At 35.5% G+C, this 139,870-nt stretch overlaps 13 protein-coding genes, 2 non-coding genes and 1 pseudogene across 30 annotated transcripts; 6 read left to right on the top strand and 10 right to left on the bottom strand.

Moving 5' to 3' along the window:
• The first annotated feature begins 4,627 nt into the window (after positions 1 to 4,627).
• Positions 4,628 to 5,621, top strand: LOC133876363 (uncharacterized). Its single transcript, XM_062314632.1, has 2 exons — positions 4,628 to 4,961; positions 5,106 to 5,621. Exons 1-2 carry the CDS (start codon positions 4,720 to 4,722, stop codon positions 5,239 to 5,241), a joined length of 378 nt encoding a protein of 125 aa, XP_062170616.1. The 5' UTR covers positions 4,628 to 4,719; the 3' UTR covers positions 5,242 to 5,621.
• A 530-nt stretch (positions 5,622 to 6,151) lies between these two features.
• On the bottom strand, positions 6,152 to 14,494 carry LOC133875757 (uncharacterized). 2 transcript variants are annotated; one of them, XM_062313986.1, is made up of 14 exons: positions 14,263 to 14,494; positions 14,039 to 14,115; positions 13,212 to 13,412; positions 12,763 to 12,860; positions 12,161 to 12,351; positions 11,822 to 12,000; positions 11,042 to 11,386; positions 10,891 to 10,955; positions 10,065 to 10,113; positions 9,809 to 9,950; positions 8,404 to 8,488; positions 8,240 to 8,309; positions 7,655 to 7,795; positions 6,152 to 6,668 (listed from the first exon to the last, which is right to left on the bottom strand). In XM_062313986.1, the coding sequence occupies exons 1-14, from the start codon at positions 14,357 to 14,359 to the stop codon at positions 6,342 to 6,344; spliced, it is 2,067 nt and encodes a 688-aa protein (XP_062169970.1). In that variant the 5' UTR covers positions 14,360 to 14,494; the 3' UTR covers positions 6,152 to 6,341. The 2 variants fall into 2 exon arrangements, with proteins under 2 accessions (XP_062169970.1, XP_062169971.1); XM_062313987.1 differs by having other exon boundaries at positions 14,039 to 14,092; positions 14,263 to 14,409.
• Positions 14,495 to 18,904: 4,410 nt separating this feature from the next.
• LOC133875015 (DNA mismatch repair protein MSH5) lies at positions 18,905 to 32,507 on the top strand. 12 transcript variants are annotated; one of them, XM_062312986.1, is made up of 35 exons: positions 18,905 to 19,037; positions 20,143 to 20,174; positions 20,960 to 21,054; positions 21,274 to 21,354; positions 21,427 to 21,499; positions 22,301 to 22,364; positions 22,727 to 22,881; positions 23,013 to 23,114; positions 23,266 to 23,293; positions 23,369 to 23,400; positions 23,483 to 23,540; positions 23,826 to 23,912; positions 24,368 to 24,424; positions 25,583 to 25,684; positions 25,848 to 25,892; positions 26,086 to 26,163; positions 26,525 to 26,575; positions 26,670 to 26,751; positions 27,292 to 27,365; positions 27,453 to 27,552; positions 28,003 to 28,099; positions 28,203 to 28,292; positions 28,388 to 28,452; positions 28,580 to 28,638; positions 29,201 to 29,277; positions 29,370 to 29,456; positions 29,762 to 29,823; positions 29,922 to 29,983; positions 30,301 to 30,354; positions 30,462 to 30,547; positions 31,158 to 31,189; positions 31,275 to 31,298; positions 31,845 to 31,960; positions 32,063 to 32,160; positions 32,255 to 32,507. In XM_062312986.1, the coding sequence occupies exons 1-34, from the start codon at positions 19,002 to 19,004 to the stop codon at positions 32,141 to 32,143; spliced, it is 2,424 nt and encodes an 807-aa protein (XP_062168970.1). In that variant the 5' UTR covers positions 18,905 to 19,001; the 3' UTR covers positions 32,144 to 32,160; positions 32,255 to 32,507. The 12 variants fall into 12 exon arrangements, with proteins under 12 accessions (XP_062168970.1, XP_062168975.1, XP_062168968.1 ...); XM_062312984.1 differs by lacking the exon at positions 18,905 to 19,037 and adding an exon at positions 19,983 to 20,068; XM_062312991.1 differs by lacking the exon at positions 20,960 to 21,054.
• LOC133875017 (GDSL esterase/lipase At5g55050-like) lies at positions 32,155 to 36,180 on the bottom strand. Its single transcript, XM_062312995.1, has 5 exons — positions 35,827 to 36,180; positions 35,090 to 35,229; positions 34,239 to 34,472; positions 33,411 to 33,660; positions 32,155 to 32,745 (listed from the first exon to the last, which is right to left on the bottom strand). The coding sequence occupies exons 1-5, from the start codon at positions 36,077 to 36,079 to the stop codon at positions 32,525 to 32,527; spliced, it is 1,098 nt and encodes a 365-aa protein (XP_062168979.1). The 5' UTR covers positions 36,080 to 36,180; the 3' UTR covers positions 32,155 to 32,524.
• A 4,672-nt stretch (positions 36,181 to 40,852) lies between these two features.
• On the bottom strand, positions 40,853 to 45,297 carry LOC133875498 (GDSL esterase/lipase At5g55050-like). The gene is made up of 5 exons (XM_062313650.1): positions 44,958 to 45,297; positions 44,215 to 44,348; positions 42,388 to 42,621; positions 41,496 to 41,745; positions 40,853 to 41,373 (listed from the first exon to the last, which is right to left on the bottom strand). The coding sequence occupies exons 1-5, from the start codon at positions 45,208 to 45,210 to the stop codon at positions 41,153 to 41,155; spliced, it is 1,092 nt and encodes a 363-aa protein (XP_062169634.1). The 5' UTR covers positions 45,211 to 45,297; the 3' UTR covers positions 40,853 to 41,152.
• Positions 42,665 to 42,737, top strand: TRNAF-GAA (transfer RNA phenylalanine (anticodon GAA)). The gene has a single exon. It is a non-coding gene; the product is annotated as a tRNA-Phe (tRNA).
• A 4,628-nt stretch (positions 45,298 to 49,925) lies between the features above and the next one.
• Positions 49,926 to 54,594, bottom strand: LOC133876374 (GDSL esterase/lipase At5g55050-like). The gene is made up of 5 exons (XM_062314643.1): positions 54,306 to 54,594; positions 53,998 to 54,137; positions 52,718 to 52,951; positions 50,967 to 51,216; positions 49,926 to 50,249 (listed from the first exon to the last, which is right to left on the bottom strand). Exons 1-5 carry the CDS (start codon positions 54,535 to 54,537, stop codon positions 50,029 to 50,031), a joined length of 1,077 nt encoding a protein of 358 aa, XP_062170627.1. The 5' UTR covers positions 54,538 to 54,594; the 3' UTR covers positions 49,926 to 50,028.
• Positions 54,595 to 57,457: 2,863 nt separating this feature from the next.
• On the top strand, positions 57,458 to 61,299 carry LOC133875038 (G-type lectin S-receptor-like serine/threonine-protein kinase B120; annotated as a pseudogene).
• A 2,187-nt stretch (positions 61,300 to 63,486) lies between these two features.
• On the bottom strand, positions 63,487 to 69,214 carry LOC133874904 (5'-adenylylsulfate reductase 1, chloroplastic-like). Its single transcript, XM_062312812.1, has 5 exons — positions 69,058 to 69,214; positions 66,564 to 66,719; positions 65,370 to 65,496; positions 64,134 to 64,929; positions 63,487 to 64,048 (listed from the first exon to the last, which is right to left on the bottom strand). The coding sequence occupies exons 1-5, from the start codon at positions 69,125 to 69,127 to the stop codon at positions 63,818 to 63,820; spliced, it is 1,380 nt and encodes a 459-aa protein (XP_062168796.1). The 5' UTR covers positions 69,128 to 69,214; the 3' UTR covers positions 63,487 to 63,817.
• A 1,371-nt stretch (positions 69,215 to 70,585) lies between these two features.
• LOC133874905 (probable tetraacyldisaccharide 4'-kinase, mitochondrial) lies at positions 70,586 to 76,336 on the bottom strand. Of its 3 annotated transcripts, XM_062312814.1 has the most exons (9): positions 76,135 to 76,336; positions 75,594 to 75,717; positions 73,795 to 74,025; positions 73,178 to 73,327; positions 72,772 to 72,981; positions 72,551 to 72,610; positions 72,071 to 72,151; positions 71,545 to 71,713; positions 70,586 to 70,853 (listed from the first exon to the last, which is right to left on the bottom strand). In XM_062312814.1, the coding sequence occupies exons 1-8, from the start codon at positions 76,305 to 76,307 to the stop codon at positions 71,546 to 71,548; spliced, it is 1,197 nt and encodes a 398-aa protein (XP_062168798.1). In that variant the 5' UTR covers positions 76,308 to 76,336; the 3' UTR covers positions 70,586 to 70,853; position 71,545. The 3 variants fall into 3 exon arrangements, 2 of the variants coding, with proteins under 2 accessions (XP_062168798.1, XP_062168797.1); XM_062312813.1 differs by having other exon boundaries at positions 70,586 to 71,713; XR_009901405.1 differs by lacking the exon at positions 70,586 to 70,853 and having other exon boundaries at positions 71,664 to 71,713; positions 72,491 to 72,610.
• A 6,179-nt stretch (positions 76,337 to 82,515) lies between these two features.
• On the top strand, positions 82,516 to 91,258 carry LOC133874803 (uncharacterized). 2 transcript variants are annotated; one of them, XR_009901388.1, is made up of 10 exons: positions 82,516 to 83,121; positions 83,652 to 83,697; positions 83,854 to 83,932; positions 84,016 to 84,061; positions 84,157 to 84,255; positions 88,100 to 88,168; positions 88,266 to 88,599; positions 88,901 to 89,046; positions 89,174 to 90,856; positions 90,955 to 91,258. XR_009901388.1 is itself a non-coding variant. In XM_062312661.1 (9 exons), the coding sequence occupies exons 1-9, from the start codon at positions 82,678 to 82,680 to the stop codon at positions 90,572 to 90,574; spliced, it is 2,664 nt and encodes an 887-aa protein (XP_062168645.1). In that variant the 5' UTR covers positions 82,516 to 82,677; the 3' UTR covers positions 90,575 to 91,258. The 2 variants fall into 2 exon arrangements, 1 of the variants encoding a protein (XP_062168645.1); XM_062312661.1 differs by having other exon boundaries at positions 89,174 to 91,258.
• Positions 91,259 to 98,055: 6,797 nt separating this feature from the next.
• Positions 98,056 to 101,331, top strand: LOC133875893 (transcription factor MYB97). The gene is made up of 3 exons (XM_062314157.1): positions 98,056 to 98,455; positions 98,843 to 99,665; positions 100,865 to 101,331. The coding sequence occupies exons 1-3, from the start codon at positions 98,090 to 98,092 to the stop codon at positions 101,140 to 101,142; spliced, it is 1,467 nt and encodes a 488-aa protein (XP_062170141.1). The 5' UTR covers positions 98,056 to 98,089; the 3' UTR covers positions 101,143 to 101,331.
• Positions 101,332 to 105,284: 3,953 nt separating this feature from the next.
• Positions 105,285 to 108,790, bottom strand: LOC133875835 (autophagy-related protein 8C-like). Its single transcript, XM_062314078.1, has 6 exons — positions 108,606 to 108,790; positions 108,417 to 108,501; positions 107,006 to 107,061; positions 106,850 to 106,902; positions 105,791 to 105,909; positions 105,285 to 105,688 (listed from the first exon to the last, which is right to left on the bottom strand). Exons 2-6 carry the CDS (start codon positions 108,451 to 108,453, stop codon positions 105,594 to 105,596), a joined length of 360 nt encoding a protein of 119 aa, XP_062170062.1. The 5' UTR covers positions 108,454 to 108,501; positions 108,606 to 108,790; the 3' UTR covers positions 105,285 to 105,593.
• LOC133876613 (small nucleolar RNA snoR109) lies at positions 106,028 to 106,130 on the bottom strand. The gene has a single exon (XR_009901600.1). It is a non-coding gene; the product is annotated as a small nucleolar RNA snoR109 (small nucleolar RNA).
• A 2,786-nt stretch (positions 108,791 to 111,576) lies between the features above and the next one.
• Positions 111,577 to 112,667, bottom strand: LOC133875557 (CASP-like protein 2D1). The gene is made up of 3 exons (XM_062313727.1): positions 112,306 to 112,667; positions 112,025 to 112,136; positions 111,577 to 111,919 (listed from the first exon to the last, which is right to left on the bottom strand). Exons 1-3 carry the CDS (start codon positions 112,494 to 112,496, stop codon positions 111,656 to 111,658), a joined length of 567 nt encoding a protein of 188 aa, XP_062169711.1. The 5' UTR covers positions 112,497 to 112,667; the 3' UTR covers positions 111,577 to 111,655.
• Positions 112,668 to 114,714: 2,047 nt separating this feature from the next.
• LOC133875315 (probable beta-1,3-galactosyltransferase 3) lies at positions 114,715 to 122,375 on the bottom strand. The gene is made up of 11 exons (XM_062313411.1): positions 121,914 to 122,375; positions 120,255 to 120,351; positions 120,008 to 120,072; positions 119,710 to 119,921; positions 119,540 to 119,603; positions 117,652 to 117,724; positions 117,399 to 117,519; positions 116,828 to 116,915; positions 116,623 to 116,748; positions 116,416 to 116,525; positions 114,715 to 115,289 (listed from the first exon to the last, which is right to left on the bottom strand). Exons 1-11 carry the CDS (start codon positions 122,024 to 122,026, stop codon positions 115,141 to 115,143), a joined length of 1,218 nt encoding a protein of 405 aa, XP_062169395.1. The 5' UTR covers positions 122,027 to 122,375; the 3' UTR covers positions 114,715 to 115,140.
• Positions 122,376 to 139,870: the final 17,495 nt, after the last annotated feature.

Here is a 139,870-nt window from a genome sequence, read left to right as displayed (position 1 = left end):
GGGATTGTCAACCTAGCTTTAACCATCTCTTCCTACTATTTTTTACCCATAAAAGGTGTAACTTTTTTTTTTCTCCTAACGAAATGCAAGTAATATGTGACGTAGTATTTCCATGTCAACAAAGTGCTCTCTTTGTATAAAACACCGACATATATACGTATAGACTTTTTTTTGGGCCCATTAATGTGACTCGATTAGGTTCTGGCCAGCGATCCACCGGGAGAAACTTGGGCTTGGGCAAGCTTGATTAGAGCTCTCACGAATCACGTATTTAATTATGAGTCACCATGATCTTCTGTCCATTCAAACATATTGTTTCAAAAGCTTTATAACCATGCATTTGTCACTAAAATTTTGTATCACTAAAGGAAATGTTTGGTATCCGAAATTGAGCTATGAATTAACAGAAATTATTTTCAATTTGATGGTAAAAACTTCTTTAATTTTTGAAAAATGACTACGGTTTTAAACTCTTCATTCTTACATGCACGTTTGTGGAAATCCGCCACCGCCAGGCATTAGAGTTTGTAGTAGCCTGAATCTACAGTCGAAGATCCCCGAATTTTGGTATCCAATTACCGGAATCCAACCACCACCGCCGGAATCCGACAACCTAGATTCCAGTAAACACAGACCGGAATCTGGCAATTTGCGCAGGACTCTGGCCAGTTTGGTTGGAATCTTGCCATTTGTGTCGGATTTTGGCGAAACTGGCTGGAATTTGTCCATTGCCGCCTAATTCCTACCTCCATCATCGGAATCCTGTCGGCTAGTGACAGAATCTCGTCACTGGTGGTTTTTCACCATTGGTGATTTTTTCGTACGAGCCAAACGCCGAAAAATATTTTCAGGAAATCGTTAAAAAATATTTTACGACAAAAAACATTTTACGTCGAAAAACACAAAGCATAATTCCTCAAGCTTAATGCAGTATTTGGTACTTGTGTACAAATTATAGAACCAATTACTTATTCGGTTGTTTGTCAAAGAAAGAATTATGACATCTAAGGAAATTTGTATTTGTTTTGTTAAACTTGTGTACATACTTTGTGAGTTTTGTCAACTTACAGGAGGAATTAGATATATAAGTTGTATGAGATAAAACAATTTATTAAAAATATATATATATATATATATATATTATTTTATAAATATAAAGTTTTCTTTTAAATTAGGTTGGACCGAGAAAATTTCTCCAATCCAGTCTATATATTCAACTTAGAGCATGTGATTCATATATACATTTTTAATAGAGCATATGATTATCACATGTGAATTTTTAAAAATATTTAATAACATGTGCCAATTTTATAAACTTAATTAAATAAAATTCATCCAGCTCAATTTGAAGGAAAAGCTTCTCAGTTGATTAATTCAGCCTTGCAAGAGAAAAATCTTGCTCTCTGCCGCTATTTATTCTCCTCTATAGACTATTAGAACCTATTTAGTTCATTTATTTTCTTTCGAAACTCTAATCTATTAAGTACCCCGTGTACTTATAATTAATAGTACTCCTTAATTATGTACAGGGATAATTACACCGTTAGTCCTTAAGGTTGGCCATAATTATTTTTTACTCTCTATAGTTCAAAAAATTCATGAAAGATCTTCGTGATAAACAATAATTACAAATCAATCCCAGAATACATTTTCTATCCAAAAGTTAATAGATTTCGTTAGTCAGTCACGTCACACTCAATAGGAAGTCGATATGTATCCATTACAATAAAAAATATAAATATAAATAAATAAAATAAAAATATTTGTTTTTTTTTAAAAAAAAAAATACAAAAATACAAAGGGGTGGCTGCCCACCGGCAGCCAACCCCAGTGGTTGGGGGTGGCCGAAAAGGATTTTAGGGGTGGCTCGGCCAGCACCTAAGGGTGGCGCGCGGCCACCCCGGCCACCTAGGGGTGGCCACACACCGTTCCCAAAGGTGATCGGGGGTGGCGCGCGGCCACGTGGTTGCAGTCAGTGGGCAGCCACCCCTTTGTTTTATTTATTTATTTTTTTTAAAAAAAAAAAAAAAACAAATATTTATATTTTATTTTTATTAGTTTTTATATTTTATATTTATTTATTGTAATGAACACGTGTCAGCTTCCTATTGAATGTGACGTTACTGACTAACGGAATCTATTAACCTATTGGATAGAAAATTAGTCCATGGAGTAATTTGTAAAATTATTGTTTACCGCGATGACCTCCCATAAACTTTTTAAACCATATGGAGTGAAAAATAATTATAGTGAATCACAGGAACCAACGGTGCAATTATCCCTTATAAATATTTAGACCATTTCAATTGTATGTACGTGTTTCACGTATGTGCCATTATCTGCAATGAGGTGCTTGAGTTTAGGTTGCCGGAGAAGCATATAAGACAGATCAGGATACGCTTGCTTTGGTACGAGGTTGGAAAATATATGTTACAATTAACCATATATACTTGCCTTGTTATAGGTTTAATTAGACGGCTGACGCATTACCACACGTTGACATAAAATATCAGTACGTTATAGCCGACTAAATTTGTGAAAATATAATTATGCCAAAAAAAAAATTAAAAAAAAAATCGCTAACACGAAAGGTGTTCTGGACAAATCGGATTCAGCAAAACACGTACAACACGTTAATTTTGAAAAGTCCAAGCAGTGTGAATAGGAATCAATAATATATTATTGATGTCATTAATAATAATTATTTGATTAAATAGACTTGTACATTTCTACGCACTACGCGTTAGTATGTATTTCCATGCATCTGATCATCTGCATGCGTTGAAAATGCTTATCACATTTATTGGATTAAAAAACTCAATTATAAGGAAAACCTACGACAGTGGTGAAACTTAGTACAAATGTGAAATATCGATCATTTGACTCTATCGGCCTTGACCATTAAACATACGGAGCGGTGAATTCTGACTAATATCACTGCCAACCGAAAGTCAATATACTTAGCCCATCATCAAAATGGAAAACGGCTCTTACACAACAGTTGTTGTGCAAGGTTTTAGAGATATGGGGTGGGTCTCATGTGGGACCCATCACATATCTCTAGAGTTATGCACAACAGCTACACAACTGTTGTGCTTTAATCACTCCTCCATCAAAATTGACAAAGAAAATTCAGCCTTGTCTTATTTTATACGTGGTACATTGTACTGCAAGTCTATGACGTAGCTCATTTGCTTCGTAAGATAGATATTTAAAATGGAATGTCTATTTCATTGTTTGGTAAGAATTTATTTTTTAAAATAGTTATTTCCTTAAGAAAATGAACATTTATTCCTCTAAAAAAACTAACATATGTTTCATATGTAGTTGGTGGTTGGCCAGCCATGGAAGGAGCCAGGAGGGTGCGACCACCCCCAGAGCATTTTGAGGTGGCCTGGCCACCTACCAATTTTCAATTTTTATTTTTAATTTTTATATAATTTGAGTGTTTTTATTTTTTATTTTTTATTTTTTTTTTAAAAAAGAAATAATGTGAGGTTCTTTTTAGTAATTTTGATTTGATTCAAATTAAAATTAGCAAATTATATTTGTACACACTTTTTTGTACACACACTCACATTTGGTGTAAGTGTGTATGCAATATGTGTACAAAAAAGTATGTACAAATAACACATCTCTATATGTGTTGTTATCAAACTAATGAGTATGAATAGCTATTCAATTACACTATCTTCTATTCACAGTAATAACTATTCTATTTTCCATTGGAATACTCATTCCGTAAACCAAACGAGGCTTATATCTTTATTTATTTTGTCTATTTATAGCCAACAATGTTAAATTATCATTTAATCTAAAAGTTTAAGCGAATAGGAAGAGATGAAGTGGAATATTTAATTGAAATGAGATGTGAATAACAGAGATAGTGTGTGAACTCAAGATCTTTGTTCTGATATCATGTTAAATCATCACTTATCCTAAAAGCTTAAGCTTATAGGAAGAGATTGATTTAATCATTTAATTTATATTCTAACATACAAAATCATACGCGGGTTCATGAACTAAATATTTAGTACAATTTACTCACTGTTATTAGTCCAAAAACTCCATTTTCAACCGCAACTACAAAACAAGCATTTTCAATCATGATTATTGTCAAAAACAGGCTTCACAACAAAATTAAAGATGAGTTTTTAATTGATTCTTTCATTGTGTACATCAAAAGAGAATAATTTGTGAAATTTAGTACAAATTCAATCATAGATAATTTTCAAGATCTAAAATAACTCAGGGTAACATTTTGATAGGCGATTAAGGTGAAAATTGAAATATATATATATATAAAAATAAAAAACACAATTATCTTTCATCTTTTCTTTTCTTTTCTTTTTTTTTTTTTTTTTTTTTTTTGACATTATCTTTTCTTTTGTTTAGTCATGGGATCTGACCTCAATATTTTTATTTTTCCCTCCTTGCTTATTTTCAGATTACAGGTTTGATTCCAAATTGGGCCAATTGGGCCTTTTCGAGGTCCTTAACAGAAGGCAACTTTGCCTAGAATTGATTGGGTCCCAAGGCCAGACCCAAAAAAAAAAAAAAAAAAAAACCCAACGTGAAGATATCAATCCCGTTCAAACCAAGAATATCCCACAAGAACATTATCCAACTCAATTGGGTGGAGAACGTACATTTGAAGTGGGAAGTTGTAGAAAAGAGACAATCTTCTCTACTACTTTGCCACTTGAATTGAGTCTTACAATGGGGTGCATCCAATTCCACACTCCATTAACTCCCCTGCACTTGCATCTCAAACACAAACAGCCTCTAAGGACAACTCAACTGCTCTGGCTCTCTAGCAATGAACCTACTGAGCTTTTTCACAGACCAAACAACCTATCACCACTGGCTCCGACGCCCAAGGCCCTCCCCAGTCTCCTTGATCTCAGCGCTTCATCCGCAGCCAAGTCCGGCGGCGACCTATCCGTCCTCCTCCCGACCAGGTTGGATCTTTTTCCTCCCGATTCTCTAAACTCATAAACTGGCCGGATACTTGATCCGGCAACATAAACCAGCAGTCAGTAGAAACTGCATTTCAAAGGCAATTGTTCACTCTTTCTTTTCTTTTCTTTTTTGTCATTTATCAGTGCAGTACTTTTCCTTCTGTACTTCATAGCAAATTTCCTCGTCCCGAATTTCATCTTCAAAAGTTTGCAGTCTGACGAGGCAAGTGAAGACCAGAAGCAAAATGATGATGATGATGATGATGATGATTCCATTTAAGATGTAATAATTCTGGTTTTAGGATGAGAAAACTGGCGCAAAATAAGCAGTCAAGCAAGCTCGGAAGCAAAAAAAACAGGGCTTCAAGAGCACCAAACCATGAGAGCATGTGGCTAAAGAAGCCCATCATTCTCCCATGTGATATGGTCATTATGACTGATTTTAGTAACAAAACTTTTGCTCATGATTTACCATTTTCTTCTCACAATTTCGACCAATATCTCTAGACAGTGATGATTTTAAAAACCTGTCATGTATGTCATCTAATCTAAGGAATAGCAATTTGTGTTCGCATCTCAGATTCAGATTATGTTGAGCAGACAAATGATGTACTATTTCAACATTTTTTCTTATAGAAAGTCAGTATTTATTTGTTTATTGGTTTCTCATTCTTCTCACTCATATCCCTCTTTGGCTCTTCCCCATTTGGTTTCCAGTTTTTGTTGCTTTCGTGAATTGGATTTTTGAATTGCAAGTAAGGAAGAGAATACAGAATATGTTGGAAAATGTATAGAAAAAAACACTAACTAAAGTAGAGAGTTGTACTTTTTTAAAAGTTTTTTTAGCTATTACTACTGGAGATGCTCTTACCCAACCTATTTAATAAAACGGGTCAAACTTTTCAGCCCTAATATACTAATTTCATGTTGAATTCGCATTGATTTTATAAGTCATGTAAAAAATTGAAAACCCTAAATGTCGTGTATCAAGTTCAGGTCGCATCTAAACATGAATATAAGACTATATAAATTAATCATAACCCGACTAATTTAATTAAATATGTTAGACCCTTCAACATTAACCCATTAATTTCATATTAGTTTCGTGTCGAGTTTACGAGATGAGTCAAAAATTGCCAACCATAATCCAATTTCATAAACTCAAGGAAACAACTTGAAAACGGTTCAAGGACTCCGAAAAGCAATTCCATTCTCTCATTCCTATGGTCACCAAACAATGAATTCTTTGATGTATTACTAATGGCATCTAAAATAGCAGGTTTTTCAAAATAATTTACAATTACCTGCAATACCAAGCATGTTGCTTCACCCTGACTAGGGGGAAAAACAAAGGAAACAAAAAAAAAAAAAAAAGTATGTCTAAACAACTGTCCAATCATTTTCTTCTGGATAATGAGGTTTTTCAGCGGGGGGAGTAGTTTCTCGCTTCGGAGGCTTCTTAGAAAATAAAGATGACTTGCTGTCAAAGAAACTTGAGAACGGTTGGCGATTTGGATTCTCTTCTGCGTCCTTCTGGTCGTTTGAAGCTGGTTTTCTTGAGTGTTTATCCTTGCCACCAAAGTTGAATCCAAGCCTCTTAAATCGGCGTTTTAGGTCACCCACAGTGGCAGTTGTTTCTTCCGGCTGCTTCATCATTGTTATGACCTCGTCTGGATTGAGTAACATTGTCTCCACTGTTTCATATACCTAGAATAGATTTCAGCAGATCAACTTCCTTATCATTTCTCTCTAAGAAAGGTAAAAATAAAGTAACCTAGACAGTATGAATGTGATGTAGCTGCCATCAGAGCGAGGGTTTGCCTGGCTAGATGTCTAATTACAGAGGCGAATGAAGATTTACCATGGCCTTCACTCAAGTCAATAACTTCGCACAGAATATTATCCCGATAAAATTTAACAAATAAAAATAGGCACATAACAAATCTCAAAGGCAAACGCAGCACACATTTTGGCAATGGCTAATCCATTAAAATGGAATAAAAGTATATTCATACTCTGTGACTTAAAAAATAACAGTTCAAACTAAATTTGGCCAAGTCAATAACAGAAGAAGTGTCTATTGTTTTGAAGAATGTGGAAAACAAAAAGGTGGAAAAAAAAATTGGGTGTATGTGTATATCTATATGGAAATTGTGGAGAGGAAATAAGATAAATACTTCGTATTTAACATAGCATTTGCAATGAGCCTTTTTTTTATATCATAAATATTATATCTAATTCCATGACTTTTTCCCTAAGTTCTATTTTCTATTAAACATATTTTGAAAATACTCTTACGTGGAGTCGTGGACTATGTGTGTTTGGCATTACCCTATGCTCACCTCAATTACTTGACCTTGAGCACGTCACTAAAAATATTATGTTTATATCATTTTATTACAATTACGCATCATTTATAAGTTTTCATCTAACGTGTAACAGGAGTAACAATTACTGAAAATTGCGTAAAATCCATTTTTGCATTTCTGGACTCCCGTTTAAAGAGTGGGTTGTCACCTCAAATACTACGGAAGTAAACACAATTAATTTGCACTTCCACAGCACATCCAAGACCCCCATATTTAATCACTATGCTGTCGAACTGAGACTTCTAATGGCTCTTAAAAGGTTCTGGTCCAATTGCATAATTTCATAAATATCAGTCTCTTGCAGTCTTCAAAAAAAAAACCTACCTGGCAAAGATCATCAAGTTTCTCACTCCTGGTGCTGCTTTGACAAGTGACAACAACGTAGTCTTTGCACTCATAGAACAGCTTTGACAAACTGTTGTTAGTGGACAGCGTAGCCTCAGCAATTACAAATCCTAAACCAAGCTGAATATTTTAGAACAAAAGATATTATTAGCAGTGTAAGAGTGACATTTGATTATCGAATTTGCCAAAAGTGCATAAATTAAGTTCCTACCAGTAATCATAACGTATGGGGAAAAGAATCAATAGCATGAACTTCTACCAGAAAAAATATCTATTTTCAAATTAACAAAGGTACAACAATTCTATCAAACAAAGGTACAACAATTCTATCTCTTTCTAAATATTGATGAGTAAACATTACTAATTTCTTGGGATAAATGATGATATGAAAACTATATACATGGATACCTGAAATTGAAACTGATAAAGGTCTAGTATGAAAAATATTGGTTTGCAGAAAATGATTATATATATATATATAACCAAAACTGATTATATTGACACAAAATGAAACATAGTAAAATTGAAAAAAAAAAATTATACGTCATCAAATAAAGAACTTACTAAAGAAACAAACAGCTGCTCAAAAAGCTCAGAGGTTGGCATATCCTCCAAAATGTTCAGTATGCCTTCCCTACAGAATCATTGTACAATGTTTTCTAGTCAAACAGCTATATGTATAAAAGTAAATTTAAAATAATAATATTAGCGATGTTCTTCCAACTTACACTGCCAAATCCTCATCAAAGAGGGGTGTTTGTTTGACAGCTGGTACTGCTTTGGCTGTCTCCCACAGCTCGTGCCACAAATTACCTATAGTAATAACAAAATTCCAATTAAGCATGAGCATGTATAACTTGTCAATGCCTTTATGCATGCATTATAAGGTACAGACTTACTACTAAAGAATGGCAACAGACTTGGTTTTGTTTTTGCTAAGTATATTCTACAGAGTACACGCTACACAATTTGGCTTCACTCTTTTTTCCCTATACATGTAATCTTATGAAATTAGAAAGCCAACATTTCTAAATCAATCATTGGCTCACAAAGTTTAGGAAATGAAAAAGTAAGTACCACTTTAGAATCATAACATCATTTACGTCACAGTCATGAGATTAGAACCTACTAAAGACTGATTACAAATTTATAAAAACTAGACCCACAGTTTGTAACCAGATTCCCTGCTTATACAACCCAAGTGCTTATAAATAGAACATTAAAACATGGGTATATTACAGAGGACTTGATTATGAAGACCCTAAGTTGTCAGGTATCATCCAAGGAATCTTTTGAGAGTTTCATTTGACATCGTGATGGAGGACATAGCTTACGATCATTGGCTCTTTATGCCACTAATCTTCCTTGTTTAGGATTATAGTAATGACCTGCTACTTTTAAAAGTGGTCTTTCCTTACTTTTTTTATTTGAATCTCAACAATAATTCCAGGAATCAAAACAGATAGTGACAGCACCTCAGGAACAATGTTACAGTAGAATGTAACACAAAGTTCCATGCTTGTAAGCACAAAAAAATAAAATGCCAATTTTACAGAGACTTTATATCTGTTGTTTTTTTCCCTTACAGCCAACAATATATGGATATCTTCAAAGAAGAAACTTGATATCCTCACTATTTTGTCATCACTATCTACGGGAAACCTTCAATTAAATTGTATACCATCTTGTCTTTCCTAACCAACTCAACCTATTTTTGCAATGACATTGGCAGTGAGACGCCTTAACTTTGGATAATTTACAAACATAGTGCTAGAACACATAGGGTTCCTAGAACACAGGGTCTAGGGTCTAGGGTCTAGGGTCCACAAGCTGATGGCCGCAAAGTACACGAACACACTATACACCTGACGTCATTATGCATTTCATATATTTCATGTGTTGCAATGACGCCCAAAATTAGTTTCAACATAATTTTTTAGGAACTCGCCCCATATATAGCAAGTGCTGTTAATATAAACTAAATGATGAGAAGGAACAATACAATACATCATTTTCTCAAGAAGCAAAGCAAATCTGCACTGCAATGTATGTATGCAGTATCCTCTTTCGATAAATGTAAAAAAAGGCTATGAAGAGTTAATATAGAAGTGGACGAAGAAGAATGGTTTCCACCTTTTTGCATTCGACTACTTAGTTGACCTCTTGTTGATGATAAGTCAATGGTATCAAAATCCTCTTTACCCTCAGTTTCCATCCAATCAGGAGGGGAGTGCCATCTCACGAAATCTTCCAAAATACAACCAGGATTTGCAGCCTGACACATGATAATTAACAAAATCCAGTTAAATTAAAAATTAGACACCATTCTAACTGCATATAAACATCTAGTGGATGCATAAGACAAACTTTCTTCATCACAAAACTTAACCTTGAAAGCCTGCATGTCAGAGAGGAGTTGAGAACACCCAGCACCAACACTGACCAAAAAGATAAGGTAATTTGTCAAACAATGCCTAGATTCATAAGAATATGTACTTTAAACATGATAAAATCATAAACCAGCATTCTTCATATAAAAAGTCATTAGGAGCAAACATCAGCAAAATAAAGGGTCCATATATGACTGCAATTTAACAAATTTACAGCATCTAGAAATTAGTTTCGTGGATAATTTTATGCATGAATTGACTTCTCTTCAGCTACATTTATGTAGCCCACTTCTTTTTATGCAATTAAAGAGATGTTTTTTCTGTTTTTTTTTTTTTAAAAAAAAAGGTTTGTGCCACAAGGAGAAATCTATCAAGCCTAGACACCAAAAAAAAAAATACTTAAGCCTTTTTTTTGTGATAAAAAACACTTAAGCCTTTTTTTTGTGATAAAAAACATTGGCCATCTTAGACCTGTGACAGGTTGAAGTTGAAAACAATAATTAAATACTGCCAGAAATTATAAAGAAAAACATGTTTGCATAGCTTAGTGAAATCAAGATTGAATCATGTTATTCAAAGCCCGCTGAACACAAAATATATAGCCCCAAGACCTTGGCTCAGGACATAAGGGGGTGACATGGAATAAATGCACGTCATGCATATGAGAAGCACCCAGACGATCCTTACAATTCACAAATAATATTCACAAAGACTATATAGCCTAGGGCTACATATAAGGACCGTTTAAACGATTTTTAAAAAAGCAACTGGTTAGAAATATAATTTAACTGCTTGGATTAGATCAGATTTCCTCAATATACTAACCTCCCTGTTCGAAGCACAAATTCCTCAGTTTCTTTGATAAGATCTTCTGTAAGCAAAGGTCCTTCCTAAATGTATGTGCATAAAGATCTCAATTACAGCCTACAGGAGTAAATTACAGGATTTATTGTTTAGCATGAATTATTATCCAGACCTGGGTCACTGGGGAGTACACGGGTTCACCAGTTTCCAACATTGTTAGGTTACTGAATGGACAGTCAGCACCTAGTCGAAGAACAAGCTCCCCAGTGCTTATTCTAGCATACAAAATAGGACTTGCAGGAATAATGTCTTTAGAACCAGCTGATTCTGCAGCATTTGAACTGGCCTCACTCACGGCATAATCTAATGATTCAGTAGCAATAGCACAACGCCTTTTCCGGGAAACACAGCAATTGATAACTTGCAACTGCTGATACAATAGACAGGAATTCAGATCCGGAATCTCATCCAGAGGGATCCCAGGCACATATTGCCCTTCAGACCAAAGTGTTCTCAGCTACATACGGAAAAGAATCAAATTATATGTTGTCAGCTGAAAATTAATGATAAAGCAGCATTCATGCAGCGTATTCCACTGTCTCAAAGTGATAGTATCTCAACAACTACAATTCTAGATGAAAACAGAATAAGAAGATTACATAACAGCAGAAAACTGTACCAACATGCACTGAACGTATTCATTAAATTGGTAAATATATGAACTAAATTATGTGCATTTGTCTTTTTCAAAAGATAATAGGTCATCAATTTAAGATGATAAATTCCATTGCGCTATAACAGATCTCACATACTTCATATGCCTTCAAGAAAAGATTGGAATTTTACAATATAAATCAAGCACCAACCAATTGTAAAGATACAAAATATTTCTTTTTTATTAGAATTTATATCAGAACTTCCAGAGAACTCAAGTTCTGTACAGCCCACTTACTTTTGCAGCAACCCTGCACCAAAACAGGACCATTTTCCGCAGGGTTCTAAAGCTTCCAATGACTTCAGCCAGCTTAACAACAAGGCTTTCAGGAGGAGCACCATGAATATCTCTTGGCAAAGATGTTATGGTGGTTGCCTCTGAACCAATGCTTATCTTCCTCCTGAGAAAATCTCCCTCTGCGAATATCTTGCAGATATTACAACGGGAGTGAAAGATCATTTTTTTTTTTTTGAAACAGGAGTGAAAGATCATCACAGGATGATGCTTAAAAAATGAAAGATAATGTCCATCCAACAGGAAGATAAGTGACCAGGTGAAATAAAAGTGTGCATATACCTGTATCAAACAGTGAATTAATCAAAGACACAACTTTCTCATTATCACCAAATGCAAGTGTAATCTTGTCCTTTTCGCGAAGCACTAATGACTTCACTGCAGAGAGACTGAGGCCAGCCCTCTCCCTGACAGGTGAAGAACCCCCAGATGATGCCAGACAGTCTTTCAATGACTTAAACTTCTTTCCAGCCCTGAACAAGAGGTGCAAAAGTAGTAGATGAGCAAGACAAGAACATCAGGAACAAAGACATGACATCTCATTGTCATATGTTGAACATTCTTAAGTGTGTAAAGGACAGATAATAGTAAACTTTTGGAGATTATACTAGTGTTACTTCTAGAATATTATGGTCACACTTGAAGATTACAGCAAAGCGTGCATTGTGGGGGGAAAAAAGGTAAGATGAGGTCAAATATGATATGCTCCAATCAAAATGGAAAAAATAAATTCAAAATGTGAAAAAAAAAAAAAAAAAAAAAAAATTTGAACATAATTTTCTTCCTTCCCAAAAAGGGAAAGCAATGACTCTGAAGATTATGCAAATTTATCAACAAACAAAATGAAGGCAAAAAATTGCCACTTGTGAACAACAAAAACTTACTCAACAGCTACAGCCAATTGCTTCATCACAGATGATGGGGGAATGTTCCCTGTGCTGGCAGTAAGAAAACCTTCTATCGCAGGTATTGTTTCTGCACTCTAAAAGAAAAAATAAAATAAATCAAATTCCACTTATTAGTATGGAAAAATATCCCATTCTCAAGAGCAGAAAGACAAGAAAATGCTAATGACCATTATTATCAATTTGCCAATCATGACCTTTCAAGCTGTTAAGTATAACAAAGACTATGATCATGCATTTCTACTTCTACCAAAGTACCATGCATGGAAGCCCACAGCAAATGTTACTAATTTCATTTTTATCATTCATGAAGGCGCACTCATTTGGAAAGCAAAAGAAGAAAAAAGGCCTCAAAGAAGCTGGTCAAACATCATGCACAATAACAGTAGACATACAAGATACGAAGAATTAAGCATATAAAAAGCCACCTTAGCCTCCAGATCATTTTTCATGTTCAGCAGGTACAGATTTTCATCATAAAACGGAACAGACATGGCTGAATTCTCGACTTTTTCAGTATCTTCAATGTCCTTCCTCCCGAATTTAATGTTTCTGAATCTATCCTGCCAATCCTGCTTCGTCCCTATCTGTGCAGCTCTCCACCTCAAATGCTTTGGTTCATTGTAAACCTGTATTATATCCCATTAAGAATCTTTAAACTAATTTTAATAATAACAATAAGAACTGGAACAATAACAATAATAACTATACATATAATGCAGCATGTTATTAATTGCTGTGAAAACGTGCAATTTTTTTCTAAAATAATAATCATATCAATAGTAGCAAATTGTGAATGACCATAAAAATTAAGAACATTCAATCATCCTATGTAAGATTGAAAATATTTTTTCATGCTCCAATTGATTGCAAAATGTTCTCTCGCGCTTTGATGCCAAAATTATATACACATGTGGACGTATATGAATGTATATCCACTCAACTAACTCTGACGCAACAATTTAGCTTAGTGGAGTCGAGTCCAGTGTCTCATTTGTTTTTACTTCTCGAATTCAAAATCAACCTAAGATGTAAACAAGACCAATTCCGCTGTGTTGATGTAAACAAGACCAATTCTGCTGTGTTGATGCAAACAAGACCAATTCTGCTTTCTCTTTCCAATTAAAAGCGAAACGAGGCTCGGTCAAATCAATCTCAAAAAAAAAAAAAACAAACAAACAAACAAATCCAATCTTCCAATCTTCTCAAAATGTTCACTCAGATTAGAAACCAGCAAAAAAAAAAAAATGTATACCTTCGATTCGGGCTCGTTGTTTGGAGATTCACCCTCCGATTGCTTTGTCAAATCCTTCAGGGATTGTTTATCAGAATCTTCTCCAATTAAGAGCAATGTATTTGAGCAACATATACCAGGTCAAAGCAATTCAAAAATAGTAAACGGAAATGAAACTTGTGAAGGAGATTGAAACAAAATGAAAACGAATTTTTTTTGAAAAAAAAAAAATCAAGCTAGTGTACCTCGATCGGGTTTTAAGTCAGAGAGGACTCGCTCCGCTTTCGCAGCCGCAGAATGGAAGGCGGTCCTCGCTTTGGAGACAAAGGAGGGTCCCTCCATTCCCTACGCTGTGCCTTTGGAGCCTATGTTTGAGATATGAGCGACGAGAATCAGGGCATGTTTGTAGAGAAAATGAGAGACAGAGTCTCCGTGAGAGAGAGGGAGAGAGAGAGGCAGTGGAAGCGTAGCGGAAAGTCGGTGAATTTTGGTATTTTATAAGTTGTTGTTGCTGTTGATGATTGGGTCCATTATCCATATTCAAAATTTTCACGAAAAGTTCTGGTGGCGACCTAGAGCCTATTACGACGAAAAGTTTCGACTTATTAAGGTCTCTCATGCAACGCTGACTGCATCAGTCGAAATCGACAGTTTAGCTGTAATTTGTAAAGCAGCTCAATATTTATTTTGCCCTCAAGATTTTTTTTTTTTTTTGGCTGACTTTATTCGAACGCACAAGGAAATATTGTTGTACCAGGTTGCTCAAAAAAAGGAAATGGTACAGCGACCTGTCACCTCTGTCCTCCGCAAAAAACAAAAAAAAAAAAAAAAAAATACGACAAAAAATATTTCATCGATTTGATGCCGTTTTGATCCAAAAAGAAATTTTAAAGAACAAAAAGAGTCGCTTTTTTGCTTTTTCTTTTTTTCTTTTTTTAAGGAAAAAAGCATTGCTTCAAATGGCTTAAAAGGATCGAGTTTATTAATAATTGTAGTGGTTCCGAGGACTGACGGACAGATTTAGGGGCAGGTATAAGCCACGGCCTCCTTAATTTTTTTTTAAAAAAAATTATAAAGTAAAAGAAAAAATTTAGTCTACTTTTTCAACATTTTTTTTTAAGTGACGTGTTAATTGGTGCATTCCATTTTTGTTGTTTTCATTTTATGTAAACCTTGAGATCTAAATTTATAAAAATAAGAAAAATAATAATCAATAATATTATAAGATAGAGAAAAATAAAGGTAAGTATTTAAAAACATTTAAAGACCTTATATTTAAGATAAATAGATTGAATGTGATATTTATTGAAGACGTAAAAAAATTATCCAAAATTGTGTTTATAAATTTGATAAAGAGTCTTAAGAAAGAAATACAATGTTTATTTTTATTTCTATTTATAGTTTGTATAAATTAAGAAAAGAAAAAGGTACAACCACTTGCTACCAATGAATATTGATTTAATATTTATATATGCTTTCCCATTTCCCACCACGGTTTTCACTATGGATAAGAGCGATTGTGGTTTAAGGTTTTCTTTGAAAAACATTAATGGTTATTTAATTTTGCAAGTTAACGACAAACCAAAGTTGCTAGATAGCTTAAGCGGACAATGAGTACTTTCAAAGAGGCACTATCGCATAGTTGTGCACGTCACGGCAACTTGGTCCAAAGTTTGTTGAAAGAGATAGGGAACGGCTCAAAAACATAAACCGTGTAAATTACGGGATTATTTCGTCTGAATTCTTTTTAAGACAATTTATTAAATTGATATGTATTTAAAATACATGGATATTAAATTAATATGTGTTCAAATCATACGTCATTTTTACATCAATTTTGAATACATGACTCTTTAATATACTGATTTAAAAACTTTTTTTTTACCCAACTTGAAATAGAATATTATCATAAATTATATTTATTTTTTAAGAAAAATTACATTTTACTCCCTGAAGTATCAACATATTTGCGTTTTGGCGTCAAATGTTCAAAAATCGACGATAGACCCCTCAATTTTATCTCACGTTGGCAAAAAATATCACCCGTCCATGTTGTTCGTCACTTTAAATAGAAATCAAATCACGTGCACATCACGTTACGTTTGTTTACCAAAACTTTCGAAATGCCATCCGGTAAAGTGTAAAAACAAAAAAAGAAGTGGCTTGGCCGAAGACACTCCCAAAGGCCAAATCCTAAACTTTTTTTTTTTTTTTTTGCCTTGTGGTGGTGGTCGAAGCCTCTCTAGGCCAAATGGGGGGTGACTCTTGGGGTGGTTTCAGCCACTCCCATTTTGCTCTTAGAGGGTGGGTCAGTCACTCCCAGATCGGTCATGGAGGTGGCTTGGCCGAAGACACTTCCAAGGGCCAAATTCTAAACGATTTTTTATTTATTTATTTATTTTAATTATTTATTTGTCTTGTAGGGGTGGCCAAAGCCACTATAGGCCACCCCCATTTTGCTCTTTGATGGTAGTTTGGGCACTCTCAGACCAGGCATGGGACCCCTTTTTTTTCTTTTTTTCTTTTTTTTTTTTAAAAAAAAAATGAAGTTTTTAATTTGTTTTAAAAAAATTTAATTAGGCAAGGTATACGTGTTGATTTTTTAAGACCAGTGACGTAAACTTCCGTCAATTTTTGGACAAAAGTTAAACGAAAGTACCATCTTCGTCTTTAACCATAAACAAAGTATCATTTATGATACGAAATAAAGCATTATAAGCAAAAATTAAAGTACTTAAACCATAAGGAGTAAAAGGTGTTTAACCATATTTTTTATTTATTTTGTATTTAAGCTTTTTTTTAAAGTAAAAAAATATATTCTTTTGTTTTAACACTTTACCGCCAAATAACATTTTCGAAAGTGTTGGTCAAAGTGACAGGCAACAAGGACGGATGGTATTTTTTAACAAAGTAAAATTGATTGGGAGGTCTATAATTGATTTTTTAATATTGAACGTCATAACACAAATTGATTGATACTTGAAGGGAAACAACGTAATATCCTTTATTTTTCATTGACTCTTCCGTATTCAGTGAATATAAGATTTGATGCAATGCCATGAAGATTTTGCAAATCAAGTTGACAACTTCTACATGTACATCACTTTCAAAGGACCCAATCGTTATATTTATTTTTTTCAAATGCATGACTCAAAATTTAGAGTTTTTCTTTTTCTTTAAAATAATATTATTTTTCATATGCTATTTTGATTTTAGTTTTAAACTAATGCCCTGTATGTCATGTAGATGTCATGTTTGTAAGGGGAAAAAAAAAAAGAAAAAAAAAAAAAGAGAAATTATTTAAAGTATGAGTAATATTATAGGGAAAAATACAAAAACAGTCCATGCGGTTAGCCTAAATTACAAATTATTTATTGCGGTATAAAAAACAATTCAAAGGCCCTCAGGGTAGGCCAAAATAACAATTTAGTCCCTGAAGTCAAATTCCGTCAAAACACTTGACGGATTTCTTTAGTGTGCCATGCTAACACCAATAAAATGATGACACATGTTACTCTTACTAAAAATATATATAGTAATATATTAAAAATACAAATATATAAAAATTAAAAATTAAAAACTTAAAAAATTATTTTTTAAAAGAAAATAAAAATGAGGGTTTGAGAAGGGGGTGCTGCCACACCAACAGCCACCCCCTTTGGGGAGGGAGCTGGCCTGCAAGCCACCTTGGCTCATGGAAGTGGCTCGCGCGCCACCCCCTCCCCAAACCCTCTTTTTTTAAAAAAATAAAATAAAATTAGGTTTTATGTTTTATATATATATATTTGTTATTAAGAGTGACATGTGTCATTATTGTATTGGTGCTGACGTGGCACACTAACGAAATTCGTCAAGTGTTTTGACTGAATTTGACTATATGAACTAAATTATTATTTTGGCCTACCCCAAGATGATTATATCCTCTCAAGGTGAGTTCCATAAATAATATCTCACAATCACATTTTCATAAGTGATCTTTCATAATCGTTTGCCAAAATTATCTCAAATTCAAACAAAAATTTTGAGATGATCCTGATCCATCCAAGGAGGACCTTTGAATTATTTTTTATATCGTAGGGAGGAATTTGTAATTCAGATCAACTACATTAATTGGTTTTGCATTTTTGTTTTAATATTATATACACATTTTTTTTTATCTCACAACTGTTTCACAATATTGATGCTACAAATAACCGACCATTTGTGCTTAAAAATATTCTACACTCACTCCTTGGCCGATACGGGACTCTCTCCTATTTATTTTTTATTTTTTGACATGTCCACACAAAAGGGGATAAGAGATTCAAAGTTCAAACTAGTAACCTCCGCTTTATAAGGTGTGATCTTCAATCGATTGAGTTACCACTTTGAGACAATGCACTCATTTACTTTTTTTTTTTTTTTATGAATGCACTCATTTACTTTTTTTTTTGTTAATATGTCCGCACAAGAGGGGGAGGGGAATTCAAACTAATGAACTCCGTTTCATGAGGCGTGATTTTCAACCGACTGAACTACCTGGGAGACATGCACTCATTTACTTGGGCAACAATATTGACACGTACGGTATATTTGCCTCTTTTACAGCTGATCGAGTAAAAATGTACTTTTTTTAAAAAAATTATGTCCATATTAAAATAAAAATGGCGCACAAAAGCACCGATCCCGTGACCCGATTCGGCGATTCCCCTTATACTTTTTAGGAGAAATACTAGACATTTCAATTTTTTTTTTTCAAAAGTTGATTCTCAAATGGTGTGTCACAATCCAATTTTCTAAAATGATAAATCACATGAGATTGTGACATATCGTTTAGAAACCAACTTTAAGAAAAAAATTTGGAATACCTGGCCTTCCTCATTTTTCAGAGTTTCATCCTCGCTTTGGATAAACGAACAAATTCTAGTTGTCTCCGCTTATAACATTCATATCAGAGCTCTCTCTCTCTCTCTGTCTCCCGCATGCACACATTTGAGCGCCAAATATGGAGGAAATGGACGAAACCGAAGCCGTGCCTCAGGTCCATTTTCGGCAATTTGTCCGGTTATTAACTTTCATATGTACCTCTCACTTGTTGCGTTTCTTGCTGTCTGTTTGGTTGCCGAGAAAACCAAGGAAGATAGAGTGAAACAAAATTCTGAGTCGTTTACGGAACCTTTACAAAGTGTGAACTAACAAACTGAAGCACACATCTAAACTGAGGCGAATAGCTCTATTAGCTTCATTTTCCGTATAGCTCTTGTCCTAATAATCTAATTAATGATATGTATAAGATCCAGTAATTAGAAATCCTCTGTTCGTTTGCCGAGAAAAACTCAGAAAAGAGGAGAAAACGAAGTTATTCATGTAATGCATTATGCCGTTCTCGTTTCTGAAGTATGGTAAACTGAACCGAACTCGACCGATTCAAAACGTCCCAACGAGGCTCAGTTGAGAGGATTCTTTAAATTTTATTCAATTATTTTTGGTATTTCCGAGGTTCTGAATGCAGGAAACTATAAGATTCATAGTCTTGATTTTGTATTTTTTTTATTTTAAATTTTCCTGCTCAATATCTAGAAAAAATATCCTATTTATTTATCATCGACCAAATGGCAAAGTCATGGCAAGATATCTTCTGGTATTGTATATGCTTCCAATTATTTGGAATTGCATTTTTTTTAATATAGATTTTGTCAAATATTTATAAAGGATGGACTATGACTATTGGTTTGGCTAATTGCATCTTTATTGTTATTTTTATAATGGCTTTATATCTTGATGTTTTGTGTATTAACTAAGCACGCTAGAACTTGCAATAGTATATATAATAATGGCATCTAAGTTTTCTAAGGGAGAGAGAGAGAGAGTAAATTTATTTCTTAATAAACTATAACAGCAACGACAACAGAGATTACATGTCATGCGGATGTCAACTTATATTAAACATAATGGGGTTCATGAATCTACATAATGTCTATCACCTGTGCTAATGGTTTTATACAAAAGTGTTAGAACTTACAGTTAATGTTAAATCTGAGAAATAAGTTCTTCTTCTTAGGAATGTATAGTGTAAATATTCTCAAATCTGTACTGTCTGCATGCTATCTTTCCAACTTAATCAATTTGTTTGGATCTACTTGCAGGTTTACATGGCATGCATTCAACATGGCAATCGGTGAGCTTCTTCTTACTATATTTATCCTCTGTTCCTGATTCCTACATGGATAGAAAAAGAGTTATTTTATATTGGCAGTGAAGTTATGAATATTGATGTCTAATAAAATTAAGTTGATTTTGAGACTTCTAAAAATAGTCATGCAGGAAATACCGATGAGTATATAGTATAATACTTGAGCAACTTCTTAATTTCTGATATGCAATTTGGAAAGATGTAGGTTGACTATGGTTATCGCTGTTGGGATTTGTTACAATTCTGGATTAGCATAGGTGCCTAAACTGAATTATTAAGGTTAAATTCTGATGGAAACATTCAGCCTTTTCTTGCTCTAGCTCAACTGGAACCTCCTCCCCTTGTACGAACAATGTGTAAGGTGAGGTCATAGGTTTATAGCCGTTCGGATGGATGTGTAACTTACCAATAGAAAACCTCACATTAAAGTGAAATGATGTTGGAAACTGGAGAAATATTTTTTTTTCCTTTTATGTTAATTATCAATTTTGATCAAACTTTCGGTGAAATGAAGAAAAAAAGGAAATGATATTTTCTGGAAGCATTGGTTCGTATCCTTTGGTAGTGGAAGCTATAGAACTAATTAAAAAGAAAAAAAGAAAAAGAAAAAAGATCCAGATTGAACTAATGCAGTAGCGAAAGGTAAATGTGGCTTAAGGTTTTTCTTGTGCTTTATACTTTCTTGAAATTGAATAGGATTTTAACATATAAAAAAGGAGGAAAAAAAGATTTTATGCCTACAATTAATGACCCTGCAACTTATATTCCAGAGTTGGAGTTTCTTATTATGATTCCAGTATTCGCCAACTTCATGCGCTGGAAGTTTGGGAAGATGGTAGCACAGATTTTCCCTTGATTGATCTTGGTATGAGTTTCAAGTGTCTTTGTTAGGAATGGATTCTATTTCTTTTATCCCCATTCATTTGGTAGTATGTTTTTTATTGATTGAAATAAGACAGCTTTGGGTTGGTTTCATATCACTCACATCATATGTGTCCTTGTAATCTTTTTGTTGAAATTATGTTTTAACATATATAGCTTCATATGCCTTTTTTTATTTTGTTTGGCTGTCTCATTGATTCAGTAAAATATCAAGCTAAGCCCCTCATCATTTACACAAGCACTAAAAGTGACGAACCCTTTTTGTGTGCTTTACACCGGAGTGGTATGCTGCTCATCTCCTGGTTGAATTATAAACTATGCTTGTGCACCTGGTTTACTCTCTAAGGTGGTGCAGATGGAACAACTGAGGCTCCTACGGTGAAGCTTGTGAAAAGTTCAATATTCAGCTATGAGCAGGCATGGCACAGGTATAAAAAGCATTGGTAAAATGTTTACTGATGTTTTTGTTGATCTCATCTTGGAGATATCAAACTTCACTTAGTCTAATGGTTAAAGAGAGATTCTGAATTAAAGCTTTTGCATATTCTCCTTGTTAAAATAAGCCTAAGTAATTTGATAAGTATTGTTTCTAGGCTTGGCAGAAGTGTGTCGTATAATTCTTTCATATTGTTGTATGTTTCAGATATTACATGTTGATGTAATATGGTAGTCAAACGCTTCATACTGATGAGCATTCATTTTAACTCATTAGATCCAAGTGCTGCCTATCATGTTTACAGACTAGTCATAAAACTGAATTGTTGCAAACTTGTACACCTGGTTATAAAACTGAATTTCATACCTGAATTCTTTATTGTTGGAAGGAAAAGCAAAGTCTCTAAGATTTCTTTTTGATTCATTTCCACCATACAAAGTCTTATGTGTAGGGTAATGTGTTTTGTCAAACCATAGGCCAACATCTCCTTTCTCCCTTCATTGCAGTTGATACACATGTTTGTCAGTCTTCAAGACTGCCTAATTAGAAATATCATTAGGGCTTTTGTTTTGATAAGTATTAATCCATTTCAACATTCTTCCCATCCTTTTCGTTACTTATTCAAGGTGGTTGAGGATATTAGTTGTATGTTTGTTATTGGGAGTGCTATGTGAAACTGTTATATGTGATGCTGTTATTATCTTAATAACTGGATGCTCTCTCTTGCAATATCCTGCTGCTTCCTCTCTCTCTCTCTCTCTCTCTCTCTCTCTCTCTTTTTGGCATTTTTCAGATTGATATACCTTCGAGTAACAGGAATGGATGATGGATTAAACATCAAGGAGAGGATCTGTTATGTAAGTCAGAAAATAACTCACACACAAATTCTAGTTGATGCCGTTCTATGTGTTTTCAATTTTAGATGACTTAATACAAAATATACATATCACTTTACCATTAGCTCTACTAATCATATATTCTTGCTTGTTAATGCTGATGTTTCTAATATTGTGTTCTTATTAGTGTGGATTCTATTTTGGATACTTCGAAGTTGCACTGATGTGATTAAACATTATGAATAATTGGTTTCTTTTTGTTTCTTCTCCCACAGTGCTAGTGACTGCAAACCCATCTTTTCAACAACTGTCTGATTGGAGCTTATAGATTTGTTTATCCTGATATGTACATTAAGCTTCTTTTGTTCTTCCATCAACTGCAGTTGAGTTCTATGATGGACATGGGAAGTGATGTTCAAGTTCGTGCAAGTGGGGGTCTTCTTGCCATATTAGAAAATGAAAGGATTGTGGATACCCTGGAGCAAAACGAACGGGGACATGCATCAATTACAATTGATTCTGTGATAGAGATCTCGTTGTATCTTTTTTCTTATTGTCATCAATGTGTAATTTTTTTTTTTCTTCTTATTTTCAAATTCACTTCTTTCAAATTAACATATTCCTGGATGAAACTTGGACTACAATGTACTCCTTTATAGCCAAAATTAGAAACAATTTTCTCAAACTTGATGCGGCAGCTCATGAGGCATTACAGATTTTCCAGATAGACAAACATCCTAGCCATATGGGCATTGGTAGAGCAAAAGAAGGGTAATTGTTGAATAACTCTCTTTGTTTTCCTTGCATGATATCTCTAACATCCTAGACATATGGCCATTGGTAGAGCAAAAGAAGGGTAATTGTTGAATAACTGTCTATGTTTTCCCTTGCATGATATCTCTAACATATTTTTTAATCGCAGGTTCTCTGTTTTTGGCATGATGAATAAGGTTTGTAAAGGTTATTTATATTTTAATTTCTTGTTATCTTTGCATATTGATATGATTCATTTTTCCTTTATTCAGTGTGTAACGCCAATGGGTAGACGCCTCTTGAGGTAAATTTGACTGGAGAAGTTCTTTATGCTACTATTTCAGATGTTATTTATAATTTAAGAACTTGATATGTTCTCATTTTAGAAGCTGGTTCCTGAGGCCTATTCTAGACGTTGAAAATTTAAACAGGCGTCTCAATGCTGTATCCTTTCATTGTGTAAGTGTGAGGATTGCCTATGCTTAACTAACCTGAATGGATCTAGGAAAGAACCAAAGAGGAATAATGTAATCTGACAAAACCATAGGACAAGCTTGCTTGAAGATGATTTGGCTGCAGGTCTGTGGCACATAAGAACTGAAAATGAGTTCTTAAAACTATTGAATTGAAGATGATTTGTCTAAGTGATAAATAGAGTCAACTTTAGATTTATAACTCTATGCATGTAATTGAACATAACTAAAGTTCATTTTCTTTAATGGGATAAAGATATCATTCTTTGTTTGCTCTGAAGATCTGATGGCTTCTTTGCGAGAAACTTTGATGTCTGTCAAGGACATTCCCCACATACTCAAGGTACTAATAATATCTATTCTTTCTACCGACTCCTGTCCTTGTACAGCATTCTGTATTATTTCCCCTCCAAAATAAAGATATACAGCTCTGTGATGTAGTTACGATTATAGCAGAGTCTATTGGTTGCTGAGATCAGAGGAATGTATAAAAATCCATGTATTGTATCTTAACAGTCTTGTTTATGAACCATTATCAAATCTTTTCTTTTCTTTTCTTTGCTGGGACACTATAGAACACTTGGATACTCGCTGGGCCTGTATGACGATATAACAAAAAATTGTACAAACATTTATCAATATTTGGTTGACATTGTGATAATTATGATTGTGCTTGTCATTATCCTCTAGAAAAATGATTGTTTTACATAAGAGTGTCTCCATTTGCATCTGTATTTCTTGAATTATGAAAGCCTTTTTTTCTAAAAAAAAAAATTATTTTTATTTTCTTTCTGGAAGAAATTCAACTCTCCAAGCTCTCTATGCACCTGTGGCGACTGGATAGCTTTTCTAAAGGTAAGTACCTCAATATGTTATGCTTTCAAATCTTAATCCTTTCTCAGTTAGCAAGTATATATAAGTTATTTATCTAGAGACTGAGAAAAGGATGCATTGTAGTTGCAGGATGGTATCTTTTATTGATGTTAGGGTAAACAAAAAAAAAATAGAAACCTGGGAAATACTATAGCTCGGTTTTAAGCAATGGACTTCTCCCATCAAACCAAAAAAAAGAAAAAAGAAAAGAAAAAGACATGATATAAAATAGTTTGAGAAGTGTTCCTCTATTAAACCCAACATGTGTTCTCATATCTATTCAAGAGGAGGAAGAAGATAGAACTGAGACATTGATAGGCAAGGATTTTTCATGTCATTTTTACTAAAACATGCCACCTTCTTGTGGATGATTACTCTGTTAGAAACTTGTGCCTTTGCAGAAACAAGTAAAACATTTTGCTCTCTGTTTACTTCAAAGCTTGCAAAGAATCCTATGAGTCATGCCTTTTATTAATGAACGCAATTTGAATTATGTCTTATTTGTTTTGACCATATCATTGTCTAGATATATTGTGCACTTTCTCATTGTCTTAACTAGAGAAAATGGAGAAGAGGGAATAAAAGAAGTGAAGAAAATAAAATTTTGGTTGCTTTTGTTCCATACCTTTCTCACGAGTTTCACAGATAATTTGGGGCATGAGTAGAAAATTATGAGTTTTTCTATCCCCTCTTTCTTTTCTTTTGGCTCTTCGATAACGAACTGAACAATGGAAAAGTAGAGAAGTTGAAAATTTCTGGTGAACATACTAAAGCCTAGGTTCACTGGTTCTTCTCAATTTGCAAGATTGTTGGGTAATATTGCCAAAATCATGAGCTATTCTAATGGTATGAGAATATCATGTTTAAGAGTTACTTCGTGTCCTACGATGGTAACTTTCAGTTGGTGTTTTGATTCTATACCTAATAAATGTGGTCTTTAAGAAGCAAAGAAATACTTAAGTGTCATATTCACTTCATACATTGAATGATGCTAATATTTGAGCCTTAAGAAGCACTATACTTGCAAATATGTTAACTTTTATATGAACTGCTGATAAAACAGCATTACTTCTTCTTTAGGTTCTAACCAGTGTGATCTTGTAATTGAAATTCTAAATAGAAGTTTCTTTTTTCTTGTAGAGTGTCTGCTCACTTTTGCATGTGAACAAAATATTTGAAGTAGGGATTTCTGAAACTCTACGAGAACATTTGGAGCACTTCAACTTGGACATTGTTGAGGAGGTATTAAACTAGTTCCTTCAACTGCATTCTCTGTTAGGTCCCTTCAACTGCATTCTCTGTTAGGTCTATGTTATTGTATAGGTTTTTGGTTTTTGGTTTTTTTTTTTTTTTTTTTTTTCTAATTTAGTTTTTGTGTGTATGTACATGTGTAACTATGTTGCAGGCTGCTTCATGCATTACAACAGATCTGGCTTATGTTTATGAATTGGTTAGTCTACATCCTCAATATTTTGTTTGCTTTGTTATGCTTACCTGCTATAGTCAGGTACAATTGGTATTAATGCTTGTGTGAGTGTCTTTTTTGCCAATAGTTGTAAACCTTGTGACTGGCTCCCCCCCGCCCCCCCTTCCCCCAAAACTTTTATTGGTCTTATTCTTACATATGGCGCTGTCTCTTATAGGTAATTGGTGTTCTTGATGTCAATAGAAGCAAGGAGAAGGGGTATGGGACGATAGTGAAAGAGTGTTTCTGTGATGAGGTTAGACATAAATTTCCCATCCTTGTCTTTTCCAAACATAAGGATATCTTCCAAACTTATTACTTCTAGGGAAAAAAAAAATGAAAAATAAAACTTGTTTTTATCTATCCACCCTTCAATTGGAATGGAATGTATTTACCATAGTAGTTCCTCATTTTAAAGGTTAATTTAATGAACCTTGCTATCTTATTCAACATTAACATGGAGTTTTTTTTTTTTTTTTTTTTTTTTTTTTTTTTTTTTTAATGTTTTAACTTTCATGCTTCACATCAAATGCTTTTCAAGTTTTCAATTATCTTTAACTCACTGACATCTGTTTATGCCTGTTCTTGACAACTCACACTATTTTGTTGTCATCTAGTTGGATGAGCTGAGGCAAATATATGAGGAATTACCAGAATTTCTGGAACAGGTGCCTGTTATGCAATAATTTGTATATCAAATGAGAGTAAGAGAAAATTAAAATCCATAAATAAATTTGTTTTGACCATACCATTGCCTTGCAGTTGTCATCATTGGAACGTGCACAACTTCGTCATCTATGTAAAGACAAGCTTGATCCTTGTATTGTTTATATAAACCAAATAGGTTAGTCTTCATGTTTGAAGCAACTTTACGTAAGAATTTTTCAAGGGCACTTCAAATTTTTGGTGTATTTTCCTCTGATTTTATATTCATTAGATTCATACTAGTTTTCTTTGGTTTCTTTCTTGCATATCCTCCTCATGTATTAGATAGTCAGTAGATGATGTAGCTTCGTTTGAAGTTGAATACTGTCAGTCATCCCTCAGTTGTTAAATGATGAGACTTGACTCATGATAGTCGTTGCATTACAACGTCAAATTCCTGTTAGTGCATCTATAAAATTGTAGAGGGTGTTGCAAGGATGATTGATACACTCTCGAGTTAAATGCGCTGGGGCAGAACTAGAATCTAGCTGAATGTCTCAGCCTCTAGGGTCTCTTGATTTTCTTCAAATAGGGTACCTATATTAATACTATATAATGCAATAACGATCCAGAAGATTTCCATTGTGATAATGAAATATGACACTGCAATTGCAAATGATACTAGGGGTGCATTTCCATGATGTTTTTCTTGTTGCCTGGCATTTTGTTTTCATGTTAGGATACTTGATGTGCTTTTTTGAAGAAAAACTTGATGAAAACACACTAGAGCAGCTTCAAGATTTTGAGTTTGCAGTAAGTTGATGCTTCATTTAATTTAAATGAATACTCTTATGTTATTATTATGTATTTCACTAAAGCAAATATGGCTTTCAAACATAGTTCTCTGACCTGGATGGGGAGACAAAACGATTCTTTTATCGTACTCCAAAGACACGAGAATTGGACGACCTGCTTGGAGATATCTATCATAAAATCCTAGGTATGTAAGATAAAATGCTCTTCTGTTTTGTGCTTTCTTGTTAAGATATTCTTAGCTTCTTGGTGTTTTATATTGATTACTAGCATACACATAGGATAATGCCTAGTTTTTAATATTTTGAATAAGTGTGTAATTTTAAAAACTGAGAACTCTACTCCACTATGTGGGTACTTACTAATCTCTAGAGTAGACGTAAAGAATAGCAACAGAGCCAGTGTTACTAGTTCTAAGTGTAATGAATTGATTTTTTTTCATATATGAGCTCTTCTATACATTTTTCGTTTCTCTAATTCATTGTTGAAGATATTGCAAGGGTACATAATTTGATTATTATGGACTGTAAGAATAGTAGTGGAGCGCGTGTTTTATAAGCTTTAAGTGTAATGCTTGATTATGTTCTGATCTGACCTATTTTATAAATTATTTGTTTATCTGAGTTCATTCTTGAAGATATGGAGAGGGCGATTACTAGAGATTTAGTGTCACATATACTTCTGTTTTCAACGCATTTGCTTAAGGCTATCAATTTTACAGCTGAACTTGATTGGTGAGAATCAAATGAACAACAAGTTCTCCTGTATTTCTCATGACATTCCCCTATCTTTTATTTTTCTTTCTTTTTATACTTATTATTAACTGTTTTACTTCAGCTTTTTGTCATTGGCACTTGTTGCTCGTCAGAACAATTATGTGAGGCCTACTTTGACATTAGAAAACTTGCTTGATATACAAAATGGAAGGTGAGAGCCATCTGGCTTTTCTGCAGTTATTGTGATCCTTAAGAAAATTGAGATCTACCAGTGGCTTTGTAACAAATAGTCTATACCATTTGCAGACATCTTTTGCAGGAAATGACAGTAGACACATTTATTCCCAATGATACAAAGATTCTTGATAATGGTAAATGGAAGATACACTCAATAATAGCACAGAAAATGAATCTCAGATTAAATATGTTCAATGAAGCCTCATCCCATCTGAACATACTGGTTATTCTTGTTAATTTTTCAACATTGTGTTCCTTCAGGAAGAATTCATATCATCACTGGTCCTAATTATTCGGGGAAAAGTATCTATATAAAGCAGGTCATTCATTACTTTTTCCTTTGAAGAGAGAGAATCCACTCTTGATTTTGCTCTATCTGCATAGTTTTGTCAATCTTATTGATAATATTTACGTGTGAGTTCATGCACATTTATTTTGGTGTACAAATTTCATTATGCTTTAGGAAAAGCTATTTTAGAGTAAAATTTGTACAGTTTGACGATGATATCTACAGCTTGCACATGCACTTTTGTTTTGGTGTACAATACATAATTCTTAAAATATCCCTCACTAGAGTACTTTAATGTTGCGGCTGTTTAACATGTTATAATCCTTTAATAGCTAAGCCTAGGTAAGCTAGTGCCATCTATGTAATAACATTCCATTACTAGTATCCTTATCATGTGTCTGAAACACCTGCATATTATGCATCATAAGCCATATTGGGTGTTCACAACTGCATTGAACTTTGATTTATTTTGAGGTGACCTTGTTGATATATAGATGTTTCTTTGTCACATAGGTGGGGCATTGGATGTTAACGTTGTATCTCTACTGTACAATTTATCATGAATTAAAGCATAGCGACAATTCATTTTCCAGGTAGCTTTAATTGTTTTTCTTTCCCACATTGGAAGTTTTGTTCCGGCAGATGCTGCAACTGTGGGTTTGACTGATAGGTGTGACCTCAATATCTCCAACATCTTTCTTGGAACATCAGTTATACAATAATGTGCCTTTGATTGTACCAACCACGACCCCATGCTAACAGGATATTCTGCGCAACGGGAAGCAAACTGATGACTGCTGAACAATCAACATTTATGATTGATCTACATCAAGTAGGGATGATGCTAAGGTATACCAGAATGAGTGTGGCTAGGATAGCTTCAAAGTAATAAACAAATGGTTGTGGTTTACAACATTTGCATCTCATGTTGCTTGGTTTTTGTACTCTTTCGAATTGTGTCCTAAACCATCTTTTGGCTGCTAGGTCTACATGTTCCATAAAATGAGGATGTAATTCAAACTGCCCAAGTTATAAGATTTCCTAAATGGTCAAAAAGATGGGGGATCTTCAATTTTAGGAGTACTATTTCATAAAAGAACAATGCCTTTTGTTCTGATTCCTTTCTATATTATTGATGTTAAAATTTTTTTCAGGCAAGCAACTTCACGGTCTTTGTGTCTATTGGATGAATTTGGTAAAGGTACTCTTACAGAAGGTTAGTCTCTGCAAGAGAGAAACTTTTATACCTTGGACATGCTATGCTTATAGCAACTGGATCATTGCAGATATCATGCTCTGCATATATTATTTCAGATGGCATTGGTCTGCTAGGTGGAACCACAAATCACTTTGTCACTTGTGATGACCCCCCGAAGGTTGGAGGTTCTTCTCTTCCTGCCATACAAATAGCATGCTAATAGTAATTGGTTCTTTTCTTTTTTGTACTATCCTCAAAATTAGTAAGATCCTTTTGCTAAAAAGAATTACTGTCTAGACCATTTTTTTAAACGAGTGAACCATTTCCAGTAGTGTTTCTGGTACTCGCTTAGATATTTTTTGTTGTGCATTCTTATTTTCCCAAGCAATGGAATCAAATTACCATGCAAGAGCGATTAAAATAGGAAAAATTTCTTGCAAAAATTGAACATGCACTGTATCTGCTTCAATTCAACTATGCTATATTATCTTGCAGGTTCTGGTGTGCACTCATTTCACGGAATTATTTGATAAGAGTTGCCTACTGGAGGTTATGATTTTGTAGATTCATTACCTCAGATATTTATACTTCCATGGTGTGGACACCAGACATCATGAAGTGTTGATACATGCATTTTTTTTTTTTGCAAATTTCAGTCTGAGATGATCAAATTTTACACCATGAGTGTGTTGGAGCCTGACAACAGTTCTACTAATATTGACGACATTGTATTTTTATATCGGTATGTTTTTATTGTTCTCTACATTGCAAATGCTATAAAGAGTGTCCCATGACCATTATATGGTAGTTTTCATCATAGAGTTGAGGTGATGGAGTTTCTTCATTTGTTACCAAAGTCATTTATTTGAGCCTCCATTTCTTCTGGCGAGCAATTGCTCTTGCTCATGATGTTGGGAAAACATATTATGTCTCTTCAATTTTCTTTGCCAGTAAATACTTCTAGAAACCATTACTTTTTCTTTGGAATATTTTTGCTGGAAATAATTGGCATCACAACGGATGCAGCAAGAGAAATTGTTAAATTTAGTTATCCCAAAAAAATGTTCTATTGTGTTCTCTGACTGCTAAGCATGCATCTGTATGTTACCATTTACTCAAGTGTAGTATGTGCAGTTGTGGATAACATGATCTAGTTGTTTCGTTTTAAGGCAGATGGATCATTATGGTTCATCAGTCAAATGATTTGAATCTTGAGATTTAGTCTCCAATCTGGATTTTGGAATCATAATGTATGCAATCGTTGTGATTCCGCCCTCCTTCTACAATGCATATTTGGGTATTGCACTTAAAGTGCTTTATTTCTGTAATCTTAAATTTTTTATTGCTTGCAGACTTGTTCCTGGACATGCACTTCTTAGCTATGGTGAGTGCATAATTGCTTCTCTAAGTTGGGGATTCATATTGAAAATTATTACGGGAGATCATTCATGCCAGTTTACATCCCACAGGGCTGCATTGTGCGCTACTTGCTGGTACATCTGAGACATTTCTGGAAGTTAACTTATATTCAGGGGTCTCGAAACAAAAAGGGAAAATTCTTTGCTTTCTTCTGGTTTTTGCATTCTTCTGTTTGTTATTGCATGGGTAAATGCAAAACATGGTTTCAAAATCTAGCCATATGGACCCATTTTCTTTCGCGTGTTTTTTTCTTTTTTTTTTCCTTTTTGTTTGGGGCGAGCGTTGGGGGTTGGAGGCTCTCAACAAACTCTGGAGTACTTCTTGTAGCCTTGTAGGTGATTAGAGACACGAGTGTTTTTACTTTTTAGATGTATGCAAATGAAACTTTTCTGGAATTTCTAAGATCTGTGAGATGAAATTAGAACTAAAATCTTGCTTTTGGACATGAATATAGTATTAACAACCTCATCGAGATAAGATTGATTAGTGTTTATAAACATAACCCCTTCACTCTGAAAAGAGGGCCCCAGGTGGAAGCAATAAAACAAAGAGGTCTTCTAGGGGCTGCTTCTCTGATGGGTTTCAATTTTCTGACGAAATTGATTGCATTGATTATGTAGGTGTCCCTGAAGAAGTCATAAAGAGAGCAGCATTTGTATTGGATGCTATCGGAAATAATGAACGTGTTGAGCGATTGTGCAATGAGAATATATCATCTCGAGATCAGCAATACAAGGTGTTAATTCAGGGGATAAATCTCAGATATGACACATGGGATTTCCTGTGTTCCGGTTCTTATATATACGATTCTTTTTTCTTATTTTGGAGCTAAATGCAGGATGCAGTGGATAAGATGTTGGCCTTTGATGTTTCCAATGGAGACCTCAACCTTTTCTTTCAGGATATATTTCCATCTTAGTCTTGGAGACATTGAAGGTATCATTTTCTACTATTATATTCTCAACAAGAACAACAACAATCCGTGTTATCATGTTCTACATATATGTTCTCTTGGTTTGATTTTCTTCAGGAAATTTTCGGGTTAAGGTTACATATCACATACCAAATCTAGACATCTGGACAAACATCCGGTCTCAGCTGTCAATGGTAAACATCACTATGCTATGGCTGAAATAGATCATCATTGTGGTTTTTCTTTTCTGGCTGTGACAGATATTGCAAATGATTTAGATTAGTGAAAATAGATAAGAGGAAGAGAGAGCTGTGCATAACGACATCTCGGTGACGAATTTTGTAATTGCTTTTTGATGATTTTGTTGGCATTTTTGTAATGTTGAGTCTAAACTGCAATTAGTTGTCTCACATTCAACGGAAATGTGTAGTGTGAAGGGCCATCAAAAATGTTATCAGCAATAATGCGATTAGCAGCCTCTGTAGGATGGTATAGGTCCCAGAAGACGTGATCTCTTCTGTTGGAGCAATAGGTCGCAATTGGCAGGCAAGGAACCTTGGCCTTAAGGTTCCCTAGCCCACAACATGCAGCTTTAACCTCTGTAAATCCTGAATTGAAAAATATAAACGAGGTTAATAACCATTCTTAATTATACTAGGTCTTGACAGCAAAAGGAATAAGGAAAAGAAATTATGAATATGGAAAGAAAACTTTTGGGGGAAACTACATTTACCCCTCTAACTACCACTCTATTTGTAATGTCTCCCACTATTTTAATTTTTGAAATATTCACCAATTTACTATTCGGGTTGTAATGTCTTCATTCTACGCTCACAATGATAGAAACATTTGGAAGACATTGTAAATAGTGTGGTAGTTAAGTACTGGTAATGTAATTTTCCGAAACTTGTGGGTTCTAAAGATAGCTTGATTTACAATATGCAAAAAAGAAACGATACACTTACATTTTCATACAACCAAATTTCAATTTTACTATTGAATTTATGGGACTTAATATGGGTCCCATAAATCTAAATATCATTTCTCTATGAAAATTTGATCTTTGTTCGGGTGAGTTTTTTTATGTGCATTTTCTTAGAAGGTAAAAGTTGTCAAATATGCTACTAATAAGAATTAACCAAACATAAATATTTTGGGACCAAAAATCTGAGAAAAGGAAATAATTTTGCAGGTTGATTAGGCTTCCTATTAGTGAGACTAAATCCTTTTGCTTCTTAAATTTCTCAGAAGAAAAAGACAAAAAGTAGTGTACCATAAGCTGTCGGTTTCTGGATGAAGTTTAGCAAGACAGCGTAGGTATCAAAGTAAGAGTAGTGAATGTTCTTGAGCTCTGATTTCAATTCCCGCAACATCGACGCAAGGGCAGCATTGTATTTAACAGACCAGTGGTTTGTTTCTTCATTGCATTCTTCCGTCTTGTTCTTATACCTCTCTGACGGGCAGCACCCGATTGCCCCGACCCCCGCCACCACAAATTTACGTGCACCGCAACTGTGTATACGCTGTCAAAAATTCAAAATCAAATTGGTCACCCAATCATTTAAAACCGAAATTCATTGTAGAAATTACTTCAATAAATATCAGCTCTTGGAACAACCCAGATTGTTAAAAAAATATTCAAGAGTTGTTTGGCTGGTGGTGCCACATCTACAAGATGATTACTCTTAGAGCATGTTTGAAATTGTGTTGGGAAATAGAGCTTTTATAGTGAAAAAGAGATGTGCTAAACATGCTCATTTTTGTTTTGCACAACTTTTTATGTACTAAAAGTACTTTCTAAGCTTCTTAACACAATCTCAAACAGACTCTAAGCCAAGAGTTTAGTTATCTCGGATTCTTCTATATATTTAAGGAGCCTCATGCCGGTTGAATGATTGTTCAGCTTGAAATGAAAAGGATTAAAAGGTGGAATATTTATTTGAGATGGGAGGATTTGAATTCAAAATCTCTATTTTGATTGTAGTTTAATTATTAGTTATCTAAAACAAAAAAAATAGCAGTTAGAAAAGAATAGATTTAATAATTTAATAAATACTCTAATTAAAAAGAAAACAAAAGTAAAACCCTTCATTATAATTACCTTTAATTGTTGTTTTAGTGCAAGAGCCATCGAGTCCACGTACTGCTGCGGGGTACTCTTACTGCGGAGATCAGAAGAGCCGAAGTATCCGAAGATATCGTTGCTTCCAATCACAATGGCGAAAAGAGATTTGGATAAAAGGTTTTGTGCACCAGAGGATCCAAGTTGTTGCTTCAAGTCTTCGCACACCGTTGAAAAATAGTCTACTTGTTTCGTCAAAGTTAGAGATTGACGCTGGAAAAAGTAAATAGACACATAAAAACAACTCGTTTAGCTTCGGGGTAATTAACTAATTATCCTTCTCCTTTGTTTTTACCTTGGGCTAAGTTGGTTAATTGCTTTGTGTAAACGGGCCACTTTGTAAAAGCCCAATTGCTATAAAAGACAGTTCTGAATCTCTACTCACTGAATTTGAGATTTTTTTTTTTTTTTTTTTTTTTCCAGATTCAATTTATTAAATTGAGGATATAAATTTGCTCTAAAATCTAAATTACCCAATATGTAAAACTGTCCAGTAAAAAATATATATTATTTTTTAATTAACACGTGAGAAGTATATAGTTTTTAATTAGCATGTGAGAAGTATATAATTTTTTAATATAATTATTAAATAATATATGTTTTTTACATACTCAAAGGATAAATGCAGTTTCATAAATTGGATTAAATTGCCGTATGTTCAAAATAAATACATGGATTTTTTTTAATTTTTATATGCATTTATTTAATAAAGTATGCTAGAATAGCATACATACATTTTGAACACATGCCAATTAAAACAATTTTTTTTTTTTTTAAAAGCCAATTATGAGAACAACGGATAATAATAATAATAAAATACTTTCACTTACATAACGTTCGTCCGTGCCATCAAAGATTCCTGCACCTCCGGATGCGAAGCTAACACCAGTCAGAAACGATGCGTTACTCTTGTTGGACTTGGACAGCAGGGATAGATATGGTGGTGAAGTTGGCAGCCCAACTTTCTCAGCTGCCCAATAATTATGCAAACGAAATAAAAATTATCAATTTAATAACTAAATAATTAAATTAGAGATCTTAAGAAAAACTTAATTTGTTCTTATACAAAGCTTGCTCATAATTAATTTTTATGCAACGACATCTCTTCTGGTTCCCAGGAGCTAGCTGTCCATTCTCCCCGTGTTAACTTAAGATTTAACTTTATAACGTGAAAAAGTAGGTTAAAAAGAGTTAATCACAGACACGAAAAGGGTCTTGGAAAGATGTAAACATCATGAACTTAAGATTTAACTTTATAACGTGAAAAAGTAGGTTAAAAAGAGTTAATCACAGACACGAAAAGGGTCTTGGAAAGATGTAAACATCATGATCAGCACCAAAAGGTTCTTTAAGAATCTGGTCAACTTTTGCTTTACACGACTCTTTTACTGTACTGTCAGTACTCTGAGTAAAGCAAATCTATAACTAACGGCCAAATTGGTGCACCTTTTGCTTTTGGAATTTCAATTACCCAAATGAATCATACTGTGATTAACTAAGAAATTAAAGTTTTAAGGACCATAACTATGGTGTTTTTCATTTTGTTTGGATTAACGTAGGTACGTACCAACGAAGTCCGCAGCGTTCTTGCCGTTGGTAAACCTCCCTGTTGGTTTTTTGGTGGGGAAGTCGACGCCGTTGTGGGGAAAATCTGCTTTGGCAAGCGAAATCTTCAAGTAGTTGTTGTTGCCCACGTCCACAAGAGAGTCTCCAAATACAAACACGGCCGGAACCATCTGAGCCTCCAACAAGTTGAAGCCCGAGATAAAGAAAGAGAGAAAGATGAGGAGGAAACTCGCGGCCAAAACATTGGAAGCCATTGCAGGGGTGCAAGCAAAGTAGGCGCCGGCCAACTCTCTCTCTCTCTCTCAAAATTTGGTGGGTATATAGGATCGGATGTGGGGCATGCAGGCAACGAAGGGCGGGGTTGGGTTTTATAGAGGGCATAAATTTGATGATATGTACATGTTTGTGTGTGAAAAGAAGACAATCAAAGACAACTGTCGTGGACTCTATTGGAATATTCTAGTCCAACCCATTCTTTAAGGCATTTTCACAAAGAACTTTATTTTAACTTTCTTAGGTTTTGGTTCTGTGACAACACACCCATTCCCACTTCGCTAATGGCCCATGCATGGGACTTCCCCGGACGCAATTAAATTAACCTCACATCGTGTGGCATCCCCATCTGATCTGATCGGCCAAAGATTACCCCACTTGGACACTATCTGATCGAGGCATCCACTGAAAAGTGTCTCATGCTTTTGTTTGTTGGCTTTTTTTTTTTTTTTTTTTTTTAATTATTATTATTATGGTTTGATCCGATTATTGGCCTCATGTCTCATGAAGCATGCATGATCTATGTATCCCACCCACCCAGAAGGTGGTTTTCTATATATACTTGTTAAATTATATTTGTCCAAAAAATACAAGTTAATAGGAGGAGGTAAATAAATTTAATCATCTAATTAATATTTTAACATTTTTCCTTACGTGTGAGTTTAAACTTCATTTTAATTGATGAAGCCCAACACGTATAACATTTAATTGAAATAGGGTGAATTGTGTAGTCATGATTCGATCTCATATATCCGCCGGCTTTGATACCACATATTAATTCATCATTAATCCTACAAGCTTAAGCTAATAAAAAGAGGTAAGTTTAATCTCTTTTACGTGTGGATTCAAATTTCTTTTTAATAAGTGAGGATTAACACGTGAAATATTTGACTCAAATGAGAGATAAATGAATGATCGATACATGGTTCAAACTCAAGATTTTGACTTTGATACCATGTTAAATTATCACCAATTATCTCAAAAATTTAAACTAATAAAATAAAGTAAATATAATTATTTAACCAATTTTTAACGATTAATGCTAAAATAATTGAAGTTTCCATTACGTAATAAAACAGAAGTTGAGAAGCTTTATAACTTATACCCGTACGTATATATGGCTGCATGTATTTCCAGAATCGATGTTATTGGGTCCAAATTCCAATCAAGGAAAGAACCGTAGAAATTAAAGAGGATTCCTGGCCTGCAATTCAATTGCTACTTCACATTTGCACAGAAAATGATGCGGAGGGGACCCGCCAGACCTTTCCAGTTGAAAGCAATGGGAGAGGTCCGAGAGGATCTGATGCCCCAGGAGGAGGGTTAGGGCTGGAGTGTTTCGGGGGTCCGGGCAGCTTTAGACGGGTCTATCTACCCGGGGCATCCGGAACAAATTCCACGAAATTAGCACGAGGAATTCAAGAAATTTGAGTAGGAGTTTCAGCGAATTCCGATCCTCACGTATAAACCATAATTATTAATTACGACTCTCGACTGCCTAAAATTATTACATTTTTGGAGTCGAGTCAGCAGAGCTAGCTTTTTGTTAGTGCACCGTCCCACCTACGTTAGCTCGTCTCGACCAGGCCAATTCAAACTCTTAATCATTTTTTCCTCACTTTAATTTCCTTAATTTGTGTTAAATATTACTTCCTGTAGGAACGACCTTTTTGTCCCTGTTGAGTTGTTGACCATAAAATAAATACTATATCCCACTTGTTTTAGTAGTTGAATTCTACCGAACGTTATTGGAAAATGTCAATTAAGAAAGCAATAACGATCGAGATAATTAACACGGCCTAAACAAGCACATTATGCTCTAATTTTGGAATATATATGAAAAGTACTACATGTATTTAAACTTTTATAATTGAAGTCTTATTAATTGATGTGGAACTTATTCATTAGTACTCAGTTAACACTTGGATTCAACATTAGAAATGAGAAAGTATGCAAACCCTAATTTTGGCAAAAGGAGAAAGTATAGATCAGTTTTGTGGAAAGAGTGTTAAAGTATTGATTATATGATTAAATTAATTTATCTTATACTATCAGCTTAAACTTTTAGGAAAAGTGGTAATTTAACATGGTATCAGAGCAAAGATTCTGAGTTTGAACTCTGCAGTTTTTTTCATTTACCTCTCATTTCAATTAAATATTTTACGTGTTGGGCGTTATCTATTAAAAGAGAGTTTGAGCCCATATGTAAGGGAAAATGTTAAAATCTTGATTAAATAATTAAATTTACTTTTCTTATTAACTTAAGCTTTTAAGAAAAATGGTAATTTAATAGAGAGTTAGTAGCATATATCGTCTTTAATTTTAACGCTTCGAGTGGCCTTTAATTCTAAGGCCCGTTTCGATATGCAATTTCAAATTCAATTTTTAAAAATGCAGGTAAAATTGTAATTTGGCAATTTAAATTACAATTTAATTTAGTCTTTAAAATTCTTCTTTTTACCTGTGTTTGAAAACGCAAAATATTTACGTTTTTAAACCACAAATTTTTTTTAAAAGCGCATTCTTATATAAATTATATCATTTCTGTGATTATTTTTAAAATATCACATTTTATATGCAAAATTACAGGGCAAAGGGACTCTAAATGAGGTACGTAATATGATATGATAGAATTGTAAGGTTTTCACCCTAGCTAACAGCAATTCATTGCTTTCTGATCTGTGCATCATTTTTTTTTGGAGCTACGTACCCATTCTTCTTCGAATTATGATATTCTTAAATTAACCGATACTTATCCGGTCAGGTAACTTTTATTATTGATCGCTCGGTCACAATTATTTGTTCAAATTTAGACAAATAATCTAATAAGATCTACGTCCTTCTTTTTTCTTCACCCTGATAACATCATCATGACACGTAATAGATCGATGCACCTGATATTTATGTGGGGAATTGCCAGTTGTTGTTTGATTGGATGCATGTGCCGGCCGCCAAATGAGTGGTTCTACTTCTCCTGTGCCCCAAGATGTATAACGATCATACGCGAGCCACCACTCTTCGTCATCCACCTTGTCTTTAATTGATTCATTTATCCCGCCCATCTTCTGGTTTTTTGTGCTTCAGAAATTCAACGATATGGACATCAATATCAATTATCAAATGACTTCAAATCTTCAATGATTATCAAGAAAATTTACATGCCGACAACCATGAATTCACACCAAAGAAAGATTTATTCAGTCCAAGAAAAGATCTAGATCGATATCGATCTCGATCTCGATCGATGTTGTCCTGAAATGTGTTGTACGTGTAGGAGCAGAGATACTTCAATTTGTGTTCCCTTTTTAATTAACCTGGTTTTTTTTTTTGGTCAATCGCTTTCATTCACTGGCCGGTGGGACAGGAGAATGCGATAGAGGTGACTCAGATCTTTCGATGGACTCATTCTGGATTTTGAAGGCCCAATTAATGGTTCATACAAACGAATCAAAGATTAATATCAATTCTGGATATTTTATGGGTACGGTCCACCCGTTTGTTTTGATCGACCTTTTTGACAATAGGCTTGCACTATGTAATCCGTTAACTCATATGGACTATGGAGTACTAGCTCGGTGTCTCATAGGTTCATAGCATTTCCATCCCACTAGTTCAATGTTTTTTTTTTTTTGTTTTTTTTTATTTTTTTTTATTTTTTTTATATATATATATTTATATATATATATATATATATATATATATATATATATATATATATATATATATATATATATATATATATATATATATATATATATATATATATATATATATATATATATATATATATATATATATATATATATATATATATATGGTATTTTGGTTAGTTGAAATGTTATGATAGGAGTTACATTTGACTTAACAATTTAATTAGAGAAATATTTGATAAGCACGATTCATTCATCAAATGTGTAAACACAGTATTTTTTAATCTTTAACATTTTCTCTCCTTTAATAAAGAACAAAAAATTCTTGAAAAATATTATTTAATTGGAATGGTGAAAGTGAACAACTAAAATAGATAATCGGACGTAGGTCCTTTGAAAAAGAGGGTAATAAAATAAAATAAAAATGATTATTTTTTTTTAAAAAATTAAAATAAAGAGCAAATTGGATGAGGGTATGTAATGCTTTTACTCCACTCTTCCGACAATAACCACCCCCTGGCTGGCCATAAGAGGTGGCTTGAGCCACCCTTGGCCAAAACGGGGTAGCCGGCCACTTTCATTTTTTTTGCTAAAAAATAAAATTTTAGGAATTTTTTTTTTTAATTTATTATTTTTCTAATTCTATGTGGCATATATTGAAAGCATAAGTATCATTTGTGGTATGTGGTTACGTAGCAATTAGGACAGGTATCGGCATTTTAAGGTGGGTGACGTGGAAGTCCGTTAAAAAAATAGATAGAGGACTGACGGATGTATACCAACTTGGAATATCCATTAAAAACAGGTACCACCTCTGACGCTTTTTGAAACCGATGCGATGATTTGATTTCGGGCCTTACCACATGTACCTCTGAGCCATTTAACCCTTAATTTTGTCTTCTAAGCTGGATTGATGACAATTAGAACGATGTCATATCACTGCTTTTTGATGACCATGAATATAGCGCTTGACATATATACAAATGTTAAAAGCATTAATGATTAAGGAGAAATGTTAGCCATTATAATTATATAAACATTTATTCAATAAAGTTGACGTTTTTCACTTCACTCTAATGTTTAAATTTTAGAAATAAGTGATAATTTAGCAATAAACTCCAATATTTGAAGGTATTTTATTTCTTTCTTTCTTTTTTCTTTCTCTTTCGGAAGAAAATGCGAAACAACTGCTTTGCACACAACAGATGGACATCGATCTTTATACCTTAACATGAATTTAGATCAGTAGACGTACATTAATTCACTGAAGAAAAGACATTGGATATATATATATATATATATTGTACACGTACGTACGTACACAATCTTTTTATGCTCTTTTCTAAAATTTTGAGGACTCGATCAGCCCTCTTCCACTCAGGAGATTAATGCATGGGTACATAATTAAACAGCAGCTAGGCTGCTCACATTCATGGGAAAAGTGTACGTTGAAGAACCATGAAACATACTATCTGCAATGAGGCGAGCAGAAGCTTCTGTAGGATGGTGTGCGTCCCAAAAGACATGGTCGCTTCTGCTGGGGCAATAGGGTTCAAGTGGCAGGCAAAAAATCTGAGCGTGGAGATGCCCAAGCCCGCAACAAGCACTTCTGACCTCTACAAATCCTGAAATTAATGACAAAAACAATAATAATAATAATAAAAAAAAAAAAAAAAACATTTAGTTTCTATATTTCTGCATTTAAAAACAAATTAAATATTTGAGAAGGAGCTAGATTAATTAGTACCATAAGAAGCTGGGTTGTCAATTAAGTTCTTAAGGATACTGTAAGTATCGAAGTAGGAGTATTTGATGTCCTTCAGTTCTGATGCCAGTTTCTGCAACATTGATTTAAGGGCTTCGTTGTAGTTAGAACACCAGTCATTTATTTCTGTGCTGCATTCTTCTCCTTCAATGTCTTTCCTTACTGACGGGGTGCATCCGATGACTGAGAGGCCAACCAACACAAATTTACGTGCGCCATAACTGTATAGACGCTGCCAAAACATATATCATTTGAAAAAAGTGAGCATGAGCAAATAACCATATCTAATATAATTGACTGCTTAATTTATATGGCCGGTGATCCATTACCCAAAAAAAAAAAATAATAATTTCACTTTAATAACCCACTTAAATTTCATAATTTCTCAATTTAGTGCATCATTCTTTTAATTTCACCAATTTGTTAGGATTTTTTGTTAAGTTCTAATGGAAGGGTGTCAAAATTTTCAAAATGCCCTTTTTTTTTAAAAAAAAAATTGCAAAAATTGTAAAAATTCAAGCGTTGGTCAGGATTTAATGGAATTTGCCAAAATACCATGCATGAATCTTTGAATTGTTTTTTTTTTTTTTTTTTATAGAAAAAAATAGGTATTTTGAGAATTTTGACAAGATTTCAAGGAAAATGATAATTAACTGAGATGTGACATTGCAAAAAAATTGAAAGTTGGATGCACTAATTAAATTGAGAGTTTTTTAAGTTCGGGAGTAATTGCAAAAGCGACGATAATTCACAGAGTTAAGTCAAGTTTTTTCCAAAAAAAAAAAAAAAAAAATCTTCTTATAATTTATACCGTAGCAACTAGGAATATATATATACCATGGTGTTTAATAGGTTCTTACAATAAATTTGTTACCTTTAATTGTTGATTTAATTTGAGAGCCATTGAAGCAGCATAGTCTTGTGGGGTGATGTTCTTGCGGAGATCGGAGGATTTAGAGTAGTCCGTGATGTCATTGCTTCCGATCACAATGGGAAAGAGAGATTTTGATAAAAGCTGTTGCGCACCGGAGGATCCTAGCCGTTGCTTCAGGTCGTCACACACTTGAGAAAAGTCGTCTACTTGTTTTGTCAAAGGTAATGCCTGATACTAAAATATTTCATATAAAATACGGAATAGACAACGTCAAGTGGCGGGGATAGCTCAGTTGGGAGAGCGTCAGACTGAAGATCTGAAGGTCGCGTGTTCGATCCACGCTCACCGCATAGCTTTCGTAAATTTCGTTTTTGGCGATACTTTCAACGTTTTCAATGGGCTTTGAAAGCCCTTCAAGTCACTCCAATATAATATTGCTAGTTGCTACACCCATAGAGCCTAGTTTCTAAAAAAGTTGAATTGATTTATGCCACGTCTTTTTTTCTCTTTTTCATGCTTTGGGTAGTAAAACGAGAAAGGGAAATTTTTTTTTTTTTTTTTAAAAAAAAAAATAAAAAAAATTGAGGAAATAATTCAAAATTTCGCACTTGGGTCTACTAAAAATACCAAAATTTATGAGATTTGGTTGTAAGAATTATCAAAAATAATTTTTTTAGTTACTTTCCTTTAATTTTTTTAAAGAATAACCAAATAATTAAAAAAAAGTATATAACTTTATATTTTCGTTCTCTTCTTTTACCTTATTTGTGTTTACGAATATAAATCAAAGGGTGTTTAGACAAAAGAAAAGATAATTAACTTAAGGAGAAACTTTACATAATCCTTTAAATTATTATTCAATTTACAATTCCCCCCCCCCACCATCTTTAAAAGTTGTAATTATCCTCAAAGCTACCTACCCCTTTCACTTAGCCCCTTCATTAAATTTGATAAAAAAAAAGTCATGTGCGTTATCGTGACTCAAAATGCTAATACTATCTTTCATCATAAAAAAAGAAAAAAAGAAAAAAAGCAATGGGCGGGTCTTTATGACCAGGTTGTGAGTCTCGATGGTCAAAGACTCATGGCTAGGTCATGGGTATTTGACCATGGAGACCCAAGGTATGGCCGTGCATCTACGCAACCAAAGACTCGATGTGGGTTTCTATGGCCAGGGAAGGCTTTTATTTTTATTTTTTAATCTAAGGGTATAATTATGTTTTCACACAAATGATAGGAGGTATAATATATAGTTTACGTCATCTGTATTGCACAAGACCCTTTTTTTTTTTTTTTTTTTATCAAATTTAACACAAAATCCTAACATGCAGATGGGGCTAAGTGAAAAGGTTAGGTAGTTTGTGGGGTCAATTGTAAATTTTTAAAGTTATGTAGGACATTAATTACAAGTTGAGTGGTAATTGAAAGGGATCCTTACAGTAAAAAGTGAAAAATAAAATTTAGTCTAATCTTATCTAAAACCCTAAAAACTGTTAAAGTGTTGATTAAATGATTAAATATACCTATTTTTATTAGCTTAAGCTTTTGGAATAATTGGTAATTTAACATCGTATCAAAGTCAAAGGTCTTGAGTTCGAACATTAATTCCGTCATTTACCTATATTTCAATTAAATATTTTACGTGTTGTTCTCACACGCGAGGGGAAGTGTTAATTAAATTATTAAATTTAATTTAATTAAATAATCAGTTTTTGGAAAATATGATTATTTAACAAAAACATCTACATCTTTCTTTGGTTTAGAGGTTAGTATTGTATTTTGCAATCATGAAGATCAAAATTTTATAATTAGTTTGGTTTTTCTTACGTAAAGTTTATCATTGCCATCAAATATTCCGGCACCTCCAGAGGCGAAATTAACACCGGTTAGAAATGCGTGATGGTCCTTGTTGGATTCAAGGGAGAGATACGGCGGTGGTGTTGGTAAACCCACTTTCTCAGCTGCCCAATAATCCATTGAATTCTATAGTCAATTAGTACCGAAAAAGAAAAATATAATACTATATCAAATATATTTTTATGTGCATGCACCTATATTTTTAGTGAAGAAAAATATATATCTCATAATGTAAGCAAACCCCTTTGTTGTAAGTAACAAAAAAATTGTTGGAGCAAGCGGATCATATTTACTTAAGCATAGAAAGTAATACTAAAATATCAGTATAATGGTCAGTTGGTGATATTTTGGGACTTTACAAAACACATCCGTACGTAACCCTGGCCTAAATCATATACTGAAATATAACCGCATTCCTGTGGACGTAGGCACATTGCTGAACCACGTAAATCTGTATCTTAATTTTTTCTTGCTCTCTCTATTTTTGGTTCAATATTTTTATTTATTATTATTGTGCACGATATCAACAAAGTTAGTCTGATATTCTCATGATATATGTATATATATATATGGCCATTAGCATACAAACAAGGATTGAATTTGAAAGTGACATAATTGACAAATGAAAAATGTGAGTTATCAATAAGGGTTCAATTTTTTCATAGGAGCTTAATTGCATCATAAAAACATTAGGAGAATTTTGAATAACTTACCAAGAAAATCTGCCCCATTTTTGCCATTACTAAACCTCCCGGTCGGAATTTGGTGAGGAAAATCGATGCCGTAGGGAAAATGATCTGCCTTGCTAAATGAGAGCTTTAGGTGATTGTTGTTGCCAACATCCACCAGGGAGTCTCCAAATATATACATTGCAGGAACCATTTGATCAGCTTCTGAAAAAGTGAACCCAAAGATGGAGAGGGAGACTAAGAGAGTCACTAGCAAAAAGTACTCGTTGGAAGCCATAATCCTAAGAATATTGTCCCCCGGCTCGATCGATCTCTCTTCACCAAATTCCTTAATTATGGGGTATTCGTACGTAGTGAAGGCTTGAATTGGATTTATAGGAAATTGAAAACCACATATATGAATATCTTGATCCTTCTAATTATTTTCTTTATTTCACACCTCAGGCTTATTGATTCTTGAAGAGCAAAAAATAAATAAATTATTATTTTACGTTAACCATGACATAATCAAAAGTGAAAAGAAGCTTTTGCCAAAGAGATAAGCTAGCTAGCGCTTGAGGGAACTTTTAGGTGAAGTTTTGGTGTAACATGTTGAGATATTAACTTTTCAGACAGAAATTTCTTACGACTCATGTGTAAGAGTGACACGTGTCCTTTAAACATGTGAGAATTACGTGCTATTAAAAAAATATGTGAGAAGCACGTGCTATTAAAAAAATATGTGAGAAGCATGTGCTATTAAAAAAACATGTGATTCTCACATGTTTAAAGGACACATATACTCTTATATATGGGTTGTAGGAAATTTTCTACAAACCGGTTTGTAAGAAATTTATGTCATTGACTTAATCCAAAAGTAAATTAAAATTGAGAAAAGTACGCATATTCTCCATAAACTACCACTCAATTGTCAATATGCCTCTCAAACTATCAATTGTGTCAACGTACTCTCCTAAACTACTAAATAATGTCAATGTGCCTCCACAATAACAAAAATACCCTTCATAAAATTATAAAAATTCTTCAAAACAAAACAAAAAAAAACAATTTTTTTTATAAAAAAAATTAAAATTAAAATTAAAAAAGAAAAAAGAAAAATTATTTTTTAGATTTTGTTTTATATAATTTAAGTTTGGACCACCCCTTGAATTTTCATTATTTTCGTTTTTTTTTTCAATCTTTCAAAAAAAAAAAAAAAATTATAAGGATGTATTTGTCTTATTGAAACTATGGTTATTTTTGTCTTTTTGTTGGCTTTAAGAGGGACGTTGACATTTTTTGGTAGTTTAGGGGGGAATTGACATAATTGGTAGTTTGAGGGGCACATTAACATACAATAGAGTAGTAGTTTGAGGGATGTGCATGTGTATAATTTTCCCATTAAAATTTATAAGAATTTACTAACCCATCATGCATTTAACATTCATCTCTATTGAACTGTCTCACCATGCAGCCATAACCCTTTGAAAACAATTTCAAACTTCTATATGATCATTGTTTAAAGGTCTAAATGAGACTGATGAATATCATTAAACTACCACTTGTCTTAAAAGCTTAAGTTGATATAAACAGGTAAATTTAATCATTTAATTAATACTTTAACACTCTCCCTAGCGTGTGAGCTCAAACACCCCTTTTAATTGGTGAGGCCTAACACATGAAATATTTAATTGAAATATGAAGTAAATGGATGAGATATGGTTCAAACTCAGGACCTCTACTCTGATACCATATGAAAACCTAGTATAGCTAGTGATAGATGAATGGAGAAGAATACACTTTTATTTTTAGGACAAGTAGTGATTTAACATGGTATCAGAGTCAAAGTGATGCGTGATTTCTGATTGGATGCATGAAAAATAGGGATGAATGTAGAAATGAAATGGAAAGATGATAGTGAACTCCAATTAATGGCTGGAATCAAACCACAAGACAAAAGTCTATATCAATTCTTTTCTTTTCTTTCATTAATGACCCAATGGTCTTTAAATAGAAATACAATAAGATAAAGCCGAAAGTGATAATACCTAAATTCTAATATTCAAATTCAAATAAACTCTAATCCTAATGTCCATTCCAACTCCACCTCTAAACCAGCTACGTCTACTACTCCTAACAGGTCTCTCACCCCTCTAATCATTATTGAAATATAAACATAGCCTAGAAAGATAAAGATAAATATAATCTACCAAACCCTAAGGGATCGGTTCCTATCAATCGCCCCTCCTTGAGCACGATCCTTGTCCTCAAGGTCGAGATTTTATATATTTTTTTTTATTTTTTATTTTTAAATTTCGTCGAGCTGCTCGTTTTCAAAATTCTCCCCAATTCGCCCTTGTCCTTCTCCAGGTTCTGCTTCAATAATGAACAGATGTTTCACATCACATCGATGGCCTGGTGTGAATCGTTCATCGCAATTGAAACAAAGACCCTTCTCCCTCCGCTTTTGCATTGCTTCCCATGATAGCTTCTTCGTTGGAGGTAGGGATACATTAGACCTTTGAATTGAAGTGGGTTGCACGCTGTCGTCCCTTGGTGCTTCCTTTGTTTGCTCTAATAAGAATGGTTTGGCCCGCTTCATTTGATCCTCTTGCATCCGAGCAAACTGGATAGTTTCTCGTAGAGTCCGAGGCTTGAACATCTTGACGGGATTAGCTATGTCAGGTTGCAATCCACCCAAAAAAGTGCCCACCAAAGCCTTTTCTGGCCAGTCCACCACGCGGTTTGCAAGACATTCAAACTCCCGCTGATATTCTCGCACCGTTCCTTTCTGTTCAATGTGTGATAGAACTTCATCAAAGTCCTCATAATCTGTAGGTCCAAAGCGTGCTAACAAATCTTGCTCAAAGGTCTCCCAAACGAGAGGTTTGGCGTCTTGAGCATAAATCTTTTTCAGCCATTGCCACCACTGGTTTGCCTCACCTTCAAGATAAAAGGCCGCCAATGTAACTTTCTGCTCCCCGGCGTTTGTTGAAGCTCAAAGTATTGAGCCACACGATCCAGCCAAATAAGGGGTTCTTCCCCAAAAAATCGAGGAAAATCCATCTTCAATGGGCGGACGTAGGACCCATCTCCCTTACGATCCCGATGATGACCATGCCCTGAAGAATGGTGAGTATCCCTGGATTCCTTGCTTGAATTCTGGGAATTTTCCCCATTATTCTTGTTTAGGCCCCCCGAAAAACCAATTGATAACTCCTTAATTGAACTTGCAATACTCTCCAATGCTTTGTCCACATCTGCAAACCTTTTGGTATTTTCTTCTACAAGTTTCTGAACGTCAGTTTCCAGCTTTTCGATTCGGTCCTTTTGAGTCGACATGGCTCTGATACCAATTGATGCGTGATTTCTGATTGGATGCATGAAAAATAAGGATGAATGTAGAAATGAAATGGAAAGATGATAGTGAACTCCAATTAATGGCTGGAATCAAACCACAAGACAAAAGTCTATATCAATTCTTTTCTTTTCTTTCATTAATGACCCAATGGTCTTTAAATAGAAATACAATAAGATAAAGCCGAAAGTGATAATACCTAAATTCTAATATTCAAATTCAAATAAACTCTAATCCTAATGTCCATTCCAACTCCACCTCTAAACCAGCTACGTCTACTACTCCTAACAGGTCTCTCACCCCTCTAATCATTATTGAAATATAAACATAGCCTAGAAAGATAAAGATAAATATAATCAAACAAACCCTAAGGGATCGGTTCCTATCACAAAGGTTCTGAGTTCAAACCTTACTTGTGTCATTTACTTTATTTCAATTATATTCTATGTGTTGGGTCTCACCTATTAAAAAGGTAGTTTGAATCCACACTTGAGGGGGATTATTAAAGTATTGATTACGTGAATAAATTTACCTCTTCTTATTACCTTAAACTTTTAAAACAAGTGGCGATTTAACAAATATCTATTGCTATCCTCAACTCCTTTTGAGTTTTGGCTCTTCCATACAAATTTCTTGCAAGTAAAGTTGTTACTTCATTTCATGGTTGAGACAATTGTGAGGCAATAATTCAACCTATTCAAGAATAAAATAGAAGTATCTATAAAAAAGAAAAAGAAAAATAAGAATAAAATAGAAGCGGGGTCTTTTCCTTTTCATTATTGGGTGGCATAAAATTCTACCCATGAGAAAGAATGCATCTCAAGTCATTGTATCTCAATCGTATTTTAATCTTAATATAATTAAAACTTGAAAAACGATTCATTGGGGGAAAAAGAAAACATGGAAATTGTCAAATGACTCTTTCTTCTTACTTAAAGATATCCTGCATGGCATCAACACATACTTAATCTATTAGTTTATTAGTTTATTTTCAATTTTCTAATTTCCTTTAACTTTTATTTTTACCGGATGCTACATAATGAATAGTAATAGTTTAAGGAATGATGTAATGTACATGATAAGGTAATTTTCGGTGCGTTAATTAACGTAATAATATTAACGCCACGTGAAATAATGCAAATTATGACATTTAATATATGGCGGGGTGTTGCACTTACCCTCCCCCAAGACCACCTCCTGAGATAGAAGGAGATGGTCGCAGGGGTGAGGATGTACCCCGACGGCGCGACCCACCCTCTTCCTCTTTGTGGGTTTGGTTGCAGGGGACTTTCCAACCCTTGCGAGTGTACGACCATTTCTGCAGGGTGGGAGTCTCCCGTGAATCACATCCCTAGGTGTGGAGTTGGGTTGTCGATAACCCTACCACCACTCACGAATTTGTTTCTATCTCCCACAACCCCCTTCATTTTTCTTTTCTTTAATTTTTTTTTCTTATTTTATATTCTTGTTTTTAAGTGATATGTTGATGTGGCGAACATTTAATGGTCATATGTGGCAGCCTGAACATGTGGCATGGAATCCATGAACTTTTTTGACGAAACACATAGACTACAAAGGTAATTAACCCATCAATTTATTCACGTATGTTTTATGGCTATAATTTGATGGAGAATTTGGAAAATTCCTTATGGTGCACTTAATTATAACATGCTATTAATATTCTCTATCATACATACATGATACATACATACCAGAGTCACTTTCTTCATATAAAGAATTCTAATTGTATTGCCGAGCTTAAACGGCTACTAGCTGCCTCATATTCATCGGAAATGTGTACTGTAAAGGACCATAAAAGATGTAATCCACTAGGATGCGATAAGATGCCTCTGTGGGATGGACTCGATCAAAGAAGATGTGGTCACTTCTGTTGGAGCAATAGGCTGCGATCGGCAAGCAAAATATCTCGGCATTAAGGCTCCCCAGCCCACAACATGCAGCTTTAACCTCAACAAATCCTGCAATCAAATATGAAATTAAGGCCTTTAATCATTGTTCTTTATTAAACAAAAATGAAAAGAAACCCAAGTTAGAAAATTAACCAAAGTAAATTATGAAAGGACATAGGCGGTATGAATCTATGGTTGGTAATTTTTTACATGACTCGCAAATCCAACACGAAATTAATGAGTTTAGGGTCAGGAAGTGTACGTGACCCGTTCAATTAAATGGATCGAGTTAGGGTTGACTTATATAGTGTTAAAGTATTGTTTTAAATAATTAAATTTATCTATTCCTATCCGTTTATGCTTTTAGGAGAAGTGATGGTTTAACATGGTATCAAAACCAAAAGTTCTGAGTTCGAATCCTAACTCTAACAATTCACCCCATATTTCGATTAAATATTTCACGTCTTGGAGCGCACCTATTAAAAGAAAGTTTGAGCCTACACGTGAGATGGAGTGTTAAAATATTGATTAAATGATTAAATTTACATATTCCTATCAATTTAAGCTTTTAGGAAAAATTGTGATTTAACATATAGTCTTATACTCAGGCCTTGACAGGAGAACACGAATTGCCACCCCTACCTGGAACTTATGATCTCTACTCTGATATTTATATGTTTAAATCCTCAGTTATTCCAAAAGCTTAAAATGTTAAGAAATTGTGAATTTAATATTCTAACATTATATCTTATATTTAAAAAAAAAAAGGGAGAATATATGTTGTACCATAAGCAGCTGGTTTCTGAATGAGGCTGAGCAATACTGTATAAGTATCAAAGTAGGAGTAGTATATATCTTTGAGATCTGATTTCAATTCCTGCAACATTGATACGAGGCCTTCATTGTGCTTAATAATCCAGTAATTTATTTCTTCATTGCATTCTTCATTTTTGGTCTCCCTCCTTCTTGAAGGGCAGCACCCGAGTGCCCCTATCCCAACAATAACAAATTTACGTGCACCGTGATTGTATAAATGCTGCAAAATTTTTAAATAATTAAATAAATGATTAGCGAAGGCCGCAATTAAAATTAGGGTTAAATACCTTTTTGCTTCTCGTGGTTTAAAAACTTTCTTTTTTCCTCCTAAATTTTCTTTTTTTTTCATAGATAATACATGTGCTATGGAAAAAGACGGAGAGGTACCTCCGTCCAAAACTGACAGATTCTCACGTCAACAACACGTGTCACCATTAAAATTGCGACACATGACTGCCATATTTTTTTTTTTTTTTTTTGAGGCTTTTAAAAAAATAATTAAAAAAAAAAGGTTAGGGCCTTTGGGACACATGGGAGTGGCCAGCCACCTCCATTTGGTTTGGGGGTGCTTGGGGGAGGTTCGGCCACTCTCAAGGGCCAAAACCTAATTTTTTTTTTTAAAAGCCTCAAAATAATATATATATATATATATATATATGGCAGCCACGTGTTACAATTTTAATAGTGTCACATGTCGCTGACGTGGAAATCCGTTAGTTTTGAATGGAAAAATGAACGGAGGTACTATCTTTGTCTTTTTCCATAGAACAGGTATTACGTACTTATGAAAAAAATAAAAAATCAAAGGAAAAAAAATAAAATTTTTAAACCACATAAGGTGTAAGGTATTTAATTATAATATACCAATTACAAGAAGTTGATTCAGCTTACTTATTCAATCAATGAACTGTATTAGAGTCTGTCTTTTGACTCCTTCACAAAATGGGCTAAGCTAGCTTGACCATAGGTTGACTCAGCTGGATGAAAATCACAAGCAGCTAAAATATGGAACTTGAAATACATGCATTTGTATATAATATATGCAATTAAATTATGTTTATATTCACAATCTTTTATCCATTTATTTGTAGCTTATTTTTTTTTAGGACATATTCGTAGCTAATTCTTATAAACCAGTCTAATAAAATAACATGTGTTTCTAAAGCATAAAACATGTTAGACTGGTTTCTAACATGCTAAGGAATTAAGGATCGGAACACATGTCATGATAAAGATTAGAATCAGTAGTTGAATTGGAATTCTATTTCAACTCGTTAGGATTAGATTATTTAAATTATAATTAAATTATTTAGTATTAGGATTATTTAAGGGTTCTTACCGATTTAGGTTTCATTCTATTTTACTCTATTTAAAGGTCGTTTTGTTCTTAATAAGAGAGCAGATAAAATAATTATAAATTGTGGTTTGTAAGAATTAGCTACAACTATAGGTTACTAACCCTTTTCTACAACTATAATTATAATGTGTAGTTGTTGGTCTGAATCAACCTCTGTTCAAATTGAGATCTCTTAAATTTTTTGTTTGAATGTCAAGAAATTTGAACAGGGTGCGCCGAACTCCCTAAAATTCGTGCAAGAAATTCCATGGAACTGATCATGACCAAATAATGTACTTTTTGTTTTAAAAAAAAGAGTTTTTATTTATTTTGGGATATTCAAAATGGCCCTCGAATTCTGACTTCACTTGTAGGAAGATATTACCTTTAATTTTGCTTTCAGTGTGAGAACCATTGAGGCCACATACTGCTGGGGGACAATTTTGTTGCGGAGATCAGACGACCTGAAGTAGCCGAGGATGTCGTTGCCTCCAATCACAACTACAAAGATTGATTTAAGGAAAAGCTTTTCTGCACCAGAGAATCCTAGCTGTTTCTGCACCTCTTCATGCACTGTCGAGAAGTAGTCCACTTGTTGTGTCAAATGTATTGACTGCAACTGTACAAATATATAAATAAATAAAATAAAACAATTTATAAGCTAACCACTTTTTCTTCTTCACTAGTCTTGGGGGGGGCTTTTAACACCTCACTTGGGTCATGCCCATCGGCTTTCGCACATATTTTATATTAGCTGATGTAGTGTGTTTTAAATGATTTTTTATGTTAAAGTTATTATGAAAATGAATGTGAAAAGTTACGTTATTTTTTATTTTTTTATTTTTGGGTTAAGTTAGTTTTTGAGCAAAGTCTTTATTTGAATTGGATTAGTGGAAATTCTTTTAATTTAATTTATTAAATTAAAATGTGTTTAAAATGAATATAATTCTCACATGCATATGATTCTTACATGCATATTGAATACCGGTTAGTTTAATAAACTGAATTGAAAGAATGCCTCTACCCCGGATAAATTCTTCTAATCTAATTTAAAGAAAACAATTTGTCCTTTAGTTTTATGCATATTGAATACCAATTGCAAAAGACAAAATTTGGGCCACATATTGTCCTTTTGCTTTCCAATATATAGTTCAGTGGTCCTTTGAACCTTAACGTTAGTTTCTAGCTTGGGGAATAGAAGGGCCACATTCAACTGGCCCAATTAAGTTAATAACCCAGAAATAAGAGAATATTCATGGGTGTAGCTTTTTGACAAAGGTTCTTATTGTTGTACAAGAAAATGGGATAATAATTATTTTTTTTTAAAAAAAAAAAATTCCTCTCTAAGCTAAGAATGACCATTCAGATTTAAGTCATAGAGACGTATAGATATAAAATTATATAGGTTAGCTTTAATTTAACATATTTAATTAAACTGGTCAGATGTCTTAATCCTAATTCATTAATTTCATATATTTATCGAGTTTGTAATTCATCTAAAAAAACTGTCAATCTTAAATATCATGTGTCGGGTTGTCGCCCTCCTCTAAACCAATAAAAATGGGTTTAAGAAATGAGAGAACCTAAGAGGATCAATAAAAGAAAGAAAAAAAAATCTGAAGAAAATTAAAGAAAAATGGTAGCGAAAGTTTTGCCTTCACTTACAACAAATGGGTCTGTGCCATCCAATACTCGAGCACCTCCGGAGGCGAAGCTAACGCCGGTTAGGAACGACACGTTGTTCCTGTTGGATTCGTTCAACAGAGAGAGATATGGGGGCGAAGTTGGCAAGCCCACTTTCTCTGCTGCGCAATGCTCCATTCATTTCACATTGAAACTCACGTTACGAAAACGATCGAACAAACCAACACGTGAACGTACAGTGTGCATGATATTTAATAAACCAAATTAATTTATGAGTCTTTTTCCCCTCAAAAAAGAAAAAGGATATATAATTTCATTAACTTAATTACCAAGAAAATCTGCAGGATTCATGCCGTTGGTAAACCTTCCGGTTGGTTTTTTGGTCGGAAAGTCGATGCCGTAGTGAGGGAGAGTTGCCCTGGCAAAGGAGAGCTGTAAGTAATTGTTGTTGCCCACATCTACTACGGAGTCTCCAAATACGAACATGGCTGGAACCATTTGAGCCGCCGAGAAATTGAAGCAAATGAAGAGGAAACCCACTAGGAAAACGTTTTCTGCCATCGTACGTGTTTCTCTCTTCAAGCTGGCATGTGAATGTGGGCGCCGTCCAGCGTCCAGGGATAGGATGTTTGGATTTTATAGAGGGGAGAAGTTGATGAGGTGTCCATTTATGTCCATAAGCATTGTTTATAGACCGGTTTAGGATCTCTCTATTTCAATGGAAACACAGAGGATCTAATGGTAATTTTGTTGCCACGTTCGTGTGGTACCATATACGTCACTAGATGTAATAAAATAAAATCTTGACCGTAAAAGAGTAATGCTAGAATTAGAGATCGAGCTCTTAATTATAACACATTCATCTCTTTTGCAAATCTACCATTAAATCTGTAAGATACACATGTGGGTACGTGATTGGGTGCTACAGATTCAATTGTGAATTTGCATATTTCTTGTACGAAGATAGAAACCTTTTCTGTTGTAAAGAAATCACACTATTATCCCACCGCAATCCTACCCCATTGATTCGCCAGTGCCAATTAGCTCTTCATTTTTTTTTATTTTTTTTTTTTAAACAATGGTTAATCTTAGTGTTGATTAGCATTGCCATATTAGCAATGTAGGATAATGGCTGGATAAAAGTATTATGTACTCTTTTTGATGATTTCTCACATCCCTATTAGGCTGATGTTACGATGTCCCTCGGTCATTATTAAAAAAAAATAATAATAATAATATAATTCTGCCTTATATGTATCTTAATTATCTTAAATTTAAGCATTATCCAGAAAGACACCTGTCTTTTTTTCATTTTTATTTTTATTTTTTTGGATTTTATTCTTTTCCATTGTTTGATACGTTACATTTTTTTTTTCTACGCAAGAAAGGGGCGGGGGAACTCAAGGTACATGAGCAAAACATGAATGAGCACTGAGGAGCTGCCCACTTTTCTGCTACATGTGCTTTAGCATTAGCATTTCTTGAAGCAACATCAAAATTAGTTTCCAGATGAATCCAATTTATCCCAAGCTTCCAGATGAGATTTGACAGTCAATTTTATCTGTTTGTTAATGTTACGTTAGACAACTCACTTCAAATCAGAAAAAGTAAGAATTATCTAACAAAATAAGTTGTTGGAATTATATATATGTATATATATATTGGATAAATAGATAGATTAAGAACTTTTTTTTTTTTTTTTTTTTTTTTTAAGTACAACGGTCAAAAGATATAAGCAAGAGAACATAATAGGAGGAGGGGGATTCTGGATTCAGTTCCAATATTAATAATAGGGGGTAAAAAAATTAGACAAGGGGAAAAGGATAAGAATGCAGCCAGAAAATAATTTGGTTGCGGCCCAATTTACCACATGATGGGCACAGAAATTTGTACTTCGGTTGATTTTACGACCTGTCTAGTTAGTAAAAAGTGAAATGATGGAATGGATAACAGAAATATTGGGCGCAATTCTCCAGTCTTAAGTAATGGTAGGCAATTAGAGAACTTGAGTAACCATAAGTGAATCACCTTACAAAATAAGGTTTAGTAAGCCTAGGAAAGTTGTCAGTTGAGCTGCTAAAAGAGCTGCAAGAGCTTCACTATAACTGAGAGAACATAGAGAACTGATAATTGATACACATCTTATAATTGTGCCTTTACAATCTCTACAATAGTAGCTTGAGTAGAAAAAATATCTCTGATAGCAGTATCATAATTTATTTTGAAAAAAGGGAGAGAAGGGGGCTGCCATATTTCACTAGAGCATTCAGGATAAGACCTGCATGATAAGCTTTATTCCTGACAAACCAGAAATAATCACTAGCAACAACAACAAAAATTTTAAACAAATAAACTTCAGCTTGAAGAATACCAAGTAGAGAATGTGGATCGAGGATTATATATCCGACGGCCAAAAAGATTGGCGCCATGCTTAGCAATGAAAGTGCAGTTCTACCTTATCCCATGGAACCTACTTTCTTGAACGCGAGAAGATGTTGATGGTATCCAAGATAAACAACATTGGGCTTCTTGAGTGAAACTTATACGCCATAGTAATCATAATCAGAGACGAAACTAGGGGAGCGGGGGCCACGGTTTCTCTAGAGTGCATGCGCTTCCTCTTTATCATATCAAAAGTCATTCTCCAACCGTTAAAATAACTAAGAATAATCATGGAAAATAGAAAATTTCAGATGTTTACAATTCATCAGGTTAATTCTCTCAATCATTTGGCAATTAGTCTTACTCGTTGTTGGAGAAATTTGTTACCCACATATTTCTCTAAATATCTCCGAGGTTATTATTTATCTATAAAAATATTGTACTCCAATTTAAAAATTGATGTTTATTATTTATCTATAACGTACAAAAAGTCAAAAACTGCGTGAGGAGAGAACAAACGAGTGGCGTCTCAGTCTCTCAGATGATTGACATCTCCTTTGAGCGAAAATGAGTAATGAATGGTTGAGAGGGGACTCATCCACTTCAAGTGTCTTCCATTTCCTCTCATTTTTTTCTGGACAGATGCAAGAAATGTCACAACACCGTTTTTAGGCTGTGGAAAATCTAGATTGCAACTAGAAAATCACGGCCCACATTTTTCGCTAGAAGATTTCGTTAGATTGGGAAGAATTTTCTTCGATTCTCAGTTTATAAAAATGTCAAATGTTTCTCACATGGGTTGTGATACACGCACTACAAGTATACTTGTAGTAATTTTAGCATTACCGCTTTTTTAATTGCAAGGACAAAATTAGAACAGATTTTCTTCTCAAATACGAAAGGATATATGTCATTTTTATAGACTTGAGTTGGAGTAACAGTTTGGAGAAAACTATGTGCGCATTTTTTTTCATAGGAAAGCTCATGAGAAATTGCAGCCGGCCGGCCTGTTGAACTCTCTAAACCCAAAACAGGATATCCAAGAACACCATATATACTTTGTGTGTGCAAAGAGCAGTCTGTGCTTCCTGATACAAATATGAGCCCTATAATTTCCCCTATTATTGCTTCCCTTCTGCTTTTATTCTGCCTTGCTTTGCTGTACACCAATGCTACCATCACTGATAGTGATACTATCCGACCAGGCCAATCACTAAACACCTCGGAGCACATTCTATCCGCCAACGGAAAGTACAAACTCGGTTTCTTTTCAACCGAAAACTCGACAAAGTATTACGTGGCCATATTCTACTCGAATACAACTGAAAATGTAGAATGGGTTGCAAACAGGGAGCACCCATTCCCAAATCCCTCTGCTGTTCTTACCTTCGGCCCGGATGGGAATCTTGTAATATCCAATGGCAGATTGTTGCACGTTCTGACCAACACTTCAGGTGGCAACGATACCTACGCCAGGCTATTAGATACAGGTAATCTTATACCGACAAACAGGGCCTCACATGTTTTGTGGCAAAGCTTTGATTATCCTACTGGTACTCTTTTGCCCGGAATGAAGATTAAAGATGATAAGACAGGATGGTCATTAACATCATGGAAAACTAAGGAAGACCCTGTTCCTGGTCCTTTCTCTCTGCATATGGGTTCTGGGAAAACTCAAATTATCTTAATGGAGGGGTCGGAACCATACTGGACTAGTTCACTCATCACTGGTGTTCTAGCTGGTATACTCGTGGTTGAGAGGGACTACATTAATTACCTGGGGTAGTAAGAACACCAGTGAAACTAGAAGAATAGTGTTGGATATCTCCGGGAACCTTCTGCTGCAGACATGGATGAAAGGTGACCAAGGTTGGTCCTCGCTAAAGTTAACGAATTGTGGGACTTATCCTGTCTGCGGCGTTTCCAGCATATGCGATGTCACTGCCGATGCAGATTCTAGATGCTACTGTTTGCCAGGATTCAAAAGAGGATCCCCGTCCTCTGTATGTAAGAGAACCAATGATTCGCATTGCAGCGATAATATTGATGTTCAGAAAGATTGGTTTCTTCCAATTCCTCACGTTTATTTGCCCAGGAATCCACTGCGGTTGCACGTTGGCAAGGCTTCAGAGTGCGAATCAGCTTGCTTGAACAACTGCTCTTGTTCTGGTTATGCTTATGACCAAGAGCATCGCTGCCTTGTATGGGATGGCCCTCTTGAAAATCTGAAACAGTTCCCAGCAGTTAAGTTATATGAAACAGAGTTCTATCTGAAACTTGCTCCGAACTTTACCGAAGGTTAGATTTATTTTTTTTTTTTTATCTTATTAAGTAACCAAGGTTAGAAAAATAGAAGAACATGTTAGTTGTTGCTGACTATTTTTGCTGTTCTTGTAAATCAATTGGTAATGCAAAGAACTGTTAGAGTATTATTTATTTATCTGATCAGCGGGCCATTCATTCCATTCCATATCAAGCCACTACAGGCTGCACATTTCCTTCTCTAGCAAAGCAAGCTGCCCATACGATTCACTCGCTCTGATACCATGTAAAAGATTAGAGACCAATGAAGAATTAAGCAAAGAAGCTTTTGTTATTCGATGATTAATGATAGAGCTTTTGTTACCCATGTATAGCTCTATCATTAATCATTGAATAACAAAAGAATTCCTCATCGGTCTCTCTTCTTTTACAAGAACAACGCCTATAGGCTATATTATTTATTTATCTGACTTCCTTTTGCAGATACGACTATTCAGAAGAATTTAAAGGTTACAGGAAATAAACAATTATTGAAAATTCTCGTGCCGACCACATCTACTGCGGTGGTTCTTACATTGGGCCTTTTCTTTGTTTACTATATGAGGAGAAAGCTCAGAAGAAAGGGTGAGTAAATAATATGTTAAAAGTATTAATTAAACTTTTTGTTTAAGTTTAAGTTGTGAATATTTAGCAGAGGTCTTGAATTCGAACTAGTCGTTTACAACTTCATTTTAGCAATCTAAGTTTATATCTCTAAATATGTATTGTTCACCATTCAGGGCAGGATTTGTTACTGTTAGATTTGGGCACGACCCAAAAGTCTAATAATTCAGAGCATGAATATGGTAGAAAAAGAGAAGTTCAAATGCCATTATTTAGTTTTGCAAGTGTTTATGTTGCAACTAATAATTTCTCAACTGCAAATAAGCTTGGAGAGGGTGGTTTTGGACCTGTTTACAAGGTATGGTTCAATGTTCCTAAACGCAATGCTTTGGATATAAAATGTAATTAAAAGGTTTACATTTTGCCAGTTTCATCAAACGCAGTTTTGGGCTTTTTTTAGAGCAAAAAAGTTTTTTTACCAAACGGATCTATTTTTGGTTTAAACAACTTTTTAAGTAGTAAAAGCATTTTTTAAGCTATTTAACACAATCTCAATCATGCTCTGTTTTTATCATTGGTAATGGATTTCTAATAAATGTAGCTTATTAATTATTTTATTGTTTTCCATATTTTTCACATCAAAAAAATAATAATTTTAGGGAATATTACTTAGAGGAGACGAAGTAGCTGTAAAAAGGCTTTCAAAAAGATCTGGGCAAGGTTGGGAGGAGCTAAAAAATGAAGCGATGCTCATAGTTAAGCTCCAACACAAGAATCTTGTTAGACTTTTGGGTTGCTGCATTGAACGAGATGAAAAGATACTAATTTATGAGTATATGCCCGATAAAGGCTTGGATTTCTTCCTATTTGGTTTGTAATATCTTGCATTTTGATATATATATATATATATACTATACACACACATGTGTGTGTGTGTTTTTTATTTTTATGTTCCTTTGCATGTGCATGGCTCACTAATTGTCACTTTACTCATATATGTAAAGCAGATCGAGAGAAGCGCAGGATATTAGATTTGGGGACTCGTGTTACAATCATTGGAGGAATTGCTCAAGGACTTCTTTATCTTCATCAATATTCCAAGTTAAGGATTATTCATAGGGACTTGAAGCCTAGCAATATCTTGTTGGACATCTATATGAATTCCAAAATATCAGATTTCGGAATGGCAAGAATATTTAGAGGAAATGATTCACATGCAAATACAAATAGGATTGTTGGCACTTAGTAAGTGATATAATGGGAATTTTTGAATTATAAAAATCAAAATGAAACATGCAATTACTAATATTTTTAATTTGATGATATTGCATAGTGGTTATATGTCCCCTGAATATGCTTTGGAAGGCCTATTTTCAATCAAATCCGATGTGTTTAGCTTTGGCATCTTATTGTTAAAGATTGTGAGTGGCAGGAAGAATTAATACTGGTTTTTATCAAACTGACTCTCTCCATCTTCTTGGATATGTGAGTATCTTATTTGCGTCTTTTGTTGTAAAATTGTAAACACTTATTCACTTTGATTTATAGCTGCAAGTTGTTGAACAATGTGCATTCATCATTATTAAAACAAAATTAGTCCTCTATTCTTGAAATTTTAGAACGCTAAGTAGAGTATAGAACATACTACTGCCTAAAAAGCTTAAGTTAATAGAAAATTATGTATTTAATCATTAACCATCATTCTAACATCCTCTAATTTTCTTCTCCCTTTTTTTTTTTTTTTATTTTTTTTTTTTTTATTTTAAGGCGTGGGAATTATGGACAAGTAATAGGGGATCAGACTTGGTGGATCCACTACTTGATGATATATCCTCTATGCAAATGGTATTGAGATATGTTAACATAGCTCTCCTCTGTGTTCAAGAAAGTGCAGCGGATAGACCTACCATGTCTGATGTTGTCGCCATGCTTAACAATGAAAGTATAATTCTACCTTATCCCAAGGAACCTGCTTTCTTGAACGTCAGAAATATGGCGAAGGCACACTCAATTAACAACAGGCCAAAAATATGTTCCCTGAATAGTGCAACAATTTTAGTTATGGAAGGCCGGTAACATTTGAAAGTCCAGCCATAAGAATTCACATATATTCTTCGAGTAAATTATCAAAAAGCATTCAACCTTTTTTCCTATGGTCTATAACATTATTCAGTTGTGTATTGAATGTTTGGACCTTTAGCCATGTATCATGAAATGTTGTTTGTACATCTTTTACACCATGATAGGCAAGGATGGAACGAGGGGTCCGGAAGGCATGGTTCGCTTGGTTTTGAAATGAATAATATTACTCTTCACACCCATTTACCAATTAGATATGTAATTGGCTCTGGTTGTAATTAATGGTTATGTATTAGATGTATTTCCACTTATGATATGTGTTCTGCTGCACATTGATTATTATATTCCGTTGTTAGATGTAACTCTGATAATCAAGTGTATGTTATGGGGCATGTACCATATGTTGGTTGAGCGACACATAGTCATGTCATTGCGACGACTCGTTTTACGTTTTGTAAAAAAATAAAAAATAAATAAACGGGTCGTCATATTTAATTTTTTATAAGATATCATATAAAATGTATTGAATACATTTTGATTGGGCAAGTAACAATCCAAATGAGGATGAGGATGGGTGTTGGAAGGGCTATTTGGACATATTTTGGCTGCTTTAGTGAGGGGAACTATAAGGTACATGACATGAGCAAAACATGAATGAGCACTGAGGAGCTGCCCACTTTTCTGCTACATGTGCTTTAGCATTAGCATTTCTTGAAGCAACATCAAAATTAGTTTCCAGATGAATACAATTTATCCCAAGCTTCCAGATGAGATTTGACAGTCAATTTTATCTGTTTGTTAATGTTACGTTAGACAACTCACTTCAAATCAGAAAAAGTAAGAATTATCTAACAAAATAAGTTGTTGGAATTATATATATATATATATATATATATATATATATATATATATATATATATTGGATAAATAGATAGATTAAGAACTTTTTTATTATTATTTATGAGTACAACGATCAAAAGATATAAGCTAGGGAACATAAAGGAGGAGGGGGATTCAGTTCCTATATAAGGGGTAAAAATATTAGACAAAGGGAAAAATGATAAGAATGCAGCAAAAAAACAATCTGGTTGCGGCCTAATTTGTCACATGATTGACACAAAAGTTTGCACTTCGGTTGATTTTAGAAACTGTCCGGTTAGTAAATGATGGAATGGATAACAGAAATATCGAGCGCAATTCTCCAGTCTTATAGTAATGGTAGGCAATTGGAAAGCTTGAGTCACCTTGCAAAATAAAGTTGAGTAAGCTCAAAGAAGTTGTCAGTTGAGCTGCTAAAAGAGTTATAAGAGCTTCACTATAACTGAGAGAACATGGAGAACTGATAATAGATACACATCTAATAATTGTGCCTCTAGAATCTCTACAAACAGCAGCTTGAGTAGAAAAAATATCAATAATAGCAGTATCATAATTTATCTTGAAAAAATGGGGAGAAGGGGGCTGCCATATTTCGTGAGAGATAGCCAATGAATTCTTCCAAGCAACATGATGTTCCAAGACAGTCTCATGGATAGTAAAGGATATAACAAGAGCATTCAGGATAAGATCTGCATGATGAGCTTTATTCCTGACAAACCAGAGATAATCACTAGCAACAGCAGTAAAAATTTGAAACAAATGAACTTCAGCTTGAGGAATACCAAGTAGAGAATGTGGATTGAGGATACCAAGTAGAGAATGTGGATTGAGGATTATAAGTAACCAAGCAGTCATATTAGTCAGATGTAGTGCAGTAATATCCAACGGCCAAAAAGATTGGCGCCAAACCACCTATTGCACAAAGATGTGAGAGAGCTTTCAATTGACATATAGGAAGGATGAGGGTAGAGGAAAAGGTGCACAAGCTTCGGATGGTGGAAATGACAGCCAACTTAAGGGTTAAAAAAATGCAATTTTAAACTAAATTTCAGAAATTGTATCATTTAGGAGTGTATTTTTTAAAAATTACAATTTGAAAACATAAAAAAATCTGTGTTTTCAAATCGCAAGCAAAGAGTTTTTAAAAACGCACAATTTTAAAGGCTAAATTTTTAATTCCCATTTTGCACTTTCCAAAATCATTGCAAACGGATCTCCAAAGACTTTTAGGAAGGTATGCCAAACTCTGCATGGGACTAAAAAGCTTTTATCACATTTGGTGACTCTTTGAAGTGTACTAGGTAGTAAGCAGAAAAATATAAGTCCACAAAATATTAGCTCAAATTGTAATGTTGCAAATGAGAGCTATGCTCTTTATTCTGCAAACCATGAAGAGATCGACGAGATGATCGATCTCACACAATTTCTACTCTACAAAATAATACAACACATCGAATTTCAGGATGAATTCCTCACCTGAGATCAAAGGAAAAGAAGCTTGCATGCCTACTTAAGATATACAATTCCTACCGCTAGGCCTTGCACTGCTGCCCATAGCAACACCCACATAATACATTTCCTATTTCAGCATCCAAATTACTAAATTCTTGGTAGCAGAGATATCGTGATCACTTCATCATCGCAGAGCATTTACAAAAGCCATCACTGAATCGACGTCTCTCTTCTCTGAGGAATACTTGACGGCGCTGGACGAGTGTTTGGGGAAAAAGAGTATTGTGGGAAAGCTCCCTAGCTGCAGCTCTTGCTGAGCATATGCCTTTTGCTCACCATCTGCCCTGAACTTCCCCACCTTCACCCCACTCCCTGCCAGCTTCTCTGCTAATTCAACATATGATCCTTCCATCGCCTGCTCAAAACCAATGAAAATGGTTAGATATGGCACAAAGTTGTGTATTACAAGTAAAATAGCTAGAGCCTCGAATAATATTCACCTGACAGAAGCGGCACCATGGTGCATATAGTACAACAAGCCACGGTTCTCTCCGGTTTTTCAATCCAGCTAAATTCTCTATCCCGGCTCTACTCAAAGTAACCAGATTCTGGCTGTTGAAGATGTCAGTGACCATGGCACTCTCATTTCCATTGCCATTGAGTTGGGCGACCTCTTCTTGTCTGGTGTTCCCTTTGTGAAGGCCACACTCTTTAGCCTTGGCGTCCTCCCACCACCACCTTCCCTCCCTCTCATGCTGCCCAGGTAGGACTGGTCTTGTGCATGGCTCACATCCAATTGAGATGTATCCTTGTAAGTGCAAAGAATTAACAGGTACATTCATGGCTTGGAGGAAGTTCCATATGTCACGACCTTCCACATTGGCCACGGGATTCCACTTCACCAAGCTCCCAACTCCACCATCCATTCCTTCAAAAGAGGGATCTACCTGGACAACTGGAATTTCAGCCCTTGTACCCGGAGATTGATCTTTTCTTTGCCCAGTGATCCAGGCTCGGAGACCTTTAAGTGCCCTCCTTAACGGCCTAACCTTCCTGACTCTGCAGCACTCTTGGTGTCCGTCTTCATAGAATGAGAATAGTCCCTTACTCCTCACTAGAGCTTGAACTTCAACACCATCAGGGAACATGTACTCAATGTGAATGCCATAGTGCTTCTCGACAGTGTCAAAGAACTGGTAGGTTTCTGGGTTTAGCCTCCCGGTGTCCAGGCTAAACACCCTGAAGGGGCGACCAGTCAGCTTGGCATACTCAATCAAGGCCACATCTTCAGCTCCACTGAACAAATCAACAGCAATTTAAATATAGATTCTGGTGTTCATGATGCATAAGTTCAACAATCTTGTAAGTTATACGTAGAAGCTAACTTCCATTTGTTTGAAAATAATATGGTCCATACTAGTTGTACTATCACTATTTCCTCCATCTCAAGATAAATGAGAGTTTGCAAATGATATATTTTAATGCAACCAAATAAACATAACAATCTTTTTAAGATGACATGAGCTGGGTCAAGAAAGGTGAGATTAAATTTGAAATAAAATAAAAAATAAAAAAGACGGGCTCATATTTAAGGGTAATGTGGGAAATTAAATTAATAAATACTTTCATTATTTAAAACCTCTATTAACCAGTGAATTAAAATAACAAACGTTGTTTTCTTCTAACAAAATTTATAACTAAACTAGAGGCAGGCCAAAGACAAAAAATAGAGATACCTGAATGCAATGGCAATGTCATTGCCAAATTTCTCAAGGGCCTTGTCCATAATTTCAAGTGGGGAAGCATGTCCCATCTCCTTTGCTAATTTCTCGTAATCCTCAGTTTCAATCCTATCTTCAACTTCTGTCAATTCCCCATAAACAATGTGCAAATTTGTTAGTAACCACATTTTAAATAATATAAAGGGTTAAATGCTATTTTGGTACCTGTGCTTTAGACCATTATCAAATAGCCACTTCGGTTTCAAAAACTATCACACATAGTACTTGGAGTTGTCTAATTATCGGATGTAGTCCTTCCATCCAAGAACTTAACGGCCCACCACGTCAAACCTATCTGCGACTGTCATTTTTCCTATATCCTACATTAGTATTATTTAAAAATTTAATTTGTTTTCTTTTTAAGAAAAAAAAAAAAAAAAAGAGTAAAAAACAAAAGAGAATGGTGGGTGGGGGAATCCACCCCTCCACCCACCCACGAGGGTCGGATGCCACCCCACTGTTGGGCGGCAGGGTGGATCCAACCCCGTCAGTGGGATCTCCCTACAGGTAGGATGCAACCACCCATAAGATGGGGGAGACCTCCCCTATGACCCACCACGAGGTCCAATCCACCTTGCCACCCACTGGTGGGGTGTCCCCCATGGGTGGGTGGTGGGTGTGGAGACTCCCCCACGCAAGAGGGAGATCCCCTGCCAATGGGTGGCGGGGTGGATTTCCCACTCCCAACACCATTCTCCTTTCTTTTTTTTTCAAAAAAAAAAAAAAAAAAAAAAAAAAAAAACTTAGTTATTTATCATTTTTTATTTTTAAATAATGCTAATGCAGTATATGGGGGACAAGTAGCAGTACTGATAGGTTTTGATGTGGAAGGCCGTTAAGTTTTTCATCAGAAAATGGATGGAGAGACTAACACCGAAATTAGACAATTCCAAGTACCACATGTGATAGTTTTTGAAACTGAGGTTGTTATTTCAGAGTGGGTCAAAGTAGCATTTAACCATAATATAAAAGAGCAGAGCAAATGAAAAAGAATAGGACTGCAGAAATAAATTCCTACCCTTTAGCAAATGACATGGCGATCACTTTTTTCTTTTGTTTCAGAATCAATTCACAATCATAGCATCACTAATGCCCTAGTATCTGTATATGAAGAGTCACAATATCAAACACCATTAACAGAGAATGTACCTGGAGCAACCATAGTTGCAGCGAAAGGAACTACTGAATCACTCCTTTTCAGTTCTGCGCAAACTGGTTTTACTAAGAATGTCATGCGGTAAGAATCTCTGGGCACTGATGGAACCAAGCATTTATCCAACAGACGAACTGAACGGATCCATGGAGCTGTAGGGATCAAAATGATGAAAAATATAAATTTAAAAAAATAAAATAAAATAAAATAAAGAAGTTAGTTCCGATCCGCTAGATATGGAACAAACGATAGACAGAGAACGAAGTTAATTTGAAACTGGACAAAAATTAGCAAAGAGGATCTTCATTCATATCAATAGCAAGAGAAAAAGTTACTATAGATTTTGGGACAGAACCAGGAATTCTTATTGATGGTAGCAAAAGCATGAATAAAAGAAATATATTAATATGGGAGACCAAAGCATGGACTGCTTTTTAAGGGCAGGGGCCAAACTGAAATTTTTTGGCACAAAGATGTATAGTGAAAAATCATATAGAACTTTCAAAAGAAGGGGGAGGCTATAGCCTATGCTGGTCCCCCCTACGTTCGTCTCTGAATATAGTGCAAGCAAATTAACTTGATTATTCTTTGGGGAAGTCATAATTCAGTGTTGTGGATTTTAAGAATCAGTGTTCATGAAATTGTCATTTGACTATGCCAATGAATTCTGGCTCAAACAACACCTTCTCTTCCACAAGAATGGATTAAAGGGACAAGACTGAGGGTTTAAGACATAAAGGAATGTGTGTAACTTATTAATAAATAAATAAATAAAAACTGTTATTGTACTACACTAGACTTACTATTTTACCATCTTGAAAATACAAAGAGAACAATTAAACTACTTATGAAAGAAGTTACAAAAATCCTTTAAAATTACTAGTCAATTTAAACCAAGTTACAAGGCCAAATCCATTGATACTAACAATTAGAGAAGCACACGACTATTAAGAGTTTTGGATCGCATTTTTACAATTTTAAAAACACAATATAACAATCATGAAAATAATGGTCATGCCAAAAAGGAACACGATAAGCACTCACAACTCACAATTGAATATATGGATTTGGCTTACGTGCTGTAAAAAAAACTACAATAAATTTTTTTTTTTTTTTTTAACGGTTCAAATTTAATTTCATCTTCTCTTTCTCATTAAAATTTTGGAATTAAATTTGGACCGTTGAAAAAATTACAAGAGATCTCATGTAGCTTTTTTTTTTTTACCGGACCTAAGCCAAATCCGGTACTTCAGGGATTGTAGTGAAAGTTGTTGTTAGGGATTATAGTAAAAAGTTGTAGTTAACAAGTATTTTTCTTTTACTTCACAAGCCATCCATGAACACTTAATAGTCAACTCAAACTTATTCAATCAGAATTCAAAAATTGCTTTGTTGGTTTCCACCACAATGACTACTTTTATTATTATTCTTGCTAGTGGCACCTCCACTATTATTATTTTTTTCGTTTATTTTGTCCCATTTAACAAGTTGCCAATAATATACACATAAGTTGATTGTTTAATGGTTTTTTATTTTTTTTATTTTCTTTTACAAATGCCACCTCCACACCTGGGTGTTTAGTGTTGTCAAAACCTCAAAGTCGTAAATTAATATTTCAACTATCTGATATAAGTAAGCATCAAAATTGCTACTTGCCCAGGTTCTGTAGGATCAAAATTATTTAAATCCCCGTTATTGTTTTCAATTTAAATAATTGAATAAATATTTTTTTATTTTCATCAATTCAACATTTTTATTTTAAAAGTGATAAATACTTGGGGTACCAAGTACTGACCATTTATAAACATTGTTGACATTCGAGGAATCTAATACAGTTCTACACAGTAACTATCAAGTCATGACGCCACGTGTCACCTTGCCTCACTCCATCTAGCACAAAAATGTGCATGACACGCATACAAAATTTTACATAGCCAATGAATTGTGACACATCATTTTGGAATTTTGGGAGTAAATTTTGGAAAAAATAAAAAATTGGAAATTATAGCATTTCTCTTTCCAAAATTTAACAATTTATTGAGACGGCTATAATTACTATACACCCACCGAGTTACTCTCACTGAGTTCTAGAGTTGAGTTGAAAAAATAAAAACGAAATTTCGAGGTTGAATCACTATAAAGAGAAAAATTATATTTATTCCCTAAATTTTTATCTAATTTTGTTTTAATCCTTAGATTTTCAATTTCAACAAACTAAAACGGAATCTCTGAGACAAACTGTGGCAGATGGAAAACCGATAAAGGGACAGAGGGACGGTAAGGTAACAGACAAACTTATTTGAAAGGACCTTATTGTTAAAATTGAAAATTTAAAAACTAAATTAAAATGAGATGAAAATTAATGGCTAAATGTGATTTTTTTTTTTTTCCAATATAAATTATAAACCTCAAAGATTCAACAAGAACAACAATCATTAAAAAAAAAAAAAAAGATTATTGAGATTGTAGAGAGCGAGAGAGAGTTTTTACCTTTGAGGTCGTGCGAAGTGATCGAGCTGCGAAGGAAAGAAGAAGAAGGAGACGAAGCTGAGTATGCCATTAGAGAGAAATCTGAAGCTGAGTGACTCTCTGGTTCTCTCTCTGAATTTTCGTTGAGAGAGAGAGAGAGAGAGACAGTTTCCAGAGGGCGAAGAAAAAATCAATTAACGGCCGGCTATGGTTCATTCATTGAACCTGGACGCTATTCAGTCGAGGGGCTATTTATTTTTTTAATTCCACGTGGAGATTTTCTAGTGGAAGACGTTAGTCTCGGTGGACAGCACCTTCCGATACTTTTGTCTTTTTTCCAAATGGTTTCCTACCTTTTCATTTTTTTTTAAAAAAAGAATTACTTTATTCTTGTACGATTTGATTATTTTTATGCATTTGGTCCACTATGCTAAAATCAGCCCTCTTCTTCTGGCCATTTCATAGTTAAATCAGCCCAAGAACTTGACCACAATAACCTAACCAATAGGGCCCCCTCTCCTCGGTCATCTCTGTCTTCACCGCTGGCGGCTTGTTTTTGGGTGTTTTTATGCTTTGTGTTTATGTATATTATTGTCTCTATTTCACAGTTTACCATTTTATAGTTGTTTTAAACTAGGTTTTTTCCTAGCTTTGTGGGTAGAGATTCTTTATTTCTAGTTCACAACTATGGCCTTTGGACTTTGTTCTCCCGTCATTGGGCGTTATAGTTGTATTTGGTACTTTTGTTCTTTGTATTGTTTCTCAGGTTATGTAACCCCTTTGGGAATTATTTCTCATAAATAAAGAAAACATTGTTTCAAAAAAAAAATATACAAGGCCCGCTCTCCTCAGAAGACGAAAGCTTAGGGAAGTGATTAAGGCTTGTTTATGATTGAAGTTAAGAAGCTTAAAAAGTATTTTTAGTACGTAAAAAGTTATGTAACGCAAAAGTAGTCTGTTTGTAAAAAGCTCAAAAAGTACTTCTTTTAACTTTTTTGCTCTAAAAATATGTCAAAAGACACTTTTGAGAAAAGCTTGAAAATAATACTTAAAAATTATTTTTTTTAAAATATATATATTGAAAAGAGAAAAGGGGTGGCTACTGGTTAGGCAGCCACTCCTTTGGGGGTGGCCTGGCAGTCCCAGCCAATGGGGGGGTGACGTGCAACCACCCCCAAAGATGACCGGGGGTGGCGGCATTTATTTATATATATTTTTTTATTATTATAATCGACACATGTCACCATCTATGTCACCATCTTATACTTGTGTTGACGTGGAGTCTAGTGGAATCTGTTAAAATTTTTAACAAAATTTGACTTCAGTGAGCGATTTGTAAATTAAGCTAACCTCAAGGATTTCTGAATTAATTTTGATACCAGAGATAGCGATTTGTAATTTAGGCCAACCACAAGGACCAATGGTGCAATTTTTCCTTTTTAAAATTAAAACTCATTTTCCCAATGACATAATATATTAGAACACTAATTGAAATAACATTATATATGTATATATATATATATATATACACACATATAAAAAAAAAACTGAATGTCATTACATAACTTCATCCTGACATCATTTTTACATAACTTCATGACTTGACAGAAGGTAGCACAACAAAATTTGAGGCCTCGTGCCGATCTCATGAGCACCAAATCTTATCCTTTTTTCATAATATACCTGTTTTTCTTATAAGAATGAGACTTATCCCTAGGTTGCCATTGGTACCAATAATGTATACAAGAGTGCCGCAGCTGTTGAACTGATTACCAAAGAACTTGGAGGACCAATAATTCTACCACCCGATCCGGTTCCTAAAATGAAAATCAGCACCAAAATGACTTCTTTCGTTGATCCAGATGGCTGGAAGACGGAGAGTTATTTCAACTGCTGCAGAATCTTATATATTCATATTATGTAACAAGCATTTTGTCTGATTTACATGTTGAATCTTACATGCCTTGCTTAGTAATGTCAACAAAGAGTGATAAAAAACAAGATATCTTGATACTTCTAGCTACCTAATCTCAAACACTAATCAAATTTTCAGGATTTGGTGGACAATAAAGATTACCTCAATGAACTGCATAGGAAAGAGTGATCAGGCAAAATCTCAGCATTAAGGAAACGTTTATGCCTTTCCAAGTCAAATAAGGAGTCCTGCCTTGGACCTGTATCTAATGTGCTTATTCTTTTGTATGTCCTTATTTTTTTTTTCGATTTTGTTTAGTGGGTTTGTGTGTTCCCATATTACTTGAAACGTATCTAAGCAAGTTACTGTTGTATATTTGCCAATATAGAATAAGAAATATATTGCGTAGTATGACTGTATCAACATACAAGAATTCCAAAATTTGAGCTTGTAGAGCAATCGTGAATAACTTAGTGTGACGACGAACGATCATCAAGCTACTCAGTAGAAGAACTATTGACATCACCAAATTCAAGATGGGGTCTTACAGAACAGAGTGCATGCTTGTAAAAAGTTGTGCCCTTAAGAATCACCTTAACTCTTGTTTGGACCGGCTAAGTTTACCCTTAACAGCTCCTCCAACAACTTCCTGAACCCATTCTCCGTGCATCCTTTGTGAGATAAAATTTGCAATACAGAACAGAGTGCCAAAACTTTGAAAGGATGCAAGCGCTTAAGAATCTCTGAGTCTCGATCATAATCCTGGCAACATGAATTTTGACATTAAAAAAAAGAGAGAAGTTGTTCACTTGAATAATTATGACTAAAGAATCATATCCTCCATGATTCACAATTTTTTACATTTTCTTCAGTTTACCTTTATACTGGTCATATTTCACTAGGTGCACTAGCCCAACAATTGAAAAATATCATGAGTACCCCTCATCACTTAAGGGTGCACATGCTAGCAGCAAATTTAAGATGAACAAACAAATTGTGTATCATAAGTAGGATAGGCATTCAAGGAACAAAAATAACTGATTTTTAGCACCCTTAAATAAGACGAAGGGTTTACAGAAATACCAACCCACCAGTATTATGATTCTGATATCTACTTACCTTCTCTGTTACTACAATAACTGGCTGGGAACCAAACTTTTCCTCAAGTTCTCCGAGTCTCCTTATGATCATTTCAACATCCTATAATGATTAGCAACAAAAAGGCATCAAGAACTTTCCACATAGCATAAGCCTCCAAATCCATGTTAAAGCAAAGATAGAAAAAGAGGAAGAAAAAAAAGGTTGGGGGTTGGAAGAGCCGAAGAGGGGAGAGTGGGAGGTTGAAACAACTGATATAATCCATTTATGCGGTATTCGTATGATACTTAGCGGAGTTTTGATTGGCAGTTCAGAATAAGGTTATATAACTAATATATATAGAAAGAATAGGCACGCACATAACACAATTTTTTTTTTTTTACTTAAGTAATAAGTATAGTTAAGGTGTGGTAGAAGCAACAAAGTGTCTAGCAAACCTACAAAAGTAGAACTGCACACTTGACAGGATGTAAATCACGTCGGAGATGAAGATAATTGTACCGTGGCTTGAAATACATGATGGTCACTGAAGTCAAGTCGATCAACATAAGATGCTCCTATCTGCAGCAAGGTATTTCCCATTTAGAGAAAAGAAGTAAAATGTAGAGAGCAAAAATGATGCCACATAATCCATCTCTGGACACAAAGATGGCATGCATGAAGCTCTTCAGCATCTACAAGGGGCTATTTTGATAAAAAAAAATTGAAAGAAAGGTTAGTACCTTCTCCATCGCATTCACAAAAGCATTTGCAGAACCAATGGCAGACACACATAATATGATGGCATCACTCAAAGCTTCCAGGGGTAGTTCAGAATTAATATTTGCCACTTCAAAAAAGTGTGAGGGAGTCATTCTAGTGTAGAAAATAGGAAGAGATTCTTTAACGTCTCGCATCATAAGCTCTACATCTTTGAGATTTTGTTCTGAAACCTGAGTGATGCCAAAGCATAAATTCTACTTTAAAGTAATTATTTATTACAGCTGATGACACACAAATGCAAACAATGTAAACCAAAGAAACCGAGTAATAATTACCTAAAGACATGCCGATCATAACACACTGTGTCAATTGAAGCATAAATAATTACTTAAAAAGAAGGAGCTGAAAAAGGTCAGTCTTGCGTACCAAGTCTGAATGATGGATGACGGCAACATCCGCCCGTCTGAGTGCAGTCAAAGGCTCCCTTAAAGGTCCAAGTGGGAGTAATTGACGGTTGCCCCACAGCATTAAACCATTGACCATTACGATCTCTAGATCACGCTGCAAGCTCCAGTGCTGTCTTCCATATCAGTGATAAACTATCAGCATAAACCTCTATAAGCAAAAAATCTGAATTTCAAGAGTTCACCGTTAAAATCAAAATAGTAACCAACATCAACAGTTCAATATAATTCCTGCAATGGGAAAATGCAAGTGTTCTGAATGGTGGGTGTAACATGTTTTCTAGGGGCATTATATTGAGAAATAAATTTATGGAAAAGATGTGGTTGGTTATATAAAATGTTTTTGACTGGTGAGTCGCACATGCACTCAGTGCGTTTTAAGCCCGTGACCTCCCCCTTCACTTTGTTCTTACAAGGAAAAAAGCGTCTTTGAGCTAAAGTTTATTGGCATTGCTGGTTATATAAAAAGTTCAGCTATCGATACTTGCCAGAGAAAAGAATGAGGGCAACATATATGCGAATATAGATAAAGATTGCATTCCAACAACAGAAAGAAAATAAAGAGCACAATTTTAATACCTGCATTCCATCATCTAAAATTACAGCACCAATTTTTTCTGAATTTAGCTGACTTTCCACATTCTTGTCAAGGCAAAGTTTATGATCACAACTACTACGAGGATCAATGTAACCATATCTTTCAAAACAACAAGCAGCAATAGCTGCCCGGTTTGCGCCCACACCAATCTTTGCAGGTGTCCCAAATAGATGCCTTTCAAGCATTCTAGCTTCATCCCCGCCAGCATAACCCTGCCAGAGAAATGATACTATTAAGTCTTAGAATCGCCAAATGAGAGTTGAACATAGTTCAGCTCTGATTTGAATATACTATTTTAGCTCCGACTTTTATATGAAAGATCTATCAATTTTCTCCTTTCTCACTGACTTCTGGATAAGAAAAAATATGTATTGAAAGAGAAATTCCTCTAAAAGAGGGTCGTCCTACTTAAATAAATCTGCATTAAGCTTGCAGTTTCGATGGACTAGAGAATGTTATTGCCAAATGTATTATTAAATATCAGAGGACTCCTCCCTGTATCAGGGACAATTTCAAAGGTAGAATTTTGGGGACCCATAGGGATCTTGACCGTTCAGACCTGTGGGTCCCATGATTCCCAGGCATCACTGAATTGCAAGGCAGGGTTCCTATGAGAAACAATAAGCATGGTCATAGTGTTATTTTTTCTCATATCTAGAGCAAAAGCATCCAAGCAGCCAACAGAATAGCTTGGGTTGTCAATATGTTGAAATCACTCATATTTCATCAAGTCATAGGACTTTGGAATGTCCAATGGACTTTGAAACAGTCTATCAGTCCATCAACACTAGGGAACCTTAGATTCCAATGAATTACAGCGATGTTGACAAATTGTGCTACCAACTCCAACTTGATTCTATGGATTGAGATCCGATGCAATAACTAGGATACCTAGAAGTCTAGAACTGTAATAAAAAAAATAAAAAAAAAAATAAAAAAAGGAGAGTTGTTGTTGGGTGGCCGAACAACGTCCTGTCACCAAAGGGAATGGTTAAGCCACCCCCAAACTAGCTATTTGGGATGATTGAACTGTCCCCTTTGGCTAAGGGGGTGGCCGAACTACTATCAAACTAACTATTAAGGGATCCAAAGAGTGATTTGGCCTCTTTCAAATCGGCCATCAAGGGTGGCCAAACCATCCCGTAGTCAAAGGGTTGATTTGGCCACTCCTCAAACACCCCTTAGAGGTGATGAACCACCCAAATCACCCTTTCTTTCTTTTTTATTTATTGTCATGATTTGGACGTCCATTTAATATGAACGCTCACGCACCCAGTGCAGTCCGATTCCATGTATCTTTGAATTCAGTCTAAACGAAGTGGACCAGTTCACTTTCCACCAGATATCCAAAATAGCACTAACTATCAAAAAGCAGAGCCATTAGCCATTGCCACGGACATCGCGTACTTACTACGAAATTTCCTCGAAGTCATCTCTCGCTTATTTTTCCTATTCTCTTTACGAGTGCGTGTTTGAGCGTGTGTGTGTTTCTTTTCTCAACTTTTACTCATTTCTCTAATGAAATTGACTCGGTAATTATTCGGTTCCAAGTACCTCCAAAGCCAATACCTCCCCAGCAGGCAGCAGTTAAGTAAAAACCAAAACATTCATCAAGAACCAAATAAAATTCAAAAGCCTAACACGTTCTACTGAACCATTTTTCACACAAATATTCGAATTAGCCTCGCTAAACCATCAAACACAGAAGATTTAAAACCACCCATTAATTTCAAATTTCAAAACAGAGAATTACAATGTTAAAAACAAAAAGTAATAGTACCCTAGTGAGAATGAGAGGTGAAATTCCAGAGTCAGATAACCAGCGAGCAATGAACTCCACCATTGGTGTCTTCCCATTGCCTCCCCACGTCAAATTCCCCACACTGATCACCGGCACTGGCAACCTTTCAAACCAAAATATATCAAACAAATTAAAAAAAATCATTTTTTTTCATTTCACAAAAGCAGCACTTGGAACCACATTAGGGGGTTATCTTTGATGGGAAAGTGGAGAAAAGGAAAATAAAATTTATGAAATCTTCAAGCTCGGCGTTTAATTTTCTTCGGTACCAAAAGAATGGGGAACCCAACACCCAATTTACATTTCTCGGTAACAATCAAATCTTTCCCACGCTGTTTGGTTTCCGAGAAAATGTGGGAAAGAAAGGTACCCCATCATCCCATAACTTGAGCTCGTAGAAAACAAAACGAAGCTCTACTAAACCAAAGTTAGTTGCCCTGATTCAGTTGAAGGTTTCTTTTCTTTTCTTTTCTTTTCTCGGCGGCCAAACGGAGAGGGAAATGAAGGAGGTGGGTCCTACCGGTGCTTGCGAAAGAGGCCGAAGTGGTAGAAACAGTGGCGGAAGGAGAGAGCGAGTCTGTAGAGAGAGGAGGCGAATGAGAGGACTGGGATGAGAGAGCGTTGCAGATTAGAGAGCTTTGTGTGGTCCCGACTGTAGGCTATCTCGTTCACCAGCACTCGCAGTTTCTCCATTGGGGAAGAGTGCGAGAACGAAGCAGAGAGAAACGGGTAAAGGCGCTGAGGTGGGAACCTTCAAAAAAAATAAATAAATAAAAAAATAAAAAATTATACATCCAAACACTTTTTTTTTTTTTTTAAAACAAATATTTTAATTTAACGTATTACAATCCATGAGATCTATCGTTTTAAAAAATGTGACACATCAATGTTCTCTAGCGCATGTTATTCTTCTTCTTATCCTCTCTTTGTCTCCATTTTTGAAACAAACGGAAAATATTTTTAGTGAAATAAAGTTATTTTTCGCATTTGGTTTATACAAAAAAAAAAATTATCAAATTATCTATGGTTATGGCAGCGGCCGGCAACCTCTGGCAGCGAAGTTCGACAACTTCAGACGGCAACAACAAAGAATTAACTGCAAGAATGAGGTCGAGTTCTATGCATTTTCGATTGATTATAAAAATTTATATGTTATGAAATAAGAGCTTTGGTATATTTTAACGTGAGTATTTTAGTAAGTAATAACGTCACGTGTAAAATAAGATATTTTTCACTTACAACTTGTTTTAAAAAGCCAAGGTATTACAATAAGAGTTCAACTCCCTTTTATTAATGGAGGCAGAAATTAAAAACATTTTTAAAGACTCTTTTGTGAAATTAAACATTTCAATTTTTCTAAATCGTACTTTTAAAAATTAATTTGCGAAAGTATACTTTTCAAACCTTGTACTTTTAAAATTCTTTTTTTATTTTTAAACATCTTTTCGTTTAAATCTCTTTTCCATTAAATCTATTTTTCTTTGAACATATTTCAAACAACATGGCTCAATATTAAACATGCTCATAGTATAATGCAATATGTAAAACATTTCAAGTGCTAAGTCGTAAGTTTGTACTTACTCTTTGGCTTACTCTCCTAAACTAGGTCTGGACCTTCTTTGTATTCACATCGTGTCTAATGATTAGGTTATAATCTTCATTACAAATCCCATAACTTCTAATGAAACTTATGACTCTTAAAAATTACAAAAACCTCTTGTAAAAATTCTAAATCTCTAATACTTGTTGAACTCGATCAACCAAGGATCGACCAAGCATCGGCCAAAGATCAATTAGCATCGACCGAGGGTCATTAGAACCCTCAATAGTCAAGAACCTTACTTCTTCATTGATTAAGGCATCTACCGGGGTAATTTAGACTTAGTGCCTTGAGCTCAATCGACCGACCTCGCTTATTGGTCAACCAAGGGGGTATTAGCAGCATTTCAGGATTTCAAAAATGCTCAAAACCCCATCTTTTAACCTCTTTTCACTAAAAAAGATTTGTAGACATCATAAACAACATGTTTACATTGAAATCTATCAATTAAAAATATTAGGAAAAACTTTACTTATAACTCATGATCTTTCATGACTTTAGAAAATAAGATGTCCAAACTTGAAAAAAATGTTAATTTAGGGTATTCATCTTTCAATTTTTTTGTTTATTATTATTTTTTTAAAAAAATATATATATACCCTTCGATAGAATTTTTCATTAAATCATGTCAAAATTTTAAAAATACTCATATGTTTTTTTTAAAAAAAAAAAATTAAAACATTCATGCATGAATATTTGAAATTTTCTATAATTTTTTTTTTTAAAAAAAAAAAAACACATGGGTATTTTGGGAGTCTTGATATGATTTAACGAAAAATTCTAACTAATGGTAATTGAAAAAAAAAAAAAATTGAAAGATTGATACCCTAAATTTACACTTTATAATATAAAGTTTAGGTATCTTATTTAAAAAATGATAAAATATCAGATAATTATTCCAAAACATTAAAAACTACCTAACTTTCAAATATAAGGACAAAACCCTATTTTTGTAAAAAATAATAAATAAATAAATTGACTTTGCACATTATATTCATTTTAACAAAATTTTGGCAATATAATAACGCATTTGCGCACATAAACTCAACTCGTTATCAAATCGATTATTAAGCGAAAGATGATAAATGAGGATCGGCTCAACTCATTTAATAATTGTTAATCAATTCGAGCACGAGTCATGATAAATGAGCTCAAGCTCGGCTAAGGCTAGTGATAAATTTAAATGAGTTGAACTTGCACATGCACTACTCCGTTCAAGATTAACTTATTTACAACCCTAAGCGAAAATCTACTAGCTTCTTTATTATATCTCTACCGACTTTCTTCTAAGTAATCGTAGGTGTGATGGAAAGTTTTGAAACCTATAGCAATTTAAATTAAAACAACAAAACATATCATGCATCCACAAATAAATACGTGAAGAACACAAATTAAATAAATAAATAAAATAAAAAATAAAAAACTGCACTCCCACCCTAATGCACACAAACGGTGGATATGCCAACCATGAAACTGCACTCCCATCTGTGTTGTTTGCTTTTTAGCTATTGGATTTTTGTTGTTTCTTTGTATTGTTGTTCTTTATTGTGCCTTTTTGTGGGGTTACTTTCTCTCTGTTCATTTGTTGCTTGATCTCGTATTTAGAGATTGTTGCTCATGGTTAGCAGATCATGATCGGATTTTGGCAGTGGCATCTCCCCTTCAATCGCTTCTCGGTGGTTGTTGTTATTACGAAGTAGGGATTTGGGTAGTGTTGAATGGTATTTTGAGGGTTATGCATGTGTCCGTGTCCCTTAGGATTTAAGTATAGTTGAAGGGTCTTGAGACGGTTATGTCCTTATTTAAATCTTTTATTTTAGTGTTTTCATCATTTTATACGGCCCTTATTGAGAGGACAGCATCATTTTCTGACCCATTTTTCACTAGTTCTATGTATTATATGCATTGTAAGTTTCGTTTTAATTAAGTTTGTTGTCGGGGAGCTCACCCATTTTTTTTAAGTCTTCTATTCTCGCTTCTTTTTGAATAAAGAGTGCAAAGACCTCTTTATCATTTTCCCCATTTCATTTAGGGAAAAAAAAAAAAAGGATTTAGGGAAAAAAAAAAAAAAGGAAAGAAAAAAAGAAAAAAAAGAAAAGAATCTAACATTGTTTTATTTTTTATTTTTTTTAAAAAAGATATCACAATAATGCAAAAGTGGAAAAAAAAAATAAAGAAAAGAAAAAGTAAAAATGTATTTGATGACATTTTCTTGTACATATATTTTGTAAATTTGTCATTAAGTATGTGAAACTCATATGTGGTCTTATAAATTTAATGATAAATTTGTATATATATTGTACGGAGATAACAATCGAAACCAAACCTTTCTTTTGAAAAAAAGTAAACATTTAAATGAATAAAAGGATGATTAATGGCTCGTTTCGATGTCTGATTTTTTGAAAAATTAAGAATATTGAGAGAATTTATTTTTAAAAATTATTTTTTAATGATTTAAAAAATTTAAGACAAAATTATAAAAAATTAGATAAAATTTAGTAGAATTTGAATTCTAAAGAAAAGTATTTAAAAAATATTTTAAAAAATAAATTTCAACCACACATGCCATAAATATTTAATTTTTTTTTTTTTTTAATTTTTTTGAGATAAGTGTTCCATTTATTTAATGAGGTCCACTAAAATTCACCTACTGACCTGGTGAGTGGTGAGCCTCACTCATGAACACCTCAGTGTCAAAAACTTTTGTCTACGTTGAACCTAATATGATTTGTCATATTTCGGTTGGCTGTCCCACCTTAACATGCCAATCCAACGGCTGCTATTTCATCCCCTGGGGTGAAAAGTTGGAAAACGCGTAAAAGCCGAGACTTTCATTATTTCCATCATCGGCTTGTGGGCCCCGCGGGTCCCACTCTATTACTTAGGCCCACGTCGTGTGCGACCCCGACGGCTTGAAGAAAGAGAGGAGCTGAATTTCAGAACCACGCACTTTGGGCAGGTCATAGTCCCAAGAAATTTTGGCTTGCTGCCGACTTGCTTGGAGCAATTTATATCCATGCTCCTCCACCCTCCGATTATCACGGGCCCCACTATTGTTGCTTCAGAATCTTATCACAGCCGTGGGATCAAATTATATATAATTCCCACTTCATGATGATTTTGATTTGACGGCGGTGATAAATAGTGTGAAGACCGTGGCAACAAAGAAAAAAGAATAAAGTACGTTTAAAAAGAGTGGGAAAAGTAGGTCGAAATTTTTGAAATGACAGATGAATCCTCTACACTGCGTGGAAAGAGCAATTTTTTTTATGGGTTGTTCGGTCAAAGTGCTGTGCTGGACCCCGGACCTTCACTCACGGGAGTCTCTATCAAACTAGTTGAAATATCGGAGGCTTACTCCACCCGTTTGAGGCGCGTGGCGTTCACTCTCAACCGCTCCCACCTATGATTGCTGCTGGAAATCTAGCTTTGTCCCATTGTTTACGTAGAGAAATCTACATTTAAAAATTTCACCTTGTAATGACAATTAAAGCATTGAATAATGAATGTATTCTTTCGCTAGCTTGGAGCATTACTACAAGTTTGTTTTTTTTTTTTTTTTTTTAAATTTATTTAAAAATAAATTAAAAAACCATACTACTTCTTGCTTTCATATTTAAATAAACTCTATAATAATTTAATTTAACGAATTTCATGGTAAGTACACTAAAATGTGTTCAAAACATTGAATGTTAACGGAAGGAAAAACATATATTAATTGATCAAAGGTTGCAATATATTTGATTTTGATTTAGTTAAAATTAGACCCGTTGAAATTAGGTTACATGTCAAATTCTAATGGGACCTAAGCCAAATTGTACAATATATTAACCAAATTTTTGGTTTCATTTATCTTCTTTCTTCTTTTTAAGTTCTTTCAATATCTTTTGAGTTATAGGGGTGTACTTTATTTTTGCACATTAAGGGGAGAAAAACTAACTCCGAATATTTAATTATTTACTTTCATGCATGATGCAATTAATGTTTAAATTAGTTTAACAAAGTGATCTAATTAAGTACAATGTTAATTAAGATGTAACCTATAATCAAGGGTATCATATTCTTTCCATAATGAAAATTTTTGTTTTCTTAAAATCATTACCATATGTAGTTATTAGCAACATACTACGTAACAACAATAATAGACTCACTAAAAAATAAAAACACACACACCCACAATAATAGACCAAATAAACTAGGGGAAAAAAATCAGTAAAATTTTGATTAACATTTGTTTGCAGATCTAAATGTTGCATAAAGTTTTCATAAATCATGAGTATTGAAATTTGGGATAAAACATGAATTTTTCAAATAAATATTTGTTGGGAATCGAACACATGTAAGCATTTTCGACTCTTTTATCGATTACAAGGAGGTTCAATCGAGATTTAGCCTATTCATGACCGGAGGCCATTAACAGCCCTCAATTATGAATGGTGAAATCCTGATCGCCAATTGGGATTATGCCTTGTTGGTCAAGACCTAGTTAATGGAGTCGATCGATGTAAAGACTTATTTTTTGTTTAGTAGGTGATGGAGCCTTGACAATGAATTAATAAGACTCGCACCACAAATGAGATATTTGGACCATACTTCTCCATGATCTCAAGATATGGACATGTCACGTACAATAGCTTATTGTACTTGAGACTGATCAGACTATCATTAATTCCCTAAATTAAGGGAATAGGTCATCATAGTACTAAATTTGACAACTTAATCACCTAACCAAGTTATGGGGATAGCATGAAGCGTGACCACCCTTAACGTTAGAGAGACTATATGTATATGAGGAAAGGATAAAGGTAGGGATCTTTTAGGCAAAAAATTTCCCGATGCTTAACTTTTTACAATTATTTTAAGTATTATTTCAACACCTTTGATTTAAGCATTGGAGCTATTATTCACTGACCTACTCCGATAAATTCATTTATATAATTTTATTTCTTTTGCAGCCAAGAATACCCCTTTGAAAGTGTACTCAAAAACTGTCGCATCAATATCTAAATTTATTTTGTTAATCAACTCATTATTGAGATATTAAATTTAATTTGGTATGATACCAAACTCATTATCATCCACATACCATTGCAAGTTTAATTTGATTAACTAACCATGAGGCGGCTGCGTACACGCGCCAAGTCTTGGCCTTGAAGAATCTGCCGCGAATAGAAAAAAGACGAAAGAGACGTCAACAACGGGCAACAGGCAAATGGACACGAAAGTCCTCACGGGCAACGGGCAGCACCAGACGCCGTATTTTACAGCCACTGACGCTGCTATACACCAACAAAAAGTTGAAAGAAATCACTCTGAGTGCCGAACCTCAGCTTCGTCTATCCGAACCTAGGTTCGGACCTCTCAAAGCCTCTCTCTCGAAAAAGCCAAGCACCGTCGAGGATAATGGAACCAAAGTAAGAGAGAGAGAGAGAGAGAGAGAGAGCGAGTTGTAGAGAGAGAAAGATGGGTCAGATCGTGAAGAGGAAGAAGAAGGGGAGGCCATCGAAGGCAGATCTGGCGCGCCGAGCCGAGGAGGTGGCGGCGGCGGAGATGGACCTGAGGCGGAGCCTCCGGCGCCGGAATGTGAGGTACAACATAGACTACGACGATTACCTGGACGAGGAGGACGATGACGAGGAGGAGGACGAGAGGAGGAGGGAGAGGAAGCTCGAGCTGGTGATGAAGCTCAACCAGGGGAGCGAGCTGCCGGCGCCGAGCCGCGCCCGCTCCGAGTCGCGTGAAGCGCACGCGTCGGAGGACGAGTGCGAGCGGAAGCCGCTGAAGAAGAGGAGGATCGGCAACGGTCGCGATGACGACGATGAGGAACAAGAACAAGAACAAGAACAAGAGCAAGAACAAGAACAAGAACAAGACGATGATGATGATCATGGTGGTGAAGATGAGGAGGTATGTATTGTATCATTGTACGATCTGATCAAAGAATTGAAGGAGGGGAACAAGGAGAGAGAGAGAGAGGGAGAGAGAGAGAGAAAGAGAGACAGAGAGATGGAGAGAGTACAGCTCAGCTGAAATCTGCGAGAGAAAGATCTTTACGTGATTGGTCCAGACTTCAACGTGACTCTCTCACTCTCACTCTCACTCTCACTCTGTGTCGGGGAAGTGAGTGTTAGTAACGGTTGAGTCAACTGTCAAAAACTAACACAAACCCACAAGAATCTGATCACGCTCCCCCACCTCTCTCTCTCTCTCTCTACCCACCTCTATCTCTCTCTCTCTCTCTCTCTCTCTCTCTATATCTTTATATCCCTCTCTCTCTTAATTGTGCATTGTCTGCCTTATCTGTCTTTGTCCGTATGTCTGTCTCTATCTATCTCGCACTCATAAACGCAGTCCTAATCGTACCTTTTTAGCATTTTTCAATATATGGGTCTACCGTACTTACTTGTGTGGTTTTTGTGGGCTACGATGTTTGACAGGAAAGGGGGAGAAAGGTGGACTCTAAGGGGCTCGATTCTGCTCCAGGTTCGTTTTGGTTTTACGGGTTCTTGATTTTGTGTAATGGGCGTGGTTTGATTTTCTTGTATTATATGAGGATTTGGTTTATGGGTTTCGATTGTTTTGTGAAATAAGGTTTTTATTTGATGTGGGGCTGTTGAATTTGGCTTTTGTTTTGATCAGGGACGCCATCGAATGGTCCGTCTGGGGTTCCATTACCTGATAAGAAGACACTGGAGTTGATCCTTGACAAGCTTCAGAAGTATTGAATTTCTTTGTTGTCAATCTACCTTTGATTTTGCAATGCTTAGGGAGTTTCTGATGTTAGTATCTATATGGTGGCAGGAAAGACACGTACGGTGTGTATGCAGAGCCGGTTGATCCTGAGGAGGTGTTTGGAATATCTATTTTCTGTTTTGTAAATGGTAGTCTGGGCTTTGAAGCCGTTTTTGGCGCTGGTGTTTGAAATTGTTTTCGTGACTGCAGCTTCCCGATTATCACGATGTGATTGAGCATCCGATGGACTTTGCCACGGTTAGGAAGAAGTTAGCAAATGGATCGTATACTACCTTGGAACTGTTTGAGGTTTGTACCCATATTTTAGTTTTGCCTGGCTTATGTATACAGTTTTATGACTTGGATCTTTGGGATATGGGGATTCTTTATAACCTGGTTGTGAGGAAATCGAGCGTAGTTGTGAAGCACTCACAGTCTTGGTTGAGGGAGGCTTGGTTTTGTCTTCCCGCCCCCTCTCCTCTCAGCCTTTTGTAATGTGAAAAGGATGATTCAAAGGACAGCTACCATCACGGACTTAGTAGTGGCGAATATAGATGGTGACTTAAAGATGGGGCAGGTTACATTTAGTGAATATATTAATCAAAAAGTTTGGGTGCATTTTGTGTAGGTAAGACACAGACAGAGAGAGAGAGAGAGAGGGGGGGGGGGCATTTCCAACATTTTGAGGGTCCGTTTGGGTTTGCGATTTCAAAAAGTGCGATTTAAAATAACGATTTTAAAATGTGCGATTTGAAAAAAGTGATTTTTAAAAATGCAATTAAACATTTGGCAAAATCGCAGTTTAACCTTTAAAATCGCGAATTTACCTTTAAAATTCTGCGTTTTAAAAAAAGCACCATCTTATCTGCGATTTGAAAAAGCAGATTTTCTGCGTTTTCAAAACCCAATTTTTAAAAACGCAGTTCCCAAACAATTTATGTTCTGCGATTTGGTTTAAAATCGCACTTATTGTCTATGAAATCGCAATCCCAAACGCACCCTGAATCTCGTAGGTGATAAGCTCTGCTTATAACATGAATGTGCACCGCATCCTCTTATCAAAGATAATTACTAAAATATGGGAAGGAATGTTCTGTTTTGGTGAGGTATTTTGCATTGCACGCCCACTGTCTCTCTCTAAATCTTGACCTTCTGTTTTGTGAAATTTTGAGATTATTTTATGTAACTTTGTTCATAATGTGATTGGTTAGCATTCTGAAAATATGGGATATCCTCACCCTTGCTGCCACTGAGGAACATGAGGGTTTGCGTGGCATGGACGTTGAGTAGGCTATGCTACATTCAATTCCATGTCTTCTCTATGTCATTGATATAGCCCTCATCACTTATCAAAAAAATTGATATAGCCCTCATCAAATGCCAGACTTGTATTATCATACTGTAGTTGAGTTATGCTCTGTGATTTAAGGCCATTGCCTAGGTGCGTCTTACTTTGAAAGATGTGGGAGATCTTGTAGTGATAGGTTTCAAGAAGTAAGTGGCATTTGACTATAGTTTGAAGGAATTTTTTTAGCATAAAATTTGGAGAAGAAGTGATCTAGATTAAGATTGATTATGATGCTTGTTTTATTCCGAATCTAAGAAATGGGGTTGGTAGCATCCATATTGACCATGGGGTAGTTTATTTTTCTCATTTTTCTATGTAACATTACTGGTTGGTATGACAGAATGCTCTAAGGTAGAAGATTGAGCTATTTAGGATTAAGAAACTTAATCCAGAATGTAATGATGGTGAAGGTGATTGCGTGAATCCTTTAAGTTAGGTTGCTGAGGGACTTTTGTCCATTGATGATTACCCTATATTTGAAGTTAGACTGCTGATCTTTGCTTCAGAACTGGTTGATCCTCTCCGTTGGTAGCTAGTTTAGTTGGTTGTAATGCTCTCTTTGCAATGAGGGGCACCGACACTATGGATCTTTCATTTTCAATTTCATGCCTTCTAGTGTTTGGATCTTCTTCTTCTTTTCTTTTTCTGATGTCTATGTTCATTTGTCTGTGAATACTGAGAAATCCCCCTCTTTTTTTTTTATTTTTTTATTTTTTTATTTTTTTTTATTTTATTTTAATTAAAAAAAAAAATTGATTTGCTGCTTTCTCTTCTCTATTTATTGTCCTCTGCTTCTTTGCTTATTGTTGAATATATTAATTATAAAAATGGATATGCTTTGGAGGGTGAGACAAGTAATGCATATTACCAGAAGAATGTAGTTGTCACTGTAGACCCAAAATGTCTAATTTCCAATAATATGGTTTGCAAAATGTTCAAATGTTTTAGTTGAAAAGAATGGTTGTGGAATTGTAGTATGATAACTGAGAAGTTAGGGTTCAAAGTCAAGAATGCTATGAGCATTAAGGGAACACTACTAGAATTTTGTTATAATTGTCCTGGGTTGTTTGTGCTTTTCCCTCTAAAAGTGCGCCTTTCTTTTTGGTGGGAGAAATTAATAGGCACAAAGCCAATGATTCTTTCTACCACAAATATCACTATACAAGGTGGAGCGAAGATTTAAATGTGCTTTACAGAGCACATATATTTCCTAGATGGTGGTATGTGGTTTTTCTTCTCTTTTGGGGGTGGCAGTGGTTTGAAGAAGGTGAAGCAGTAGTTCTTGAAATTGGGACAAAAGAAGCTGTTATAACCTTTGGCCATAAATCCAACTGGTCTCTGACAGTGGGAAATTATTCTGCATGTCACGGAAAGGGCTCTTGCTGGTACTACGATATTCAGTTAATGCTTGCTTATCTTTCATGTAAAACCCAATATGAGAGACTTTACTGGATGATTTGCTCCATTCAGTTACTGAGGCTTGTCATATAGACTGATCAATGTAATTTAACCATTTAAGGCTGTGCTCTGCAGAAAACTGAGAGGCTCAACGTAGTAGGTAATCTTTGCTCAAGTTATAATTTTTATTTTTTCGGGCATATATCTTATATTACAATCCACTCCTTTCTCTGTATATTCTCACTCTATGTGAGCGAATTAGTACAACAAATTTTGGCTATATTTGGTTGCGTTCTCATGAAACGGTTTTTGGAGAACCAAAAGAAATTTCAGAACATGCTGTTAGTGATTTCATTTTTCGTGTACTAGGGAACAAAATGTAGAAACAGAAAGATGGGAGTAGGCTGTTTTCAAGAATAATCTGAAACTGCTTTTGAAAAACGTGTTCCTAGATGTTTTTCTTGGCATTTTTTTTTTTAATAAAAAAAAAAAAAAAATCTGTTCTGTGACTCTGTATTAAAACCTTTCACTAGAGAAAAGAACCAAAGAGGCCCGGGATTTCTGTTTTCTTCATCTTTGTTCTATTCTGTTCTGTTTTTGTTTTTTTGTTTTTCCAATGGGCTATGATTTTGGTGTAGAGTGAGTCATGCCTAGAGGAGTGGTGGAGTTGTTGGCTAATTGGAGAAGTCAATTTAGAAGTTGTTGCATGTTAGAAGCTTGGAGGATAGCTCATTTGTGCTTAACGCGGTGCATTTAGAGAGAACAGAGTGCAAAGAGCTTCGAAGATTGTGAGAGATTGGTGTTAGAGTTAAAAGCTGTTATTTTCAAATCTCTTTATGTTTGGATGGTGGACAACAATAGTCTTCCCTTTTCTAGTTTTATGGAATTTCTAACTTGTGTTCTTCTTTTTCGCCTAATTAAGGGGTCTCTCTTGTTTACTTCCTATGTATACTTGGGTTGCTCCCCTCTGCCCGTTATAAAGAGATTGTTTTGCTTATAAAAAAGTGGAAAAATACATTGGTAGGCTTTGCCTCCAGATATCAACATTCTAAACAAAAAATATTTGATGAAACTTTAAGATTTCCCCGTTTTAGGAAAATTCAGAACAATTCCTAGAATTATTTTTCATATTCAGATCATAGGTATCTATGTCAGATGCTCATATATTTGGTCAGAATGTATCTTTTATTATTCAACCAAGAGAGAGAGAGAGCCACTTTATGATCTGTATTGTTTGTTATGATTGTAATTGTCCATGGTTAAATACTTCTGTAATTCTATTCTCATTTTCTTCAATTCTAAGTAACTTAAATTTATGGGCTAGATTTCCTCCTGCCAAGGAATTATGTGAAGTAAAAGAATGCTTTATTATATATTTACTTAGTAAAGTTGGTTTTCTTAATGCAGAGTGACATTTTCTTAATTTGCTCAAATGCAATGCAATACAATGCACCAGACACCATATACCATAAACAGGTATAAGAATTTTGGCTAATTCTTATTCTTTGCCTCAGTTTGTTTCACCTATCTTGTCTTGTTTGTTAGTTTTATGACACAATTATTTCTGAAAAAGGCCCGTTCCATACAAGAGTTGGCAAGGAAGAAATTCGAGAGGTTAAGGAGTGAATTTGAACGCTCTGAGAAAGAGTTGAAGTCTGAGCAGAAAACAAGATCCAATTCCTTAATCAAGAAGCCAGTAAAGAAGCCATTCTGCCGGACCTCGCAGGAGCCTGTTGGCTCTGATTTCTCCACTGGTGCCACTCTTGCCACCATCGGAGATGTTCAGAACGGTTCCAACCTGAACCAAGGTGGTGGTTGTGAGAGGCCTAGTAACACTGATGGTGTTGTAGAGGGTAATCCTTCCCTAATTGATACTAATCTTGAGAAGGCAGAAGAGCTATCATCAGGTATCATGAAGAAGGTTTTCCCCTTCTACCATTATGTACAACAATGATGATAGATGTATGTAGAGAACATGTAGACTTTGGCAATTTGTTTTAGCCATTAATTGCCTAGAATCAGATTCACAACTTGTTTCTAATTTATTGCTAACCAACACACAGTAGTTTGCAATCACACTCACTCATCTCTGGCCCGTATTGATTGGGATGGCTTGCTAATCATAATTTTCAGTTTTCAAGATTACACTTCATCCCATCATGGTCATGTTGTTCTCTTCTAATTGCTTTGATTGCTGTACTATTTTAGGGAAGGGTCTGCTTTCTAGACTGGGAAGAAAGCAATTTGTGCTTGATGACAACCGCCGCACAACATATAACATTTCCAATCATCCAGTTGTTAGATCAGATTCAATACTTACAACCTTTGAGGGCGAAATTAAGCATCTGGTTGCTGTATGTCACGAGTAAACTGGTTCCTTTTCTTGAATAGTTTCCCTTCTCACTTGTCTTGTTTTTGTTTTGTTTTACTTTTGTTTTTGTTTTATTTTTTATTTTTTCTGATTTTACTTCTGTAAATCAGGTTGGGCTTCATGCAGAATATTCTTATGCTAGGAGCCTTGCTCGTTTTGCTGCAACTCTTGGACCTGTTGCATGGAAAGTTGCCTCCCAGAGAATTGAGCAGGCATTACCCACTGGGTGCAAATTTGGTCGTGGTTGGGTTGGAGAGTACGAGCCACTTCCAACTCCTGTACTAATGCTTGAGAACTGTACCCAGAAAGAACCTGGTTTAGTTCCAAAGTTGCAGTCTAATGCTGAATTGAGAAAAGATGACAAAACTAAGATTCCTGTTCCTGCTAAGGAGCATCCTGTAAGTGGGCCTACTTCAGAGGGGAAACAATCTTTGTTTGGTCCAGCCAGTGCTCTTACTTCAGGAGGGAAATTATCTGTGCCTGGCTCTGCTGGAATAAAGCCCAGTACTCTTGATGGTGCCATTTACCAGAAGCAAAATCCACAATCTAGGAATTTCGCCAAGCCTGAGAGTAAGGTTATAAAGCAATTTGAATTGAACTCTTTGCCCTCTGTGCAGCAAAATAATGCTGAGGTTATTGCTGAGAAGCAGTTTTCAAGCAATTCAGAAATGGCAGGTTCAAGGTCCAAAGAGCTGATCTCAAGAAACATAAATCTTTCTCAGCCTGTACCTTTGAAGCAGCCTGATACTGATGGAGTTGCTACTGGAGGGTTGCCTAATGGAAAAGTCACCAACAGCGGTTTTAATAGTAAGATGAGTAGTCCATCTTCTGACACTGTTCCAAATCACATGGCTAGAGGTTACTTTCCCCATGGACAGGAGCAGGGTCTTAGTGACCCAGTTCAGTTGATGAGAATTTTGACTGAAAGGGTTCAGAAGCAGCAGAAGTCTTCAAATCAATCTCCAGTTGAAACCCCACAGGTCATGTCCTCTGTTCCATCTGTAAGGAGAGAGGACACGAACAATGCTGCAGCAGCTGCTGCCCGTGCATGGATGTCCATAGGGGCTGGAGGATTTAAACAAGCAACAGAAACTTCCAGCTTGCCCAAAACTCAGATTTCTGCAGATCCATCATACAATCCAACTCGGGAATTCCGTCCACAAATTTCTCAGGTGCGGGGAGAGTTTCCGCTTTCTGGGGGGATGCAATCTCAGTCTGAGAGGAACAGTTTTCCACTTCAGGCGTTTGTACCACAGCCTGTTCGTGTGGGCAGTGAAGCACAATTCCAACACCGACCCATGGCTTTTCCTCAATTAGCACCGGCCGACTTGTCTAGGTTTCAGGTGCAGTACCCTTGGCGAGGTCTCAGTCCTCGGACCCAACCTAGGCCTAAACAGGAAACACTTCCTCCAGACTTGAATATTGGTTTCCAGTCCCCAGGGTCTCCGGTGAGACCATCCTCTGGCGTTCTTGTTGATTCCCAGCAGCCAGATCTGGCTTTGCAACTCTGAGTAAGGATGGATTTTCTGAGGTACCAGACAGATAGGGAAGAGAGTGGAGGTCAATTTGGCTCCTGTCTCAGCGACATGGGTTTTGTTTGATCTCCCCCCACGCTTTAGTTGCATGGAATGTGCGAATACCATTGATTTGAAATGACTGATTATCTGGGTTTCGTAATACCATTTGTTGAAAAGAATGTATTCCCAGTGTTGGATTCAGGAATTGAAATGTCTTGCATCATTTTACTCTTTGACTGGGGTTTGCTCATACAGAGAAGGATTTAGTTCAGTCAGGTGAGTTAGCTTGAGATGAGATTATTCTAGTGGATTTGAGGAAATAATTCAGCTCCTTTGTTCTATCTATTTTCTAAATGAGGATTATTGACTTGCAGCAGCAGAGTTATATCATATCAGGGAGCAATAACATTTGAAAATTTCGGCAGAAGGATGATTGATATTACGAATGTTGCCAATTGCTTAGAAGTTCCAAGTCTTGACGGAAAATGCATGAGATGTAGTTGATGCCTTGTACATTTATTACAGGTGGATGAGAATTAGTTGTTTAGCTTTCTAGTTTATTTTTTTTTTATGCTTATCATGTAATTGCATTTTTAATGCCAGTTGATACTGCCATTATATTATTATGTAAATGAGAATTTATAATCTCTGAAATGGAAATTTTCTGATGTTATCTTCTCTAAATTCTCCAATTTCTTATATTGGTCTTTTTGCCATTAAATTGGTAGATGTAATAAATTTATGTTAGAATATTAATTAAATAATGAAATATATTATTTTTTATGAGCTTTAGCTTTTGAGATAGCTAGTAATTAAACATGATACGAAAGTAAAGATTTTGAGTTCGAGCTTCTTTCGATAAAAAAGAAGAAACAGTTTGGTGTTTCACTTCCGGTGGTGCATGCAGTTGATTCGATATCAAAATTGTGGAGAATGTTGCTACCCTATTTACTGTAGGACTGCTCAATTTTGAAAAGCTAATGGTCGTTCTGCTCTTCTTTGGGCATGCAGTATGCATTGTCATAAAATTGCATTTTTGTAAGATATTTTCTTGAAAAATATAATAGAGAATATTTTACACTGAAACAAACATAGTCTTAATATGCAGATGTGTTAGGTAGATTGATACCTCATGAATCTTTTGGTAAGATCATAATATAAAATGTTGGACATTACTCAACTTAAAATCTTAGGTTTATGGGTTTGAGTACAACTATATTATATTAATCACTTACCTTAATTAGGACATGCAAGTTTGTCTCTTTTTATAAGAGAGAGCACTAGTGCATGCTCTCTGGGCATTGTGCCGGTGCCACTTGTCGGTGGCTTCAATTCGACCTCCATCAGTATTCTCCTTAATGCTGTAGTTTGTTGTGGGCTCAATTGGGAAGTTAGGGTTACTGCAATTGGGGATTTAGGGTTACAACATTTGGGAATTTTACTTGTTTACTGCAATTAGGGATTTGGTAGAATCCTAGTAGTGAGGTGGCAGAGTATTCTAGAACTTTGCGTATTAGTCTATTTTATTTGTCGTTTGCTTCCTTATTTTCAGCTAGTTTGTTTTGGGGTTGTTTAGGCGCTGGGATGGAAATATTCGGCAGGTATGGAATGGGATGAGCTGGCGTTCGGTTAGATCTAGCTCTAGAAGGGTAAGTCTATAAATAGGAGTCAGAAGGTATAGTGAGGGATGAAAAGGAATATCCATCAGTCCTAGCTTGTACCCAGGAGCTAGACCGAACTTCTCTAAATGCTCTTTTATTCATTTTTAGTATTATTCAGTAAAAGCTTCAGCTTTCTTTCCTTTCCAATTCCCTAAAATCTATAAAAATGACTGTGCACTCTACATAGTTCTCTTTTCGATGTGCTGCTGTAACGATTTTGTAGTGGAGGTACGAGAAGGGTTGGGGGATCTTTCAAGGTTCGTGAATCGTGCCCCTTCTCGTGCCTCTTGGTTGTGCCATCTCCAGTATGCCATCTCAAACCGCTTTATCTGACGGCAAATTCTTTTGGCGTTTGTGCCAATAATTCATAGGATGGCGTCATTCATTTTACACATTCCCTAATAAAATGTTTACCTGTACTTCTCTGGTTGTATTGGGGCTTATTATTGGGTTGTCCAACCTTTTTTTATGTATTTTGATTTGGTGTAATCGTCCCCTCCCCCCTTCCACCGTCAATTTTTTCCAAACAACAACTCACTTGTGATATTTTCTAACGTAAGATTCAATCTTTTTTAGACTCAACATGTATATTCATGGCAATAACTTCTTTTGTTGATTAACTTGTGAAGTAATGGCTCATTTTTCTACCTATCAAAAGCAGAGGGCCAATTTCATGACCAAATTTTAGCAGGTCAATATATATATATATAGGATGATGCACCACAGAAGCACAACCACAGACCAAACTGTTCAGAACTAAGAATACACAGTAATCGAGACATCAGAGATTGTAGAAAAAACCTGCTAATATGGATTCATTCAAGACAATTATACTACTACACATACACATACACATACATATATGGGGATGAACCCTTCATTATCAGCTAGTTACATAAAATATAGAACTACGTACTGTCTTAATCATACCCAAGCCGGCCATGATTAATATATAGCTTAATCGCTAGCTACAACTTTGAGAGCTTCTTCTTGAAAGAGCTGTAAATGGTGGATGGTTTCCCACGAAGCTCCTTCTGATTTCTGATGACACAAACATCGCCATCACATGTGTATCGTTTAGACTGGGAGGGCTCTGAGAAACAGCCGAAGAAGCTTGAGAGCAAAGCCATGGAGATTTTGAAGCTCTAACTCCACATCTCCCCTGGGACAAATATATATATATATATAGAGCCCAATTTTGCTTGTGCAAACAGATATTATTATTATTATTATTATTTTTTCTCAGGGTCAGAATATATGGTCAAATGGTCAATATTAGCAGCCTCTAATTTTTGACAATATAACACCTATCTAAAACGTGTTGGACTACGGAATCGGCGGGGATAGGTGTGTGTCGAGAGCCTGAATACACGTAAAATCTGAAAGTCTTGATGGAAATGATGGCTCATTTTCTGAAGCATGCAGTGCTTATTTTTAGTGCTATATATATATATATATATATATAAAGGCCACGTTGCATGTTGTACGTTGTGGGCAAATTTTTTGATTTTTAATTATAATTAATTTTTCACTAAATTGCATAATCTCGACATTATTAATCCAAACAATTTCGACGCTCGACTTCATGCAAGTATTATTTGAAATATATCATTACTTTTCTATTTGTTAGAAAATAATTAATTTACAGTTTAACGTTGACTACATCTTAATTAAATATCAATATTTATAAGCTAGGCTACATTATGTATTAACACTTTTACAGTGGAAACTACTCTCTCCCCTGGCCGGCCGACATTTTTTTACTTTTTTTGAGCGGAACTCGATCCTCTGGCCGACATAAGAGAAAGAGAACGGTCAACTTCTTTTTTTATTTTCCAGTGAATATCTAAGACCATTCGCAGCCACTTTTCTTAAGTTCTATCTAAATTTTAGTTTTAAAAAAAAAAAAAAAAAAAAACTCTCTATTTTTTATTATTATTTTTTAAAATATATTTTTTTTATTTAGCGGTCAATTTTTCAAGAACACCATACACCATTGACCATTCTCTTCAAATCTTTTTAACTTTTTTCTACTCTATTAAAATATTCTTTTTAATAATCTATATATTTATTTTTAATTTTAACAAATCTTTCATTATCTATCTTTCTCACGTTGAGCCTGATCTCTCTTTCTCTCTTGCAAACCACGTAGGAAGAAGGCTTCTTTAATTTGAAGCCCTCTGCTTTAGGGGCGGAGCTTACTTTTACAATTTGAGGGAGGGTCAAATTGGAAAAAAAATTAGGGAGAGGAGTCAAAACTACTAAAAAAAAAAAATTAGGAGTAAAATTTAAATTTTTTTTTTTGGGAAAAACTTGGGGCTTGCCGCCAGGGCGGGGGGGGGGGGGGGGTGGGGCAAAAGCCTGGCTCCGACCCTGTTTGAAGCCCTCCACTCGTAGCTCACCAAGCTCGCTGGCTGCTGTCAAAAAGAAGAGAGAGAGAGAGAGAGAGAGTTATGTGAATAAAACTTTGTTTGGAAAAGCTATGCAGGACCAATATTGACATATTGTAGCTCCTTTCTTTTTCAATTTTTTTTATCTTTTAATTTTTAATTTTTAAATTTTAGCCTAAAAATAAATAAGCCAATATAGATTAGTTTTGGGAAGTCCTATCTAAATTTTATGTAGAAATGACAAATGATGCGGATTTTCTATCCATTTCCATCATTCACTCCATCGTCCCACCAACAGCTAGCTGGAAAGCTAGTCATGTAAACCGAAGTGCAAACTTATGTGCCCATCATGTGGCAAATTGGGCCGCAATCAAAATTCATTCTGCCTGCATTCCCATTCTTTCCCCTCTATCCTCATCTTTTCCTCCATGTTTTGGAAAAGACTCCCCCTCCACTTTCTTTATTCCTTAAGTTTTTGTTTTCTTCACAATGTACTCACAAAAAAAAAAAAAAATCTGTAATTTATTATTATTATTATTATTATTATTTGGATTTAGACAATGATTTGTGATAGTAAAGAGTGGGGAAATTTTGACCGAGTCATAACTCTTTTTCACGTCATTGGCCAAGTCTACAATATTATGTATTTTGAGTAAACTCCGGATGCATATATTATATATATATATATATATAGTTTGTTTATCACATTATATTAAGGCCCACTTAATTATCTTAATAACTGAACTTTGTTTGATGGTTAATGATCTTTTTTTGGTAGCTCCTCTAAATATCATGTGATAATTACTGTAGAATCTTCGATTAATCGTTATTAATTAGAAGCAGGCCCTCAATTCACCTCTCCCAACAAACGCGATAATTAAACTTTCTAGCAAGTTAAAATTAGAACATAATTAATGAAAATGAAGATTTTTTTTAAAAAATATATATAAATTAGTGTATTTAAAAGAATTTTTCAATAAATATATTAACTTAGGATCATTCATTAATTAATTTCATGATGCTTCAATTTTCAAGATTTTTTCTTTTCTTTTTAACATAATGATAATGATAATGCTTTATATAATTCTTTTGGTCAAATCATGAAATTAGAATTGAACTCATGGTTTCCATTTCTTGGTCATATAGAATAGGATTAATTAACATATAATATTAATTTCTCGGTAGGTATTGTTTGAAGCTCTTATTTGGTGGAGATTTTTCAAAATGTTTCACGTTTTGAAATTGTTCTGATGTGACACAAAGATAAAAACTTTTTTTATGCGTTGAAAAATATTTTGTGTTTTTAGTTAATTGTTTGTTAACTTATATTGTCTTGAGAATAGAAAACAAAACCAGTAAAACATAAACAAAAATAGCCTAAATATATCTAATTTTTTTTTTCCTAGGCAAATATATAGCCAAATAATCTGATTTGATACACATTTTCGTCAATTTTGTCAAGTGGTTTATGCTTTTTAAGCAGTTATTTAGAAATAATCACGATATTAGTTTCTGAAGGCAGGGGAGTTTCTTATATTTTTTAATAAACACAACCATTCCAAAATCATCCTAACTATCATATTAAAAAAAGAAAAATGCAATCATAATAAAAATGGAATCAATTGATGTGAAAATATATTTAAATATATTCGGTGGGCAACTTGATTGCATGAGATCCTCATTCAACTCGATGAACAATATATATTTATTAGTGAATTTCTTACCAAAAAATGTTTATTAGTGAATCAAAATTAACTTAATCAGTTCATCCATTTAAAACTTTGCTCTACTGCTTCAGTATTGTGATTGACTAATTTCCTTCTCTCATTTATTTATTTTGGGGGGAGTTTCTTAATTGCAATAACCAAGTTGCTTACTACTCCTTTGACTGCGCCTTCAATGGCCGAAAGGGAAGCTTTATGCATCCTTATAGGGAAAGAGCATCAAAATAGATTGTCTGCAAGCCCTAGACCTAGAGTCTTGTACCATTTACTTCATCCACCTCTCTTCATCTTCTAGCATTTTTCCGTTTATATATATATATCCGCCCACATTTTTTAAAAAATTTATCATTAAATATGTAGAATTCACTTGTTCGACCGTGAATTTGAAGTGGAGATGGATAAGAGAATGCTAAGAGATGGAGGGATAACATTTCTCTTTTTGATATGGCATTTAGTACAATGATGTACCATGTTGCCGAGTGGTCCAATATCCTAGAACCAGTGCCCTGGCTTTTCTCCTTTTACCCGAGTAGAAATGTGAAAAACCAAGTCAAACCAAAGAGCTTCATTTTGTATTTGCGTGTCATGTTCGAATTGTATTAAGACATTACTATAAAATTATATAGGTTAACCTTAATTCAATTTATTTAATTAAACAAGCTAGTCAGACTCTTCAACCTTAATTAACCTGCTAATTTCTTGTTGGCCTTTCGTGTCGGGTTCAATTTAGATCAACTCTAATTCGACCAATTTAATTAAACAGATTATACCCTTCAATCCTAATCCATTAATTGTGTGTCCGGTTTGTGTCGAACGAATTCAAAAGTTGCTTGAAAAATTGCCAACCCTAACGAAACCTGTTCCCAAATATCACAGAATTTTCCAGGCCAGTTGCCAAATTCCCAATAGCCACCCTGGGTTTGCCTTGTAAATGATTTTTTTCTAGGATAATTTCTTTTTCTAGATATAACCATAGTAAAAAGGTGCCAAACCAAGCCTGTATCCACTCAGCATATCAGCAAATAAGATATAAGACAACAGCCAAAAAGTGCTGTATATAGCGCCTAAAATGGTACACCATGAAGTTTTAGCGCAAAACTAGCTCTCTCTCTCACCTCTAAATTCCTCTCACTCTCCCAAACCCTCCTCTCTTGTGGGTCATCCTGGAGAGACCCTCCAATTCCATGCTCGATCAACCTCAGCCCTACCGCCACCGCCGCCATTGCCGCCTCTCTTTTCTCTCTCAGAAGCTCAGAAAAAAGCAAAGCTCACATATTTGCATGCAAGAACAACAAGTTTCCAATTCTGGTTTTTCCTTTGTCCTTGTCTTCTTTGTCATCAATCACAGCAAACCCATCAACACGTACTCAAGAACCCGACAAACAAAGTACATTGAAAAGGTTCCAAACCCCATCTTGGTCTTTAGAGAAAGAGAGAGTGATTTCTGTCTCTCACTGCATAGAACAAAATAATTAACACACAAAAAAAAAAAAGGAAAAAAGAAAACAGTGACAAATCTGTAGAGAAAATCCAGAGGGCCCACTATAATCAAAATCCCAGAAGAAAAAATTAAAAAAAAAAAAGAAAAAAAGTAGAGAGCAATAATAAAGTAACCAACTGATCTAATATATATATATATATATATATATATCTATTATCTATATAGTAAAGTAGCCCTATGAACAAAGCCGTGTTTGGCCACTGGAACATCGATCTTAGCTGTGTAAGCCATATATGTTGGCAATGACACCCAAGAGCAACAACACTACCACCGGTGGTCCACAAAGCGATGGGTCCACGGGTTCGAGCGTGGGGACCGGAGGTGGGGCCGAGGGTGGTGGGGTGGCGCTGAAGAAGGGCCCTTGGACGGCCGTGGAGGACGCGATCCTAACGGAGTACGTGAGGAAGCACGGTGAGGGAAACTGGAACTCGGTGCAGAGGAACACCGGCCTGGCGCGCTGCGGCAAGAGCTGCCGGCTCCGATGGGCCAACCACCTCAGGCCCAATCTCAAGAAGGGTGCCTTCTCTCCCGAGGAGGAGAGGCTCATCCTTGAGCTCCACGCTAAGTACGGGAACAAATGGGCTCGCATGGCCGCTCAGGTACATTTCTATACATATATGTGAAACATGTTTATTCAATTTTCAACATGAATTATTCATTTTTTTTTTTGTTCTTTCCTTTGGCTGTACGTTTTTGAATTTCTTCAGCTTTTTTTTTTTTTTTTGGAAGATATGTTGGGATGTGCTTTTAGGAAACAATGTTGTGGGTTTATGAAATTAATAGATAAAGATAGTGTGCTGATCATACATACGTACTGCTAGGCGCTAGCTCTTCCTTCCTGTGCTGTTTTTTGTCCTCAAGAAATTAAACATATGTTCGAAACTTCGAATGGTTTAATTTAATGCTTCACCTAACAAAAATGTTTCCTGATTTCTCTATCTTCTTGTCGCTCCGCTTATTCCAAAATAATTAATTCTGTACGGCAGTTACCTGGACGAACAGACAACGAAATCAAGAACTACTGGAACACCAGGGTGAAGCGGCGCCAACGTCAAGGCCTTCCTCTCTACCCGCAAGACATCCGACCATCCTCCCAATCCCAATCGCAATCTCAACCCACCACTCCGCCAACCCCCACAGCGCCGGGGACACCCACCACCCCAACCTCCCAAACCTTCCACTTCCACCACTCCCACCACCCTTCTTTCTCTCTCTCCCCCACCCCGCCGCCCCTCTCCCCCACCTCTCATCATCACCAACCCTTCTCCACACAACCCTTCACCGCCACCTCATCCTCCTCCTCCACCTTCACCTTCCAACGCCCCACTCCCATCCTGGGCGCCCCTTTTCGCTTCAAGCGCTACCGTGACTGCACTGGTTTCTCTCTGCCCATTTCGCCGGCACCGCAAAGCAATACACTGACCCAGTTGCCTGATATGACTTCCTTTCAGTTTCCGATGACTTTTAGCCACAGTACTTCGCCGCAGCTTCTGAGGACCCACTTGGAACTTGATCAAATGGTGTCCCCGGTATCGGCTTATTCGGTGAAACAGGAGCTCCCTTCGAACCAATTTTCGTCGCATCATCATCCTCCGGCCGAGACCTCGGAGATCACCATCGATATGGAGGTGAATGGGGCTGCCGGTCAGGGAGGTGGGAATGGGTTGTTGGAGGACTTGTTGGAGGAGGCTCAGGCATTGGCAGCGTCCAGCCACGTTTTGAGGAAACCAACTTCTTTGGAAGAGCAGAAGCGTGTGCTTGATGGGTTTAAGCATTGGGAGGGTTCAAGTTCCATTCATTGCCCTTCTGGTAAGTTTTCTTTCTAATTTGCTTAACCAGTTCTTACAATATATAATAGTATTAATAGTATCTACCATTAATAATTAGTGCATTTAATTGTTTTCGTTAGAACTGTGGGCGATTAGTGTATGATTGTTTAGGCTACAGGAATTTTAATGCATTTCTTCTGTTTCCCAAGTACTCTGTCTCTGTGTGTGCGAGGTTGGATAATTTTAGATGCATCAAATCAATTCCGGTTTTAGTGCTTTCAGTTGCATAAACTTTCTTTTGAACTTTAGACTAAAGATGCCTTTTCATTAACTCTCTCATTTATGCTTTGGATTTGATTTTAATGCTTGGAGTTTAGTCTCTCTCTCTCTCTCTGTGTCTCTCAGTTCAAGCTTTCAATGCTTTGAATCATCTGGTAGCAGATTCCATGAAATAGTTTTCGATTTAGTTTGCTGGCAGTATTGGTCAGGATTCAGGACTGATTATATCCAGAAAAAGGTCGAGTGTAAATAGCTAGCTAATTTTCTTTCAAGTTCATCAGGGTAGCCTGCTAAAATCAACTGCTCTCCTTTCGAGATTTTAGGACTTTTGCATGCATATGAAGGTAGGGGTAGATAAGCAAATGTTTGCACCCAAAGATAAGGCCTACCCCAGTTATAAATGTTATAATTATTGCTATTATCATTAATAGAAGAACACCAGTGTGATGCTTTCTTACTATATTTTTGGGTATGTAGGCGATGCTATGCTTTGCAATTTGCAGCATTCAAACACCAATTTAAGAGAACTCAAAAAAAAAAAAAAAAAAATTAAGTAGCTCCCTGTCCCTGCTGTGTTAAATTTATTTGACCTAAAGATTATAAAATCATATAATCTAGGAAAGAAATGAGAACAAGAAAGAGAGGCAGAATTAAGGTGGTTCAGATTATAACTTATGTTCATACGTTAAAGCCTTTTGGTTATATATATATACATATTTTTTTTTTCCTTTATTATTTGATTGTATACAAACTTTATTTATAAAAAAAGAATATGAACGTTATACGTTTATTTTAATTTTATATTAATAACAATAAATTTAATTTACACAAATCATCTTGTAACTTTTGTCGATCGATCTCTTGAGTACTTGTAACTCTTGTCTTAATAAATATCAAGAAATTAAATAATCAAAACTAAGTAATATTGTTTAATTAACAAGTCCATTTTTATGAATGCAGTAGTGAAAGCAGAGGAAGGAGGAGGAGTTCAGCTCAACTCCATGCAAGAAGACTTGTCGAAGCTGCTGAATAATGTTATCCCTTCCACCATGCAGGTCCCAGATTGGTACAGCGACAGTGGGGAAATCTCAAACGGGCAATCTTCAGGTGTCACAGATGAAAATATGGGCATGGACATGCAGCATATAGCAGCTTCATTGTTTCCTCTTGCCGCCACTACAGACCACGGCAGAACCCCTGGCTCCTGCTCTTGGGACAACTTGCCTGGAATTTGCTAAGATTGTTTGATTTAATAACCATAATAAATAAAAGTGAAAGGCTTTAAAGTCAATACGGGGTTTAATTTCTTGTTTGATCTTTCTTTTTTGTCTCTGGGTTTCGACGGGGTTTGTTTTTTATAGTTATTGTTTCTTTCATTCTTCTGAGCATAAAAACATGGCAGAATTATAAATTATAAATTATCATTTATCGAGAACATATATATATTTATATATTTAATTTATTTGCATAGACATGTATATATTGATGATGTTTAATCGAATACTTCCTCGATCTTATAGCCATTACTAAAGGATCAAAGTTAGCATGTTAATTAGCAGAAGGATTGTTGCAGTGTTCATGAGATATTGATCAAGATCGATCGAACTATTCTAAATTTAGCAGAAGGGTTTGTCATCTTTACTGCAAAAATCTTCAAAAGAAGTTGGATTAGGCTGTCAAAACTGGACATAATGGTAGCTTCCCAAAGAGGCCGGAAGCTTCTCTGACTTTAAGGCATAACAATCTAATGACTAGCCACAAAAAGAGGTGCTTCCCTCTCCTTCTTGCCTTTCTTCTCCCCTCCTCCTCCTTTCCTCCTTTGATTATGCCTCTTTTAGGCTCCTATCCTGCTAGGATTTTCTCTAGCCTTATCTGCCTATTTGGAGGCCCTTTATTTGCTTTCTTTACCATCAAGACAACTTTCATCAGCCATCTCTCTCTTCCACCATGTCTTCCCCTGAACTTGGATAAGATCTCGGGTTAAATTTTTTGAAGCTAGATTTACGTTTCTCTGCTAGATTTAGCATGACATGCGCTTCTCCATCGTGTTCCTCATTGTCTCCCGCCTTCTTCAACACCAGCTGCGACTTCTCCTAACATCCACGTACCGGAGTGTGGCTTGCACGTGTCAACGAGTGAATTTCATCTGCTGACTCGTGGTGGCTACGTTCCTCCACCCAGCCTTCCCTTGCTTCTGCAGTGGGTTATTTGCAGTAGCCCTCGGCGTCCTCTGTTGGAAAGAGGTCTTCAAGTACTAGCGCATGGTCTTCATGTGCCGGTGCCGGCGACGGCGACGTTTAGCCATGCTTGTGACCTCAGTTCATCCGTTCCGATGCTGTGATGATTGTGTTTTGTTATTTTTGTATTTTTAGGCTTTCTGTTATTATGTTGTTTTTTATTTTCTGTATCTTCTTAGTGTTGCTTGTAGTTGTTATCCAACAGGTGTTTGGGTAGAGTTCGCCAGGACCCTATCTACGCCTTGTTTAACCGCCTTTACTGGCGGCCTTGATTCTTGGCAAATGCCAAGAATCAATAGGACTGCATCATTTATTTGATGCATTTTCTCTTAATTTCTGCTTTCTCTGTTGTCTCTGTTGCTTATTGTTGGGTTGTCTAGCCATAATTTGTTGTTTTTAATTGTAATTTTTCTTCATTTACTTATAATAATAATAATAATAATAATAATAATAATAAAATAATCTCATGACTAATTAAGTTGTCTGGGGATTGGTCCATGCACCATACGTGTACAGATTTGGTGCTCAACCCCAAGCACACCTTATTTTATGCCTTCGATGCACCATTAATTAGTGACTAAATTGTAGATTTTTGCTTCACTTCCTCCTTAATTTGGTTGGATAGAATATATGATATTATTTTGTCTTAGGTTTATATTCTTTATAGTATAATCACCTAGCTTTTAAGTACCATACTTATCTTTATCAGTACCTATCCGGCTCGGCTACCCCAAATCTCTTACCAATAAAAGTCATTAAAATATAATCAAAGAATAAGAGTACAATGTAGTTCTATCCGGCTCTTTCGATGGATAGAGTTTTTCAACACCGAATCTCTCGTAAATATTTGTCTTTATTTCTTCCGCTTCCTCTTTCATTAATTTTCCATTTTACAAAACTTCTTCAGGGTGAATTTGTGTTTGTTGCTCTCTCTCTCTCTCTGTGTGAACCTATGAATTAATCATGCCTTTGTGAATACAGTCTGGCTCATTCTTAGAGTTATTGCTTGCCCTTACTTGTTTGAAGGTTATTCAAGCAATGGGGCCGGCCGGCGGGTTGATCATTGGCTTTTTCTTGATAATTGGCTTTTGCTTTCTCCTTCTGTAGAATATTGTTGGGATTTTGTCCCACATATTAAATGCTCAAATATAGGCAAGTTTGCATCTTTTTCCCTTTTTGTGTGTGGGGGTAAGGATGACATTTTCTTTTGATTTAGTGTATTAATTTGACATGTGATCTTAGAGCATTTACATGCTCTATTAAAAATGCATGTGACAATCACATGTTTTAATAATACGTATCAGTTTAATAGATTTGTCCTCCAACCTAATTTGAAAGAAAACTTTAAAGATATGTTATTTTGCATACTCAACTGACGTGACATGCTCAATCTACCCTTAGATCAATCTTAATTAAAATGAAAAAAAAATAATTTTGAAATGTGAATTGAGCATGCCACATCAGCTGAGTATGCTGAAAGAATGTAAAATAACATTACTCAAAACATTATCCTTCGAATTAAGAGCCGTTGACATTATGTAGTTTTTTTTTTGCCAAATTTTATGTAGTTTTATTTGGAAAAACCTTGAAACTATGTAATATATATGAATCACATTTTCAATAGGCTCACCAGATTTTATTAGCCGAAATAGTTAAAAATTACTTTCTTTTTTTTTTTTAATTTTTTTTATTTTAGCTATTCACTTTGACTATTTCATTAAATATTTTTTTTCAAAGATTTCTTTATTTTTTTTCTCTAACATTTATATTTTTGAATGTTTGTCTTTTCCTAACAGTATATTCTAACGGTCATATTTTTGTTAATTTGTTTTTATTTTAACAGTCATATTTTTGAATATTTGTCTTATCATAACGGTCATATTTTTTAAAATTTATATTTTCCCAATGGTCATATTTATGAAAATTTGTATTTTTTTATTTTTTTTTCCCCCAACGGTCATATTTTTCAACAAAGTGATATGCTTTCAATATAAACGTTGAGAAGCGAAGCGTGAAAAATGAACGTTTGCTTTGAGTGTGAAAGAGAAATAAGAAAGGGGAGAAATTTTATTATTATTATTATTTTTTAGTGAACCGTATTCATCAAAGTTGGTGAGTATTGTTCACTTACTATACAAAAACTACCGTCTTGTTGAGGCTAGGCTATTGGGAACAGCTTTTTGTGATTTTTAGTATTTTACTCACTAAAGTAGTTAAAAAAAAAAACTATTTTATTGAGTCTACTAAAAATACTCCGAGGTTCTGGTTTTTGATCCTCAAAAACTACTTTAGACATCCTATGTGCTAAACCATCAAGGCGCCCACTGCATGCATGCTCTCCGCCATCTGTTTTCCATTGCAAAAGAGTCATGATTTTTCCTAAGAAAAGCAAAAACTCTTTCATTATATTGTTGGACCAGTTGGCCAGCCACCGTCACTACCGATTAAGCTTATAACTTGCTCACTACTTTCTTGTAATCTTGAAACACATCTTCTCTCACATAAATATCCTGAGCTGGAATGCTGGATCTAGTATTTAAGGAGTGTGTTGTTAGGATACTATAATATTTTTTTTAATATATGTATATAAACGTGGCACTCATGTGAGTCATGTGGACTGTCACGATAAGTCGATAACGGATAAATAATTAAATTTGCTTGTCAACTTGGAAGTCACCGCAAACGGAGTTGAGAGTCGGGATGACAACTTGGAAGTCGCCTTCCGAAATGAAGTTCGGCAGGATTAGGGTGGCTGGCAGTTCGGCCGCTAAGAGAGCTGCCAGAGCCTCTCCTGTCTTGGGGTCACAAGGAGGACTCAGAGATAGAACAAAGCTTGGATTATACATGTAATATGTCCTGAGGAGTCACCGCAATGCACCGGGAAATTATTACGAATGGTTGTCCAAGTTAATCCTGAAAACATTGGCTAGTCCATCGGGTTGGAGGATTTAGTCCTCCGGGCTGCATGATGCTCCAGAGAGATCTTTATTTGTCTGGCCAGGGAGATAGCTTCTGGTATTAAGCTTTCACAAGCCGAAGAGGCAAAAATCTGAACAAGATAAACATCTTGCTTGAGAATTTGATACAAGTTTTTCCTCCAAGGTCCTGATGGAAAGTAGATTCAAAATCACATAAACAAATCATACCATCAAGTTTGCCAAGTTTCAAATAATATATTCAAGAAGTTTGGAAACACAAATGCAACACAGGCATCCACCCTAAAGGGTCATCATTATACAATTATAGGTCTACAAGAAAATTTATTGCAAGAGCAAGGAGAAACCACATTATATTTACTGCATAAACTTGAAGTCTTGAACCGAGTTCTTAAGAGAGAGCCTCAAAGTTGCCAAGTTGGGATGAAGTAATAAGAGCTGACAGCAAAGAATGTACATAATCTCAATCTGAGTCTTAAAAGCTTTATTTACATATATAATTCAGCTTGACAGCACTCAGAAAGATCCGAAAGTGTTCTCGCCACTATACGTCATGTAAAGGAAACCATCCTCATCTTTGTTTTCCTCGTAGATAGCAGACATCATGGCAGCTGCAATAAAATAAAATATAAAATACATGTAAATTAAGTAGATATAGGAGCAAATATTACAAGAATATATATAGCGGAAGGAACTAAAAAGAGAATTCCGACCAGTTGGTGGCAAGATGTTCTTGACAAAGATAAATATAGCCTTCTCGGCACTGAGCTTTATCCTCTTCCGGACTACATATACAAACTGCCCAACAGTCAGATCAGCAGGAACCAGATATCTGCATTCATCAGACAAAAAAGCTTAAATTCACCTTCTACATTGTAAACACTACATAATATTTCTTTTAAGCGTACTCATGATATTTTTGATAAGTAAATTAGTACAATTGACAAAAAGAATATAAGAAGTTCGGTAAGCAGATTAGTCGACAGAGATCGAAGAGATCTCACGACAACCGGCCAGTAAACTTCTCCCTGATGATTGATTTGGCTACAGCCACTTTGGCAAATCAAGATCAAGGGTACTGATCGAATATGTCACCCTTCCCTTGGTACATGTAGCCTCACCCAATAAATCAATGGGTTAGAACTTCGAACTTAGAACAAGAAGCTAATGAGAAAAGAGAGAGCGAAAGTGGTTATACTCATGATATTGCATTTCATCATTGGATATACTGATATATCTGCAGTATATGGTTATAACATATCAAATAATATGTTGCAGCCACACGAAATATTTATTGAGACACCCTGCAGTCATATGACGTACCCCTACATGACACTTGCACTCTCTCTACTTCACAGAAGCAGCCCTCTCTCTCCCTCTCTGATTACTGAGGCCTCTTTCCTCTTTTCACCATCCACTGGAGTGAGAGAGAGAGAGAGAGAGAGAGAGAGAGAGAGAGGGGAGGGGGGGGGGGGGGGGGGGGGGGGGCTTTCTCTCAAGCACAGGAAACGGAGAGTCCAAGATTGGCAATGCCTAACAGGCTTAAAAGGTTATATTCAACAACCAAACCCAAAAAAAAAAAGAAAAAAGAAAAAAGAAAAAAGAAAAAAAGAAAGAAAAGGGAAAACAGCAAAAACATGGCAAAATATTGAATTTTTGGATTGTTTCAAGAGACCTAACCTGTTAGAAGACATAATGTAATGATAATCTCAGCAACAACCACATTTGAAATAAATAAGGGAATTTAAAACTAAAATAAGAATTTGACTAACTTCTTCTTGTCAATGTCAGGTATGTCACTTCGTTCAGCCTTCTCCACAATAACCTAAATAGCACAAGAAAATCTATGAAAAGAAGAATAGAAGATAAACATTATGCGTAAGACATTAAATAAACATGTGCTTGAAAATGAGATATGGACTTCATACCGGTATTCTATCAGGATACTTCTCCCTGATTCGAGAAGCTTCTGCCTGCCTCCTTTCTAGCATGTAGACAAAAATGCAAAATATTTGTAACAAATAAGAACATGAGTATGCTTTGTAAAGAATTTCACCTATCTCTGAACCAATCTAAAAAAAATAGTTAGAGTCTTTACTAAGGTACGCTAATACATCTCAGAAACAGAGAGAGTTGGGAAAATATGAATGATGGCTAAGAAAATGGGTCTTCCTATTTCCAAGCGACAATTTCAGTGAAGTTTTCTATTATTAGTCCCCTTACAGTCTCATTCCTTGACACCTATAACAGTTCATTTAAATCTCTCAGGATTCGCCACATTTTATATCAAATAATACCTCCAATGGCAACCATATTTTTACTTACATAAAACTTTATTTTTTAAGTTGCAATTTCTTGATGAAAAAATCATTGCCTGCCCTTGACTTAAATGGATGATGGAAGAAGCATACCCGGGTAGACTTCCAGAGCTTTTTGTGTCACATAATGGAAAGACAAAAAATTCTGGCACTTCATCTCTTAGGCAAGCACAAATAACATAAATTCCCCAAAAGGCTGCCTCCCATTATTTTACTTCTACTTTTCAATTTGCAAACAAAATATATACTACCTTTTTTTAAAAAAAATTTATCCAGGTTTGTCATAGGGTGGAAAGGCAATCGAACATTGACAACAGATCTAGATTGTTGGCAAGTCAAAATCCAATATAAAAACAAAAAAAAATTGAACTATACAAAACCAAATAGATAAACAACAATGAGAAAGCCCTTGAGAGAACTCTCATGTAATAGGACTTTCAAACCCACTAATCACCAACATCACAACAAACGAGATCAAACCAGTGAAAAGACTCAAATTAAAATGACAAACTTACCCATATAACTAGTCTATGAAGAATGCATGAGAAAAGAATTGCGGAACTAATACCATATCTCGATACAAAACACACTACAATTATTCATGACAGGTTACCACTCGCCAAGTATCAAAAGACATGCCTTCTTCCCATCAAACAACACGCATATGTGGTTCCACAAGTACAAGTATGCTCCACAAGTTTCATAAATCAGCCTTCATACAATGAAATAGGCACTTCTTCTAAATTAAAATTTTAAATCACCAAAAACCCAAATCATAACATCAAAAAATGTGCACAAGAAAAGGAAAAAGGAAACACATTTCTAATATATTCCAAAACAGTAACAATTTCGAATTCCTAAAAACAAATCTCATATAGTCCATACATCCACCTAACAAGCAATAGAACATCAATCATTTTCCAAACCCAGATAAAAAAAAACTGAGAATTCCACAACATCAATCACAATTTCCTTGCAATGAAAAAGAAAAAGAAAAAGAAGCAAAGCACAGAGAGAGAACCAAGGGGATGTTCGAGCTTGAAGGAGCTTTTGGCCATGGCTAGGAACTCTCTCTCTCTTTCTCTGCTACTGCTTTGCTAACACAGCTGAGTTTCAATTACATAAGAAATGGAAAAAAGATGTTAGGGTTTTTGAGAACTACACAACATAGGGAATGATTGGAAGAGAACCAAATATGAAAATCAATTACCAGGGAGTGTCTGCAAAAGCAAGAAAAGGAAAAGATTTCAAAGAATCTTGAGCTGGTGAAATTCTGAGAGCGACAGAAAGAGGATTCGAATTCGAAGAAACAGAGAAATTAATCGCCTTCGTGTGAAAAGCTCCCGATTAGGATGTCATTTTCCTTTCCCTTTCCCTTTCCCTTTCGTCGTTGTAACAGTAAGAATCTAATAAAAACGCTGCCGTTTAAGGCAGAACCCTCTTTCTTCTCACATTCTTTGCAAGCCCACATGGGCTTGAAGGCCGTGGCTTGAGCCATATAGCCAGCTTAAATGGGCTAACTTTCGTTGGGTAAGGCCCATACAATTACGGTTGAAGCCCAGTTTGACATGGCCAAGGCCCAAACATGGAGCCCACGTGCAACAGTTAAGCGAATGTGTCTCATTGGGTTATTTTTTTTTTTTTTTTTTTTGACATGTCCACACAAGAGGGGAGAGAGGGGGGATTCGAACTAGTGACCTCCGCTTCATGAGGCGTGGTCCCAAGCCGATTGAGCTACTATTTGGAACGTTGTTCCATTGGGTTATTTGCTACGGTCCTTTTCTACTCGATTATGGTAAAATGAATTTCCAAATAATCTAATAATAGCCAAAAACTGATTGAGAAAGTATTATAAAAAACTTGGGATCTATTTGGTAACCTTTATAAAAAAACCATATTCGCTCCTCAAACTCTAAAAACTCTTCTAAAATATGAGTTGTTCAAACAAATTTTAAAATGTAGCTTCCCACCACTAGTACACTTTTTTTTAAATAAAAGAAAAGAAAAACACTTTTCATTAAATACTTCTATAAAAAAAAAATACAAAACATTTATCAAAAAATAATTATCATGAAAACGTCTCGTGACCCTTCAATGCCTTCCATGAACTTCTAGTAGCCCTCTTTCGGTCGCTAGGAACATCTGACAACCATCATGAACTTATGATGGCCTTGCGGTGGCAGTTAGGAACGTTTGTCAGCCCCGCAGTGATTGCCCTGAACTTTTGACGACCCCGTTATGACGCAATGATCTTTTGAAGGCCACTTTGTGGGGCCGCTATGAACTTTCGGCAGCCTTGCGGTGGCCAACAATAATGTCTAGTGGCCATAACAAATTTCTAGGGACACCACGATGGTCGTCAAGAATGTCTCATATCTGTCGCCATGAACTTCTAGTAGCAACACCATGAACTTCCATCAGAGGTTGCCTTGAAGTTCTGACGGTCCCGTTGTGGGCGCCTTGAACTTTAGGTATTCCTATGGTGGCCGCCTACATGTTAAGTGGACTCGCGGTGGAACTTGTGGAAATGACTAGTTAAGTTAATGAGAAAAGTTCAATACCAAAAACTTGATAACATAATAGTACTATTCAGTATTTTAGTTTAAATTTTGTTCATAAGCATGCATGTCTTGTTTTAAGAGAAATGGTACACACATCCTACTCTCAAACTCTCTGACGTGGTAGTGAAAATCACTATATATAGATCTCGAATGAATCACTATTATTAAGAAAAATGTTTGTCATAGCTCTCTAATTAAAGACCAAATTATGGTAAAATTATTTAATTTCAAGAAATTAAAACCACTAGACAATGATAGTTTGCAAAATAAAATTGCCCTAATCTTGAAGTTTTTCTCAAACATGATATTTATTTGATTCTTTAGATTTATTTTCATAACCAAATGTTTTAAATGAAGTTTCACAAATAAAAGAAAGTATTCCAATTCACATACTAAATTATATAAACAGACTAGCTTCTTTTCCAAATGTATGTACCATTTACAGAATTTTATTAACAATACTTGTTAATATAATTTCTGTAAAAAGAAAATTTTCAAATTTAAAATTGATAAATCCTAATTAAGATCAACAATGCCACAAAAAATAAGTGAACGAACCATATTAAAAATTAAAACTTGAATATAAAAACTTAATATTAAAGTTAAAATTAATATTATTTAACTAATATTTAAATATAATAAAAAGTTTCATACAACCCACATATAAGATTGACATGTGTTCCATGTCATGTGAGAAGCACATGTTGTTTTAATAGTATGTGCTTTTCACATGAAAGACACATGTCACTTTTATATGTGAGTTGTATAAAATTTTCTACAAATTAATTTATACCAAAATTTATTGTCCATAAAAACATTTCACTTAAATTTATTGCTATTAAACCTCAAAATTTATTAAGTCGGCCCTTCTCGTCGGCTTGCCTTACCAGCCATTTTTCGGTCATTAGTGCGTCACACATTGCGCACTCTATGGGCAAGTGTGAAAATAGAAGGAGAAGGGGAAAGAGGCAACAAAGTGACATGCTTTTTTGTGGGGTAGGTGAGATGGGCCGTGGAAGGTTTCCTCTAGCTTTCTCAAGCTTTTTGACATGGTGGTTTGAGTTAGGTACAAAACATCCATTTATCTCCACGTTGCAAGCTACAACACCAAGTATTTGATTGGACCTTTTTTGTTTTCTTTTTTCCTAAGCAAAAAGGTAGGCGGAGAGATTAACGGTAGCGTTTTATCTGGATGTGATGATAATAACACCTACTCGCTGAGAGCCATATAAGAAAAACCTAGGCCGTAGAATCCAGACGCTCCCTTAAGTGTTTGATTGCACTTTGAAACTCACCAAGTTACTTTGTAAGCAAACGAATTACTTAATAATAATAATAATAAAAAACCCTAATAGGAGTTTTTCTCTTTTTCTTTCTTTTAGTAGCACTTTTGGTGGGGTGCTCCTGAGTTCTATGCTTTTAAGAAGCTCATGAATAAGTGATACGGTGATACTCCAAGAAGTTAGTTCGATAAAATCATAAAGATATTCATTAAGTGTTAAGTTGAACTTTATAATCGATTTTATAGGGAACTTTAATTACAAGTTTGACTAATAATACTTCAAATTTATGTTTATTTCTTTGTAAACACAGTAATTTCTTCAACCGCATGAGATCCAGTTTGGCTTTCTAAATATCCCTTATTATTTTTATTGAAAAGCACAAATATACTATCCATTTGAGCCCAACTACATGAGTATTAAGCTCTTTCTTCTTCCACCTCTTTAGAAGAAAGGGCAGGAGGCTCAAACATGCTAAAAGTCCTAAAAGCTGAGATTACAGCTAGAGCAATGAAGCAGCAAAGAGCCAAGCCATGGAGAACTAAGGCTAGCTTCATTCTACTGCAAAACATTCCATAGTAACTGCAGGCTTCACTCCATGAGACTCCCCTGCTACCATTGTAAGCTAAGTAGAGTATCTCCAACACTGCAGCCCCAGATGTGACCATCAAGTAAGCTACAACCTGCACCAATAAATAAGAAAAATCATTTTAAAAAATATTTTACGCCAAAACAAAAGAGATTATATGAAGAAAGAAATTCCTCGAACGGAGTGGAGGTAACTAGACCTGATCAGAGACAAAGAAGAGCCAAGCTTTCGTTACTAAGCACCTGATCCAGGAGGAAATAGCAGCAATAAAAGCGTAACCAGCACAAATAGCACTGATGCAAACCATGTACCTATAAAACAACTCAATCAGAAGGTGTTAAATAACTAGAGAATAGAAGCCTTGAACTGAATACTGTATTTCTGTACACTGTAACTCTGTACAGAAAGGCTAGGGCCTATTTATCTGGAACAAAGACAATATGAATAAATCATGAGAGCATGGAAGGAAATATTCCTTACTTGAGGCCAAGAAGATTGGAGAACTCTAGTTTCCCATAGCTGCTGTTATCCTGCTGGTTTGTTACGGTTAGCCAAATGGTTGCAGCACTAAGAGGAATCACGCAGACCCTAAGAGAACAGTCAAGGAACCTGAGCAGTGGGAGGCTGTCATTGGAGGTGGCCGTTGCATTAGCATCAACATCTCTTCTCATTCTTGAATAAAGGAAAGGCCACTTCGCTTTTAACACTAACAGCAACCGAGGTTCAGAGAGATCTTGTTGAACTGAAACGTACGTGGTTGCGGGGATAGAAATAATCTTCTTCTGGTGTGAAAGGGAAAGGGAAAGGGCCGGCTGTGAGAATGTGAATTGATATGTTATAAACTTATATCTATAGACTATAGCCTTTATAGTGGAGGAGTGAGAAGTAGTGGGCTTTGCCTTTTTCTTGTTTGGAATTATCTAGTAGAAATCCATCATTGTTTCCACATGGTTTCAAGAATCATTTTTTAGCATTTCAAAACACAAAAGAAGGCTCTGGCAGCTTTGGTTTTTCTTTCTCCACGTCCAAGCCTTAGAGCATTCACATTTTTGGCTGGCTAGCCCCGTAGTAAAATTTGGGTGAATAAGCACCGACACCTAGCTAGTTTTTTTAGCAAAAAGATTGCCGAGCTGCTATGGTGCGGTGCTCACTAATCAAATGTAGTTAATGTTAAAGTATTAGACATCATCAAGAGATACATGGTCTAGGTATTTTATAAGTTATGGACATTTCTACTCTCTTAAGGCGTCTTTTGAAAGTAAGTAAGGCTCATGGACTTTTACATAGTATCAGAGCTAAGTTTTTTGGATGATGACGGACCTTTCTCTCCCTATGTTGAACACGTGTTTAGTCAAAAGTTGCCACACGTGAGATGACGTGTTATCGCTAAGAGATATATGACTTAGACACTTTATAAGCCATGTATATCCCTCCTCTCTCAAAGCATCTTTTGAGAGTGAGTAAGGTTCATAGACTTTTACTTATATATATATATATATATATATATATATATATATATATATATATATGTATATCATTCCCTTTTTTCTCAATTTTTTTTTTTTTTTTTGTTGCTCTATTTTTTCCTTTGCTCTCCGCTCTCTTTCTTTCTCTCCTCTTAAGCATACTCCCACTCTCTACACGATTTTTTAAATATTTGACAGTTAGAAAAGACAAATTTTAAAAATTATAATTGTTAGGAAGAATATGACCGTTGAGAAGAGACGAAATTTTAAAAATATGACCATTAGAAAAATGTGATTTTTTTAAGCTAAAATTGAAAAGAAACTTGCTGAGCCGGATGTGAATACTCTTAGACATTGTATATATGAGCTGACATAGTGCGACAATTGACCAATGCAACTATTGATTCAAATTTTTGGTTTTGGAGGTTGACCCTAGTTTGGGACTCCAGAACTCGGTTTTGTTTGTTTCGATGTAGAATGTTTTTTATTGGAGGATATTTTCGGTAGAAAATCATTTTAGCTTCTAAAAGATAGGCCTAAGAAGTTCTACATGTCTACGTGAGTTGGAGAAGATTGGTATTTTCTTAAATTTTTCATAAAGCTCTCACCCAACCCTTCACAAAATAGCTAGAGAACAATTATCATTAAGAATATTGTAATAATACACCTACTTAGCAAGCCAAAGCTACGGCTAATGGTGGTGTAAATGCTTACAAACTAGTCAACAATTTCTCAATTTTGCAGTTCAACTCGATCTCTTAATTCGTGGAGCTTTTCACTCGATTACAGTGTGAATTTTGGTTTTGGTGAAGACCAACCTACTTAAAAAGTAATGACGTGTAGCAAAAGCATATATATATATATATAAAGGGAAATAAAGTAAAGAGAAGAAAAGAACCCATGAGGAGTGTCATGGATAGGTATATGAATGTGTTATGTCACGGAGTATGACCCTTTCCATTTCAAGTGAAATGGAAAAGATTTATTTTACGGTTAAAATTTTGTTTTGTTGCATTTAACAATGTACATGATATCTAACAGTGTACATAGTATCATATCATTTAAGCAGTGTGACCATATGTACGAAATTAAGACGATCTTGCAGAGCAAAGGTGCTAATAATAAAACTTTTGCAACTTCTACAATTAATGACTAAAAAGACCGGCAACAATTGCTATGTTTTATATAAGAGCAATGTTACTATTCATACCCATTTCACACCAATTGACATGAAGTGTTTTAAATGGTCTTTTATTTCTGCCACTTAAAACATGCCCTAATGTAAAATGAATGTGAAAAGTAACATTAATCTTTCATGTAAATAACAAGTTAGGTACGTTAGTTCAAGATCCCATCTATTCGGTGGAGTCATGAGTCAACTTAAAAGACATGCAATCAAGACGTGCTTGGTGAAGCTTCAGCATCAAGGAAAGAGATAATCATAAGATTGGATATATTCATCATCATTTTACATGTAACAATGAAAAGGGAACAAAAGCTATCAAAAGTTCAACAGAAAAATTCACTAATGAATTTGGCAATGGGCAGCAGATGCTAGCCCAAATAGACGCTTATTATGGAGCCACATTAGCCACCAAACTTACAAATTGGCCGTCCAAGCAATTAAAGAATGACTACTACAATCTCTTTCTCTTTTAGGTCTGCTATTGGGTCTCTCTCCTAATCTAAAATGGAGTAGAATCGCAGGAAAAGAAACCAACCTGCAAAGCCCCCCTCCCCTTCGTCTGTATCCATCACATTTACATCTTGATAATGCTACAAATATTTTCTAAAACAGACTTGATGCCATGCATTTGGCTCCTCCTGAGTTTGGAAGAACTATTATCTCTCAGAACTCTGCAGTCCATAAAGCATTCTCTCCTTCTCCACACCGCCGGTGAACCTCCTTGATCCTCTCAGCAGACTTGCAAATCCCACTGCAGGTCCAATCAAAAGAAGCAACGCAGACGTTGCCAGCCTGAGCCTTCCACTCGCAATCTGTGGTAACAATTGGGAACAAGAATTTCAAGTTACACATTCTGTCTGTACAATCACACACCATTTCTTCTGTCCCCTCTTGCACCATGCACAGACAAGCAAGCATGTCAACCAAACACACACGCAAGCGCACCACTAAACAAAGACAAGGCGGTGGCATGCTCCATTGTGATTTTTTTGTTTTTTACTAACCTCAAGCTAGAATTAGACTTTGATCGTAGTATGTGTTCAAACTTTGAATCAGAGGAACCAAAACCTAGGATTTCGTGATAAGCCTCTACAAAAGGGATGTGGGATTAACTGCAATTACTTGCCCAAAGGAGTGAGGTAGGGGATCGAATTGCAGCCCCCTGTGAGAGAGGGCACCCAGTTGCTAAGGTAGTAGGCTCCCTCACATCCCCCTGCCCAAATACAGCACGCTAAAAAATTTCCCAAGATCCCAATTGTAGGGAATCCTGGTTCCTACAAAAGGCCACTAGTTAAGTCGTATCTGACATGGTTGTACAGGGTTTATAATCAACCTAATGCTGTACCAGAATAGGGGTGCCTAAGAACCTAGTCTTAAAAAACGTGACAGTCAGTTCTATTTATTAAGTACTGATCTATGCTTTCATGTAGGACATTTATTCTCTTAATCACATGAGGATATGAATGGACAGTACAGTTTCTCTAATGTTCCCATACAGTGGGTCTCTTCCGAGCGTGGAACAACTAATGTGTAGGATGTGGCAGGCTGCATTGTAGTAACATGCATTCCAGGAGTTTATCCAATTTATCCCAATTATGGCATGCCACATCATTTAATGTGCTGCACTCTTCTAACTAAACGCACTGAGGTGTCTCAGTATTCCCCTATTGTGCTTATTCAATGGCAATTCTAATAAACCTCTGGGGACGTTACGGGGAAAATATATTGGTCACTGATGGGAAATTAGGGAAGTAAAAGACATGATGATAGAGCTGCTTAGTAAATGATCCACTGTGACCAGAAACTGTAGCAGTCTATGTAAGTCAGATGCTTGATTACCTTCATTTGTTTTTGAAAACAAACCAAAATAATTGTCACAGAAACCTTAGTAACACCAAACACGTGCAGACCCATAGATGGCTAAATTTATGAAATTACCAGGTGGTGTACCGCAACATAATCTCCGGTCATCAATATGCTCTGCATCCAATCCAAGGAACCATGAACCCAAGGAAACATCCTCATTAGCATACTTGTGTAGCACGTGCCTATTTGATTACCGTTTCAAGAGAAACGAGTTAGTGTAGATGAACTTTGGGAAAAAATATTAGCAACTTTCCTTCATAATAAGACATGGGAACTTACTGGTTGATTGATATATAAGTAGCCAAATTTTTTGAAATAGCATATAGCTGCCCTGTAGCATGACGGAAATACTTGTTTCCTTCCTCGCCAAATTTCCAATACTCAGGTTCATGGTATCTTACTCCCCTGTTGATAAAGAACAACAGGAAGAAGTGTTATAATTTCTAAATGTCTACCTATTGAACAAACTTCAAGATCGGCTTACTTTTGAGCAAGGACTGGACCAGATTTCATGCATCCAATGTACACCCTGGGCTTTGACCGGTGTCTAGCCAAAGTTGCTCCAAGTGTTGCTGCGAAAACATGATTCAATGTAAGATAACATCGTCAAAGACAAAAACATGATTTTTCCATGGCAACTGGAACATAATCAACCCATAAGGACATCAACATCTAGCAGCCTCTTAAACAAACTTCACATTTGAATTCCATTCTGAGGAAGAAGAATTAGACTATGCCGATTATAAACTTTGATGAGTCATTTTTGGTTTCTATTGCAGCAAACCAACAAAGTGTTTCTTGTAATTATGTCCATGTAAAGACACTGCTTTGCATCACATTATAGTCATCCCAAAAAGACTGTAAAGCTTTAATGTGTGGCTACTTTTATGGATACAAACTACAGAGAGAAGCTTTGATTTGCAGAATTACATGAACAATTTTTTACTCAAGATTTATTCAGAAAAAAAAAAAACCACTGTGTAAATAAATATTTAATTTAAACTTCTACATGCACACAGCATGAGTCAAGGTTGGTAAATACATTACATCTTTACCTATATTTACATGTACATCATCATCAACTTTGACATAGAAATCCGCATCCCACAAAGCAACAGCAGTTGCAAAGTATGTCTTCGTCTTGGCTGACAATTCAAGGTAACCTTCAACATGGTCCTGTTCCCATGAAATTTATAAAGACAAAACAGTGCAATTAGCTGTTTCTTAAGGTCAACACAAACTGAAGATTTTAGTGTCAAATAAAAGATCAGCATGGATAGTTGAAAAGAACAAAGAGAAAATCACTACCAGCCTCAAGAGATCCCCATGCTTTTTGTCCTCAGCTTCAACAGCTCTATCAAGGATACCGCCTGATGTAGCACTGGCAATAGAATAGACAAAGAGAGGGATAATAATCAAACTCCATACACGTAACAATCTATGAAAAACGCTAGCCACATCTGCGCTATCACTCTAAAAGAACTAATCAATTTGAATCTTTCATAGAATTACTTATAAAGCCTAGTCTCACCGAATAAGGAACCAAACTTGGTACCAATGAGTGTCTTTATAATCACCCACTGTATGTGAGCTACTCATCTTCCTAATGTGGGACTGAGATGTTACAATCTTCCCTCCTTAAATCTTTGATGTTCTTGTCAGGGCCACTTCATACAGTGCCTCAGCACCACATGGTGTTACTAGGTTCCTCTGATACCATTTATAACAACCTAAGGAAAACATTAGCCATATCTACGCTATCACTCCAAAACGACTAGTCAATTTTAAGTTTTCCTAAAATCACTTATAAAGCTCAGTCTCACCTAATAAAGAATCAATATGGAGCTTAACACCCATGAGTGTCTTTATAATCCACCCATTCTATGTGGGCTACTCATCCTCCTAATGTGGAACTGAGGGTTTACAATCCAATAAAATATCAAGAGTTTCAAAAATGTAGAGTGCTATATACGAATCAATACTTATGTAAACAATAGGAGATACATCATGCGAGTACATGTGACCATACAACCAATGGTCTGACATAGGGGTGTTAAAAAATGAGATATTAGATATAAAGAGCAAAAAAGAAATAATATTTTTCTAGACTCAATAACTCCTTCCTCTGAGGAAGGGAGTGCAGACACAAACACAAACACTGATAAACACGTATATAATGACCTATGACACTAATGTTAGAGCCCAAAAGATGTCTGGTGTGTCTACTTGATAAGTTTTCCTGACACAATGGGAAAATCAAGGACTAAAATAGGGATAATGTGTTTTAATAAATCAATACAAAGTTATATATGTCTAAGAGATCAGTTTGTATCTCTAACAGTAAATTTTTAAAATCCTTTGGGCTTTAACTCAAGTGGTAAATGGAGAGGTGGGATTGGCTTAGATCTCAAGTTCAATCTTGCGAAGGACCTCTGGCGTTCAAACATAAGGAATTGGTCTTTCTCACACATCTTAATGCTAAAACCTGTTGCTTCCCCATATTTCATTTCACATCTAGTTAAGCATCTTATTTTCTTAGTGCTTAAAATATACTGTAAAGAATAGTACCAATTTATCTAATTATTTGAACTTCACTAATCATTTGATCTTTAGAAATTTTGCATTAGATCAATAGATCTTTCACATACCTTTTAATCAGTCAGAGACTGAAAGCATAAGATTTTTAATTAGATTACAAAATTGGCAATGTATATTGTTAGTGTCCTTTACAACTCCAGAAATTCATGACCAAATTCCCAACCCTTGGATCTCATCATCCTGGAAACAAGTCCTTTTCCTCAAAATGAATCCAGTGACTCAATTGAAAATGCTTCCTTGCTCGATTAAGCACCAAAGGACAGTCGCTGTGCTATACCAAAAAGGCTTATTTAGGTTCTTTGCGAAGTTGAGTTTATTAACTTGTATAAACAGAAAAACTTTCGGTAAAATTAACTACTAGAAAGTAAGGATATTCCCCAGATGACGTGTGAATGTATGACAGAAACTTGAAAAAAAAATCATTTCTTGTCCAAGTACTTTTTTCTTTGCCAAGAGAGATTATAGGAGACTGCATCTATGCCATGATTGAGATAGTGGCAAGACAAAGAATCAAGTTCGATGATCTTCTTCATCAAAAGACCATAAAGTTCATGAACTTAATAAAGAATACAAGCTTTACAATTGATAAAGTACCCACCTGTGACCTATTACAAACCGAATTACAATTCCCTTCTCTTCCTCAAGCTTCTTTCTTTTATCACCTGTTTTTCATATTAAAAAGGAAGTCACAGTTGACCAAAATTCAATAAAAAATTGGAAAAACAGAAAACAAAGACTAATAAAGATGTGGGTAACCAATCCACATACCTTGAGGCATCCAAGTAGCACGAACTGAATCTCTTCGCTTGCGGCTGCTAAAAGCAGTATTGATCCCTACAACCATCAAGTATTTTCTTTTCCCACTTAATTCGGAAATTTTATGATCTTCTGCTATGGGAGAACCGTTGAGTATAGATTCCTGTGTAGCTCTTGCAGCAGCTAATTCCATCTCCAAATTTGAAATTGTTTTATCCAATGCACTGCATTTTGTACACAGCCAAAGATTAGCCTTTCAATGTTCCATAGAAATCTCGATATAAGAAGCTTCAAAAATCAATATACTTACTGTATAGCATTGTGAGTCTTTGAAACTTCCCCTAGAATGTTTTCGGAGTCACGCTTTACATCCTTCTAATGAAAACCAAACACCACCAACATGTTAATAAGCCAAAAACCTTTTGGTGAAGGTGCTAAAAAGCTTTTAAAAAATAAAAGTAAAAATAAATAAATAACAGAAAAGACATATTTATAACTTTTTAGTTGTTATTACCTCAATAGATAGTAACAAAAAAGTTTCAAACAAATATACTCACAGTTGTTGAATCACAACCCTCTGAAACTAAATTTAGCTTTTCATCTTCAATCTTTGTTGTCCTTGATATACCTTTAACTTCAGGCACTGTCCACATTCTGTAACCAGCATATCTTAATTATTGTTAGAATACATACGGAAATAAATTACAATGTAAAACCTAATAATGTTTTTATGAGCAACAATGATTCTATTGATATGAAAAGAAATTCAAGTGAAGCACCCTTCCAAAGGAAGCTATTTTTATACTTATCAAACCCTTGCCAACTAAAGTGCACATCTATCACCATCTTTGGCATTACCAATTGAATAGCAACAAAGACAACATATGATAATTCGCCCGTGAAAGAGCAATGAAGCAACAGGTGATCCACAAATTCTCTACTACCTTTACACATGCAACCCCAATCTACGAAAACAACTTTGTCACTTCCATTAACATGTATTCAGTGGGTAACAAAGTTCGTAAAGAAAGTATATACTTAGAAAATTCTGAAATGTTAGGAGATAGACAATAGTGAAGGATGTTGGTCACCAATCATGATCATAATATGTTCTAATAATTAGTGCATTAGAATCAAAGTGATGTCTTTAATCACTCTTATCTGGGTTGTTTTGATATGCACTAAACAGAAACTTATATCCTGAGTTCCACTTTATGGAAGACAACCCAATCAGCCGGTAAAGGTCTGCCAGACAAGCCATAAGAACACCAATAAAGGCATTGACTACTGAGCATAGAGGTATTATGTAAAGATGATACTCATCTAGTAGCATACAATTTCGTTAACATACCCCCCAGCCATTTTTTATTCATAATGACTATGAGCCCTTATTGCAGGCCATGCTCCTGAACCAGCTGCTTTATGTTTTGTACCAACAATTAAGAATTGAGCGTCTAAAAGTTCAATTCAATGTATTCCATCAGCCCTTATGCTTCAGAATATCAATGGGGTCTCTTTCAGCATTAGGTTCCTACAAGACCTTAATCAAAATAAAGTGGGACTGTGGGAAAGTGAAAATAAGAGTAGAGCGGGGATGGGGAGCTGGTTCAATAACAGCTAGCCCCAATCACATAGCTTCATACTAACAAAAAGCAAGTGAGAAGACGAAGGCAGAGTATTCAGACAAGTGACATAGGCGACACAAACTTCAACTGACTCTCGTTGATGACCGTAATATCTGAATTCAAGCACCAGCAATGGCAAAAACAAGTAAAACTTAAAAGTAACTCGATTCGGATACTAAATTCAGATCTATCCCATTCCTAAAATTGGAATTAACAAAACAGACCTACCGTAATTTCAACAACGGAACAAGCTTCGTGTACTAATTGTACTTTTCTGAATCGCTCCCCAGCATAAACACTAGATAAAGATAATCTTAAATTACAAAAAACCACTACATCTAAGTTCAGAAACTCTCATCACCACATCAATCCTTTACAAACTACTGCCAAACCAATCATTGATGCACATTATCCTAAAGAGCCATCAAAACCCATCATCAGAATTCCCTAAAACCAAAAAATTTAAAAAATTTGGAGACAAACAAAGCTACCTACTTCGCCAAACTGCACATACAAGCTAGTAATCGAAAACAAAGTTACATATTAAATTGGAAATTCAAATCAGAAAGTAAATATGAGAAACAATACTACCTATCAGAGAAGAGCATCCCAGCACAGAAGCATCCAATACAAAGCAGTAGAGTCCATCTCCGAGACACCACACTCTTCGAAGCTGGCTCTACTCCTCTGCTCTTCCAAGCCATCGTGCTCTCTTCTTCTCTTCTCTTTTTACCCAATCAAAAACTAAATTAAACCAAAACCCATCTCAAATCCCAAGTCAACTAACCCAATTGACCCTGATTCAGATCAAAGTAAACCCCTTTCTTCACAAACTCACAGCTCTGGACACAGAATATGGCTCGCTCTCTCTCTCTCTCTAGGATGTTCGGGTGTGTCGGTCTATCTGTCTGTCTGTCTATATGTCTCTCTCAAATGTAGTTGCAGAGAAGGTGGAGGTGCGTGGAATTGAGGAGAGTAGAAGACCCAACAACAGTGTCGATGAATATAATGTATTAAATTACTTGACCGACATTAACAAACTCCTCTCCTGTTCCAAGTCCTCTGACACCCATTTGTACGTTTGCCAATTTCCATACTAACATCTTTGTAATAATTTTTTTTGTCCCTCCACATATTTCAGCTCAAGACACACGTCGTGACTCTCACCAGTCACCAGTCTTCCATTTTAAAGAGCATTCATGTGAGATTTTTTTTTTTTTTTTTTAAATTATTATGATTATTGTTTTGTATTCTTTTTTTTTATTATTGTTTTCAAAATTGCCAACAAAAAAAAAAAAGGTTTTTTCTCTTCGATTTTCGTTTTTCTAATTTTTTTGTTTTTAAATATTTATTTTTTAGTTGGGTTGAAAAAAAAAATTGAGTTAGGTTGAAAACATTTGAGTTAGGTGTAAAGAGTTTCCAAACATATATTTAAAAAATAAAAGAAAATAGTTAAAAAGAGTGATCTTATATACCAAATCTTTCAAATTTTGAAGAATAATCTCACTTTTTTTAAAAAAAGAAAAAAGAAAAAAGAATGATGTTATATATATAATTTTATTTCACAACTATATGCTCCCAACTAAGATTTGTACTTTTTTAATTTTTTTTTAACAATGATTGATTAAAATTTAAACCTCGATCAATATTGTAGGATAATTATAAGATAAAAATGTTGCTCTTCAAAGAATCATTTTTAAAAGACATTGTACATCTTATTTTTATTTTATTTTTTCTCTACTTCATTTTTCATTCTACTAAAATATTCAAGCTTTTAAAGCTTTTGGGAGAGACGATAGAGTAGGAAAGTATTTTATTAAGCTTAAAGAGAGAAAAATGAATAAAATAAAATATGAAAAGGGTGATTTAGTTTTAAGGTGTGTTTCTTCTAAATTTGAAGAAAAATGATGTTTGAAGAACAATCCCATTTTTTTTAAACCTCGTGTAATTTTTTATTTTTTTTAGTGGAAAAAAAATGATATCTCGTTCAAGATGATAATTTATGATAAATCATCTTTAAATCATACATTTTCGCTTCAATTCAGAGGCATTCTAAAAGTAAAATTTAAATAGAGAGAAAAATAGAAATTTTATTTTAGATTAGGTGGTCGCGAGTTTGCCTTTCTTTTTCAGTGTCATTCACACGGGTTGATACGTCTAAATTAATGCCAGCAAGGTGTTTGAGTTTTGCAACGTACATGAACCATGAATCTCTTCTCCATCCAATTGTAAGGAATATTACAATTTTTATAACAATGTCTTATGATTTAAAAAATAATAATAATAATATTTCTTACAAACCAACATCCACGTAATACTTATCATACTAATCATCGTTAAACTGACAGTCTACATAACATTTACCACATTTACAAACAAACGTATCAGTAAATGTGACACTTATTACCAGGAAAACTAGAAAAATGATTTTGGGGGCTCTAAAACTAAAACAATAAAATTTTTGAAGATATAAATTAATTTTGGGAGGTCTATTGTTATAAAATTACTTACAATTTGGAATAAATTTTAAAAAATTTATGACTTTTTTGAAAATTTGGAGGGCCAGGGCCCTCTTAGGCAACCCCCCTCCCCTCCCCTTCTCTCTCTTTTTTTTTTTTTTTTTTTTTTTTTTTTTAATTATTATTTTTGTCACTTCTTTAAAAAAAACATCAACTTTAAAACATTTTAACTTTTTCACTTTTTATATCATATAAACAATTTTTTATTAATTTTTTTCTCTTCTCACTTTTCCATATAAATTAATTATACTCTATATCACATTAATCACTTTTTACGACCACTCAAAAAATTTCCCTCTAATATGTGGGGAACGGGTTGCCAAACAAGGCCCAGAACCCTCCAAGCCTTAGGGGCGGACTACATTAGTCACTTATTTTCATAAAATATAAATTGTCACATGAATTTATAAAATGATTATACATAACATAGTACCTCAAACATTTTTTCTTTGCACAAACTATATTAAACTGATTTTTTTTTTTCTTAGCATAAATAATTGCCTATATATTATGACGTATCAATATTAATTACTGTTAAATATAAATTAAATAACTATTTTTTTATGAGCTTAACTTTTTGAAGAAGCAGTATTCAATAATATTTTGGCGACTATAAAGTCATACGAAGGTGCATGTATTGTACTACACATGGAGCACGTGGAAAGAAGATGACTGAAATAATGGAGTTTAATTTACAGGTCAAAAGCTAACTTCAGGAGATTAGTGCAGACCGTCTGTCCCTTGCCGATGGCCCATCTCATAGTTTAATACCAAAGCAATCAAAGTATATATAGTATCAAATTTATGTAGGACACTTTTAATCTCAAATTGTTTTTAGTTTTTGGCTTTTGTTTTTGGTTTTGTAGTTTTAATTGTTATATGAGTAAACAGTCTCTTTGTTTGTTCTTTTTAGTTTATTTATTTATTTATTTGTTTATTTATTTTATTTTATTAAATCTGTCTCGACTTTCATGTATCATTAGGAAAAAATCTCTTGGTCAACACGTACAATAGCCGAGGTTCATGAGCCTGCATGGGAAGGACTCAACCTAAACCTAATGGAATTGCTGGTGTACAGCCATGCGTGCCAGTTGATGGGCAGCTATACATTTCACTCTCGCCTAACAAAATTAACACTCCGAGACTGAAAAGAGTTCAACAAAATTAAACTTTCATAGCTTCCGGGGCAGTCACCATATGAGCCTAGAGCTGTAACGATTGCCTGGGCATAAGACCTCAAGCATGCCTACTTCAGAATTTGCCTTGCGCGGCCCATTTCTTAGCTTTTACCTCAAGATATATACATATTATACATAGGACATGACCATTTTTTTTTTTTTGGCTCATTTCATAATTGTTAACTATACTTATATATTTCAAACACTTTTTTTTGGGGGGCCTATTTTTGGGGAGCCACCTCCACTTTTACTTGGTTTTTGCTTCCTTGGAACCCTTGTTCCCCATATTGAATAGAAAAAAAAAATAATAATAATAAAATAAAAAAAAATTGTGGATTGTTAGTGACTATCTTTTACTTTTAAATTCTTTATAACATATTGTATACAATAAAGAAAATACAAGGGGTAGGTTTGATAATGATTTTGTAAATTGTTTTGATGAGATATAAAAGTAAGTGTGTTTTGCTGGAGTCCATATTTAAAAAGTGCTTTGTGTTTTGAAAAATATTTTATGTTTTAAATTGTTTGTTAATGATTTTTTTTTTTTTTAAAAAAGTTTTTCACAAAAAAAGTGTTTTCAAAATCGTTACCAAACGAGTAATAAATTTTATTATTTTTTGCAATGCGACACATTTTTCTCGATTTTAACCTCAACAGACCTTCCAAACTACCACATTAATTAGAAGTTTAGAACCAAGTAAATTCTAAGTAGTCATGAGCCCAACATTATGGTTGAGACTTGAGAGGAGGGGGGTAGCAAATGATTCACTGCTAATAATTTTGTCATCCAATTACTCGATCTCCAAGCTTATTACTCTTAACAATTAATTTAGCTACAATTATTATTTAAAAAAAAAAAAAAAGTGAAGCTATTAACTAGTTTTTGTTTGTGGTGTAATTGTGTAAAGGATGAGATTGGAGGCCTTTTGTTATTTTTCATTATTTTTCTCTGAAATTACATTTTATCTATTGAAGAGGAATGAGAGTAAAAGCTTTTGAATTTTCTTGTTTTTTTCTTACTTGTTAAAGAAATAAAAGAAAGGTCTATTGGTGGAAATCCAAATAAAATTTTAACATTTGACGTGGTATTTAGAAACTAGCCATTTAAATTAAGCCCACACCTTTTGCATCATATTCAACTTAATTACCAAAAATAAGTAGTATTAACATGTATATATAAAGGTATTTGGCTCTTAATTATCTTGATTAATTGCTTTCCCAAATGATGTCAACACAATGGGTAAACTACCTTTAATTGCAAAATTGTATGAGATATAAAATGTAACACTTTCACCATAGGGCGTGGGCTTAGTATATATGAGAATTAGGCCAAAGTATTGGGTTTCGAGCCATTGATATGGAGCATAGTGAGCTTAGTAAAAATTAGATCAAAGTCTCTTAAAGGAGATTATAAGAGCTAATGAATTGCATAATTTAATGGTCTAATAATTCATAGCATAATAAAATCCCTAATTATATGCATAATTTAATAGTTTAATTTACGACACGTGGCATATATATAGGACAATATGATATAAAATCTTATGATTTCAATTTAACGTAACCTTTAATTAATTAAGTGAATTACCTGCCATTAACCCTAATTAATTAAGCCAACCATTTCAAATCTTCTAACATTATGATCATGAACCTTTATGAAAGGCGCAAGTTTTGACCCCAAGGGCACAAGGCACGAGATAAAAAAACAATTATGCAATAAAAGTAATGGTTAAATACATTTTTGTTCACTATGATTTTATTTTTTTATTTTTTGCCTCTTACGCTTCATTTTTTTTTTTTTTTTTTTATCACAAATGGTATTTGAGCTATGGAAAAAAGACGGAGATCCGTCCATTTTTTCGTCTAAAACTGATGGATTTCCACGTTAGCAATACGTGGCACACTTAAAATTGCGACACTTGTACCCGATGCCACGTCACTCCCAAGGCCAGTTTTGGGGGTGGTTCGTGGCAACCACATCAGCGCTAATGTGGCGACTGACGTGGCATCTAGGGACATGTAATGCAATTTTAAGTGTGCCACGTGTTGTTGAAGTAGAAATCCGTAAGTTTTGAACGAAAAAATAGACGTAGGTACCGTCTCCGTTTTTTCCTGTAGCCTAGCTAAGTACTATCTGTGATAAAAAATGAAGCACATGGGGCAAAAACTAAAAATTCCAAACCACAGGGGATTGTAAGGCATTTAACCCTAAAAGTAAAACAAAATTTGGCAATAGTAATATTAAACAAACCACAAGATAATAACCATTACACAATCAATTTGTTGATGAAGTGGAAACCATTTGAATAACACACCAAGGGTAAAATCACTTTGAGGTAACCAAACCAAGGAAATCAATCCACTAAGAAATATTCAAAGTACATGCAAAGTATACTTACAACAACTCCAGCAACTCATTGGCCAATCTTACTTCTTGGTCTCCTTATCGACCCACCGGTTACTTCAAACGGTTGTTAGACGATGAAATGTGTGGTTTGATCACTCCAAGATAATTAGGCAACGAAAGCTCTCATCAAAGTTTCTTTTGCCACAAAACAAAGATGAAGCTAAGCAATAATATGAAACTCGATCTCTGAAGGATTATGCTTAGTCCTCAATTGATCATTGATATCCTTATATAGAGAAAATGATGAAAACCTTAACACTGCATGTGAACAACTTTCAAAGGCATGCAGATCATCGAGTGGCATCACGACCCATTAGTAGTCCCGTCAGGATGCCTCTAGGGTTTTAAGCATATCATCAGCTAACTCAAAAAGGCGTCAGGACACCTAACTGATGACCCAACTAATGTACCTCTTGGGTAGGTTCCTAGAACGGATAGCGTTAGAACCCCCGTTGCTAACGTATATACGCCTTGTCTTCTTAAATCACTTTTACTTTATCTTAGATGACCATTGATTTTGTAAATAGTCAAGTGTATGAATATATGAGCATCGCCAAGTTAGTTGTTAGTTTTTAGATTGGTTGATGCGGTGCCCAAAATACTTTGATGTAATTTAAACTAAAGATTAAACAAGTTGTAAACTTAGGTCTTTTCATAAAACACAAATTGATATACTCAGTTCAAACGAGGTATGTTTGAAGTTCAAACGAACTTCTTTGAAGAATTCTCCTAAATGAAGTCAAAATTGCTCGTTCCAAATACAAGTCCGAATGAGCAAGTGAGAAAGTGTTTTTTCAAGTTAGGTAGTACCGCTCGTTTCAAGTATAAGTTCGAATGAGTTAATTAGTTGGAAGTTTTTTTCAAGCAAGGCAGTGCTACTCATTTCATGCAAATTTGAATGACCCCTGTTAAATGGATATTGCAGTTCAAAGAGTGCTGGTCGTTCTAAGACTCGACTGCAGAAGGTTTGAATGAGAGTAGTTTTGAAGAAATTGGAAGATTGGCTATTCATTCTAAATCTTGTTTGTAGTTAGTTCAAACAAGATTTGTTTTTGAAGAGTTCCAAGGCTAGCAATATGGCTTGTTCTAAATGGCATTCCAATTAAGTTCGATCGAGGGTCTTATAGAACGGCTCATTCCAAGCTCGTCCTCATACACGCGTTCGAACTTGGTCACAGTTCGAATGTGTCGCTATATAAAACCTTGTTTTTTCACTGAAACCCTAAGCAGGTTCGAATGAAGTGTGACTAAGTTCGAATGCCGACTTGAAATCTACATTAAATTAGAATTCGATTTTCTACTTGGAGCTCTCAAGTATATATATTTAAGGACTTCTCATGCACGTCCATCAAGGGACCTAGAGGCCATGGTACATTGTGCTAAGAGAGGATTTCTTTGTTTTTGAGCATTCCAACTTCTTTTAGAGTTAATTTCTTTAGTTAAACCACACAAACCTTTTTTCACACAAAAATCCTTTAATTACTAGAGTTCCGGAATTACAAGAGGAAGCTCAATGGAAGAATTGCCAAGAGGTTTTGGAGCTACTGCAATAAGAGCAAGCGGATGGTTTGCTTGATATAAGGGAGTGTATGTTACAAAGGTTTTGTAAGTGTGAATTTTTTGTAATTGGTTTTCTTCTATTTAATGGATGAGTTTTTTTGGTTTGGCTGCCCCAGAGTGATTTTATTTTTAAAGAGTTCTTTAAAAGGTTTCCACTTCGTTACCAAATTTGTGTGTTGATTGTTTTTACACCTTTCATATTATTTGATGATTGATTGTGTGGTGTATAATTTTTAAATTTCGCATTTATTTTAAAAACACCTAGTCTCATTCTAGGTGTTGTTGGGAATTATTGGGCTGATTTAAACAAGGTCTTTTTTTTTTTTTAGAAAAATATGTGTCATTTAAAAATGAGGACTTGGTAATAATGGCCTTTCATAAAAATGACTTTGGATCTCATACCTAAAGTCCTTTACGTGAAAGGTGATTTTTAAAATGAGTCCTAAGAGATTAAGTGATTTTTTCACATATTGAACCAAGAATAAGTTTGAATCAACTTGAAGAGTTGCTGTCTAAAACATGTCCAAGAGGTTTGTTAATCAAGTTTTAAGTATGTTGGGCTAATTTGTCTTGTGCATTTGGTATGCTAGTTTGATACCTACTCTTCCGCTCTCTCATTTATCTCTTTTTTAAATCTATTATTGGATTTGTCCTTTACAACATTAAAAAGAGATAGAACCTACCCTATTGGGGAAAAAAAAATAAAAAAATTAGGAGCTATTTATCATATTCAACCAACATCCTCTTGATCGATAAACAACATATTAATTATATCAGATAAGGAGTTATAGGACCAGTGAAGATATTTCCATTGTTTGTTAATGAAAGGAGCCTATTGAACTTGCATTCGTGACACATGCACAAAATGGAGCCACATTTTTATGTAAGATGCCCTTAGCCAACAATCTTATCCTTTTACTTAATTATCTCAAAATCTATGTCATGAGTCCGGCCAACACGTAAAATATTTAATTAAAAATAGAGAGGTACATGACGAAGACAATGTTCGAACTCAAAACTTCCGCTCTGATACTATGTTAATTAAATCAAAACTTATCTAAAAAAAAAACTTAAATTGATAAAAAATAAAATATTTAATAATTTAATTAATATTTTAACATTTTTCATATACTACATGTTATACGTACTAGGTTTTATTTGGAGGCTTTTTAGTAGCATTTCTTGCTCCTTTATTTGACTATATATTTGGGCCGCCGGCTAGCTAGCTGTAACCAACCAAAGGCCTATAATTGCATGAAGTGAATGATTTGTGTTCGTATTGCTTATGAAGAGCCTTGGTTTTAATTTTGCAACGATAAAATCATCATTTCTATGTCAGAAAGCACGATGAGAAGTTGGGTGCAACGTACATGATAATTGCCATTAATTTCCCCATACTGCATGCTAGCTGGAGATGGCCGGCCGGGTAAGTAAAGGCAATTTGTAGCTATTTTCTTTTACTTTAATAACATACCTCGCCTCTAAGCAACCAAAAGCTAACTTAATTATAATTGTGTGATGCAGTTTGGTTAATTCCTCTTGCAATGATAACACCATTTCCAAGCCAGAAACAAAGTTAATTAATTAAGAAGTAGGGTCTTTGTTGCATAATTAATGAAGATAGGTACCCATTTATGTTTAAGGTCATGGACCAACTGTACGTGATACGATCATTGAAAATATTGGTGATATGAATGAGGGAGATCTGACCAAGGATTTTTTTTTAAAAAAATATATATTTTTTAGATATGGTTAAATTTATAATATTTGATTATTTTATTAATCTGATAAATATTTGGGACTCTTTGCTTTATATATATATATATATATTTTACATTTTTTGATATAACTACTTCAGCAAATTCAATATATTATATATGTATATGTATATGCCCGATATAAGCCAATGATCATATGATCACTAGCTAGTTCGGCATTAAATGTATATTTTTGTTTAGATTTCCCCCGATATGGTTTTCCTTCAATTTTCAAAATTATATAGTCAATTACTAGATTAATCCATATGCATGCTGACTATTTAGAGCCGTTAGATCGAATAATTGGCGGGGTTACGTGGCACATCCATGATTTTCACTAGAGAAATATTTAACAAAGGGATGCCTTGATAAAAAAAGAAAAAAAGAAAAAAAGAGAGAGAGCAATAGTATTCAAAATTTGGTACAATATATTTTGTCGTCTCAATACCTCTATCAAGCTCCCTGTGGGGTGTGGAGAATGTGCATGGATATATACCTAATATTACAATATAAAAAACAAAATAAAATAAACAAATTAAAGTGGATCGGAGTTGTTATACCCAATTGAATAACATAATAACAAAAGAAATATGCGTATGGGCTGCATGTGATCTTCGATCTAGCTAGCTAGGTTAATGAGCCAAAGAAGGTAGGACCTATTTGCATGTGGGTGGTTTTGGAAAGGCGATGGGGAAACTTCACAATTTTGTTTAATCTTCAAGATTGTTATGTTAATTTTGACATATAAGAATCTCCTACAATAGCTCATATCCTATCCGTTCATTAATTATAATGAATGGTAAGGATAATTTCACATCATCCATTTCTTTTCTTTTTTAAAAAAAAATGTTAAAAGGTGAGTAGAAGAGCTGGGTAGCCACTTACAGAGCGGCTAATGAAGTAGTTAATTCGACCATCCCTCCGCAACCGATAGGGTGGTCGATCACCCCCAAACAATTGACGGAGTGTTGGCCACTCTATTAACAGCAATAGGTGTGGTCAACCACCCCCAAATAAGTTTAGGTTAGTTTGTCCATCCCGAAATAGTTAATAAAGGTTGGTTGGCCATCCCTCGAGCACCCTAAAAGCACCCAATAGGATGACCAATATTTAAATTACATTGTGACAAGTGACATATTTAAAAATGAATTAGGATATATATATATATATATCACTATATAAAATGCCTAATTCAATTTTAAATACATGCGACCCAAGTTAAAGGCCGATCCAATTTTTTTTTTTTTTTTTTTTTTTTGAGATAAAAGGAGAATTTCATTAATCAAGCACAGAAAAATTCTTTTTTGAGAGTACATTCCATATCAGAGGTGGGCAAACCCCCATCCAGATTTCATCTAAACACTGGGAACAAGCTAAGTTTGCCAAGCAAATAGCAGCATCATTTGTTTGTTTACTAACAAGGTGAATATCAACTTTAGGCAGGCCTTGGATCCTAAGATTGGCATCCTCAATCAAATGCCCAAAGCTGCTATCACATGACCCGCCCCTCATCAAGGCAGCCACCACCTCCCTCTTTTCACGCTCCAGGTGCACGTGGGATGCACCCAAAACACCACCCAGCTTAACAGCAAACCAAGCCCCCAAAGCAGAAGCCAGAGAGGGATTCAACAGGGAGGGAAAAAATTTAGTCTGAGCTGCAACGAACTCACCTCTATCATTCCTGGAAAGCACCCCAATACCTGTCCTCTTAACTACTAAGTTAACAAAAACAGCCCAGTTGATTTTAACAGAGCCAGGAGGGGGGGGCAGCCAAGAGACTGGCTGGCCAGGGGGAGGAGCCAGAGACCTGTCAGGATGGGAGACAGCAGAGGAGAACTCCCTCACCATTCTTTGGGCATCAAAAACAAGCCTCTCGGGGGGGGGGGGGGGGGGAAACGCCTTCTCAAACACGAAGGCATTCCTTCTCAACCATATCAGCCGGAGTACCACTAGAGCCAAAAGCAACTCCTCCCCATCAAGTTTTCTCAACAGATATTGAATCAGACCCTTGCCATCAACTTGCTCAAGAGTCATCTTCTGGATTTTCTTACCACAGCCTTGCTACACTGCCATGGAAGATTTGCACTTCCACAGAATGTGAAGAGCATCCTCCGAATCTTGCGCACAGATGGGACAGTCCGGCTTAGGGACTACCTTCTTGTAGAATAGATTCAGTTTTGTTGGGAGGAGGTCATTTCCCACTTTCCACAAAAAATTTTCAATCACACCCGGAGCTTCCACTTTCCACAGCTTTTGCCAAAAAACTTCCTCCTCACCGGCTCCCGAGCTTTCTCCCATGGATTGTTTTTTTCGAAACTACTCCATAAGATAGGCACTTTTAACCGAGAACTGGCCATTAGAAGTGCCCTTCCAGATCAGGGTGTTAGGGGCTAGGGTCGGACTGGGGCAGATGCAGCAGATTCTGGCGATTTCGTCCTCCCTGAAATTGGCTTGAAGGAGTTGAGTATTCCACCAGCCAGAGGTTCTATCAAAGAGGGTGCTCACGTTAGAATTAGCATCCAAACTGTGGTGAGAGGAATGGATTAGAGAGGTTAAGGGGGGCGGAAGCCACTGATCTTTCCAAATCCTCATAGTTTCCCCATCTCCAATCCTCCAAAGCATCCCTTCTTCCACTACCCTTTTCGCTTGGAATATGCTTCTCCACGCGAAAGAAGGCCGACTCCTAAGATGTGCCGACAGGAAGTCCCCATCCGGGTAGTACTTGGCTTTCATCACTCTAGCAACCAGAGACTCGGGGAATTTAAGCAATCTCTAGCCTTGCTTGGCAAGCAAAGCCCGATTGAAGATCTCCAAGTCTCTAAATCCCATCCCCCATTTCTCCTTAGGAGCCCCCAAACGACTCCAGCTCATCCAGGCCAAACCTTTAGCACCCTCTGATCTCCCCCACCAGAACCGGCACATGATTGAGTTAAGGTTAGAGCACAATTTTTTTGGTAATTGGAAAATGCTCATGCTGTACATCGGAATTGCCTGGACCACGGCCTTGATCAGGATCTCCTTCCCCGCCTGAGACAGGAATTTTTCCTTCCAACCATCTACCTTCTTGCGCACCCGACTTTGGATACCCTCAAAAGTTCTCATCTTAGACCGACCCACTAAAACAGGGAGCCCCAAGTACTTCTCAAAACATGAGGAGGTAGCAAAACCAACAGCAGAGATAAGGGATCTGAATTCCACTCCAGTGTTGCTGCTGAAGAAGATGGAGGATTTCTCCACATTAATCTTCTGGCCCGAGGCAGATTCATAGACCTCCAACACCTTCAGAAGTTTACCCCACTCATCAAAATTTGCCCTACAAAAGAGCAGGCTGTCGTCTGCGAAGAAAAGGTGTGTTAAGCACACCCCCCTCACTGTAATGAGGACCCCTGTAAGCAAACGATCTTGCTCCGCCCGGACTAGCATGGCACTAAGGCCCTCCGCCACCAAGAGGAAGAGGTTGGGGGACAGGGGGTCCCCCTGCCTGAGACCTCTAGAAGGAAAATTTTTGCCAAAGGGAGAGCCATTAACCAGAACCGAGTAGGTCACTGAGCTAACACAGCCCATAATAAGCCTAATCCATTTCTCTGCAAAACCCATAGAACGCATCATAGCTTCAAGGAAGCTCCATTCCACTCTGTCGTAGGCCTTACTCATGTCCAATTTTACAGCCATATAGCCCTTTCTACCTCTCAGTCGGGACGCCATCGAATGAAGGCGACAAGCACATTATCGGTTATAAGTCTGCCCGGGACAAAAGCACTTTGGGCAGGGGAGATAAGAGACGATAAGACCTTTTTGAGTCTGTTGGCTAAGACCTTAGCAATCAATTTGTAGAGGACATTACATAAACTAATCGGGCGGAAATCACTAACAGAGGAAGCGGAAGACTTCTTTGGAACCAGGGTGATGAAGGTGGAGTTGATCCCTGGATCAAAGATCTCGTAGTTAAGGAAATCCAAAACCGACCGTCTCACCTCCTCACCCACCACTGCCAGTGTTTTTGGAAAAAGCAGCTACCAAATCCATCCGGGCCCGGAGATTTCAAGGGGTGCATTTGGGCAAGGGCTTGATTAACTTCTTCTGGAATGAACACAGCACAGAGCATCTCATTTGAGTCAGGGGGGACACGGGCTTGGACTGAGGAGAGATACTCCTCAACAGAAGTAGAACCCACCGAGGAGAAGAGATTTTGGTAAAATTGAGTGAAGGCCCTCCCAATGTCTTGCTGCTCAATCCATATGTTGCCCTCCAAATCAGCAATGGAGCCAATATGATTTAGTCTTCTTCTCTGAGATGCCCAAGCATGGAAATACTGGGTATTCCTATCCCCCATATTATACCAATTCCTTTTGGCCCTCTGTTTCCAAAAAATGTCCTCGAGCTCAAGCAAATTGTTGATCTCTCCTTGGAGCTGCGAAATGAGAGCCAGGTTAGCAGGATTTTCGCACTTTTGAAGCTGCCCCAACCTCCTATATAAGGACTTCAACTGAGGGTGAACTGAACCCCTTCTGTTTGAGCTCCACCTCACCAACTCATGCTGACAGTTCAATAACTTTTTTCCCAGAGAATTCAGGCAGTTAGAACCGTTGGCAACCTTAGCCCAGGACTGGCGGATTAAAGAATTGCATTCCTCAGCAACATTCCAACTAGCCTCGAACCGAAAGATCTTTTGGGGACGGTGGGCACAAGAATCCGTTCGAAGCCACAGGGGGAGGTGATCTGAGCAGGTAGAAACATCTACCTTAATCCCAGCTTTTGGAAATAAGGCACACCAGTCTGGGGAGGCCAGGCCTCTATCCAGTCTTTCTTTCACAAAAACACCCCTCCCCCGTTTATTGCTCCAGGTATATTTAGGGCCCCTGAAGCCCAAATCTCCTAAATTACACATCTGAATAGCCTCTCGGAATCCTTCCATCTACTTCACAGGTTTAGGAATACCCCCCACCTTCTCAGAGTTATCCAGGATCTCGTTGAAATCACCCATGCACAGCCAGGGAGAGGGGGAGGACCTCTTCAGGAAACGGATCAAATTCCACGATTCTTCCCGCTGGGCAGGGTTAGGGTGACCGTAGAACCCAGTGAATTTCCAGGGGACCCTTGAACCCGAAATCCTGATGGAGACCGAGATATGACGTCGAGAGTAGCTAAGGAGCTCAACTAAGTAAGGCTCCTTCCAGAAAAGGGCAAGCCCACCGCTTTTACCCACAGGGTCCACAGAAAGGAGCCCATCAAAACCCATAGCAATTCGAAGCTTTTGTAACCGAGCATTTGACACCTTCGTTTCCATCAGAAAAAGAAGGTGGGGCAGCTTAATTTTCACCATCCGGCGAAGTTCCCGAACTGTCTGGGGGTTCCCAAACCCCCGACAGTTCCAGCTTAAGATATTCATGGCGATTGGCGGGGCTGCAGGCCAGCCGCCGCCAAGTCCAAACCCCTACCATCAGCCAATGACCCGTACCTTTCAAAAGCTGCTGGATTAACCTCTGTTTCCTGAGACAGTAGAGAAACCTCCCCCTTGGAAGCTAGGGGACTTCCCCGAGCTAGTCGCTTCCACTCCTTCAGCCTGCTCCCTTCTTCAGGCAGGTCCCCTGGATCCGCCGGGACGCAACGATGAGAATGGCCACTCTGCTTTACCTCCCTATTCTGTAGGGGCATGGGATACTTAGCCGAATCCGCCACCCGAATCTCCTTGTTGAGAGGCTGATTTTGGGCTGGGTCCTCGCTCCACTCTACTCTCTTCGACTTTAAAGATGGGCCTGAGGAAAGCTGGGCCCTATTAGGCCCATCTGAAACGTTAGAGAAGGACTCCTTAGAAACCCGCCCCTTTTTTGAAAATTCTTCGGATTCCGAGAGCCCCTGTTTAGCATCTTACCCAGGAAAAGGCGCCGCCAACCTTTCTGGAATCGAGCTTGATTTCCGCTTCTTACTAGCCTTGGACTCCTCTACTTTTCCACCTTTTGGGGATCCCGCTACGTCCAATCTACAGACTTCAGAAATTTTGGCGTTGGAAACAGCACTAGGCACAGAGCTGACTTCCTGATCTTCTGGGAGTTGCTTCTCTTTCTTACCGGGATGTTCTTCCGCCACTACCTCCTCACCCCAGCCGTGATCTGAGCACGCCGGCGCCACCTTCATATCCTCTTGTCTTCCTGGCCCTCTTAGTAGCTCTTCCGCTCTAAGCCAGGGACCCCAACCTTCTAACCCGTCCAACCGGTTTTTCCTTATTGCAGAATCAGTACAACCTTTTTGCCCATGGATAATACGACCACACCTGAAGCAGAAAATTGGTAGCTTCTCGTATTTAAAAGGAACCCAATAAGGTTTACCAGAGATCCGCAATGTTCTACCACGTTCAAGAGGCTGAGAGAGGTTAATCGCTACTCTAATCCGAAGATAGCGCCCCCATCCCACATCATCCTCTGCCACTGCTACTTCTTCCACCTCCCCCAACGAGCTTCCAATCTGACTGCCCACGCCTCTGTTCATGCAACCAAGGGGCATATCGTGGACTTGAACCCATATTGGGGTAGAGGAAAAATCCACTTATTGCAATTCTAAGTTATACTCTTGAAAGCTTATGCTATTATATATAAGAGTAATGATTAAAAAAAAAAAAAAAAAAAAAAAAAAAAAAAAAAAAAAAAAACATACACCCACATTACACACCACTACTCACATGGGATGGGGTCCATATGATGGTAGGTCCCATCCCATGTGAGGAGAGTGTGTAATTGTTGTGTAATAGGTGTTTTTGGTGTGTAATGATGATATATGATATTGTAGATATTTTTCTTTTTGATTTTCTTTCCTTTATAAGGAATGTTTATTTATCAGTTATCTATGTTTTCTACTTTTACAATTGGCCAGTGCCATTTTTTTTTTAACATGCAATTTGTCACAATTTTAGGGCCTCTAAAACCCCACTTGTCAAAATCAAACAAATTAAACACATTATTAAATGCAGTTAAAGGGATACTTGTCAACATGTTAGATTATCACTTATCGCAATTCAAAACAACTATCTTTAAGGCTTCTTCTTTTATATATAGTATATCTTGCAAAAGAAGAATCTTAGATGGACTAAATTTTTTAGGGAAAACTTCACTTACAACCCTTAATCTTTCATCATTTTTGCAATTATAACCTCAAACTTTAAAAAGAGTCTATTTAGGTTATTCATTTTTCAATTTTTTTCAATTTAACCATTCCATCCAAATTCAAAGTTAAATCCTAACAAAAAAAAATAAAATTTCCAAAATACCCGGCCATCCCTTCTTAAAAAAATGGAATAATGAGAAAGACCCACCGATGGGTACGGTTTGTGAGCCGCCCGTGGGTCACGTTTGACCCACGGCGGGTTAGACTTTTTTTTTTTTTTTTTAAAATAATTAATTATTCACTCAAGGTATTTTTGTAATTTTATAAACATTTCAAGGATATAAGAGATATTTTACTCGCCAACTGTTTGATTTAAAGTTGAATTTGGATGGAAGGGTTGAAATTGATTTACCCTAAATTGATAATTTTTAAAGTTTGAGGATATGATTGTAAAAGTGATAAAAGATTAGGGGTTGAAAGTAAAGTTAATTTTTCCAATTTTGTATTTGTTCTAAATTCTTCAATATAATTTGATTTGTATTCATTTTGTTACTTTTTTTTTATTTGGACATTAATAACACTTGACTTGTTGATATTAGGATACCAAAGAAATTCTATTTGATTTAGATTTTTAATATATTCAGATTTATGCTTATATATTATATTAAAAATCACACTTGTCAACATATTAGATTGTCACTTGTCACAATTTTAATATATTGGATCTCTTGAAGACTACTGCTTATATATATATATATAGATAGTTGTCAACTTTCCTCGTGAGAAGACATAAAAAAATAAAAAATAAAAAAAAGGGCTTTTTGTTTTGCTTTTTTATTTTTCTCAATTAGCGGAAACCATATCATGCATGGTTAAAAGTAAAAATGGAATAGTTATGGACCAACTCGATCACCATCCATATCCACCAGTACGGCAGGCTCAAAGCTCAAACGACTCTTTGAGCTTCTTCGATCTTCCAACCCATCGTCTCAACATATGCTTTCAAACTAATTAATATTGATTTGATTTTAATATATATATATATATATATATATATATATATATATATATAAACAATGACGTACGGTTTGTGGTCATGAATGAGAGATAAAATACTGAGCATATTCATGTGATCATTAGACCGTGATCAATGATCATCTAAATCACAAGAAGAGGAGTGAAAAGGACATTAATTGTGGGTAATAGCGAATTCAAATATACGTTAAAGCTTGAAAGCAAGATCTTCCAGAATCATTATCGATCGATCATCGGGGTTACGTATATATTCTAATGAAGTTGAGAGCAACATTTGAGCTGATGAGATTAGATAATTATCCTCTAACTTCTTCCTGTGAGTTATTTAATTGTTTGTGTCGTCCCGGCCCCTCTTGCCCTCCACAGACAGATACTTGGGAACCATATATCTTAGGATTATACGTTATACGCCATTCAAGGAAGAAAACCATGTCCTAACCTTAAATAATGCCATAAAACCTACATTTAATCGTATGTCCCGCACGCCAACAACGTAAGAGAAGATGGCGTGGGGAGTCCAAGGACAAAGCTTCACAGGGAAACAACGTGACTCACGTACGTACGAAATGGGTTTTACCAGGTCAAAAAACCCAGCTACTGAAGAAAACTCTCTCTCTCTCTCTCTCTCTCTCTCTCTCTCTCTCTATATATATATATATATATATATATATATATACCCTTTATCAAAGGCCCATGAAATGTTGAATTCGATCAAGCATAAATAATTAATAGAGGTGCATGCATGTGCTACTTGGACACTGACCCATTTATTTTTGTCTTGTCTCGCATGCATATGGTCCTGCGATAGACTTAAAGACTGAAAAATTGACTCAAATACTTAATCCAAGCATTAATATAGCATGCTAACAACTAAAAGATTAGTTGAGAATACGCATTCAATGCCTTAGGAAATTCAGGGTCCCTCCATCAAGCCTTAGGCAATTTAGAGGGCCGTCCATTAATTAAGGCTTCCAATAAAATAAGTTGGTCTTAG

Source organism: Alnus glutinosa, chromosome 8 (assembly GCF_958979055.1).
Source record: "Alnus glutinosa chromosome 8, dhAlnGlut1.1, whole genome shotgun sequence".
NCBI lineage: Eukaryota > Viridiplantae > Streptophyta > Magnoliopsida > Fagales > Betulaceae > Alnus > Alnus glutinosa.
This window is presented reverse-complemented; position numbering and strand designations above follow the sequence as displayed.

Excerpts from the sequence above, each read along its gene's own strand:
- LOC133876374 (XM_062314643.1), bottom strand. The coding sequence starts at position 54,537 with ATGGCAGAAAACGTTTTCCTAGTGGGTTTCCTCTTCATTTGCTTCAAT. Across the intron at positions 51,217-52,717 it reads CACTGAAAGCAAAATTAAAG|CATTTATACAATCACGGTGC; the intron begins GTAATATCTTCC and ends AAAATTTTGCAG. Across the intron at positions 50,250-50,966 it reads TCAGAAACCAGCTGCTTATG|GATTTGTTGAGGTTAAAGCT; the intron begins GTACAACATATA and ends ATTTGATTGCAG.
- LOC133875017 (XM_062312995.1), bottom strand. The coding sequence starts at position 36,079 with ATGGCTTCCAATGTTTTGGCCGCGAGTTTCCTCCTCATCTTTCTCTCT. Across the intron at positions 33,661-34,238 it reads CACTAAAACAACAATTAAAG|CGTATACACAGTTGCGGTGC; the intron begins GTAATTATAATG and ends AATTTTTGACAG. Across the intron at positions 32,746-33,410 it reads CCAGAAACCGACAGCTTATG|GATTTACAGAGGTTAAAGCT; the intron begins GTACACTACTTT and ends TTTTCAATTCAG.
- LOC133874904 (XM_062312812.1), bottom strand. The coding sequence starts at position 69,127 with ATGGCATACTCAGCTTCGTCTCCTTCTTCTTCTTTCCTTCGCAGCTCG. Across the intron at positions 64,930-65,369 it reads GACATTGCCATTGCATTCAG|TGGAGCTGAAGATGTGGCCT; the intron begins GTATCTCTATTT and ends TGATTTGTTCAG. Across the intron at positions 64,049-64,133 it reads CATGGTGCCGCTTCTGTCAG|GCGATGGAAGGATCATATGT; the intron begins GTGAATATTATT and ends GGTTTTGAGCAG.
- LOC133875015 (XM_062312984.1), top strand. The coding sequence starts at position 20,024 with ATGTTAAATCTGAGAAATAAGTTCTTCTTCTTAGGAATGTATAGT. Across the intron at positions 21,355-21,426 it reads GTGTGCTTTACACCGGAGTG|ATGGAACAACTGAGGCTCCT; the intron begins GTATGCTGCTCA and ends AAGGTGGTGCAG. Across the intron at positions 28,293-28,387 it reads CTTGATATACAAAATGGAAG|ACATCTTTTGCAGGAAATGA; the intron begins GTGAGAGCCATC and ends TACCATTTGCAG.
- LOC133874905 (XM_062312813.1), bottom strand. The coding sequence starts at position 76,307 with ATGGAGAAACTGCGAGTGCTGGTGAACGAGATAGCCTACAGTCGGGAC. Across the intron at positions 75,718-76,134 it reads GGCCTCTTTCGCAAGCACCG|GTTGCCAGTGCCGGTGATCA; the intron begins GTAGGACCCACC and ends TTGGTTTGAAAG. Across the intron at positions 72,982-73,177 it reads TCATCCATCATTCAGACTTG|GTTTCAGAACAAAATCTCAA; the intron begins GTACGCAAGACT and ends GGCATCACTCAG.
- LOC133876363 (XM_062314632.1), top strand. The coding sequence starts at position 4,720 with ATGGGGTGCATCCAATTCCACACTCCATTAACTCCCCTGCACTTGCAT. Across the intron at positions 4,962-5,105 it reads TCCGTCCTCCTCCCGACCAG|TGCAGTACTTTTCCTTCTGT; the intron begins GTTGGATCTTTT and ends GTCATTTATCAG.
- LOC133875498 (XM_062313650.1), bottom strand. The coding sequence starts at position 45,210 with ATGGCTTCCAACGAGTACTTTTTGCTAGTGACTCTCTTAGTCTCCCTC. Across the intron at positions 41,746-42,387 it reads AATTAAATCAACAATTAAAG|CGTCTATACAGTTATGGCGC; the intron begins GTAACAAATTTA and ends ATGTTTTGGCAG. Across the intron at positions 41,374-41,495 it reads TGACAACCCAGCTTCTTATG|GATTTGTAGAGGTCAGAAGT; the intron begins GTACTAATTAAT and ends CATTAATTTCAG.
- LOC133875315 (XM_062313411.1), bottom strand. The coding sequence starts at position 122,026 with ATGGCTTGGAAGAGCAGAGGAGTAGAGCCAGCTTCGAAGAGTGTGGTG. Across the intron at positions 119,922-120,007 it reads AAGACTCACAATGCTATACA|TGCATTGGATAAAACAATTT; the intron begins GTAAGTATATTG and ends TACAAAATGCAG. Across the intron at positions 119,604-119,709 it reads TGCTACTTGGATGCCTCAAG|GTGATAAAAGAAAGAAGCTT; the intron begins GTATGTGGATTG and ends TATGAAAAACAG.
- LOC133874803 (XM_062312661.1), top strand. The coding sequence starts at position 82,678 with ATGGGTCAGATCGTGAAGAGGAAGAAGAAGGGGAGGCCATCGAAGGCA. Across the intron at positions 83,698-83,853 it reads GGGGCTCGATTCTGCTCCAG|GGACGCCATCGAATGGTCCG; the intron begins GTTCGTTTTGGT and ends TGTTTTGATCAG. Across the intron at positions 84,062-84,156 it reads AGCCGGTTGATCCTGAGGAG|CTTCCCGATTATCACGATGT; the intron begins GTGTTTGGAATA and ends TCGTGACTGCAG.
- LOC133875835 (XM_062314078.1), bottom strand. The coding sequence starts at position 108,453 with ATGGCCAAAAGCTCCTTCAAGCTCGAACATCCCCTTG. Across the intron at positions 106,903-107,005 it reads AGTATCCTGATAGAATACCG|GTTATTGTGGAGAAGGCTGA; the intron begins GTATGAAGTCCA and ends TGTGCTATTTAG. Across the intron at positions 105,689-105,790 it reads GAACATCTTGCCACCAACTG|CTGCCATGATGTCTGCTATC; the intron begins GTCGGAATTCTC and ends ATTTTATTGCAG.
- LOC133875757 (XM_062313986.1), bottom strand. The coding sequence starts at position 14,359 with ATGGAGGGACCCTCCTTTGTCTCCAAAGCGAGGACCGCCTTCCATTCT. Across the intron at positions 11,387-11,821 it reads GGTGCAGGGTTGCTGCAAAA|CTGAGAACACTTTGGTCTGA; the intron begins GTAAGTGGGCTG and ends TTCCGTATGTAG. Across the intron at positions 7,796-8,239 it reads AGCAGCTGTTTGTTTCTTTA|CTTGGTTTAGGATTTGTAAT; the intron begins GTAAGTTCTTTA and ends TAAAATATTCAG.
- LOC133875557 (XM_062313727.1), bottom strand. The coding sequence starts at position 112,496 with ATGAGAAGAGATGTTGATGCTAATGCAACGGCCACCTCCAATGACAGC. Across the intron at positions 112,137-112,305 it reads TCCAATCTTCTTGGCCTCAA|GTACATGGTTTGCATCAGTG; the intron begins GTAAGGAATATT and ends GTTGTTTTATAG. Across the intron at positions 111,920-112,024 it reads TCTTCTTTGTCTCTGATCAG|GTTGTAGCTTACTTGATGGT; the intron begins GTCTAGTTACCT and ends TTATTGGTGCAG.
- LOC133875893 (XM_062314157.1), top strand. The coding sequence starts at position 98,090 with ATGTTGGCAATGACACCCAAGAGCAACAACACTACCACCGGTGGTCCA. Across the intron at positions 98,456-98,842 it reads GGGCTCGCATGGCCGCTCAG|TTACCTGGACGAACAGACAA; the intron begins GTACATTTCTAT and ends TCTGTACGGCAG. Across the intron at positions 99,666-100,864 it reads TTCCATTCATTGCCCTTCTG|TAGTGAAAGCAGAGGAAGGA; the intron begins GTAAGTTTTCTT and ends TTATGAATGCAG.